Raw genomic sequence first — 139,631 nt, 5'->3', positions numbered from 1 at the left:
ACCAGTCATGACAGCGGGGCCACTTTGCCCGCGGGAGCGAGGAGCGGGCACTGAGCTGTTCGCATCGCTTTGGGCGGGTTTCCCTTTTTAGATTTGTTTTTTTTTTCCTTTTTTTTTTTTTTTTTTTTTTTTCCTTTTCGATTTTTGTAAACAAAACAAAACAGAACAACAACAACAAAAAAAATAATCAACCCAAACCCTGCCCATTTCTGGGGGGAATATTGGCTGAGGGGGGCCGCATCAGCTGGGGAGCCAGGCACTGCCCCCGCCGCCTTCCCAGCCCCTTCTTCAGTAAGTAGCAGAAAATTTCATCCTTTTCTGCTTCTGTCTCTGATTGCAAAACCAGACCCTCACCACGTTCTTCTTCAAGTCTAACTTCTCGGCGATGGCGGCGATTTTCTCCGAGGAGGGCCGCGGCTGCACGGCAAAGTAAGCCTCCAGCGAGCGCTTTTCGGGGGCAGCGATAGAGGTGCGCTTGCGTTTCTTGTCGCCTCCCGTGTAGATCTCTGGTTTGGTCATTTTCTCCCTCTGGGCCCGCTCGGCCTCCTCCAGCCAGGCTTCTAGGATGGGTTTGAGGGCCACCATGTTGTTGTGGGATAAGGTGAGGGACTCAAACCTACAGATTGTGCTTTGGCTAAGGCAGCCCACCCCGGGGATCTTCAGGTTGGCCAACGCAGACCCAACATCTGCCTGGGTCACCCCCAGCTTGATCCTCCGCTGCTTGAAGCGCTCGGCGAAGGACTCCAGCTCCCGCGGGTCCGTCTCTGTCTCGGGGCCCGAGATGACAGCGTGGGACGCCAGGCTGTGGGGGTGGGACATGTTCATAGGTTGGGAGTGGTGGGCCATGTGGTTAATGGCCGACATGTGGGAATGAGGGTGGGATGGCGTGGAGCCCACGTCGGGACCCGGCACCCCTCCCAGGGGGAGGGCAGAGTTGAGGTGGTCCAGGAGCTCTCCTTCCAGGCCCTGTGCAGGCTGGTGGTGATGGTGGTGGGGGTGGTGGGTGGTCAGCACGGACGGGTGGTGCAGGTGCACGGAGGACGAGGTAGGAGTGCAGGACACGCTGCTCATGGTGTGGTAGGTGGCATCCAGCTTGAACGGGTGGGTTTTCTGCGATACTATATCCACAGCGGCCAGAGCCTCGGCGCCCCGCAGCAAGGTCTCATCAAAGCCCGCAAAAATGTTACCCTGGATCTGGATGTGGGGTTAGGGGGGATAAACGGGGAGCAGAAAACAAACCAGAAGAATGGGAGAGGGTTAAAGGCAAGTGGCGTTACAGACATCTTGCTCTGTTCCCTGGGCCAGGTGAGCTGACCGAGCTTAGCCTCCCACCCCAAAAAATTGAAGCAGTACCCCGGGCACCGACCCTTGTCATCCAGAAGAAAGCAGAGAGGATGGAGCCAGTGGGAATCCCAAGGAATCTCTGAGTTGGGCAGTGGGACAGAGCCACTCCGTGGACGTTTGATCCCACCAGCCCCATCGCACCACACGGGAACCCCAAGCCCAACACAACCCCAACCCAAACCCAAGAAAGTCACGGACCCCAACAAGGGGGGCGCCTGGCTTACCTGGGGGGCGGGCAGGCAGGCTCTGCGGATGGCTTCGGAGCTGGTGTGCAGGTGGGGGTACTTGGGCTCGTGCAGGATGGGGTGCATGCTGAAAGCTTGTTTGCTGTTCATGGACATCATGGTTGGGCTGGGAGCGGGGCAGGGGCGCTCCGGGCTGCCCGGCTCCGGGGGCGCGGTATTGTCTGCCTCTGCCGCCCGGCATCGAGGGCATTATAGCCCGGCCCCCCCGCCCCCCCGGACGCTCATTGGATAGGTTTCGCCAGGCCCCTCCCTCCGCCCGCCCCGTGGCCACTCCGCTCACCCCCCGACTGGGCCCCCTCCACTCTCCCAAAAGCAAAGAAGGCACCCGGGGATAAAATCATCGAACAGAGAAATAAGGAAAAGTTTCACCAACTTTATTTTTTCTTCATTTCTTTTCTTTTTTTAAAATTCTTTTTTTTTTTTTTTTGTATTGTCTACTCCATCTGTTCATTCCTCTCTCCAGTCCCTTCAACACTTCTCCATCCATCCACACCTGCACGCAGCATCACCTCATAGCACCTCCTTCCCTCTGAGTGCCCCCACACCCAGATCCAGTCATTGCTCACATGCAGTGTTTGGTGGCTGTATCTCTGCCACCCCTATGGCTGCTCCCAGCCCTGCACAGGTGTGGTGGGCAGCAGAAGTGCTGCCCCAGAGCAGGGAAACCCCCAGAAATCCTGAACATGGTGACAGAGGCTGTGGGGTTGGTAGGAGGGCGCTTGGTTATACTCCGAGCAAATCAAGGGAGCAGCATGCATTAATCCTAGCCAGAAAACCCAGCCCTGGCACCTGAGAGGCTGGTGTGCCCCAAAAGTACAGTACTTTAGGTCTGAATCTGCACAGGAAAGATCAGATCCAGCAATAGGAGATGTGTGTGACTTCCCAGATGCAGGCACAGCCACTGTATGATGCTCATGCAGCAAGCAGATCCCTAAAGCAGAGCTGTGGAGTTGTTGCACACAGGGGCAGAGGGAAGGCCTCACAGGGCAAAATCCTGAGTCCAGCACCCCTGATGCCACCAGAACACCTCATCCCTGTTGGCCTGAGGCATGGCAGAGGGACAACAGGCAGTCCCTACATACCCTAGTCCAGCATACTTCCTTCTGATCTTCCGAGTACCAGTGAAGCTCTGCCAACACGCTGATGCTCTGCCAATCCAGGAGCTCAGAAGCTTTTTTCCCCTCCTGCTTTCCACCAGCACAGCTCTGAGTCATGGTCTCCCCTCTGCTGCTTGCGCAGGGATTGCAGCATCAGGTGATGGGCAGGATGCGACTGCCAGAGCTGTTTGCTGGGAGCTCTCTGCTCTGTGGAGACGCAGGCAGAATTATTGCGGAGGTGAATTGGCCCTCCTGGGTGCCTTGTGGTGAGCCCAGGCATTTCCAGCTGGCAGCTCGTGGGCTCATTCACTCTCTTTTGACACTCAGAAGCTTTCCTGAGGGATTTTTATCCTCCTTTCATTGGGCTCTTCCTGGTGGTCACTCTATTGCCCCTCTCCTCACTTTCTGCATTTCAGCAGCTCCTGGATGTAACTCCCTCCGAGGACACCAGCATCTCAGCAAGCTGAGTGATGCTGCAAGGAATTGACTGCAGGCGCTGCCCAGAATATGTGCTGGAGGTTAGGGACTATGTGCTCTTCCAAGCACACAAACCTCCACATTTTGAGTGTCACCTTGTCTAGAGGACACAGCTCTGAGCACATTGCCCTGGGTTTGCTCCATCTTGGCTATGAACTTTCTGAACAACCCACATTTGCATTGCCCATGACCTAATCCAGCTGTAATCCATGGATGAGCCTGTCCTCCTTCCACCTCCTGAATGGGTTTGTGGTTTGTGGTGTACCCCTGTGTTAGCCTAGGCAGGAATAGAACAGGTGTCCTTCATAAACAGTCCCAAAGCCTCTGGATTTATCTAGGACTTGCCAGTTCCTTGGAAAGAACATACCTTACAACCAGGATGTGCAAAAACACAACAAAACAAGTAGGAATGCTTCTAAAGAAGTAGTAATAATGAATATTTTAACAACAGCCCCATAGGTTGGCTTTGGAAATTCATCCTGAGACGAACCTTTACACAGATGTGATGAGCTAGAAAGCTCTTCAGGTCGTTGCTACTCCTTGTGAGGGTCGGATGTGGTGGTTATCTGCCACAGCATGCAAAGTTAGCAAAAGGAGTTGGAACACTGTGGTAACCATGACACTTACAGATGCTCATAGGGAACCAATTGTCTCCAGCAAACTCTATGCCTAAGAAGTTCCTTTTCCCTGTTGTTTTTATAAGACAACTCATAATTTCTCCTTCTGTCTGTCTGCTTTTAGCCAATGAACCCTTGCAGTGCTCCTCCTAATCCCCACGTTTTCAATCAAAGGGCACCTCAATGCAGACTTTTCAGAGGATTGTCCTGCCTGCCATGTGGTTGGTGCCTCAGGCGGTTGCCTGCAGACTCCAGCTGTTTTTATTACCTAAGTGGGTTTGATTGCTCCTTCATTTGTGCCTGAATGAGAGCATTTGGCACCCTCATGGGCTTTAATGGGGTCTGTGTGCTCTAGCTACCAATTATACCCACTGGCAGCGATTAATAGGAACACAGAGCAAAGGGGATGCAACTTTCTGGGCTTCCAGGAGAGGATCCAGTGGAAAAGGCTCTTGAAGGGCTTTCTGCAGAATGATGGATCAGAGACCCTACGGCTGCCCTTAGGTGACCACTGCCACAACCTTCTCATCAGCCGTCTAGGCTCACTCTGTGCATGCTCAGACACTTTGGCCAATGGTGGGATGCTAAAGGTGGGTGTGTTGGTGGAAAGCCAATGGGGTATACCGACTGCCTTTTCCTCATGGTCCTTCCAGAGGTTTAGCAGGAGTTGATCCAAAAATGGTGAACTGATAAGGCCCTGGCACTGCTGCCCAGGGAACTGTGGGTGCCCCATCCCAGGAGGTGCCCAAGGCCAGGTGGGATGGGACCTTGGGCAGCCTGAGCTGGTGGGGGCAGCCAGCCCATGGCAGGGGGTTGGAATTACGTGGGATTAAGATCTCTTCCAACCCAAACATTCTGTGATTCTGTGAATTTCTAGTGCGCTGGAAATTTTAGGTTTATGCTTCAATCCAGCCCTGAATAAGTAAATTTCTTGTTTCCCATTGCCATCATAGCTCCTGCACAGGATGATGCCTCCAGCAGCATCCTCTCCACCCCAGGCTGATGAGAGCACGTCTCATCTCCACCATCTGTGGGGATCCCTGGGGAGGATCCATCCATCAGAATTAAGATGTTCGGGGATTAAATGCTTCGATCTCATCGGAATTGACATTTTCTGATGGAAATTGGATTTGTCGGAAAATGTGTAAGAGGCTGTACCTGCACGGGTGATGGTTTAAATGGCTTGCTTGAGTGCAGGAGCAGAAAAATCAAGCCCCAAGCGCTTTTTAACGGATGCACTAAACTCTATAAGCTGTCTCGCTGCTGAGAGAGGCCAATGGCATCAAGGAGAACGTTTCACAAGGCACTCACACTGATTTAAACTAGGTGTGTAATGAAGAACAGACCCAGGACAAGATAAAGTGATATCCCATTCAGATCCGGAGAACAGTGGCAAAGCAGAAGACTCCTCAGAGCCAAATTCTGCATGCTTTCTCACCCCAAATTAGGACAATTAGAAAAAATCATCAAGTCGCAGCTCAAAACATCATGCTACCACAGCAGTTTTTTCCAGGAGACTGGATGAGGGCTATGGGAAGAGTTCCCAATGGTGACAACACGGCTTTCTTAGCGTGTCTTTCTGCACAGATCTGGCATTTGGGGTGTAAGAGGAATGCCTATCCATGCAGACCAACGCTGCACGCCAGTTTGTAAAAATCCTTACTAAAACCCCGCTGAGCCTAATCATGGAAGATAGCTTTTAATTAAAAAGTGCAACATTCAGCCAAGTTTTACAGGGAGATTGCTATGACCCCGGGAGATGCCAACCAGCAATAGACCAAACTCCTTCCGGAGGGAGGGATTTTTCCCATCCCTTGCTGTTAGCTGGCAGGGAGCATCTCCGACTGTTTTAAATGGGCAACTTCACAAGTTTCCTGAGTGTGGTTTCTTCCATTAGGAAATGGGAATCCTTTAACAGCTCACCCAGGCAGCAAAATTCCTCCACTCCATCTATTGCATTAGGAACCCGGAGTCCACGCTGCTCAACTCGGTGGAGCAGGGAGAGAGAGCAAGAGAAAAGAAAATTCAGATGGGGCAAAGTGTAGCTCGACTTTTTAATGCTAAATTATTTACAGTAAGTAAAATCGTGTGTGTCAATTGTGAAAAGAGTCCAATTTGTTTGATTTACATTGCAGGGGGGTGCCCTAGGGTAGGGGGTGTTTAACTATCTCCTCTAATGTAATTGCCTATGGCAGCCCGTTAAATATTTGATAGGCTGCCTGAGCAAAGTAAGGAACTTTGTCTGATACGCTCCTGCAACCCTTCCAGCGTATCGAATGTATCTGCAGCCAGAGTACCTGAGCCCTTTCTATTGTGTAACTGGTGCTAAGAGGGCTTATTTTAAGTCCATGTGGACTGCAAAGGGCATGTTTTAGCCCATTTTGGGAGGTATGTTTGGATACTATGGCAGTATGTGCTTCCCATCAGAAAACAGGGCTCTTCTCCAGTACCAGTGATTTTCTTGTGCATAAAAAGCCCTTCAGCCACAGGAAGGCTGTCCTCGGCTCACATTCTGGCTGCAGGTTGATAGTTGGGATGAGGATATGTGAGATGTGGAAGGGACAGCAGAAGGGTCTGTGGGCAACAACAGCAGAGGTGGACTGCAAAATATATTTTAGGGGACCCAGACTGTGCAGCTCAGCTCTTATTGCCTTTGTATTGTTAGTGTGCAAGGTGGACATGCTCAGAGTGATTTACGTGTGACTGAGGAGGCACAAAAGTTCTTAATCCTGCCCCATACACGTCTGCTGCATGCCTCCATGGGAAGGACGTACTGGGTCCCTCCTCCCCATCACGTCTGCATCCAACTCTGGTCCCTATGTGTGGAAGGGCAGCTTATCCTAAAGACTAATTGTAAGAGCACTGCTCAGCTCCTGGCCTCTGCCATCCACAGCTCTGTTCTCAAGAAGACAACTGTTCCTTAACCCATGAAAAGAGGAGAAAAACAAAGTGTTTGACTAATCTGACCCTGCAAAGTCTGACACCTGCCTTGTGGATTTGCCCTGTGTAAGCACTTTGGTTAGTCTGAAAGGCTGTGGGGGATGTGGACAAGACTTGTTTGGTTGTAAGGGAACTTCTCTGCTAATGCTCTCTACCACTGCAGGAGATGAATCCAGCTGCTTAATGTGATAGCTTTTGAGGACCATCTTAGTTCCAAGGATATTCATAATTTTTTCTCTTTCCGTGTGCAATTGTAGCACAACTGATCTGGCAGAGCCTCTGAGAAAGGCAGTCGCGCAAATACTGCAAGGCCTATTCCTAAACCAGAAGAGTCTACAACCCAGAAAGGATTATTGTCCTTGTATTATGCAGGGAGAACCATACCCTGCAAGTGATTTGCTCTGTACCACCAAGGGATGGACCTGGAGCTCATCAACAGAGTAACCTGAGACTCCAGGCAATAACAGGAACATCTGAATTTCAGCCCAGGTTGAACTGGGAGCAGGTGACAAACCTCAGGGCACAGCCTTCTAGAAGAGGACTCTCAGTTATCCTCGGCGGTATATCCCGGCTCAAGGGACATTTTACTTTCTGTACCCAAGTGATAATCTCCTTCAGCCACCAATCAGGCTAAAGAAGAAAGTAGCTTGGAGCAGACATGAGCCTGGAGATCTTCAGTTCTACTGCAGATGAGGACTGCACCTTCAGATCATAGAATCATAGAATTGCTTGGGTTGGAAAGGACCTTAAATATCAACTAGCTATGGGGTTTCAGGCAGACACTGAGCTGCCTGTAGGAGATAGAAGTACCTCAAGTTACTCCTTGCATCCTTCTTCTCCTGGGGAGGATGCAGGGAGCTGGAACACTCCCCAGGAAGCCCTCATACCTCTCTGGTCAACCTTACCAATCCCTGGGAATTCCTAGAGGGCAGGAAATATCATATCACCAGCCTGGGGCGGTAAATATTTAACAAGGGGAAAACCCCTTCCTTTCTCCCTCCCCCTTCCACACGTATTTAGTTCCTACAACTCCTTTAGCTGATGGCTCTGCCCTTCAGCTCTCAGGCTTTTCCATCACAGTGCCATGGCAGAGCGGCAGCAGGGAAGGCCAAATCCCTTAACTGAGGTAGCCATAGATCAGTGACTACCATGACCAGGTTTGCCCAGCAGTAGACAAATGTGGAATAGCTTGTGTTCCCACTGCCAGACATCCTTATCTTCTGCAGATGTGCTTCTGGGACTTTCACAAACTTGTGGTAAGCCCAGAATACAACCCCGATCTGCCAGGGCATGGTAACAGCTGGTTTGGTTAAAACCACACCTTCTAGTCTAATAGTTTTGGCACCCATGAAGGCTGTCCCCCAGCACTCCTTCACTCACTGCCATCTCCAGACACACAGCGAGATGTGTTTCATTCAGATGTCCATCAAGAAAGTGAGATAAGGCAGAGCTGCACTGCCTTCTGGAAATGATATCCTTATCACAACAACCAAACAACATCCCATAGTGGTGGGTTCTCCAGGTCCTCCACTGTTTGGAGGGGTATGGTGAGCCAGAACTGGAAGAGATGGAAATGTCCAGCCAGCACCCTATTATGCAGGTTGCTCATGACATTGCACGATGCAGTTTGAACATCTCTAGGGATGGAGATACCCTATTCTCTCTAGAGACCCTGCCTGGTAAGCAGGGAGAGGCTGTCAAGGATTTTAATCTACAAATGCAACCAAAGCTTGCCTGGGGGTGTTGCATTTGCTTGATTTAGCATGCAAACACTGCCGGGGATGCAGATGAAAGAAGTAGGCTCAGCTAGAGCCAGCACCCCAGGCAGAGGAGCGAAAGTGAGACCCACACCAAACCATACACTAGTCCTTGTGAATACACTGGGGCTTCTCGGGGGGGTTCTAAAGTAACACGGCTTCTCAGAGGGTTCTTGGAGTGGTGGTCAATGGGAGGTAGGGATGGCTGGATGGGGTAAAATGGGGATAGAAGACCATCAGGTGAGGATCAGGAGGAGAGACCTGGTGGGCTCCTGGGATGCAGACAGAGGTTTTGCAGAGTGTGGACAAGCAGGGATCCAAGCTGATGCTTCCAGGCCCCTGGGGACTCCCAGCCTGCCGACACCAAGACTCTGTGGTTCTCCATCCCTTGCTGTTTGCTCCAGCTCTTACAGAAACCGGCTCTATTAATATCCCCATCTCTTCCTCTCGGCCCATTATTCTCCTGATGGCCCAAATTTCCAGTTAGCTCCTCTCCAAATTTAAACGATTGCTTCCCCCTCTACTCTCAGCACCCCCCCACCTTTCCGAGAGATGATGTCACTGATGACCTATATTCTCCTTCCTCTCAAATGCCTGGCGCCGGGGCTATTAGATCCCTGCTGCTGGGCTGTGATTGGCTGACAGCCAGTCCTAACCTCACAAGTAACCACGACCATTCACTACCAGAGGGAAACTTGGGCACTGCCGGAAAAACTGGGGATAGGAAGGAAGAATGGAGCTGGCTAGAGCTCACTGCCACACAGGAGGGATGGTGTCAGTGAGGGGAGAAAGAGGAGGAAGAGTTGGCAGCTTTGACCAGAAGAAAGCAATCATGGGAGATGTAGAAAGCATCTTCAGTGCTCCACTTGCCCTTGGAAGCTGTGAAGATGGAGTGGCTGAGACCCCATGGACCACTGGCAGGACAGCTTCTCCTCTCACCTATCTTACTCCTAAAGCACTGCAGATACTGATGGAGACAGCGCCGTGACTTATGTTTGCACACCACATATCTTCTACCCCTGTAATAGCCCAGAATGCCAATTCAACAGTCCCTTGTGAGCCTGGATGTCTCAAGGGTTTTGTATTTCTTTACTAGGCAACATGTAATATCAAAAGTCAGTGTGTTTTAGTGCTGTGTCATGGATCCATGGAGAATCTCAGCATCTACCTGCACAAAGTCATTAATCAACCAAGAGGCCAAAGCTCAGTCAATCTAAGGATTGACTGCCCTGCTGCCCATGAGCAGCTGGCTAGAAGAGACCTTCCCAATGGTGAGAATAAACAGAACGTGTGCTGCCCACGACTCTAATCATGGCATTCCACTCCTAAAGCCTTCTTAAGGCAACATCTCTGGCTCTTCTCAGTGCACAACGGTGCTTCAGTCCCATCCAGTTCCAAGATAGGGAAGAACTACCAGAGCCAATGCCTTTGGTACCACCTGGTGCTGATCAGATGGAGATCATATTTCTGAGAGGGAGGAGAGGAAGGGAAAAGGCAGCCATGAATAGAATTAGGAATAGAGCCTGATACATCATGCCCATTTCTCGGATGCTGCAACCTCAGCAGACTCCCTCATCCATAAGTACTCCATCACTACCAACTTCCACAGCTGGCAGGAGACTTACCTGAACAGGGGAAGGGCTCAGCCGTGCAAGAATGATGTCCCAAAGCCCAACTGTAACTCTTGCCTCTCCTAAACAAATTACTTTTTTCCAGAAGTGAGCTTTTGGCTGGATAGTCCAACATCTAATTTCAATGGCACTTCTATGCCACCCTTTCACAGGGTTCAAATGCTGTTGAGACACACCCAAAGCAATACAGCAGCCACAGGGAACAAACCTGCAGTCTATCTCCCTAACCAAAGAAGATTCCTTCTGGGCCACACTCTGGTTTATTTAGCAAAGGGACTTCCCTAGATGTTAATGCATTTTGGATTTCCATCCAGAGAGAGGGGGAAAAAAGAAGAAAGAAATGATAAGAAAAAAAGGAAGAAGGAAAGAACAGGAATAAAATGAGAAGAGGAAGAGAAGAAAAATAAGGAAGGAAAGAAAGAGTCTTGGTTTTCTGAGTTAGAAGCAAAATTATCTTGATTTCTGTTTGAATAATTCATGTTTGCCACGGGCCATGTATTCCTGAGCTTGGGTGTCAAGTGTTTATTGAATATATCTCTTGACAGGGCACTTGTGTGATATTCAGCCATTGCCAGAGCATTAAAAAAATACACACAACAAATGGAAAAGAGGGGGGGAAGGAAACACTGAAATGACGGCTTCCTCCACTTCAGTTTGAGAATAATTGGTCCAAATGAAGCCCCTTTCCTTTCAGTAAAGTCTCCCCTGCCCCCACCCCTCTGTGGGGAGCTATCTGGGAGCCCGGCTCTGGGCTGGGACATTGTCCTTACTCCCCAAGGGAGGAGCTCTGCGATAATCCTAGAAAGTGGGCTTGGCTGGTGCTAGAGGAAGCAGAGCCTTTTTCACCTCCTCAGGCTTTATCAGGCCATGGAAACCTGATCCAGAACAGAGATGTCCCATCCCAAATGCTTCCACTTGTATGATTGGTTTCTGGATGTCTTGGTAAGGGCAGGGTTCCTCACCTCTGACAACACTGTAGTCATTACATTATAACCATGCTGCACTCTGAACCACAGCTCTGAACAGGACACGGAGACTGTGCTTGTAAGCAGTAATTCCTTTTCTCCTGGCAATATTTTATCTGGAGGAAAAGCAGCAGCTGTGCTCACATCCCAGACTTGTTTTCTCCTCTCCTCCCTTAACTCACAGGGCAAACTTTGAAGACAAAAGGCTCTTTGTGGAGCAGGAAGAGGGGCAGAGGACATGACATTTGTCAAGATTTCTGAAATGAAGGTGCTGAAAACCCAGCCAGGACAATCAAGCAATGCTAGGCTATTCGAGGACTTTGGCCATCTCACGTGGCTTCTTCCATATGGTGTGAAAACTCTCCATGGAAGGCCATCCCTTTAGCCATGCCAGGGGAACACGTCTCCCCCACAGTGCTGTGCCATCTCGTGTCCTGCCCCAAGACTCTACAGCTGCCCTGTCATGCACACAGGCTGCCCCACAGCGCTTTGCATCCCACAGCAGATGGATGGGGGTGAAGGAGCAGCACTGGCAGAGGGGACAGAGGAAGGAATAAGGTAGGGATGCCTAGTGTGAGACCAGGACCACCGCTCTCATGAACACCCAGACAGCAAACAAGACCTCCAAACTGCATCATGTGAACAACTGCTGGGGAAAAGGGAGGCAGCCAGACAGGGAGATGGAGCCCCTGCCGCCTGCTTTCTCCCGGCACCCAGCTCACAGCTGGTGCACCAGCAGGGATCCCTGCCTGGCCATATGCTCTACGTGCTGCTTCAATTACCCCTGGAGGAGCAGGGGCTGGCTGGGCTCCTGGGAGAAGGAGGAGGGGCCATGGGGGAAGGGAGGGATCCGGCCGCAGCCTCCTCCAGCCGCAGCTCATGGATGGGTAGGATGTGGAAAATGGAGAAGGGCTGGTGGGTATATGTAAGAGCATCTTTACTGTGGCCCATGAGGGACACCCGCAGGGCACCCCCAGGGCTAGCCCCATGGGACACTTTTGTATAAGGAAGAGCATCCCCTGTACGAATGCTTCCCCTTCGTATCCTCAGCATACATACAAAAGCATCCCCCGAATTTGAGAGCACTCCCAGTGTACAAGAAGATCCATAGCATACAGGAATGTGCAGTTGGTTTTAACTGCCCCCACCCACACAGGCTGGGAAGCACTCCAGGGTACGGAGCACCTCTGGTAGGATGGATGCTGTTCAGAAAGCTCCCAGACAGAACTCAAGTCTTGGTAACTGGCATCAGGGCTCAACACAAAACTGTAAGGGATGTCCCCGGTTCTCTCCAAATCTCTGGTCAGAAATTTGACTTTCCAAACTGAGCCCCTGAAGAAATTGTGTAAGGTGGAAATCAAGTCTTTATACTCCTGCTTTTCATAGATGCAGCCTTTTGATTAAATTAAAGTGTTTGTGGAAGGGATCCTGATTCTTTCAAGATTTATTTACTGGAAAACCAAGGGCCTAAAAACTAAAATTTTTCACCTCACCTCTCACCCCCTTTAACTTTATTCTGAAATTGTTTGTGATTTAGAATTTAATTAGTGGAGAAATATATAATTGGGATTACCTGGCCAAAGTAAAAATTATTTGAGTTTCTGATCAGTTCTAGTGAATAGCTCTTTCACTATACCTCACAATCAGATCTGAGGAAGGACATTTGCATGAGTAACACTAATTGATTTGGTGCTCAGTATCGCTTGGCCTCTTCTCATGAAAAGAAAATCTCCTCTTCAGACACACGTCTTTAACATCAATCATCAGGACTTGATATGAAACTTACTGGATGATTTAGAAATTCACCACCTTCCTTTTGATTTTTTTTTTCCAACAACTGGAAATATTTTAATGAGCAGAAACAGCAGAATTCGTTCCAAACAATCATTGTGAAATATATAACATCAACACGTGCTATTAAGAAATCAGCCAAGCAGGACACGTCAGCATTCAAGACAGCATCTGGGGCCAACAAAGACTCATCCAGTGGGTTTTGCTTGTACTTGTTCTGATTTTGCTGCAATATTTTGCTCATGGAAGCACGAGAGCTGCCTTTACTGTGACTCTGGAGCACAGCCAGGTCTAAGCCTTGGATTCAGATCAGCCTGAGCACAAACAAGTTGAATATTAGGAAAATTGTGTTTTCAGGAACAGTGGTGAGGCACTGGGACAGACTGCCCAGGGAGGAGGTGGACTCACTGTCCCTGGAGGAGCTCAAGAAAAGGGTAGACATAGCACTGAGTGACATGAGCTAGAGCAGTCACAGGCATGGGTTGATGGTTGGACTAGATGATCTTAGTGGTCTTTCCAACATTCATAATTCTGTGATTCCATGACAATCCCTCCGGCACTCCGGCACCGACAGTTCACTGACATTCGTAGTATGGAAACTCAGTGCAGGAAGAGGTTGTGTCATCAACACAGAGTTAAGTGGAGGCAACTAAGCTGTGTCCTGGCAGGTGGACAACCATTCTCTGCAGCTTTAATTGCAAATATCACCCCACTGTATCTCTTCTCAAGCTCCTCACATCCACACTCTGTCCTTGCCACCTTGACTACAGCCAGCAGATGCTGACAAGTACCAAATTATTGTCAGCATTCCTGAGGCCACCTGGAATAGGAATGACAGTTTTTCCATTCCCCTGGACACTATGGGCTGCAAATCCTAAGATGCCATCATCACTAGCAGGAGACTCAGCCTGTAACCAGGAATCTCCCACCAGGTGTCTATGGACACTTCAGCCACACGTTCATGACTACCTCCAACAGAGTAGTAGTCTCTTAGACCAGAACACATAGCAGAAACTTCCATTCAAATGACAGTAGCACTTAGGTGTTTAAAAGTCCCTGAGGGCTCTTATCCCTTGAGATGTTGTGTAAGCATCCAGCAAATCCTACAGGAGTTTTTTCAGAGAGGAGGAGGAGGGAAATGATGAGGGAAGTATTTCAGGAAAATGATTTATTTGATCTTTGTGCACAAGTCTTCATTGTCCTTTCTGACAGGCTGCATTCTTGCAGACAGGACCCAAGGGGGGAAAAGAAAGAGACTGCTCCACAGCCTTTTCCTGCATTGTTCCTTTTCTTATCCCCAACCTCTGGGATAGCAGGGAGCAGACTAACCAGGTCTGTGCCTCACAGGCACTCCAGAGATGAACCGTGTGGGAATGAGAGGCTGATCTTTGAATTCCAAAATACATATATGTCCATGGTCCAGAGGGCTGGAAGGATGCACAAAGTCTGCAGAGAATATTAACCAGGCACATCAGCCTTTTGCTCTAAGGGAGAGAGGTCTATCCCTTGGAACCTGTGCATTCCCAAAGGTGAACAGCACCTCAAAAGAAGAAAGGTCCCCTTGACGAGGTGCAGAAGCTTCAGGTATGGGATGGGAGTCATCAGGTGGACACACCTGGTGGTGTACAAGGCAGTGAGGAGCTCAGCAGCAGGCTGAGTCAGGTGGGGAAACTGCTGCCCACAGGTCAGGGAGAGCTCATGTGAAGTCTGGTGTGAGCTCTGGTCTTGCCCAGATGACATGAAATGGGCTGAACCTGCCGTGAACTACATCTTGGGAGCCCTGATTAATGCCCTCAGCAATGCATTAGCATGAAGGGTGCAGCTGAGCCATAGTCTTGCCATGATAGCAGGGCTCTGCAGGTAGTGGCTGCTTGGCTAAACTGAAAAATCAGGGATGGAGAACCAAAAAGGGATTTCCAAAGTGATTTGATTTCAGATATTCTTGCAAAAACCCTGAAAATCTCCCAAGTCAAGAAAACCATTATGTCCAAGCAAAGCAGGTGAGTTATGCAAAGCGCAGGAGTATGAATGGATGGCAGGATTAGGGTGCATGCTGCTCACCAGAGCAGCAATGAGAAAAGATGGCTCTTTTTTCTGATGGAAAGTTTCAGTACCACATGGGAAGTCCTGAGCATGATTCCCACCTCTTCCCAAAGGGATTTAAGAGAAAATCACTGCTGCTGGAGTTGAATCCTGATCTCAGGCCATACAGAGGCTCAGACCTCTCCATGCCTGTGAAACAACCTCCACTCTGTCAGGAACACTTCAATATCCACTCAGACCATGGGGTGATCGTGACTTGAGTCTGTTGGTTACATCTCAGCTTCACTCCTCACACTTGTGATTTCGTTAGTGATTGATACGGAAGAAGGCAGCTTTCTGGGGAAAGTGCATCACCATAATCTCCTGCAGCATAAAGGGAGACTTGGACTCAGCGCCTCCCATTGGCTGAGCAGGAACATGGTGTTGCTGTCTCTAGCCATACTGGTTTATACCCATAATGGTTTATCTCCCTTCTCATCTTGAGGGAGGTCACAAAATCACAGATTGTATTGGGTTGGAAGGGATGTTAAAGGTCATCTAGTACCGTGCTGAGTGGTCTGCCTTGTAGTGAAGGGAGTCAGATCTTCAGTTCATTCTGGTTGGAGACAGAGTTTTCCCCAATTTGTTTGTATGGTTGTAGAAGACTGAAAGCAGCTTTCAGCCTGCACCAGCATTCCCAGTTCTCAAAGCCATGAGGTTACCCCAAAGATTGGTATAAGTCCTGATTCCCAGTCTGTAATTCAAATTTCTGCTGCTGAAAAAGGAAAAAATGCCAATTTGAAATAAATCATCAAAATTCATGCAACATTCTCCCAGTTTGATAAACTGAATGAAATTTTACTGAATGAAATGTCAGGGGAAATGTTCCCTGCAATTTGATTTTGCTTTCAAATCCAAGGAGAAATCTCCACAATGTCTCCTGGTTCAGACAACTCTCCCCCAGAACTCAGCCAAAAAGCACTTGTGCTCCCATGGAGCTCATCCATTTCATTACGGGTTTCATCTACACTCAGCCAGTCTGGAGGGAACCAGAGACAGAAAAGAGAAATCAATGGATGTGGAGCTGAATGAGCTGATACTGATGGGAGAAGCTGTCAAGCTTCATATCTATCCATCAGATCTGGGCATCGCTGCCATTGGTGTAAGTGCAGCTGAACTGGCACTGGCACGAGGCTTTCAGAGGTATTTAGGAGAATACCCATGATGTGAATGCAGATAAAACACCCAAGCAACCTGGTTCTGAGTTAGCCCAAGCAGAAGAAGGGACATAAGCCTCCTGCTTGCTCAGTCCATGCAGAGCTGCTTTGAGGACAATTTATTGCTGTTACCCCAGAAGACAAAGAGGGAAGAGGAGAGCTATGCAGGGGCAGTGGATTACCTTGTGCTGCCCTAATTCTGAGCCATGAGTATGATCTCAGCAACTTCTCACTTGTGAGAGAGCCTTTCACCCCCAAATCCAGCATCTCTTTTGCATCTCCATGTATTTAAACCAAAACCTTCTTTCATTGATCAAGGTCTGAAATCAATGGGCATCAGAGTGCTAAGACACCGTCCAAATAAAGATAATACAAACAGCAATAAAATAGCACCATTGATTTTAAAATACCCTATCTGAGGCTTTATAAAGTATTCATTAAATGTCTATTAGGATAAATTGAAAGCATTAGGAACATAGGTAACTGGTTATGCAGATTTGCAAGTGTTTTTTGGTTAATTTATAAACTCTGCATCCACATAGATAGAGAGGTAGAAATTGATATAATTATTCCAATCCGTTTTGTTATTCTCTCTCCAGCTCTAAGTTGTGAATATCATACTATCAGAACCAGAAAGGCAGTGGCTTCTTTCCCTCCTGTATTTGCTGGAGGTCAATAAGCTAAGAAAGGGGACTGAATTTTTCATCTGTTAAAAGGAACAAAGCTGCATTTAGCCAAACCTTTGCATGGCTTGGAGAGAATGGCAGTGCTTCATTAGAAAGGCCCTGATGCTTGCTGATTACACGGTTGTTAATATGGTCAGGAGGGTCACAGTTTTCAAGCACATGGTGCATTGTATCATTTTCATGTCTTGCAAAGGGAAGCTTCTTTGGTAACAGTGGGGTGCGTGTCATGTATCTATTGGGCCATCAAGAAGAATGGTAACTTGCACTCATTTAATGGTTGTCAATCAACTGTGGGGAGCTGTGACGAATCCTCTCCTCAGCAGCCTCAGAAGGAGATGCAGCATTCACCTCTGAGATGTGGAGCTTGTGGATGGCCACAACAGGTGAAACATCTCTGCCTTGGAGACCTTGCCAGCTACAGCGAGATGCTGGTCCATAGGGTCACACTGTCCTGCACAAACTTCTCTGGTGATGCACAAAGAGATCATTGATGCCCAGCTCCAGGAGGGAGGGACAGGACCTCCTGTGGCCAGGTGTGTGAAGCCACAGGCCATAACCCCTGAGACAGCTGCAGGGGAGCATACCTGGAGTACCAGCGGTCTTCCGAAGTCCACTTCTGGGGAAGACTATGTCTCCCTGTAATGCACTTTCCCCCTTTGAAATCAAAGAGGAAATCTACCCTTTTCAGCAGCTGGATGTACTGAAGATCATAGAATTATAGAATCATAGAATCATTAAGGTTGGAAAAGACATCTCTGAGATTATCTAATCCAACCGTCCACGTACCACCAATATTGTTTACTAAACCACATATCTAAGTACCACATCTACCCTTTCCTTAAAAAGCCCCAGGAATGGTGACTCCATCTCCCTGGGCAGCCTGTTCCTATACCTCACAACTCTTTCTGGGAATAAATTCTTCTTAATATCCAACCTGAACATCCCCTGGTGCAAACGCTGAGAAACTCTTGAAGGAACAGTACCAAGCAGCCCATGATGCTTCATTTCTGCTCTTAGCCCCTTCCTTCACCACTCTTGCCCCTGCTTGCCTCCCCTCTTCCCTGCTTCTCCTCTGGCTGAATGCACTGAAAATACCTGGTTCAGTTGCTTTGTGAATTATTAGAGGCATTTACTATAGGCCCTCTCATTAATTATTCACAGCTGTTTTGTTCTGGGGCTCAGATGTAATTAATGGCTCAATTAATATTTAAATATTAACTATTTTTAAAAACCCAAGACATCTCTGTTAAGCTTGTCCATTGAGAAATAACATACTGGGCAGGCAAGGCTTAAGCATGGAAGGTGAGCAGCGCAGTGCGGAGTGGACATCTCAGCGCTGCAGGCACAGGTCCTTGTGGAAATCCCACAGAGAGGAGGCAGAGGGTGAGCCCACGAGTCGTGTCAGGCTGTCCTGGAAGGCAAGGCAAGGAGAGAAGAGCAGGAGGTTTGGTTTTCTTGGTTAAAAACGAGTAATGCTCCATGAAAGCAGCACGAAGGTGGACAAAGTCTTAGAATTGTAGAATCATAGGATATCCCAAGTTGGAAAGGGCCCATAATCATTGAGCACAGCTCCTGGCTCCATGCAAAACCACTTGTGTTTGATGATCCTGATCACCCCAAGCCCACAGGGTGGGTGGGAGCAAGAAACACACGCCCATGCCTTCCCTGCAGGGGTCTGGATCTTCACTCCTGTGCAAGAGCTTCTCTAAATCTACCCCTCTGCACCCACCAGCTTCCTGCCCCAGTGTCCAGCCCTGCATGGCCAAACATCACAACCATGTAAACCCAAATAGCCCTGGAAGTTTTGGGAACCAATGAGATGTTTTTTGCATTGATGGTGCTGCTGGAGCCCCTGTCCTCCATGGACATCCAATGCTTTCTTATATTGTTGACATTTAGGACGGTACATTTTACAAATGTGTTTGTGAAGAACATAGAGACATGAAGGAGCTTGTATTTCTGTTTGATGGAGAATGCAAAGACTGGATTTCCCTGTAAAAGGCATTATCTGGGGAGAGGGAGCTGGGGAGAGTACTGGGGATGTTCCAGTTTGGTGACAGTGACATTGCAATGCAAATGTTTTTACCTGGATTAACTGGAAAGGAAGAAAAATTTAAAAGCAAAATTATGAATGAAAAAAAAAGTTGATTAAGAAACAGAAAATCAAAGTGTTGGATTCTAATAACATGCCAGAAGTTCATCACCATTAACTCTGCTCATTTTTGTTTACCTGCTTATTTTCGAACTGAAGTCTCATCTGAACAGATTTACCCCTTCCCACCCCCAAACTCAATAGCAGCAAAACCTTTCCCAGCAAGAACAGCCCTTGGGAATTTCCCCCCCCCCCCCCCAGGTACACTGCAGACATATTCACTCCTGCTCTGCTCTGGTTTCCAAGCATTTAACACCTTCAGGCCATCAGCAGGGAGAGATCTCACCAGAAACTCCTGGTTCATCCCTCTGGATGGCTTTTTGTCCCCCATCCATCTGGAGGTCAGGAAGATCAGACCCATTTCCCATTGGCCGACCCGGTGAGAGGTTCCCCACATTTCTTGGGAAGACGCTGGTCTCACCACCCATCCCTCTGACGGGAATTCATGGGATGGGTTTTGTTCGTGCTATATAAAGCATTACTGGAGTCAGGCACCTCCGAGTGGTTTCCGCCAGCCGTCTGCTTGCATCCTGAGATCTCACAGAGGGTGATTTACAGCACCGCCCCTGTGCAGGCACTGACGCCCACCTCGCGGGTCAGCTCGGCTCCGTAACCAACATATACGGTAGCACACGGCGGCTGAATAATAGATGGCTGGTGCTTTGTGAAGGCCCCGTAATCCGATCCTGGTGGCAGGGACACATGAACAGAAATGGAGCAGGGAAGCCGCCCGATAATGCGGAGCACGGCCACCCGATACGCCTGCGAGGCCATCCCTCGAGCACGGTCTGGTGCCTGGCCAATAAACGTCTACTGAGGAGGAAACGAGAGCCTGGTTTCTTGGGGACAGGTTGATGTTCACAGCTGTGATGCGCTCGTGCCCTGCCTGCTGCCATCCCCCCGGCCGTGGTCCCAGCACACTCCAGCTGGAGGCTGGTGGGCTCCCTCCTCACCACATGGCACATCCTCAGCGTCCTTCAGGGGATTTGGGCACCTAAACCTTCAAAGAAGAGCCACGATTGAGTCCAGAGCAACTATTCCTCTTTTGTTGCATCTTTACCTGTTTTATCTGATTTATTCTAAGAAATTGAGTGGGACAAGGCACTCCTCATGGTATTGTGAATTCTGCTCCCAGCACTCTGCAGTTTTCTCCCATCCCTCCCATGAGGATGAGAGGTTCAAAGAAAGCTGAAGACCATCAGATCCTCAGTGAGCTGAGCCTTCAGACTGACAAATGGTAAAACAACCTACCGGAGCATCCAAGGGATGAGGATGGATGTCCCAGACCTACTCATGCCTGCTGCCTATGAAGTCCTCATGGCATGGGGCTGACCATCTCTGTCCCATGCCATTATAACTGGCTATGTAATGGGAGCTGCTCTTGGGAGCTGCCCTGTATAACCCACACAGAACTCGGCCAAGCTGCAAATCTCAGAAGGCAAAAAAAGCTTGAAGTTTCCTTATACCTTCTGGTATGGTGTCCCCTGTGGTCCATGTCATCATTGCATGGCTACGGTATGACAGCAGGTGGACTTTGGGCATAACCCCTTTGCAAAATGCATCAGGTACTGCAAGGGGCCATGCGAGACGGCGATGCTCTCAGATATGATAGCAGTGAGGGTTATTTCAGCACTATAAGGACAAACAGACGTGGCTGGCACTGCATGCTGCTCATGTGCAGGGGATGCTCACCTCCAGACCCGCAGAGAGGGCGGTTCGGTGAGACCGGAATAAAAAACAGTTTGGGTGGCTGAGAGGGGAAGAGCGGGGTCATCTCCCATGGGAGATTTCTCTCGCTCAGTCCCGGCCCATCCCCGAACCCTCCCTCGCAGCACTTTAACCCGGGAGTCCTGCTCTCTTCATCCGCACGGATTTCCATCTGCCGCCTGGCTTGGGGGCTGAGCCGCTACCTGCCATGCTCACCATATTGCCGACAATTTCCAACTCGCCGTAATTACCGTGTAGAGCTATTCTCCCCGCCCCACACCCGACAGCCGGCAGCTTGCGCGCTCAGCCCGGGCTTGAAAGGAGCGCGGTGGGGCTGACTTGCTGCGGGCGGTGCCTGCTCCCATCCATCGCACGTGCGCTGGTCCAGCGCCAGACGCAGGGCGAGCAGCGGCGCGGGGACCCGTGGGGTCATCGGAGCCGGCGTCAGCTGTCAGGCAGAACTGCTGGCAGCCAGGGGGCACAGGCAGGAGGTGGGGATGGAGAGGGTGAGAGCGGAGCTGGAGCTCGGGTTATTCGGTGGGAGGACGAGACGGGGAGGGAGAACCGGCTCCTGTGCATTCCCAAAGCAGCTCCTGCGCCATCCGGGTCATTGGGAAAAAAGCAGTTTGGATGCATGGGAACTCTGGATTTTTTATTTATTTTTTTCATCAGGGAAAAAAGGTGCCTTATCCTGTTTCTGAACACAGCACTGTACTTCATTTTGCAGCTATTTACGCTTCAATGTGTTTTCAGCTTGTCACTTCCCTATTCAAGACTGATTAAGAATCATACTGCTCTTGGAAAAGAGCCCCCTGCTAATAAATACTTGATAATAATCTCTAATAACTACCCCACTTTCTTATCATGAAATCTTCTCTTTTAACTTGATCTGGATTTCAAGAATGAGTTTCAGTTCTATTTGGGTGAATACAACCAAAATCTGTTCATGAAACACAAATCAAGTCAAAACTTTGCAAAACAGAGTCTTGGGGAGAAAAAAAAAAATAAAAGAAAGAATACATATTTGGAAGCACAACTGATGTGCTTTATTCCAATAAAATGTTCTACAATGTTCCGTAAAAGAAGTAGGGGAGAGTAGAGAAATCATGGAAGGTGAGAAAGAAAACGCAGACAGGGGGGCATCCCGAGGACTTCCTGATGGGACTGATGACATCAGGGAGAAATTTTGCTGGGGGAATCTCAGATGTTGCAGGGCTCTCACATGGGGTAACATGGTGTTTTTGGTTCTCTGTACCTCAGTGCCACTGCTCCAGAGAAATCCCAATGACCCAATAGGTGAAAGTTGTTCCCACGCTCACACCCCATTCCCCCATCCTGCCCTTGACTGCCTGTACCTATTTTCTGGTTCATGTCCACGGGCTTTGCAGGGCAGTATCACTTTTTCATCTTCAAAGGTCTCACCTATGTCTGCCACCACCAGCAGGTGATGACAACAGACCCATCAGTCACCAGGGTCAAACACTGGAAAGTGGGCACCAGCATGGAGAGGTGGCCAAAAGTGATGAGAACATGAACACTGCTTATGGATAAATATAAAAATTGTGCTTGAGATAGATGGGAAGTGGGATGAAGGTGGATGGAGCTACAAGGGATATGGTATGCAAGAACATGGGATGGGTCATGACTAACCTTTATGGAGGGCTCATAAAGGTGATAAGTGACAAGCCAAGTGTGGGCAAGCCCTCAGCTGATGGTCCATCACTGGGAAAGAGGAGGAGGAGAGGGGACTGGGCTGCAACAGGAAGGCTCCCAGGGCGGCACTTATTGTCCACACAGTGCTCCCAGCTGCTCTCCTGCCCATCTCCATAACGGGAGCTGACACGGCTGCTGTGGGCAGGCGTGGGATCGAAAACCCAGCCTTCAAGCCCTCTAATTGGAGTTAACTTCTGCCCTGGGATGGACCCCATTATCAGGAAACCCCATGGAGGAGTAGTGACAAATTGGGGTTTGATGGTTCCAGAGAGAAGTCATTCACCAAGGCTCCCCAGCAGACTTTCTCCCATCCCTTCCACTCTCACCAATCTCTTTCCTCTTCTCCTAATCAGCTCCTCCCTAGGTGGAAAAATATTGACACCCTACACAGACCCACAAATCAATTAGAGACACATTTAGCTGAAATAAGGCTCCTCCAAGTCCATCGCCTTGATGGATACAGCCAAAGGGAATAAAAGGCACAAGCTGGAGCCCCAGTGTACCACTTTTATGGACACCAACAGTTTTTAAGGACCCTTTAAATCAGTTCTGCTTGAGGGATATGGATCAAAGCCATTATCCTGTGACACTTATGACCAGGTCTTACTGACCATTCTGTCCTGCAAGCCTGCTGGGTTTGCCTATCAGGAAATGAATAATTCTTGTTTTCTCTTAACATCAGCCACCACGGCTGGGAGACAAGGAAGGCACCAACTGAACCAGCCACCTATGAGGGAAGGAGAAGGAGGCAGTGATTTTTGCATCTGCCCAGGGAAGTGGTGGAGTCACCATCCCTGGAGGTGTTCAAGAAGCATGGAGATGTGGCACTGAGGGACATGGTTAGTGGGCATGGTGGGGATGGGCTGACAATTGGAGTTGGTAATCTTAGAGGTCTTTTCTAACATTAGGGGTTTTATGATCTCTATGATGGTTCCCTCCTCTCCCTCTACTTCCCCACATCCAAAGCTACATCCAAAGCTGTCCTTTGTATGGACAGACAGCCATCAGGGTGGACAGCAAAGCAAAGCACCAGCTAAAACTCAGTAAGCAGATTGTGAGGAAAGAGTCCTTATGCATCACAGAGGATCTTCTGCCTCCCCTATATCCACCTGATTTTTTTCTCCATCCATCTGATTTTTCTCTCCATTAATGCTAATGAAATGCCAAAAATAATGCTTAAAAAGCTTCCACAAGCTCCTTCAGAGCAGGACCCACTGCTCAGCTATTGTAAATGCAGACAGCGAGAAATGAGCTGGGTAGCACAGGAACAGTGGCTGGGCACGGGAAGAAGGAAAGGGGCAAGAAAATGGAGAAGCTGCTGTGCTTGGGCCATCATGCTTGCTGGATGGTTCAAGGCAAACAAAAATGGTGCAGCTTATCTACCTTGTATGCCACAAAGTCCATCAGCCTGCCCACCAGGACAGGTTGAGCTGTTGGTACTCTCCTGTCAGTATCTGTGGGCAATGTTCCTTGTATCCAGAAAATTGGGGTGAGGAGTTAAAATGGCCTTGTGGGTATTCACTGCTTCGCATCCATGTGCAGTAGCTGGGGGAGAGATGACAGTGTCCCATGCACAGGTTGCAGAGCTCCCATCCAAACTGGTTGCAGAGCGAGCAACAGAGCACCCACGCTACTTCCAATTTTGCCCGCGCACCAGCACTTCCCATGAACATTGCAGGGATTTTTGCAATAAAGAAAGAAAGAAAGAAACCTATAAATAAATAAAGATGTGGGTCAAAGAGCGCAAGGCTCCTCATTCTCCGGGGCTGAGTAAAGGCACTTCGGTGTTTTTGGGACAGGGAATGGAAAGTTACCTCTCCGGCCTCGCGGCTCTGGGGCTGCAGCAGCTGCTGCATCGCCCCATCTAGCGGCAAAGGGCGGCCAGAGGGATGGCTGCGGCCCCATTAACGCAGGGGAGGATCAATGAACGGTTGCCCCTCTCCGAGTATTTTTAGCGTGCAGATGTTTCATGCTGTAATATATATCTCCTGGTCGGGGACGGAGCATGGGTCCATTTCCTCCCAGCATTATGAGGATGCCGCTGCAGCCAGACTGACGAGAGACGGGTTTCAATTATCACACGAGGAACCACATCTACGGGGCTGGGCCGTAAGGCGCTGCTGGAGAGCTCGGGTGTGCTGGTAGTTCCAGTAAAGGTACAATGGTTTAAGTGGAAATGACTGGTATTGATCTTGGCAGGCAGAGACCAGCAGAAGTAAAAATAAGCTGCTCTCAATTAACCCGCATTGATCTGAATTAAAAGAAAAATGGATCAGTCCTGAATAAAATACTAGCTTCTCAAGTAGGACAGACTAGTGGCGGATGGGTTTTTAGCAGAAACAGGTGTTTGACTCGCAAAGGAAATGCCTGGTTTTAAAGTGCAGTTCTGGTTAGAGAAACGAAGGTTCAAGACTGAATGTTCTTCTTATATCCCCCTCTGGATGTCTTCTGTACCACGTGAGCCTCACTTGGCAGGTGGAAAGAGCCTTTTTTTAAAAGTTGGCCTCCATGTGTCCGTCAGCAACTTGTCCCACAGCAGCACCAAGTGCAAGAAACCAGAGGACAGCCAGGGGGCACAGATCCCAGTGCTGGCAGCCTGCAGACCCTCTGCAGTGCTCAGCAGAGCAGGACCCGCACTGGGAGCTGGTGGAGGCACCGTCCCTGGAGGTGTTCAAGAAATGTTCAGATGTGGTGCTGAGGGACATGGATAGTGGGCATGGTGACTGTAGATGCACACTTGGACAAGATGATCTTAGAGGTCTTTTCCAACCTTAATGATTCTGCTTCTATGATCCAAGAGATGATGGATCTTCTTCCCTAAAGGCAAAGGAGCTTTTTGAGTACAAGCAATGGTAGAAAGAGCAGAAGGGAGATGCTCAAGCCCTGGCCCATTCTTTCAGGGCACTATTTGGCTGTAAGCAGTCTAGTTCTTACACCAGACATCTCGTCCTGTTCTCCTACATCCCAGGCTCTGTGCTACCACTGCTAGAAGCTCATTTGCATCAGTCTAATCAGAGAGCTGCCTTAAAGGCTCATGAGGAAGGCAGAGTTGACACACAAGCTATGAAAGACTACATTATCTTCCCCCATGGATTTTATAACACAAAACACAACAATTCCTGAAGGGCTGTGAGCTGCCAACAACCCCATCCCTGATTTATTTCAGGGCCAGCAAGTGAGAAGAGAGAGGGAGGAAGGCTTTGGGCAGGAGGGAATCATCTGCCTACCCCGGGCTTGAGCTCATCTGCAGTTTGAACCTTGCTGCTCTCTGCAAGGAAATTCGCAGCACCATGAGGATAAAACACTTTTCTTCCCTTTCCCCAAACTTCATTCCTTCCCTATAACCTGCAGCCTCACCCTCCCATTTTCTACTGATTTGTCTACTGATTCTGGAAATAGCTCATTGAGAGATTCAGGAGAGCATCCATCTGAGTGTACATTAGTGGGAGCAAATGGAGTGGTCTGGAACAAGCAGATGTAAGGGATGATCAAACAGATCCTCCCTCAGTCGTCCTGAAAACCAGCAAGCCTTGGAGAAGACACACTTGGAAGAGCCTTCAGTGCTAGGAAAGGAGAGGTGCAATGAAAGCACCATTATACACATCTTCTGCAAGGGAACCCAGTGTGTACAATGGGTCCAAAGCATCCCTTTGCAGCCTCAGGTTGCAGTGCTGCACATCAATGGCCAAAGCACAACCAAAAATTACACCTGCATTACAGAGATTGTTTTTCCTCAAGTGCAGAGACTTGAACAATGTTCTGACAGCTCTTTGGAGCAAGGAAGGTTGGCAACTGTGGGCAATGATACGTGTGTAAATTCACTTTTTGTCATTGACATACAATGTCTGACCTATGCAAGATAGAGCCTGAAGGTTTCTCTGTTAGCGTGGGCAGATTAAGGACCTACTGAGGACAGTGCAAAACTTTTGGTCCATGTTCAGCTTGGTTTCCAGTCAGTGCCTATGAGAAGTTATAATATCTACCAGTTACAAAGAGACACAGAGTCTAACTCGCATCTTGGCACCTTACTCTCATTGATTTCAGATAGAAGCTAGGTGCCAGAAGAGGAGCAAGAAGGAGCCACACCACCTGGCTTAGGGCAGAAATGCTGCCACTTCCCCAAATCGTTGCTCCCACACCATCCAGTCTGCATCTATTTCAGGCACTAATTGTGTTCCCAGACGTACACCAGCTGCTGGGAAAAGAGTGGCCCAAAGTCTGGAGGTAACACTGGGACTCAGAAGGCCTTGCTTCTAAATACAGAGAACAGATCTCCATCTGTTCACAGCAAGGCTGCGAACAAGTCACCACACCTTTTAGGAGGTAAGTTTCCTTATGTTGGAAGAACTGGGAGAAGAATTTCCCAAACAACGTCCTGAGTTTACCTGCAGTGAACTCAAATTCTGGTGTAAACCTGTGTCTTCTCCCCCATAGCTGAGTCCTGGGAGAACCTAGCAGAGGCAGGGAGCAGATGTGAGTTTCCCCCAAGTGCCAGCCTCACACAGCAGGACTGTTCTTTGGCTCCAGAGGATTGTCTTTCCCCCACACTGGCTGCTTCAATTTGGGTGCCTGGTGGGTTTGGATGACTTTTTTTTTTTTTTTAGGAGAGCACTTTTATTTGGGAAGCCCTTTAATTTTTCCATTTTGGAAGAACCCCAAATGGGCTTCCCAGCAAAAGTAATGTGCAGCACTCGGCATTAAGCACTGAGTAATCCTGGAAGTATAGACCTGATGTCTCTACAGGCAGCAATAAACTTTTCAGCACAATACTGTAACGTCAACTCTTCCTCCTTTAATGGCTTTTCTCCATGCCATTAGCACTGCTGCAGAAGTTCCTGTGCATGGCACACATGCTCAGATGCATATCCACACATTCAGGGGAAGGGTCTTAGGAGTAAAGGCTTGGGTGCAGCCATTTCTTCAGCATCCTTGGGTTAGGATTGCAGACTTCAGGGCAAAACACACAAAAATGCTGGGCTGGGTTTGAATGCTTTCTGCCTTTGCTCTCTTCAGGAAATGGCCATAAGTTGTGCCAGGGGATGTTCAGATTGGATATTAGGAAAAACATCTCGAGAGTAGTAAGATACTGGAATAGGCTGCCCAGGGAGGTGCTAGAGACATTGTCCTTGTAGGTATTCAAGTAAAGGGTCAATGTAGCACTGAGGGACACTGTCCAGAGTGGTCACAGTGTGCACTGAAGATTGGACTAGATGTTCTTAGTGGTCTTTCCAACCTTAATGATTTTACGATTCAGTGTCCTCGTGCTAGTTTGGGAGTGGAGAAAAAGAAAGGGGAAATGTTCTGCTTGGGTGCCACCAGGATCACACCTAGTGAGATAAAACTTCTCACCCTGGGATGTGTTGAGATTTGGCTCATACATCATGCACACAGAAATCACAGCGGATGAGGCAGACCGCACAGAGAACCATAGAATGGAATCATAGAATGGCCTAGGTTGAAAATGACCACAATGATCATCTAGTTTCAACACCCCTGCTGTGTGCAGGGTTGACAACCACCAGACCAGGAATGCCTATGTATGGTTGCCCCAGTTCAGGTTACGTCATCAGCCACAATGTCCGTGGTCTTGGCCCCGCATTTGGGAATTGCTAAGTCATGGCCTGAACCAATGATTGAGCACCTGGTGGAGCAACACAGCCAGCCCTGGGAGCACAGGTGAAAGCAATTCATCTGTGCAACCAGAAGGGGGGAACCTGGTTCCCCTCCTCCATAAGCCACATTTAAGGGCTAGCTGGCCCCAAGGAAAGGTTTCTACCTGGAGATCCCTCTTTTGGAGTGTTTGGCAGGCCCTGATCCTGAATGGGTAAGCAACTCCTTCTTTCTTTAACTGAATTGTGACTTTTTTTTTTTTTTTGTAAATTAGTACTAGTTATCTGTTACTGCCTTTCCCTGCACCCCAATACAGCAAGAAGCTCTTGCGTCACTTTTGAGCCTCATCTCCTCAAGGAAAGGGCTGGGAGATCAGGGGAGGGAACTGTAAGCTCTATCATGGGCTGAGAGTTATGAATGAGCTTCTTAGCACTTGGACGTCTTTGTGGTTGGATGCATGGTAGGTCCATGTCTGTGAGATATGGGTTAGTGCTTGTGGTAGCTGCGGTAATGGGAAGATGGTTGGATTAGATGATCTTGATGGTTATTTCCATCCTTGTGATTCTATGTATCAATGTCTCTTGACTTCTGTATGCAGCTTCCATTAGCCATTCAAGCTTGGGCCCTGAAACAAACAAGGAAGGTTGCTATAACTTCAAGAACACTAAAGAGACCTTGCTCAGATTATGGTAACTTGTCTTAGGCTAGTCATAGCCTCCTGTTGAACTGCAGCATGCCAAGAAGGAGCAGGATCTCTGCACTTAGCAGTTGGTTGCCTCATGATACCTCTTGCACTAAGAGCAGAGGGATTGATACAGCTGTCTTCCAAATGGGGTGACCACATCCCTCACTGTGCTAAGGAAAGTGTCCCAAGAGCCTATAGAGAACTTGTGTTAAAACAGATTAAAACCCACCAGTTTAGCTACAAACTGCAGCTGAAAAGCATGGTTTTGTTTAGATGGCTGGAGATAGGGGGCTAGAGAAACAGTTTTCAGCCACATGTGTATGGAAGCATTTACAGAAGCGAGTCAGCCCAAATCCCTATCTTGGTTTCCTGCTGCTCTACCTACTGGTGGCTGGGAAGGCTATGCAGGGGAGGATTTGGCCCCTGAGAGCACTTTGTCAGCTCAGCTAGCTCCCTCCAGTCAATTAAGAAGCACTATAGGTTGGCTTGGAGGACAAGTCAGCAACTGAACCAAGAGCAAATTAATGCGAGGAGGAAGGGGAATTCTCTGCCACTCAGCAGCCTGTGCTGCCCTGACATGAAGCAAACTCAGAGGGGAATGGGGCTGAGACCTGCTCTGCTTTTCTCTAATCGAATTATATTACATAAGATGGAGACTGAGGGAGTCTGCTACAAGCTGGCCAGTTTAGTAGGCGACTACAGGCAGGTCAAACCACAGCCTTCCTCAGCAATTTGGTGTCTGTATTCACAGAAAGGAAGAATTTGAGTGACATGGGGGTGCTGAATCAGAGGTAGAAGCGTGGGAACCTGCATTAGCAAGTTTCAGCTCTCAGCTCCTTTTATTCTCAAAGGAATGGAAGATGTAATATTTCTCTCTGAGAGTTTTGTGTTTTGCTATGCGGGAAGACATTCTAAATTTTGGGGGGAAAAAGAACAGAAATGAAGCTTTCTTCTGAAATCAATTTTCGCACCTAACTAGTAATGCCCCAGACTGAGTGGGGCAGAAGATACCTTCAGACCCTCCAGAAGAGGGCCTACAAGCTATCATTACAAGCAGGTATCCATCTAGGATTACCTAGGATATTGGTGCTGTCATCTGTGTTTCTGTATTAAAAACTGAGGTACAATGAGTCTCTTCCACCCTATGCAGGATCTGACTCTTCACATGGTTCCCACGTCTTTTGTCGTCAGATCTGGTAGAAAGGAATACAAATCCCAGGGCTGACAGATGAAAAACAAGATAAATATGCAGATGTTTCACAATAACTAAATCCCAAAGGCTGGAGAGCCTGCCTTCTCCCTCCTGCTGTGTGCAGGTGAGTCTAGACATCATGAGGTGCCCACCTGAATTAATCAGGAATGATCAGTGCTGCCCATATGCTTCCCAGCTGCTTTAGTCTAAAGGGGATCTTCATCTGAACTCTTTAAATTTTTGCTTTTCCTCAAAGTTTCAGAATCAGGATTAAGGAAGACTCCCTAGGACATTCTGCTGAGGTTAGAAACTTATCTGTTTTTCACAGGGAAAGCAGATTCCAGTGAGACTTGAGGATGATGCCCTCCCTGCAGTGACATGCTCATTCCCTTGGTTTTATGTCACAGTGAAACTCAGAGCTTCAAAATGTAACTCAAATCCTCCTCGGGGTATTGCACCACAGTGATGGTCAGGTCATGGTTTTCTGTCTCAGAGGGAGCAAAAAAAGAAGGATGTGGTCAAGGACGTGGGCTGACACGCTCACACACGCAGTGCTAAGTGCATGAGTGAGGCTCTGGCAAAGTAGGTCATGTCAACAAGAGGCTGGCGAGTAAAACGGGATGCTCTGGTGTTCCATTAGCATTAGCATTAACATTAACATGATGAGTCGCTCGCCTCTCCCATGGGATCCCTGTGGATGTGGCTGCTCCCTCCCCTTGCTGGTGAAGCTCTGAAGGAGGAGGATGGCCTTGGGAAGAGATGCTGAGAGCCCAGCCCTTGTGGTGTGCATGGAGGGAGGGGTTCTGGAGACAGCCTTTTGCCCATAGGAGGTGGGTGCTGGAGAGAGGGAGGAAGGAAGAGAGGAGGGTTTCTAGCCCAGGGAGGGAGAGAGGAGGCTGGTAGGCCAACACCAGTACTCAGCATTGCTAGTCCTTTCCTGCAGGCATCATATAAATTTAAAACATCTACTCATGGCTTGGGTTCACTTGTCAGCTTTCTACCATGCTCATCCCAATCTATTCCCCTCTTCTATTTGCTTCAGCCTGGGCAGCAGTGTAGGGAGACCCCAGTGCTGTGACCACCTATGCTGGTGTTTTGTTGTTGTTTTTTTATTTTTTCTCCAGGCTGGAGCAAATAAGTCATCCCCAAAGCTCCTCAAAGGTGCCAGTAAGGAGCAGAGAGTTAGTGATTAGTGGCAACAGGAAAAGGGGAGAAAATGATAAACAAAGTCGTCATTGTCTTGTCCGTGGGGAGCACACTTCTAAAAATCCTTTAACAGGGCTCGTTAAATATTCATGGGCTCTGTGGCTGGCTATACATCCTGATTAGCCCATGGCTTCAGCTCATTGTGTCCGGGTTGTTTCTGCTGCTCATGGAGGAAATAAAAGCTGATGGTCCATCCTGCATGGCCACTGGATTTGTGCATTGGTGTAGATTGCTCACCAGCCCAGGAGTCCTCCAGACCTTCCTGCTGATGAGTTGGGTACAATGGGTGTGAAACAGGGCCACCTGAGTGAGGAACAGGGAGGTGAGGTGCTGAGAATGCTATGTGTACCTTCAATTGCAAGGACTGGGTGACCAAAACTTGAGTGTGCTCTCTGCCCTCAGTCCTCCCTTGCTCTTCTGCTGAAGAACATGTGGCTCACCCACTCAGTCAACCAGAGGAGCAATGCAAGGCCTCTTTCTATCCCCCATTCCTTTAACTATATTAATATTTTATTACTTCTCATTGGAAGAAACATGCAAATGAATGTGTGTGGAAAGGCCCTTGAGTCTTCCAGTGTTAATAACACAAGTAAACAAGGATTGTCCTCCTTATAAATGATGTTAACACAATACACAAGTGTTGTTCTACAATCAATAACCTCATAGGAAACTCTAGTGGCTGGAGGCTCTGTTACTACATTAACTCAGATTGTCATTAGAAGGTTTCTGCTTTACTGATCAGTTTTTTCCCCAAAAACAAAATAAGAATTTATTGTAAACATTATAGGAGGATCAGAGAAACACTAGACTTCACAGGACAGCACAGACCTCTTCCTAGAGTCTCAGGAGCTGTCATAAAACTGTCAAATACTAAGCAGTGAGGCCATCCTCCACCCTAAGACTATACTTTAGCACCAAGGCTATGGAGTCAATAGGCAAGGCAGATTACATGACTATGTGGGGCAGTGAAGCTGTCATAGCAACTAAAAAAGCAGCAGAAAGCTGCTTGAAACTATCATAAACAATGTCTTGACATCTGCAGTGGAATTGCCAGGTCACAGCCTCAACCAGTGGTTGAGCACCAGGTGAGAAGATGTGGCCCAGGGAGCTCAGGTGCAACCCCTCATTTAAGGGTTAGCAGCCAAGGGAGCAGCATTTCTCTGAATAGAGACCACAGCCTTCTTGATCTGTCACTGGTTGTTAGAAGGGGTGAGCTAATGTCCTTCTTTGTTACCTGTTATAGCCCTGTAGTGCCTAAATCCTATCTGAAGGGATTACCATTACCTTCTCTTGCCATACAACATCTCTGCTTGGAAAGAGAGTTGAGACCAGGAGTCTCATTTGGTCTTCCAATACTTGAGCTAAAAGAGTGTACCGCTCTATAAAGGTCTTACTCAGATTGGCTGCTTGTGGCTGAAATAAGAGATTTGGGAAGATGCAAGACCTTAGATCAAGAGTTCATAAGAAACAACCACCTCAGGGCACTTGGGTAAGAAGGAGTGTGTCAATTTCTAGCCACGGATCTTGAGATGTGTCCTATTGAAAAGCCAAAGTGTTGCACAATGGGGACTTTCCTGACTCGAATCAATGTCCTGCAAACACCTAATTTCCCCATAATCATGGTAACTGCAATGTAGTATGTATGGAATACATGAAGTGGTTTTTGTTTTTTCAGACAAGTATAAACAAATAGGTGTATGGCATCAGAAAATAGAAGAAAACAAAGACAGGATTAATGGGCAGCAAAATCAAAATTACTGAAAGCAGGAGTGAGGTGCCAACAGGCCTGTGGGATTTGGCCCTGAAGAAAGTTTTTTTGGGTTAGATTATATAAGAATTTGTAAGATTCATAAGAAAAGGGGTGGGGTCTTGTTGCTCTAACCCAAGTACCACAATGCCATCAACTTTATTCTGTTTCATTATTTTGAATTTCTTGTGGTTTCTGTCATCTCTTCACAAATCTTGTACGTGAAAGGGGGGAATATTTCATGTGAAATCTGGCTCATGTGGCTCCAAGGAAACAACTGCACTGAGCAGATGCTCAGGATAAGCACGGCAACTGTGGCTCTGCGTGGCCAAGGCAGTTTCTTCCCAGACCCAAATCCCATGACTCCTTCAAACACTTCCATAAACATCTCCCTGTGAAACAGCAGCCTGTTTTTTTTCACTGTTCAGCCTGGCTTGGGCTGGTGGGTAAAGTAATTATGTTAATTTTACCATCAAAATGATTAACCATTCCATTTCAGCCAAGAAAATGCTGGAAATTGGCTCATGATTTATTCTGCACTCTTATTTCATCTCATCCTTTTAACACAGCACTTTGGTCTCCCTGCAGCTCGCTGGCCAATTAGTTGAATCAAAGGAGACACATAGAAATGCAGGCCTTAAATGCAGCTCTGGTCCAGGTTTTGGTGGTATCTGGACAGATCCATGCCCCAGAGGGTTGGGGAATAACATCTCCTCCACCAGGCTGAACTCCATCTCCTTCACATTTAAGAAATCGCCTCCCTGGGGGACAGGCAGCTCCCAAATTCAGGACCTTCTCTGTGAAGCGGAGAGTCTCTGAGCTTGGTGTAAAGATGAAAAAGACTGGTCTTTTGCCACCTAAAATAGTGGTAAAACTGCATGGATGGAAGGGAAGCCCACCCCAGCTGGAAGCAGCAGTGACTGAGCTGGAAGGAGCCATGTTCCTTCAACCCTGCACTGAGTTGGATGGCTTGCCACAACCAGGGCACTTTCTCTAATCTGTTTTGAGTACCAGTCTTTCCCCTTCCCCCCCGTGGGATCTCTTGCACTTCCCCAGGAAACCTTGCATGGCCTGACACGTCCCTTTGTCAAGACGTTTCCCTGAGCTTCATTTTCAGTTAAAAGTCTCATCCCTCTTCATTGTGTTTTCTTTATGCCTTGATGCTTCTTTTCCCTCTCTGCACGTGCATTTTGCTTGATAGCAAGTCAGAGAACCAATCCCATATCATCCATCTTTGCACTTTCACCCATCCTCTTTCCCTGCTCTGCCTTGATTTTTCACCCTGACATGAAAATTTCAGGCACTGCCCATACCTTAAAGGTCTATGGAGTATTCAGAGAGCACACCAAGTGGATGTCCCTATCTGCCATACCCTTAGCAAACCACTTACACCCTGCTGTTCTGTATGTGTGGTGTGCAATCCAGGATATGTCTTCACCCAGTGACACGTGGCACTGTCCACAAGCATGTGCTGTGTCTGGACAGTCAGGTTTGTCTCCTGCTCACCTGTCTCAGGCCAGTTCCTGCAGGCTGCTAAGTGGAAGTGACTCCAAGGTTCTCCTGGGGCTGCCTCCCCATTTATCTCAATGAGAGCGGTGACATCCCAGACTGTGATGCATGAGGCGTGCCACATTCCCCCACGCTGTGACACCTCTGGTCTTTCTGCTTTGCTGCCTCTCTGTGGCACTCCCTCATGGGACACCCATCACTGCTGAGGGTGACAGCTCCTGCACTCAGTTCAGCAGGAAGCAGTACATCCTGGGAGACAACATATTGTTTTCCTTTTTTCCTTTACTTTGCTTTCCAAGGACAACACATTGTTTTCTGCAAGGAAAGGAAAGGACAAAAGGGAAGGAAAGGGAAAGGAAAGAAAGGATAGGAAAGGGAAGAAAAAGAAAATCTGATGTTCAAATACCTGCTTCTGAACTTTCTGGTTTCCTCCTGCTAAAAGACATAGTAGTCTCCAAACAGGCCAACGTTTCTGGATATTAACTATACATACATACATACATACATATATATATATATATATATATATATATATACACACACCACTGCTCCCAAAATGGGCTATGGGAGAAGAAAGAGGAATTGAGACTCCAGGTGCCCAGAAGAATACAGCAGCCCCATCAAAAGAAATGCAGCTGTTCATGTGTCACAGCTATGGCACTCAGGGCTTGGGGACAGGTGGCTTCACACGGGTACTTTGACACAGGCACGTGGCTCAATCCAAATGTCCCAGGCCCCAGACTGGTGAGACTAAGAGATACCTTATGCTTCAACGAGCTGCAAACCACACAGACCCAAATGATTTTTAAATTTAAACGAAAACCATTCTGGTTTATTCCCTCATTATTCCCTCTGAATAGCGTAAATGGTGGAAATTTGGGCATTGATCTAAATAGTAATGCCTTTCCAAATAAAATACTACAGTAAGGTAGAGAGAGCAACATCCCCTCCCCGTGCCACAGCCCTGAACTCCTCTGCTCCAGAGCCAAGGCTATAAATTACCACCAAATGACTTTTCTCGTAAATGATTTTAATTTGTGTGTTTATGTTCAAAGAGGGAACTGCAGGATCTATAACACAACAGATTGCCACTGGTTCTTCCCACAGTGCTCCTGGGCATCTCTTAGCCTTTTATATTCTGCTTTCCCATTAATGGATAGCCCTAAAGCAAAGCCAAGGAGGCTCACTGTCGGTCAAGTCCATTCCCGAGACCAACCTGGAGACGGACTGATGCAGCCAGTGTCAAATACTGGCCTCTTTCATGCCACAGCAGGAGGTAGTGAAGTCCTAAAGAGAAGTGCAGTTGCATCTGCCGGGGCGTCCCCTGAACAGTTGATACTTCCTCCAGGCTCACTTTGTCCTTGCTGGGCTGTTTTCTGTTCATGCACAGAAGGAGGGCGTCCTGCAGAGGTAGGCACGTGGATCTGGAGCAGAGGTAGCTGTGTTGCATACTTTTGAGACAGAGAGGCCAGACATCCTCTGGGGAGAGGGTGAGCAAAAAGCCCACCTAGAGATGGGAAGGGCTTTTTGGGGTCTGGCTGGAGGATTGGCACTGACTGTATTTCTAGTAGCAGTGCTGTGGTTCTACATCTTTATGGGACATAGGAAAACAAATCAAATCACCATTTCTTTGCCCAGGACTCATATAAGATTTGTCCAAAGAAGACAACAGTCCTCACATTTGCATCCAAGAGTTGTAGCTTGTTCAAATGGAAATCAGCACTCCAGGAATACAAAAGTAAAGATAAAGCTTTTGCTTTTGACCCTCTTAACACACCTCCATGCATGGGCAGAGCAGCTCCATTTCCAGCAATGCCACAGAGCTGGCATGCATAGAAAAGCAGAGAGGCTGCAGGCAGCTTCACAGTGCCTAAGCTGCTTCTTCCTGGGCAAGACCGGCTTGGGAGGGATCCCCATGGACAGAAGTTTTGGGGATGGGGAATAAGTCTTTAATTGTATCTGTAATAGTGATGTGTTGTGTGTCAGGCCTTTGGAGCTGGATCAAGGAGGCTGGTACCTCCTGCTCCTCTGTGCCAGCTTATTACCACTATTTTCATTATCAGTGGCAGAGCATTTCCTTCTAACCCTGTCCTTCTGCAATGACCCAGATGCTACTGCTCTAATTTTCCACCTTTCACATGTCCCTGATTGCTGGCTTGCATCAGGACACCCCAGACTCCCACCTGCACACAGGGATACTCTTGAGTATTCATTGAATCGTAGAGTCATAGAATGGTTAGGTTGGAAGAGACCTCAAAGTCCATCCAGTCTCAATTCCTGCCAGGGGCTGGCTGCCCCCCACCAGCTCAACTGCCCAGGGCCCCATATCATCTGGCCTTGGGCACCTCCAGGAATGGGGCAGCCATGCCAGAGCCTCACCACCCTCTACATAAATAATTTTTTTCCTAGCATCTAACCTATTGCTCTCATGGACTCTGGCCACGTGTCATTTTGTCTCCTCACAAGCCCAGATAATTCCTCAATTGCTAGTTATTCCAATTGTTCACCTATGCCTCTCTCCTCCAGAAGCTACAGCACTTGGAGGGAGGGACAACAAGATGATCAGGTGGATGAAGCAGATGGAGATGCTGGGCAATCACCATTTCTTGCCCTGGAGAAAAGAAATCTAAAAGAGGAAACCCAGTCGCTGCCTTCAGCTATGTAACAAGGCATCATGGACAAGGAGGACCCAGACTCCTCAAGCATCACTGCAAAAGGGCAATGGGAAAAGCTGAAATTGAGGGAAACTCCTGTTGAAAGTGCAGAGCAGGAGGGCGGCCCGCAGGCTCGGAGAGCTCTTGTCCTACACAACTTTCGCAATTTTTTTACTGGACCCAGCTACAACTGACCCAACAGAAATAGACTTTGCTGCTGGATCACTGCCAGAACCCTGGAGGACTTCGCGGTGGAAACTGCGTGACGCCAGTCGCCTCCTTCCCGACAGTTCTGCTGCATTTGTACGCTGGGTCACAAGAGGGAGCAATTGCCTTATTTGTCGTTTCCTGGCTGGAAAGCGTCTTGCTAGCCTCGGCCCCCGGCTCCGGGGATTTGGGGCAGGCTGGATCTGTGAAACAACACCCAATAATATCCCTGGCCCCAGATTTCAGGTCTCAGGGAGGCTGCCAGGGATGAGCGTGACTGCACAGAATAGGCACAGATCACCTACCCACTCAAGCTTCAGAAGGTAATTGAGATCCCGTGTGGGATGCGGAGCCCATAGCCTGCAGTTTTAGGATGTCACTGCATCTCCTAAATCTCCAGGAGCAGTGGGGACAGGGCAAGAGCTGCCCCATTGCTCAGTGGTTTCAGGACTGTTACAGTCTCTCACTGGGAATAAGTGCTCACTCAGCTGGGAAAACTGCAAGAAAAACCCTTTCTCAGCAACTTAGTCCACCAGAGGCCAGGCCAGCAACTTCCCTTGCTCCCCACCCAGGCCATCAGGCAAGGCATGGCTGCACATACCCTTTGACCCCGTGCCAAATACTCTGTGGAAGTTCAAGGCCACCCAGCACAAAGCCACAGCTGTATAAACATCTGGACTCCGGGCCAGAAGCCTTCCTCTGGAATCACTGGGACTTCTCAGCGTGTGTGAGGAAGAAATGCTTGAGCCTCCCTGCTATTCCCAGTGGGAACCAGAAGGGGAAAGGTTCCATCTTCTCTCCCATGGAGTTGCAGCTGGGTCTGTAGTGAAGGTTTTGATTTTTCAAACAACCCCTCTGCTCAACCCTCCACGTACCTCTGAGCCGTTGATCTCCTGCACCCAGCTGCAGCCCTGCACAAGGCCCACCATAAGGTAGATGGATGGAGATGTCACCACTCACTTGGACCATATTTGACTGAAATCTGTGCTGATGGCTGGTGGGGCTGCAATTGGTCCTAAGGGGACAAACCTTGTCAGGATCGCACAGCATTGCATGGGATTGCCTGGGCCCCGAACTCCAGTGGGTTTCCCCAGTAGAGCCCAAAGATTTGCTAACATCATCTATGGAGCAATAAACGTTCCATGGGGCAGCACGCTGCCTCTCACCCTCTTCTCCATGAGACCCCCAGCTTGAGATGGGGTGAGATCCAGACTTTCCCAAGCTGCCCTCACCTGCTGGCGTAGCCAATGAGGCTGAATGTCCCCTATGTGAACGGCAGTGCCACCAGACCCCATTAACCATGCAGACAGAAAGCCCCAGAGTCTCATTTCCCTGACTGGTCCTTCCCATCCCCACCAGCTGCCCCAGCTGCTCATTCCAGGCATGTTTCTCATGGCCGTGGAGGAATGCAAAGCCCTGGGGTGTTTGGGAGACTAGCGCAGAGCTCTTCTGAAAAGGGACAGTGAGTGATGTCAGCGGAAGCATATTTTTAACTCCCGTTTGAATGAAAAGGAAACGACCCAGAGGAAACGCATCAAAAAGAAAAAAAAAAAATTCCTCCTGACAATGAAAAGCTCAGCTTTACTTTCAAGTTTTGCTTTTCCCAGGACACTGACTGCCTCCTGCCCTCAGCCAGGAGGGGAAAGGCAGAGCGAGGGAGCACAATCCTGCCTGCACACCCTGCAAACAGGATGCCTTGGCTACAGGGAGAGCAGGAGGCAGAGCAGAAGGATATGGGACGTGCAAGAGTATGTGATAGCCCCTCTGGCCACTGCCCTTCATGAAAGTGGGCACACTGGCTGTCTCAGGCTGTGCGGAAAGGGGCCAAGCTGATGCTGTGCAAGCCATCCAGACCTTCTTTTTTGAGGCTGGCAGACAGGTGACTACATAGTGAGATAAAGCCAAGAGAAATGAAGGCGATGGTTCTGCAAGGAACAACCCTCAAATGTTTTCTATGCTAAGCCATAGCTCAACTGGCAAAAATCCCTGCAGCAGAACCTGGTGGAAGCAGGGGCTTGATTGCCTTTGGGATCTCAGATCAAAGAATCATAGAATCACAGAATCATAAAGTGGTTTGGTTTGGAAGGGACTTCAAAGACAGACTAGTTCCAACCCCCCCTACCCCAGGCAGGGTTGCTAACCTCCAGATCAGGTTGCTCAGGGTCCCATCCAGCCTGGCCTCTCATCATCCCATCAGGCCGTCATCCAACAGGACCCAAATTTCACTCCTAGAGAAAACTGTTGGCATCAGGTCCACCGCTGCCCCAGCCAAAGATGTTCTTTTGAGGGGAGGAAGCAATGGGAGGAATTCCTCTCGCTCCATAGCGTGGAGCATGAAGCATCTGTTAAAGTCTCTGCCAGAAAGGCTCATTAATACCACCAGATGCCCCATTTTTTGAGCAATATATAGTTCCTGAAGAAGAAGGGAGAGATACAGGAAGGTAGAGCTGGTACACTAATGTGGGACATGCCCATGGTCCTATGCAATACCATGACCTGCATGTCAGTGGGGCCAGCATCCTTGGGCACCATCCTGTCATGGGGCTCTGCCTGCCTCCCCTCATTTTCACAGGGCTGAACTCTATCCAGACCTGCATAGGGGAGTTATTTTTAGGCACTGCCAAGCAGGGGACAAGAAGGGCTTGGACTCGGCCACAGGAAAGTGGAGCTCAGTGAGGCAGGAAGAAGCTGCAGGGTGGATGCGAGCAGCACTCCCTGCCTGCAGCCACGGCGGCTCCTTCCTCTATCACCAGCTTCCCAGAAACCACTCCCAGGAGAAGGCAGAGGAGAGGACAGAGGAGGGAGAGGTGGAAGGAGAGGAGTCCTCAAAGCACCCCATGAGACCCCAGCCTGGATGATGCTGCCAACCCTGAGCAACAGCAAACACTCCCATGGCAAATCCTCAACCTCTTTCCTTGCAAAAACGTAGGCAGCACAGGGGTGTCCATGTCCCTCTTCTGCCTGCACGTAAAATAGATGTAATTAGGGACAGACTGGTTGATATTTTTTTCCTGCACCATATAAATTTCTGATCCATTTGGTGTGCATTTCTTCTTATGTGCCCCATATTTTTGGGCAATGCTGCTTGCCTCAGTGGTCTGTCTGCCTACAAAATGAGGTGCTTGTCCTTGCAGCATATCTGAAGTTTCTGCAGGGAGATTTAATGTAGCTTGGGACTTCGTGGCAGATTTGCTTTTGTTTTAGGCAAGGAGATGCTCTGCAAGAGGATGCTGGGGTTTCTTCCAAGACTTTCTGAGCTACCTCCATGACTTAGCAGAGTGATGGTCCCCAGCACTCAGAAGCACATCTCCGACCATACTTGCTGACATACCACTCACCTGCTAGACCAAACTTTGGCTGCAGATCAGGTTTTTCCCTAAAAAAGCTTTCCAGCCTCCAACGTTTATTCTGCTGCAAGTTGGATATTGGGAAAACCAGCTTCTCAGGAAGAATGGTCAAACAGTGGCACAGGCAGGTGGTGGGGTCACCATCCTTGGAGGTGTTCACAAAACATGGAGACATGGCGCTGAGGGACATGGTTAGTGGGCATGGTGGGGATGGGTTGGCGGTTGGACTTGGTGATCATAGAGGTCTTTTCCAGCCTCGGTGATTCTGTAATTCCCTGATTCTATGAAATGGTCTCCAGGCTTGCATCAGCACGTTCCTTGTGGCTGGTGGTCCCGGCTGGGAGAAAAGCAGTGGGGTCAGAAGTTTGCTTTGCTGATGCAGTCCCTACCTCCTGCCCTGCAGGTATTCCCACAGCCTCCCCAGCTTTGATGGACAACTTCCTTCAGGCTGAGTGACACTTGGGGACCCACCAGGGTGTGCGAGGGGTTTTGAGGACGGCTGACCTGCTCTCCACCCTGCAACAGAGACAAGAATGAGCCCTTGCCCTCTTCTTCACCTACCTCCGCCCCATGGCCTGGAGGAGCCGCTGAACCCTGTCCCTTGACCTGTGAAAGAGGAGGAGGATGGCAGAACCCGTGGAGGCTGGCTGCCACCAAGTGTCCCCCAGCGTAGCGGGCCACCCCCAGCATTGTGTGGGGAGGAAGGGGCTACGGGGACGGCCCCATCCCGCCCGCACCGTGAAAGCTGCCTTTGTCACAGGGCTGTCACCCGGGGCGAGGCGTCATGGCCTCTGGTTTCCAGGGCGACGGGAGGAGGAGGAGGAGGAGGATGGGGAGGAAGGTGGGAGATGGCAACGGGGAAAAATATATTTTTAGCCCAATATTTATGGTCTTTGTGGCTCTCTAGTTCCATCTGATTTTCAGGGAGTTCAAAGGCGTTTTCCTGCTTCCTACGAGCACAGGGCTATCGATGGCTGTGTCAGACACTGGCAGCCCAGCTTCCGTGGACAACAGCCATGGAAATGGCTCACTGCTTGGGAGTAACTTCAGAGCAGCTAAAGTGATGAGATGCTGCTTATAGCCCTGTATGTGAGGCAGCATCTCAAAGGGAGTGCAGTGACAAACAGAACAACATGCTGGATATTAGAAAAAAAATCCACAAAAACAACAGAGTTTACCAGGGAGATCTCTCTACATTTGGGATTCTCCTCAGGAGGAAGGATGCTAATCCTGCCCCATGGGCTATTTCTAGCAAAGGTGGCCTAGTTGCTGTAGCTCTTCTTGCTGGTTTAGCTCTGGGGATACTCTTGTTCTTCCTTTGGTATTCAGGAGAGGATGAATATTGTATTTGAACAACATTTCTGTATATCTCAAAGCTCTGCTTGTTCTGTCCTGGATGCTTCTTAAATGAGAAATGGCTTTCCTTGGCTGGGGACCTGTTACCAAGGGATTCCATACTGCAAGATCCAAAAGGGTAATTTCTTACACTGGGAGGAACAGAAGGGGACCTCAGACTAGAATTCTGTCTTTCCATGGTGACCATGGTGTCCATGGAAGGACTGAGCACTTGGGTCTTTTGGGATTAGGAGAGTTGAACTGGGAGCCCCTCTGGCATTGAATGTGTGTTGCTTTTTTTCTCTATAATAGACACGTGTCCCACATCACTGGGAGGACAGAGCAGGGTAACAGTGGGCATTTCAAAGCTTGAGACACCAGGGCTCCTGCGTCCTTATAAAACAGCTTGCACACACCTTTCCCCTCTGCATTAGCTGTCAGCATATGGAGCATGGCAGACTATTTAAGGAAAACGCCCAATAGCATTACTATTACTTACCATAAAAGCCTCGTGTTTCCAATAACAGCCTAATGTTCCAGGCACCTGTCCAACAAATTCAGAGTTTTTCTTACCTGCCCACTGCAGGATTCACGTCCCTCATACCTCCCAGCAAGCATTTAGACTGGCACTGTACAATTGCAAGGCTCAGGAGGAGCTCAAACCCACTGCCACATTTGTCTGTAGTGGGGACAGTGGTCAGGAGGATCTCTCATCCCTACCTGCAGTCATCTGTATGGACTTGTAGTGGGTTTCAAGCAACAAGCAGCATGCAAGACGCAAAGTAAAAATCCCCAAATCTTCTTGCAACCAGTTCAGCCTCTTGCTGGCTGGTGACACCTGCCCAGTTTTACTTCTGTGGCAGCTCCAGCATGGCCCATATATGACCACAACTTCTCATGGTAGATGACAACAGAGGGGCTGATGAGACCCAATGCCACTCTCGCCTAGTGACACAGTCACCCTGTTGCTGGAATGAGGCGGAAATGAACAAATGGATCAAAAACAAAAGGGCTCAGAAATGTTTTTCTTGATCAGATCCCATGAGCCCCATCAGCAGCATCCGCAATGACTTTTACAGAGCAGGCTGGGCGGCGTGATTTTGTTCATGTTCCCAGGGAACAAAACAACATCACGAACATGCGTCTTGCTGAAAACACTCCCTCCGATCTGAAACCATGATTGTTCACTAGCAAAGTTACTCGTGGGCTTGGGAAATAATTCACAAGCAGAGGAGATGGTGTAACAGGATGTGGGCATCTAATCTCTCTGTACCAGGAGACAGTCATAAGCTCTGGCACTTACCCAGCAGTCAGCTACAATTTGTTTGCACACAGGGTTTGCTGGAAAATTGCATCCAGCCGTCCAGTTAATAAAAATCATCTTCACACAGCTCACCGGCAGTGTTTGCTGAATGAGAGATGGCTGCTAAATTATTCACTCTGCACTACTGGAGTCTCAGCGGTGGAAGAGAGGGGAGGAAGATTTTGCTGCTGCTAGTCATGTTATGCTGTCAATTCATTCTCCGGGCTGAGAGTCTGCCATCTGGTACTGAACTCACCAAGAAAGATGGGAGGGGGGGAGGAAGGCAGCATTTTTAAGCACTGATTGCTCATCATATGGCAGCTCTAGAGCACATTTTCTAACATTCATGAGAAGTATGAATCCAGAGGGAAGCGCAGAGCGGAAGGGATAATATGCCATTTAGAGTATTCCACCCACACAGATGGAAAGGAAATATGTGAGGGCACAAAATCCCATTCTGCCTGTCCAGCCTGCCACACCTGGGAGGTCAACAGAGATAGTCAACGTAGCATAACCTCCTAGATGTGTTCCTGGGCTTCACATCAGGCACTTTCCCACTCCTCCTTAGTGGTCTCCTTGGCTGTCGAGCTGCCTTTCAGCCCACTTGAATTTTGATGGATTTTAACCCTGACATCAGGAAAGTAAAAATTTTTTGGATGGTGTTATGGAAGATCCTTATTGCTCGGTACACTACTGATAATGCCAGAGGAAACGTGGAGAGATTGCTCCTCCTCTGGTGCCAGTGTTGGTGGAACTGCACAATGACCAGACTCTGGATGCATCACCTGCGTCTGGAAACACATCCAGCCCTGCTGCATACAGCACCAAGCAGTTTGCTTTATCAGGAACCAACCAGAAGAATGCATTAATGAACTGAGCGGAGTGTGTCCCTGCAGGCAGAGCTGCAGAAGGAGATAGAGCCCCTTGGCAGGGTATGAAAGGAGAGCAAAAGAAAAGGAGGAGGCAACAAAAATCAGAAGGGAAAATGAGCTCACTGACTTGTTCAGCCACAGACTGACATCATGGAGCGCTAGAAATCCGAGGGGCTTCGGTCAAGGATGGAGTGGTAGAGATAAAGGCACCACATGATTCATTAATGTCTTATATGGCCTAGACAGGAAGGAGGAACAAAGATACAGAACTACCATGTGCTTTCCTATGCTGCATCACAGCACTGAAACAAGATATTCTAGGTAAGTCCATTAGCTGAGAGGCTTGTTCCTTTTCATGTCTTTTCCTCCATCCTTTGATCAACTTCTGTATGGCCAGCATTGCACTGGGACATGAAGAAGGAGCTTGAAGAACAGGTTAAGATCCTCAACATGCTGTAGTTTGAACTTAAAGCATCCACAAGACCCTTGGCATGTGTATGCAAATTGCTAAGTCGTGGCCTGAAGCAATGATTGAGCACCTGGTGGAGGGACAGCCAGTCCTGGGAGCACAGGTGAAAGCAATTCACCTGTGTGACTGGAAGGGGCTAACCTACCCTAACCTAACCTCATTTAAGGGCTGGCTACCACAAAGGGTGGATCTCCATTTGGAGCTCCTCCCTTCTGGAGTATTTGGTGAGTGTTGATCCTTGGTATGGGTAAGCAAATCTTTCTTTCTTTAACTGGCTTGTGACCAGTGTCTTTTTGGGGGGATAATTTAGAACTGGTTGTCTGCAATTGCCTTTCCCTATAAAACAGTACAAAAACCTTCCTTAGAGTGTAACCCAGGCAAACAGCCCATGAGCTCTGTTAGTAGTTTTTGTTTGTTTTTAATTTATTTACCCGTCACATAGGCTGCTTTTTCACCACCATTCATGCCTGCTGTCCCCTAATACAAGAAGAATCACTGATGAATAGGGGCAGAACCTGTTTTTGCCTGGTTCTATCCTCAGCACCTCCTTAGTTGTCCTTTCCCATATGCTCTGCCCACTGCCTTCTCCATTTGGCCATGGTGCCTCATAGGAGAGGAAGAAAGCTCTGAGACAAGTCTGAAATTCCAGTCCTCTTTGGCTTCTTGCACCCATCCCATCTCCTGTTCTGGAGCACGGGCTGAAGCTGCTGCTCTTTTCTCATGCTCTCATCTTGCTGGTAAAGAATCATGGAATCATAGGATGGCTTAGGCTGGAAGTAGCCTTAAAGATTATTGAGCTGCGTTGTCCCCACCGTGGGTAAGGTCACCAACCAGAAGAGATGCCTCTTGTGCAAGCAGAGGTGCTGGATGCTTATTTGCTTATTTTCTTCTGCTCTCTCCATAATTTTTTTTTTAAGTTTGTCTTTCTGAGCGGAAGGACATTCAAAATAAAGACAACCTTCCCCCCAAAATAACAGGCTGTATAATCCCAGAGGCACACCTTCCAGGTAAGGCATGAACATGCTCATCCCTTGATCAAGGAAAAGGCATTTTCCCCCTTATTTGCTCTCCACCACCTCAGACTCGTACAGCCTGTTTTTTTTCCCTCTGAAATATGGTGGGATTTTGGTCTGTGCCCTGGGAAGGGGGAGCATTTGATTTTTAATGCTTAGTTATTTATTTTTGACATTGCGCAGGCCATTCCAGCACCCGCTTTATCTCCAGTGATCTCTGACCCCTGCATGTCAGGAGTTCAATCTGGTACGTTCCACTCTTTGCCCCCACTTAATTCTTTTTTAGCTGCTTGGCCTTTGAAACCTGGTACCATATGCCAGCCCCAAAGAGCCCTGATCAATACCGGGGGACCGCGTCTCTGTGACCTTGCAACCTGCCCCATAAAGGGCAGAGGGCAGAGCAGAGTGTTGGCCGTGTTCTCATTACGAGATTTCAGCTGCGTTTGTTGGAGGGGGAGGGAGAGCCTTCCTTGCTTTCTTTTTCTGCTTTCTTTTCATGAAACTTAGACACCAGAGCTCCTGGCTGCCTACTGACTCCTCAACTTCATTTAAGGGAAGTGAGCAAGGGAACCGATGAAAATCAAGATGCCTGAGGATTTAGGATAGGAAGATCAGCAGCATGTCTTGTGGAGGAAATGGACTGTTTGTGTCAATCCTTTTCAGGATGCTTTGGGGTGCAATGTCTTGGTCACCCTTTAAACAGGGGGATCTGGTTAAAAATTGCTTTGTCTGCACAGAAGAGCCCTGGAGATATTGTAGAAGAGGCACCTGATTTCTCTCCTCTTGCATGGCCTCTGTCCAAAGGAGGAGTCTGCAGGAACATGCTGGGGGTGCCCTATTCCCAGACCCTACACTTCAGTCATGGGGCAGTGCTAGGGGTGTCCTCAGCCCATTCCAATGAGTGTGAACCATTCCTTCTTAAAGCCACCTCTTTTTTAAGGCATAGATCTGTTTCTTGGTCATATCTTTTTGGCTCTGCACAAAAAAGTACATGTGCTTGTGTTCTGCCCTTGCTCCTTTCCTTTTTAGAACGAGGATGGAAATAAAAAGGGAAAAAGCTTGCAGTGTCTCCATGAGACAGCAGAGCTTTGATGGGACAGCTTCCTAAGGAAGATATAACCCAGCTTCATTTCCTCAGAGAGGAAAACCCAAACCCAGGAGCAGCCATCTACCAAGTGATACAGGATGGGGAGACATAAATGCTCCTTTGGCACAGGGCATCTTGTATCTGCCTCTGTGGATACAATTCCCGTAGTGATGGGAACCACAGGGTGGTTTGGTTGGAATGTGATTGGCTGCTAGTTTAATTCCTGGGGTCAGAACAACTGCCCCATACTGCTCTTCCCTCCTCCTCTCCTTTGCTTCCACCTCTGCAAAGGGATGGACACACCAAGTTCTGTGGGACAAATGCTGTGTCCCATGCAACAGGTCTCCAGATGACCCTCTCAGACCACCAGTTTAAGGTCAGGGGTTTCTATAAGCCTCTAATTAGACTTCAGGGGGCATTTGTGAGCTGAGTTGAGAACTCCCTCTCTCACCCTAATTATCCAAAGGATGAAAACATCCGAGCTCTCCCCAGGATATATTCAGGGATATTCCCTGAGGCTGGAGAGCAGAGAATTCCCCATTTTTGCATTGCACTGCAATCCAAAAGTTCACCCAAGGACAAGAACAATGGGGCACTTCATCCTTTAGATTGAGTGCACCATACCCATGGGTGGCAAGGGGAGCCAATACCCCAGACAGAGGGCACTGCTGCACACCATCCAATTAACCCTTCTGACAGCTTCGATTAAAAATAAAGGGGCCTCCAGGTCCCTGCTGGAGTGGCCTATTTTATGTGTGCATCTCCTTGGTTTTGCCTCAGTGTATGGTGTTCAGGAAGCAGTTATTTCAGGAAAGGCATGCTATAGATAACTGATCTGCCAGCCAGGTGTCATGTTCCTTCATTTATTTTCAATTACTTTGTCTCATTAGCTCCGGTGAGAATTGCCTGGTGTCAATTCATTTGGTCACCTCTGTGCGTGCTGCACCTCTCCAGAGCCACATCTCTGGTGTGGTGTGATCTCTCCCTGGGGGGCACTGTTACAAAACAGCTCTGCTTCTCTTTCAGCTTCATCTTGTTCTCATCTTCTGGGCTACCCCCTGCTTTAAGCCCCTTTTCAGGGTCTCGCAGAGTTCCTGGAGTAAAGCAGGTGAGAAGTGTAATCTTTAGGGTAGGAGCCATCCCTGTGCACACTGCAGCAATAGGGACTAGCGTTCACAAGCTGCAAAGCCTTCCAGCAAACCTCGTTCCCAAATCCAGCTCCCTGATACGAGGCTGTGGTGAGTGGGGGTTGGACCCTTCTCCCCAGTAGCAGTGACAGGATGATAAGTACTGGCCTTAAGTTGCACCAGGGGAGGTTCAGGTTGGAAATTAGGGAAAATTTTTCTTCTCCAAAATACTGGTGAGGCATTAGCATAGGTTGCCCAGTAAGGTGGTGGATTCAACCACCCCTGGAAGTGTTCAAGAGAAGGGTTGATGTGGCACTGAGGACATGGTTTTGTGGGCAGTATAGGTGGCAGATGGACACTTGGATTTTACAGGTCTTTCCTAACCTTAACAATGCTTCTCAGTACTGTCAGGATGGAGGTGAGATCCCAGGACCTCCTGGACTTTCATCCCCTGCACTTCTGGTCATTCCATTCCCTGCACTGTGTGTACACAACTCATATACAGTTGCCTCTAAGAGTGCACATTTGGTTGATGCACTCGTTTTCCCCCTTTATCTGGGGGAGCACGCACCAATACCCCAAAGCCATCATGGCTCTAGAGAGAGGTGATTTGTGCTGGTAGTCCCAGGGCACATGATGCTTCCTGCATGAATTCTTTTTTCAGCCATTTTGTTCTTGTTCCATGTCCATCTATTTATGCCCAGCCTCATGTAACAGAGGTAGGGACAGATGCTGGAACAGATGGTAGCATAAAGAGACAGAAGAAGACATCAATGCCATCAGATACATATGGAAGAGAGAAACTAGCCCTCCACCTCTAGCTGCAGATTTCTTCTATTTTTCAGCACAGCATAAAGTCCTTCAAAACCAAATTCCCTACTTCCCAAGGGATGTCCTGACCTGCTGTTTGCCTCTAGGATCCCTGGCTGAACCTCTCATGGTGGACCACCATGAAGTAGATTTGTGCCTGCTCACTGCACAAGGCTTTTGTGCTTTCACCTGTCCAAGTGTGAACTGAGTCATACCTGGCATGTCCCTAGGGTGATATGAGCAGCTTATCTGACTGCTCGCTGTCAGCCATGTGACCAGCTGAGCTCTGGTGGTGAGAACAGCAGGGACTAAAGAAGACATGATGTAATTTTCAGATCCGTTGGGGAGTTTTCAGCAGTGTTGGCTGGAAAAAAAAACAGCAATTTCTCTGTGAAAAAGGGCACATTCACTCTGGTTCCAATGAGAAAGAAATAAATAGAAAGCCTGGTAGTGACTGTCCTTAATTGATTAGTCATTTCTGCAGATGATAATTGCACATCAAAAGACAGGGATCCTACTGTTTCATGCAAATGTCCTCAGGAATAACAGCAAGGCACAGGGGAAGTGGGTAGAGGAAATAAATCCTTTAAGGCGCTGCCCAGGAGAATTCAGAGCTTGAGTTCCATTTTGGAAAAATAATGTTGCTCTGATCATGTCTGGAAGAAATATCCTCAACCTCCTGAGTGCCAGAAACATGGAGAAAAAGGAGGACAGGAGCCCCAGCCGTGCCAAAGTACCATCTTTTCAGACACCAATGGAGAACTTGAAGAGCTGGCTGATGAGCTAGAATTGTAGTTATTCACTGTGGGTTCTGCAGTGAACCCCAACTTTGGGTCCTTCCCACATACTGCAGCCTCCTGGGCTCTCTGACTTGTGCCTGGTGTGTCCGGTCCCATTCTGCTCCCCATGCTGCCACATCTGGGCCACAAGCTAAACGCCAACCCTGGGGCTCATTTGAGAATCTCCGTTCTCATTTAATTACTTCAGTGAAGCTGCTAGCCCTGGTGTCTGGCAAAAGAGGCTTGTGAGCATGACTCAGTCAGCCTCCAAAAGCAGGAGTGAAAAAACAAGAATCTGCTGTGAGCTGCATCTTGATTTTTTTAAGCCAACCTCGTGATGCTTTGCAGGGCCAAAGCACGAGTCTGTAATATCAGAACAGTGCTATAAACTGCAGGCGTTTTGGGGTGCTTGTAAGAAAAATGGGCATTTTTCACAAGCACGCAGCCACCACTGGGGTCATGGCGATCCTTTTGTAGAGAGTGAGCCCCTCTGCATCACAGCTGCACTGTGGGAGAAGCTTTTGCAGGTGTCATTTCTTGTGTGGGCAGTTTCCAATGTTCCCAGCTGCCCTCCTTACTGCCCCTGGTAAATCCCAAAACTGATTCCTCCAGGCCCCATATCCCAAACATCACTGAGTAGTAGTATGCAAAGCAGAGCTGGGGACACCACCAGACTGTGATCTTGCATCTGCTTAGACCCACCGGCACTGGATTCTTCAAAGCAGTGGTCAAGGATTTTCAGGGCAATGAGCTGCCCTCAGCCCTACCTAAAGGATGACTGTGGAAGACCTAGGAGGCACTGGTGGTCGTGGAAAAGCCATTTAGCGAATTCCTCCAGCCTAAATTCCCACTCTGTGGTCCTTGCAGCCTCTGGCAGAAATGAGATCTGACCTTCCACCTCCTCCTATGCAGCTCTGCATGCCTGGATTCCTACATACTCATCACCTTCAGCGCGGGTTAACGAATGGCTGGCATTTAAATATTTCTTCATCACTCCATCCACATCATCGATGAAGTCACAGACAGCGTTTTGGATCTGCAGGTTTGCCTTCAGATCCTTTACCTTCAGCCGTCTTCAGCACAGAGTTGCTGCAAGCTCCTTCGCCTTTGTAGTCAGCAAAGAGAAATAGGCGCTTTCAGGGCATGAGTCATCTGACCTATTTAGCCATCTTAGGAAGAGATGAATGAGTCCTTAAGAGGGCCCATTTCTTACTGCTGTCTAGACAGCCAAGCTCTCAGCTGCAGACGCCTACCCTTGCTCTTCGGGCTGGGAAGGACTGCTGCCTAATGGCGGGCTCCCGGCTCCAGCAAAGCATTGGCTCACACCTGAGTATGGAGGAGAGTTTTGAGCTCAGCCTGGCTTTGTTCCCTCTGAAGGGAGGATTTCAACACCAAAAAGGTGGAAACCCACTTTTGCTGTACCTCCAAGGGAGGGTTTCGTGAAACTGGGCTTCCTCTGCTGTGACAATGTGGCACAGGGTCTGAATGTCAGTGAGTGGTGGTAGCCAAGAAAAGGTGTTTTATTATTCTCAGCTAAACCAGCAAAAGTGGCTCAGTCATCCTGGTGGCACAGCTACATGGCTGTGACTCAGTGCCAACACCAGCTGGTCTGGGATAAACTTGAGCCTGTGGAGCGCTTGGTCTTCACGAGGCAAAGATCATTCAGTTCAAAGAGTCAACCTGTTCTAAGAAGAAAGCCCAACCACCAGGACAGTTTGTGATTCCTGGGGCTATTATGAATTTCTCTGTACAAGAGAACAAAAGTGTCCAAGTGAGTGGTGACCATCTCTTTCAGGTTGCCCGTGGGCCACTTACCTGTGGCTCTCTGTGAATCTGCATTTCTTTGCCTTGCCTTGCCTTTCCTTGCCTTGCCTTTGTTCATAAAGATCTGTAGATACCCACAAGGTTGGTGGCACGGACTGAGAGGGACAGAGTGGGCATGGAAAGGTGGTATTACACAAACTAAAAAGGCTCTAACATAGTTAAAACAAGCTATGCGTCTAGGAACCAAACTGGTTGGCTGTGCCTAAAAGGGACTCTGGCAATGGCAAGTGGCCCAAAGTCATCTTTTGTTTTAGAAGCAGGGGAAGAATGAGTCACAGCAGGGACTGGACTCACATCTGTCCTCCAAAACCCTGAAGCAGATCCTGAGTACTGTGGTGAGGCCTTGGCACATGTGTTGGAAAGCATGTTCTGGTACCAGAGACAGGCTCCAAGGCCAATGAAACAGCACGAGAAAAGGCTCTATGCTGAGAGGCATTAGAGAATGCACTCCAGAAAAGGCTTCAGAAATGTGTTTTGGGGACCAAACCCCAACAGATCTCAGGGATGTCTTACCTCAGGCCCTTCTTTTGCTGCCCAGGAACCCACCATGCTTCAAGGACCTGGAACAGCCACAGCAGGGAGTCAAACACTGAGATTTTTGAGGTTTTCATTAAGCACCAGAAGAGGGGAGGTGTCACAGAGCCAAAAAGGATCCCCACCAACACCCACCCCATGCCAGCAGTGCATATGCAGAGCCAGCACCTGTTCAGAGCCTTGCCAAAGTAGGAGCCTGAGTCATGCCCTGGCTGTCATGAAGACAAGCAGACACTTTCAAAATTAATATATATTTTTATTGAATAGTTGCTCTAAGTGGGCTTGTGAAGCCACCCATAGAATTACTTCTTTCATCTCAGCAGTGGTTCAGTTATCAGTTATTAGCTTTGCAAGAGAAGAAAACCAAACAGAAGGAGGTGCATTAAAATAAATAGGTTATTTTTTTCTTATCTTTAAAATAAACTTTTGAAATAAATACTTTGTTGTTTTTTTAGAGGTTTTTTTTTTTTGTTTTCTTTTTTGTTTGTTTGTTTGTTTTTTTTGTTTCCTTTTAAATTTACAAGAGTATTGTCAAAAAAAAAAACAGCCATCAGGTTATAAACATGTATTATACCTTATAGAAAGGAACCCAAATAAAGGCAGCCAGGGAGGGATCTCTTTATACACTGTACAGAATGCCTTTGTACCAGTTAAATGGAGAATTAGAGGCTTCGGTTCTTGGTATGATGCTCTCCTTTGAAGCCAAGGGGACCTGTCTTCTTGGGAGAGTTTTGTGCTGAGGACACTGGGGAGGCAGGCGGCTGCCTGTCCACTGAGCATCACGAAGGCCTGAAGGAACTGCCAGGAGGTGGGAGGATGAGGAAGAGAAAGTGGACAGGGACTTCAGCAGGGAAGGAGGGGACCAGCCGCACCAGCAACTCATCGGGGAGGATTTGATTCCACTCCTTTTGAAGCCCTTTGTGTGTTTGCAAGAGGTCCTGGTGCTCACCAAGAAATACCCTGAAGCATGTGAGCCCATAGGAGGTCACAGCTTTGCTTCAGATCTGAACCAGCCACCTCCAGCTGCTGTACGTATCCTAGAGGAGTGGGCTCCATGGGCTCCTAGGAGACCAACCTCACTTCATTTCCACCGAAGAACAAGAATGGAGTTTCAGGGGAAGATCTCTTCTCTGTGTTTCTTGTATACTGATCACAGAAAGATAGACCTTCCCATAGCCAAAGACCTGTCAGTGTTCTCCAGCCTCAAAATACCCGTGGACCAGAATGAGAGAGAGCAAATGAACAGAGCAGGTGCTGGAAACAGCAAGCTTGGGGCATGGCATGCTCTTTCCTGGTGCATCCCACTCCTGTAAACCCAGTTCATCCCTCTTTATTGCACTACAGCAGCTGTCAATAAACTGTAATTTTGTGCTTTGGCATCTTTTGGCCAACAATACTTCCCCACCATTCTGTTGGATCATATGTGAGGATAGGGGAGAGTTGACTCAACGGGATTTTATGGGAATCTGAGAATGAAATCTCAAAGACCTTCCCCCTCAAAATCCAACCCTGCCAACTGTTTTTTATGTCCTTGGCTGGCAACTGCTTTCGTGGGAGACAAAGAGCTTTCCCAGGGATGGGTGCCAACCTGAGCTACACCCCAAGCATCACCTACTTGCACTGAGAAGACTGAGAGAAATGGGATAGGATGTGTGCTTCAGGTTGGTCCACAGTGACTCCTCAACAGTGCTGGGACCGATCACACTGTATTAAAGGAGTGGAACAGGGCTGAGAGAAGCCATAGCACAAAGCAAGCACCATCAGGAGTCTTTGGAGAAGATGGGAAGAGCAGAGCAGGGGGAGCTCAGGTCCTGCTCAGCAGCTCCTGCCCTGCCTCCTGCTCCTTGGCACCTGAGCATCTCTCCTTAAATTTGCCCTGAAACCCTGCATGTTTCCTGGGAAAGGAGCCCATGACCAGCACAGAGGCACAATGTGGAGAAACGCTCTCTTGTGAAGCAGTTCCATCTTTGTCAGGTCCCAGGAGTGCATGGAAAACAGAGGACTTGTCGTGCGACTCTCCAAACAGAAAACCAAGAAAGACACGTCGGGACAGAGAGACACCCAAACTGTCAGGGCAAGCAGCTGCACACAAACATCTGGAGCAGATGTTATCTGACTCATTACAGGGTGGGGCAGGAAAGGGGCTCACAACTCCAACCAGAACTGGAGCCCTCTCTGAAGAGAAACCGAACCATCCAGCAGCCAGAAATGGGAAGGAAGCAGGATGGAACTGGTCTGAGGACATTAGGAAAAGCTCAGGAAAAACAAACATGATCAGAAGTTACCCACAGCCTTCCTGACACCAGATGGGCTCAGCAAACTGGAACTGGCATCTTTGGAGAGCTTTTGGCAAACGTCAGCTCTGAACATCTCCAGTCCATGCAACTGTAAGACCTCAACATGGCTCTGATTTACCTTCAACACAGTCCAGCTGAGGCTCTGCATGGTCTGACAGCCCTCTGTGCACAACTGGGCCCTCTCCAATTCCCTTCTACATGCCCCATATTCCATAAAATATATTTCATGAGTTTGGCTTTTATGGGAGCTGAGACATTCAAGAGACCTGGCCAGACTCCTCAGCCCTGCACTCTGGTATGGCATGATTCCCTATTGGAAATGGAACTTCCGTGCTGACCCAGAAAAAGCCCATTAGGTAGACGGCATCCTGGACTCCTACCAATTGCTGAAGGTAAATATGCTGCAATAGTAGTTCTGGGTTCCACCTCACTGCACTATGCCAAGGCAAACTGGCTCCGAGGAGATGGTATCTGGACAGCCATCTCCTCATCCTGTGGCTCCAGCACCTGGAGGAGATCACCCCATGCTTGCATGACTTGAGAGGCCGTGAAAATTATGAAGCTTCACATGTTGAGTCATTCCACCATCAGGAGAGGAAGCAATGATTTGCAGAGATACAGAGGTGGTAACTAAATTTATAAGACGGCTCCACTTAAAAAGGAGGAGGAAAAAAAAATCAAAGTAGAGCAAGTTGGAAAATTCTGTTCATTAGTTTTCTTCTGAAAGTTTCAATGAACTATTTCCCGTTGTTGTTGAAGTGAGCCAGTTCCTCAAATCCTCAATGAAAAAAAAAAGGGACTTTTTCCCCTAAAAAAAAGTTTTGCACTTTTTAGGAGGAATAAATTTAATCAGCACCAATAGGTAAGTGAAAAGAAAAGGAAGGATGCCTCTTGGTGGAAGTCTCTCCTCCAAACATCACTTGGAAATACCCATATGCCAAGCAACTGCTGGCATATGGATAAGTACATTTGTGATGTATTTTATAATTGCCACAGAGATGGACTGATCTTGTGTTGGTACAGACATGGAAAGGCTGCTGTCTGAGAAGGTCATTGCCTTAAAAACCAAATGGCAAAACTGCACAGGCATCATCTTCTCCCTCCTTATCAGAACAAGATCCTTGCTGTAAGCCACAGCATCATCCTGAATTCTCTACTGCTCACAGAGGTGGGCTCTGCATCTTTAGAAGCATCTTCCATCAATGCCCGTTGGGCTCTGAGAGAAACCAGGATCAGGATTTTGGTCATGCCCATACCACACCACAGGCACAAACTCTCCACCAGGGATGGGATTCACCTCCCCTTCACACCATCAACATGTAGCTCCCTTAGAATCAAAGGAGTCAAGCACCAGCAGCACACATTTTAATTAATGTTTCTGAGGAGGATGAATCACTCCCTGGAACTGCTTTTTTTTTTCTTTTTTTTTCCCCTGCAACAGAGGGAGCTTGGATCAGCTGTGATTTTTAGATAGCAAATGTATGGGAAGATGAATCCCATCAAGAAATGCTACCTCCTGGCTCATCCCACAGTCAGCACTAAATCCTACTCCCTCTCTGCAACCTCTATACCTCCCTCTCCCCCTCACCCGACTACCTAGGAACTCAAGGTCTAGGATTAGCGATAAACAGATCAGGAAATCATCTTCCAGAATGTGGAAGTGTACCAGGAAGCCAAACCTTGCATCTGGCACCATTCACAGCAGTATCATGGATATTATTAGTAATAGTCCTAGCCATCCTAACGTTATATTTATATATACAAAAATAGATCCACAGGACTCTACGGAAAGAAGTGGCTGAGTGAATGCAATGGGCAAGCCCTGGACAGCAGAGTCTTGGAGGAAGCCAAGGGAGACTTTGCATATATTTATCCAGGGGAACCATTTACTTCCCTTTGCACACACTTGTCTCAGAGGAGTGACAGCCTTGGGACATAATCCCAGCCCCAAGCTCCCCTAACCCACCAGTGGCAAGCGGAGATGGGGCTGAGCCCAGGTCTGGAAGAATCTACCCACAGCTGCAGCAATGGGTTTGGCTTTTTAGCATCACAGCACATAAACCATGAAGCACTGCCCCCATATCGTGGTCTGCAGATGGCTCAGCCCAACGGCTCCATTCAGCCCCATCCCACTGTTACAGAATACTCTCAGCAGTGACAGTGCTGTGGCATACTGATGGCCAAGGAAAGCAAGATGAGGGCTCAAAGGCAATTTCTGCAGGGAAGGAAGGTTGGGGTCCCATCTGCGGAAACTCCCTTCAACTCTCTGTTTTCCTCAAGCCAAAACAGGACCCCCACCTCGGATCAGTGCTAAGCAGAGGGGAGAGAAGAGCTGGCTGTCGATAGTTGGGTTTGGGGACTTTTTTAAAGTGATTTCAGTGCTGGTGGAAGGTACCAGACAGGCAGAAGGCAGATCTAGGGAACAGGGTGTTGGGACAAAGCTCTGTCCCCATGGCTATTTCACCCTAACCTCGAGGACAAGCCTGGAAGTATAGAAAGGGAGCTGCATCTGCTCAGTGGTGGGATGGAGATGGGTGATAATATCATCTTCTCTCCCATCCCATCATGGTTTGCACTTTGGAGGAAGACCCTTCACCTCCAGGCATGAAGAAACTAATAATTGTTCCAAACCAGCATCCTGCTCTCCATCACATCCCAGGGGAACCTTCCCCTCACTGCAGCTGGGCAGCAGCTGAAAGGTTTGAAATCTTCCCACAATTTCCCTTCCTCTTGGAGGCAGGAGAAATGAGATGCCTTCTGACTGGCATCTCTTGATGGCTTCCAAGCAGGCAGGGAGGCTGCTGCTGCTTGGTGGGACCCTGCAGCACCTGGAGGATGAGGGATATAGGCAGTGGGAGAAAATGGAGACCACCCCTGAAAAGTGCTGGAAGGAGAGAACAGGTCCAGGCTCCTGGAGGACTCTAGCTTGGGATGCATGACCCCAGCTCCTCCTACCATGGGAAGAGCCATGGCCCAGGGACCCTGAGTCTCATTCCTTGGAGGAAGGCAGGGGGCAAGGGAGCACTGCAGAGCAGGGGCAGCCAGAGGAGAATGGGGACGAAGGGAAGAGGATCGGGAGGAATTGTCTGCTTGTCCTCCCCAGGAGGGTCATACCGGCTTATCCAGCGCCTTGGGGAAAGGCGAGCCGCTGGAGGAGGAGATCTTTCTGCACACCGTGTTGGTGTGGGTCTGACAGCGGCAGCCAGGGCGTTTCAGGCCATCATAACCCCGCTGGCAAAGTTTGAGGCACCCCAAGGTGGGAAAGTAGCAGCAGAGGCAGGGCATGAGGAGGGAGAGGAAGCTCATGGCAGCCCAGCGGGCGCAGCAGGAGCCCGGCCCGCAGGAGCACGGGTCATCAGCGCAGGTGTCCTCGTCATCGCTGGAGCAGTGGTAGAAGAGGCCCTTGACACAGCAGAGACAAGTCCCATAGTCGAGGAGGCTCTCTGGGGAGCAGAGGCAGCGCTGATTGCACAGCCAGCAGGAGGGCAGGCCACGGGCGGCCGTGCAGCGAGCACACTTGCAGCGCCCGCACTCCTCGCAGACGAAGAGGTGCCCGCCGTGCAGGCTGCCCTTCGCCGCCGCCCCTTTCAAGGGAGATTCCTCCGCTTTCAGCTCGCCGGCCCTGGGCTGCATCCGGATGAGCGAGTGGCCCGAGTGGGACGGCGTCAGGGCGCTGAGCAGGCGCTGCTCGGAGGCTGTGGTGCTCTGGGACACGGAGCTGGCTGTGCTGGAGTGGCTCATGGCTTGCTGCAAAGGCGGCATGTGGGGCTGCTGGCTGTGGCTGCGGTGCAGGTCCTGCAGCGTGGAGGATGCCAGGCGGTCCTGAGTCCACTCCTGCTTGTGCGGTGGTTGCGAGAGGGATGGGTTGGAGTGGGCTTGCTGGAAGCAGGTGGCTGGCCTCTCCACGTAGTTGTTGCTGGCACGGATGGAGCGGATTTGGTCGATGGACAGGACCTGCTGGAAGTCCTCAGCCGGGGGTTCCATCGTCTCGTCACAGCTGAGTTCAGCCACGCTGGAAGAGAGCTGCATCGCCAGGAGCTGGGGGAACCTGCGGCATCAGGGCACATCTAAAAGTCCTAAAGGATGAGGTGGGAAGAGAGAGGAACATTTGTGTTATGCTTCGTAACGGTCCATCCCTGCAGCCTACTGAACTCCTAATGAATTTCATAATCACAGAACATTTGGGTCAGGAGAGACATCAAAGCCCATCTGGTTCCAACCCCTGCCATGGGCTGGCTGCCCCCACCAGCTCAGACTGCCCTGGGCCCCATCTCACCTGGCCTTGAGCACCTCCAGGGATGGGGCAGCCACAGCTCTCTGGGCAGCAGTGCCAGGGCTTCACTGCCCTGAATAAAAAATTTCTTCCTGACATCTTATTCCTAACAAACAACTTGAGGCACTGCTGAGCCCAGGAGGATGTTGGCGGGACATTTCTAAACATTGGGACAGTGAGACTTGTCCCTTGGCTCAGGTGGATGCAGCATCTTCCCATGCTCTGTGTCCTTCCACAGAAGGTTCCCCAACTCTTGCCAGCACCAATGGGCACTGCCTGTCCTCTCTTGAGGAGGGGAAGCTCAATGAGACCTGTTCAGGGATAGAGCTGGGAACAGCATCTCCAGCTCAGGAGGGCTGAACCAGGGCATAGGAAAACTAACATGAGCCAGGGACACAAGGAAGGAGGGGAACCAAAAACATTTAATTGCAAGTAACAGCAACAAATCACCACTAATACAATACGTGCTTGGCCAGGGTCTGGGAATCACCAAGACCTCACATTTCATAGTGTCGTGCCCAGATTTCCCATTCACATCCCCATTGCAAAAGGGCAGACTTCTGTTTAACCCCAAAGCTGATATAAGCATCTTGCCTTGTTCCTACACCAAAGCTGCCATGCAAAAATGGAGCAGCCATGCGGATGTGCTTCATTGCATGCCAGTACCCCCAAGAACTTCCAGTCCAGATTTCAGTTGGATATATGCTTTGTGTGCACAGCCAACTTCCCTGGAACAAAGCCGTTCCCTGGCAGATCAAACATCTGATCCGCGGGTGACACCGGCTTTGTCACAGTGCCCACAGGAAGGCTGTTCTATAGGAGCTCCTGTGGCCAGCAAAGGCCAGCAAGTAGGTGAGGGGCCACAGGTAAATCTGCTCATGCAGCAGAGAGAAGCAGAGGGAAGATTGATTTTCATTAGCTAAGGCTGACCTTGAAGTGCAGGAAAAGCAAAGGCAACGTACTTTGACAGTTAAAGCAAGAAGTGCCCTCTCCCATCCCCCTTTCCGGAAAGAAAATGCAAGCATCTGCTTAAATCTGTGGGCTTTTTTGTTTTTTTTCCCTTTGCAAGGAGCCCACTTTCAAGCCATCCTGAGTGAGATGCTTGTCCCATGCAGAGCAGTGTGAGTGGTGGATAGCTCACTGTTGGATACCCACAGCCTACTGGGAATGGATTTCTTTAGTGGGAATACAAGGTGAATACATGGATAACCAAGCATAGTCTGTGAGAGCATGTTTCCAGGACAGGAATGGGCCAATGCAAGCCAAGCTCTCACTGAAGCACGGTCTGAGGAGCTGCAGTCCCCTGCACCCCTGAAAAGATGGGATGAGTCTCAGTCTGCAGATGGAACCATGCAACAGGGAGCATAGCAGCTTCAGTGGGTTCCTGCATCTCTCAGGACCGGGATCCCATCTCAAGGAGCGTTAGGCTGACTGACATCCAGTGCAGCTGGAGCTCCTCACATCTCAGTGTCCATCCCCTTCATTTGGGTGCTGGGTTTGGTGTGCTTGGGCATTAGGACTCGAACCAGGAAGACAGGGAGCTCTGGACAGGTTCACGTGGGGGGCTGAGATTGAGATGTGACCCAAAGGGAGAGACCTGGAACAGCAGAGTCTGTGGGGATGGAGATGGTAGAACTGGGAGACTGAGAGCAGCCAAAGGGCAGCTACTCCCACCCAATCCCACATGCAATAAGTAAAGACATGCTTAGGCAGGAGGAGCAGTGTGGAGGATGCTGCAACATGGGGGGGAAAGGAGGCAGAGAGGAGCTGGCGATAGGAATACAAGGCACTGCAACCTGAACACTTAAAATCTGGATCCTGGACTTGGATGCAGCACCTGAGACACCTTGGAGAACCCATGGGACCAAACCTGGGTCCAGGTGCTCCTGGACCTACAATCCCTAGATGTAGGAGTTAGACAAAATGTCTCTTTCTGGGACCTGAGTGAACACAAGCTGGGGTGTCCACAGGGAGATGGAGGAGCTAGGGATCCCCTGGTCCAGTGGCATGGGGGCAAGGGGGACTGAAAACCCAGGGGGAGGACCCTGCTGTTGCCCCACAGAACCCCACTTGCTCCAATCGCTCCTTGCTGGAGGCACGGGGGGGTTGCAGCAGGTCCCTGCCCTCTTACCACAGCACTGCCACCCCCTCCCTGCCTACCTGCCTGTTGGGGGGAGCAGGACAGCGTGTCCCCAGCATCCTCCTCCTCACACCCTGCCTGCCAGCGGGCATGCCAGCTCCGGAAACCGGGTGAGCTTTATGACCGGCAGCAGCCCCAAACATATAAAGTTCGTGTGATAATGGGCCAGAGGAAGGATAGTAAAAGCAAATGATTTACAGGCACTGGAGGTGGCTGTGAGCTGGGGACGAGCTCTGCAGAGCACTCCGGTGGGAACAGAGGGGGCTTCCTCCATGCAGAACCCCCTCTTTCCCCACGCATTGGCACATGTATGGCCAGATCCCTACCTGCAGCCCCCCCATATACCCCACTCTTGTCCAGCACTTCACGCGTGGATCCCCGTGAATGCTCCCCACAACCCAGCACCTCCACCGGCAGCCACGCGTATCCCACGCTCCATGCGTGACCAAAATCCCACGCACCCACCCGTGTCCCGTACCCCACTCACCCCGCCGGCCGCTCCATTCGCCGTGCCCAGCCCTAGGGGCCGCCGGGCGGCACGGGCATGGGGCACCGGCCGCCCCCCCCGGCCCCGCAGCCGGGGGCAGCGAGGCAGAGCCCTGCAGGGCTGCCCGACTCGGGTTTGTGAATGCAGGCAGGTCCTTGTGAATGGGGGCAGCGTGGAGGATGGGAGGGAGGAAGGGAGGGATTTAGTGCTGCCCGTTAGCATCTCTCCCTCTCCCTCTCTCTCTCTGCCGCTCGCTTTCCCGGAGCTGGAGCTCTTAATGCTTACCTAAGTGGCGTCATCCAGCTGAAATTGAATCGGCCCATTAGCGGTCCCCATAGAGCCCTGTGCATCCGCTCCCTAGATAATGACTGCAACAGAGCCGAGCGCTGCGGGATGCAGCAGGCGCTATTTAAACATTTCCGTCTCTTCTCCGGCTCTGCTTCCCCCCTCCGCGCCCACCGGGACAGCCCCGCCGTCCCCGTTCCTCGGCCCCGGGGGACACAGGGACAGCCCCATATAGCCCCATCCCATCGGCACTCGTGGATTTGGTTTATTTTGTCATCACCACGGGCATGGTGTGTCGGAAGCGCCTTGGGTTTGGCAGCACAAAGCAGGGGATGGCATCGACCTGTGCTGTCACCTTGATGCATAAATCACTGTGCTTCAGGCACTGTCACCTGCTCCCCAATCCCAGTCACCTCTTCTGGGTGTCTGGGAGGCATCAGCGGGAGCCTGGATGCCATCCAGAAAGTTCACACTAATTCCAAATTAGTGTTCAAAGCTCAGATAGGATGGAAAGGGGCTTTGCCACACTCTCCAAAATCAGCCCCACAGCCGCTGTTCTCCCAGAACAAAATCCCTCAGACTCTGGGTCCAAGCAGGACATGGACCTTCTGTTGCTCCCTGTGCTCCCTTCTCGTGCTGCCTTCTGTGAGGCTTGGGCACACTGAGGACCCTTGTGACACCCCTGGGACTCATCCAGAAATTAGCAGGACCTGAGTTAGCAGCCCTGAGGACACAAGGCTTCTCCTTGGTGACACTGCACACAGTTATGGAGCCAGCTTGATCTCCTAGCCTCTCTATTTACCTCTCAGCCCTTCACAAATCCTTTCAAGCAGTGCTTTCTGGTGGAGTGAAGCGGGATTAGCAGCTCAAGGGGGCTGATGACCCATCTTCAAGGAATTAGGGTGAAGACATCAGGAACCAGCACCCTTTGCAAGCTCAAGCAGCATGGGAGCCTGCACCCAGGGCAGGTCACTGCTCAGAGCTGGCCCAGCAAGAGTGGATGTGTGGCTGGAGAAGAAAGATAAGGGTGACAAACAGCCCTGCCACTTGTTGCCCAACAGATGGGCTTCATCCAGGATGACCTTACTGAGCTCAGTGGCTCTCTCTCAGTGCATGCCAGCAGAAGCCCAGCACAGTGACGAGGCACCCTGCTCTCTGGTGGTACACAGATGCGCCTGTCCACACTCGTTTGTAGTCATTTCAATGCTAAGCATCCCTCCCGTGGGGGTCAGGGTCCACACGGGATGCTTCCAGAGGTGCTGCAGCAGGAGTGGGGAACAGACTCCCAGCAGCATCATCCCACAGCCAAAATGCCACATCCTCCTCCAACCAGCCCCTCCTCTTCATCTTCCAGCTCAGGTTTTAAAGGGGCAGAAGGGACCGAGGTGCCCAAACCCCAGCGCCCGCCCCCAAAAAAGCACGTGTGCGCGTCCTCCCCTTCTCCCAGCCCGATCTCTCGCTCCCACCTCAAGGCGTGCAGCAATTCGGGCTTTCCCTCCACCGTCTCGCAGCATCCCTGCAGCCCGCGTCGTGCTCAGCGCCCCTTTATTCCTCGCCCGCCTGCTGCCGAGGGAGGGCCGAAAGGCATGAATGCCGAGATGCCGAGACAAGTGGGAGGGTGGGAAGCAAAGGGAGAATAGCAGCCTCCTGGGGAGTTATTGACCACAGCATCTCCGAAGAGATAGGGCTGGGAACTGGGATGGATTTACAGAGGAGAAAAGTTGAGGGGCGCTCCCGAAGTGTCTGGGGCAGATCCTCCATCAGGTTCTGGTGGGGGGGGGGTCCCAATTGGGATAGGAATGTGGTCCCTTGACTGTGCACAGTCATAGCACAGAGGATGCTGCTATGACTGCCCTGCTCTATGATAGCCTTTCCTCATGAGAGCAGAGGATTTAGCATCCTGCTGTGACCTGTGTCCCTTGCTACCTTTGCCTGCTAATCCCATCTCCCCCTACGCCCTTTGGTTCACTGCTCCCGGCTGGAATCTGTCACATCTTAACCCCTCCAGCACCTCTGGGGTCCCATCCTAAGTAGCACCCCAGGCCCTGTTCTCTGGTCTTATTTTGGAGCATCTCCTCCTGGAACAGCTGACAGTATGGAGTTATCCATCTTCCCATGCTCAGTAACAGCTCAGAAAGGTTTTTAGATCTATGCACAAAATCATTCCAATTTTAACAAAGCCAAAAGGGCTAAATCTGGAGCCTGAGGTGTTCAGTTGGGATTTAAAGCGGACAGGAGAGCCTCCAAGCACCCCGGTCCTCCTGTGCAGAACAGCTCATTGCAGTGATCAGCCCAGGCAGAAAATCCCAAGGCAAGGCTGAAGGTGTCTGATCTCTTCTGGTGCTCTTAGCCAGACCTGGGCACCAGCAGAGGGAAGATTCATCTTTGGTTAAAGACGATGCAGGGGGAGAAGGAGTAAGGGGGGTGAAGAGAACGTATGATTCCCCTGATTAAATCAGAGAGAAACAAAGAGGTGCTGGTGCCCTCTAATTTCTAAATTCACAGATTTTAGGGCCAGAAGGGACGGTGATGTTCATCTAGCCTGACAGACTGTATTATGTGAAAGCCACTTGAAGGCAGACAGCGCCAGCAGCTCTTTAGAAGCAGCAGCAAGTGCTGGGGAGGAATTAAAAGGCTGTGATTCTCCCAGGGTGAGAGATGTGGGGATCCCAAAACAAGCCTCGGTGAGGAAGAACCAGGTACATCCACCCCACTGTGCACAGAATGAACAGACGGCTGCACAGGGAGGGCAGAATCATCATTTCCCTTCTGCATTGTGCAGTTCCTTTGCTCAGCAGGCAGGAGGGAAAAAAGCAAACCCTTTCTCATGCTTTTATTTTGTTGAATGTAGACACTTCTCCCTGTGCCCTGGTGCATCTGGTGAGCAACAAGTGGTTCATGGGGTTCCACACCTCAGATTCCCTCACGTGGGTACCGAATTTCCCAACCCAATGGACACAGCTCATCCCTAGGAACGAAGCAGGAGGGCAGCTCCACCCTATTTCTTTGCCTTCATCCCTTGGAGCTCCCATTTCAATGTCACTTTAACTTGAACGCGTGTGTACAGGGGAGAAAGGCTTGGTATTAAATTGCCAATCTGGTCACATGTTGCCTGGGATTTGGCCGTAGCTAAGCAGCACCACCCCCGCATTCACTTTTTTGGCTGGTGACTCCTCTGCTCCGCGTAAGGCAGAGCCGATGAAGAATAGGGGGGGGGGAGGAAAAAAAAAACAGGAAAAAAAAAAAAAGACGAGTCATTGTGAATGTCAGGAGCTCCTCAGCTGCGGGTGTGACAGCGATCCTCCCCCTCCAAACTCACTCCGGGCGAGAGCCAAAGGGAGAGGGATTTCATTAGGATCTGGTGGCGGGCTATTTTCAGAGCTGACATCCTACCCACAGCTAAAAATAGCTGGTCCCCTCCACGCAAACCAGGGTTTCTGTTCGGTTAAACTTTAATAAACCTCAGCAAGGCTCAGACCTTGCTTTCTCCCCACACTTCGCTCCCTTGCATGCTCCACTCCCATTGCTTTGCCCCGTCTCCATCCTTCATTCCCCTCCTCCTGGGTGTCCTCTCTCATCTCCCACGCATTGAGAGCCCATCCAAGGTTCTTGCTGGATCGTCCCAAAAGCACCAGGGCCACCATACCAATTGCAAAGCAGCAGGACCTTGCTTTGTTCAGTCACAGAGAGCCCGGGTCATGTCTAGGAGGAGCCTAGCCTAAAAACCGTGTCCAACCACCACTGCTGGTCCTCATTTCTCCATGGGCTGCTGGTAATTCCCTTCCTTCATTAGCACCGTCACCCCACAGGTATTTATAGCCATTTATAGCCATTTATAGCCTGCACTGACCCTGCTTTTTAACAAAAACACGAATTTAACTCTTCCTGATGCTCCTCTTGCCTCCAGCCCATCCTGGTGATCCGACACAACCCAGTTTGGAATAACCAAGCTCTTCCCTTCTTAATGTACATTCCAGTCCCAAATATCCCTTCTTTCTCTGTTCCCAGCATAGTCAAGATGCTCTGGGCTTTGTTGCCTTTAAGACAAGAGCAAAGGTTTGTTAAAGGATGCTCCAAGCATTCCCAGTTCTTCCAAAAAGGGGAATAGATCCATCTCTGCATCCTTTGCACCACATCCAGTGCAAAGGCACAGGGATAGGACACAGGGGCAGTGTTGGAGGAGGGACAAGCTGGCATGCCATGAGAGCAGCAGGGACATTGTCATCGGGACAGGGACGGTGTGCCTGCCTTCTGCCTCACGCTGGGTGCACGCCGGCCCTTTGGAGCCACTGGCCGCCAGCCAGCCAGCCATTTCCTGGTAATCTAATAGCCGCAGCAGATGAACTGAAAATGCATTTCCTGCCACCGTGCTGTAAAATTTTTTATTAATGTAAGGAGAGAAACGCAGCCCTGGTCCAGGGCTGCCAGGGTGGGGGGCATCTGCCTTGATGGAGAAACTGGGGATAAGAGACATAGGGGTGGTAACAAGGGGATGCTGTGGGAAGGTGGTGGGCATCCCCTGAGGACACACACAGAGGGAAGCACCAGGCAGGGGTTGTGTTGAAATCCAGCCTTTGATACAGATTCAGCTTCCCAATTTTACAGGAGAACCACAGTCCCTTCTCTGCCATCTCCAGCATTGCTGCTTGGGGAAGGATGGGGCCTGAGGATGGGGTGGCCTTGGGCTGCCTTCTGCCACCTTGTCTCATTCATGGAAAGCACATGTCTTGGTTTAACCTGGTGGACAGGGACGCATCCCTGGAGCTCTGCAGTCAGAATATGTGCCAAGCCAGGCATCACTCACAGGGATACTGAGGCACAGGTAAGAGAAGTGCCTTTCCCAGAGGCTGAAGTGCCCCAGCAGCAACTTCAGGGCTAAAGAACACCACAAGTGGATTTGATGGCATCTCCTGGAGCATCCCCACCTCAAACCCCCACCTCAGACACCCCAGCCCAAGTGCCCTTATCCCAGTTGAGGCCATTCCAGTGCCACCTTGGTGGACACAGCCTCAGGACTGTGGGGCTGGAGACGTTGGCGCAGCCCTTTTCCCACCCGGAACCTGCTTCCTGTGCCAAGGCAGATCTAAATTGGAAAAACACACACAATGACCTCTTGTGGAATGTAGTATGAATATTTGATAGGTCTAATGTAATCATATCCAATCGATATAGGCAGGAATATCTTTCCTCCCTCCTGTGCTCTCACTCTGCCCTGTCCCTTCCTCTCTTTTCCTCTCTCTCCCTCGCTCTCTCTTTCATTAATGCATTCTCCACTTTACATTATTTATTAACTTCCTTCCTTTTTTTTTTTTTTTTTTTTTTTTTTTTTTTAATTTAGAAAAAATAAATTAAATAACAGTGGTTATCTGGAGGCTCAGCCTCTTCTGCCTAAGCGCTTTTGGGCCAAGCAGTGAGGTCCTGTTCTTATGAGGTTCCCCAAAAGCCCCTGGGCATGTCCACCCATTGCACACAGTGGAGCAGAGGAGTGCACAGACCCATCTCTCCCATCCCATGGAGAAGCATGGCAAATTCATGGAAATCAGGAAATTAGGTTACTTCATGGTTCCTGACTCAGTTTCCCTTTTCGGTAGGTATGGCTTATTCTTGGTCTGCAGCCACCTGTGAAGGACCCTTCCTGCTCCAATGCTTTGGGACATGCAGAAGATGTCCAGGGTATGGCCAGAACTGGCTGCCATCCCCCAAGATCTCATGATCCTAAGTATCTTCAGCACAGACTATCTCAGAGCAGACTGCAAATAGTACAGTGATCCAGTCTGTATTGATAGAATGAGTAGCAACAGCTTTAAAGTGAAACAGAGGAGACCTAGATTGGAATAAGGAAGAATTTTTTTTACACAGAGAATGGTAAAACCTTAAAACATGTCTCCGCCAACTTTTCCAACCCCACTGCCCTGGGGCTTTGTCCACCAGAGAAGTTGTGGGTGACCCATCATTGGAGGTGCTCGAAGTTGGGTTGAATGGGGCTGGTGACAGATGCCCATGACATGGGGTTGGGCCAGAGAATCTTTAAGGGTCCCTTTCCCTTAGAGCACAGCTTGCAGGCTCGCCCTTGTGTGTGTCACCCAGCCTTGACTTTTGCTGACCGAGGAAAATCACTAGCAGCTGTCTGCTGAGGACCACAGCCTGGAAGAGAGAATTGGGTAGGAGAAACAGAGGAGCACAAAGGGAGAGGGAGCAGGAGAAGGTTTGGGCAGGGGAGAGCAATGAGGATTTATCTCCCATCGCTGGTGGTCTGAAGGATTCACTCCACCTCCTTGCAGTTCCCCTGTTGCAGACACATGGGAACTGGGAAAGACTTCTGCTTTAATGTGAATTAACTTATTGACTCTGCAGAACTAAGGGTAGAAGATTGAGAGGAGGAAGTGTCGGGAAAGAGCTCCAATTAGGAGTGTTGAAACTATATATTATTCTCTGAGCCAGCAGGTGGTGACTGGGAGTGACCTGCAACCCTGAGTATCCCTTTTAGGACCCCAGTGCCCATATCTGCAAGAGTGTGGGACTTGGGGTGGCTGCTTGAGACCACAGAGGGGTTTGGGTTCAACTCCCAGTAGATGGGAGTTGAAGATGGGGAGGAAGGGACACTCATATTTCCCACCATCCTCTACTAAGAAGATCCCCAAAATATTCAGTTTTCTTCAGGGCTCCTCTTCTGTTCCAAAGCAAAGAGTACTGGTAGCTATTTCTCCATTTCAGATACAGAGTACCTCCCAGCTGCCTTCTGTCCCATCATTTCCCGCCTCACCTCTCCCTGCAGCACCTTCCATTCAGCCTGCAAGAGCCTCCTGAACTCTTTCAAACTTATCTTCCACCCCAATGTTCCTGGGTGGATGTTCTTCCCAGAACTTCAGAGGCCTGTAATGGCCTCAGACATCACTGCAGTTAAGTAGGACCCACCAGTAGTATAGCCTGGACCGTGGTTGGGACTGAAGGAGAACAAGGTGAAAGCCTGTTAGAAAAGTACAGCCCAGCCATTTGTTTTGATTTGCTAGGAAGATTCGTTTCAGGTGAAAATCTTGGTTGGAAAGGGGGTGGGAAGGGGTCTGCAGCCCCTCTCCACACATGGCGCTTACAAGGCTCTCAATCCTTGATCCCTTGGGGGATCAAACCAGGACTCAGAAGAAAAGGCTGGGACCTCATGGAGACGCTATCCTTGCAGATACTTGCACTACTCCCCTAATTAAGTTCCCAAAAACCAAGCAGAGCTTGTCACTTGTGGTGTTCCAGCACTTTCTTCTTGATCTCCACCCTAGTCCTACCAGGCGTCCCGCCACCATGCTGCTGGTCCAGCCTCGTGCTGCCTTCCCATGCTTCCCACCCACATCTCAGGTATGGGGACATGATGACAAGCACAGGCGGCATGGAGGAGACAAGGGAGTGAAGGCAGCTGGCAGCCCGCAGGCCAAGCTAATCAGAGAGAAACCGTGACGTAAGGGCAGGGGAAGCGGGGTCCCGGCCTTTCCCAGGCTCTGCCGTGCTCCACGCTCTGCTTCCCTGCCAGTTTATCGGCCACTGGAGCACGACCAAGGGAACATCGGCCAGGACAGAACAAATAAACATCCGAGTTTGGGCTTCCTTCCTTCCTCTGAATAACCAAGAAAAAAAAAAGGAGGCAGGGGATTAGATTAACTTTTAAAAGATTGAAACAAGTCAAATAAATAATTATTTATTTATGTCTCCATGGGAACATGAAGCATTCCTGGGGACTGGGCAGATCAGCTCTCTGCCCTGACTGCAGTTCCCAAGAGGATTCCCTTTGGCTGGTCCTTCAGTCACCTTGAAACCCACTGTCCAGCATCACTGCGAGAGACAGACATTTGGAGGTGACTTCATCCATGGAAAAGGAGAATTACGAGGAGACAGAGGCTTAAATTAGCTTAAATTATTAGAAAATCCACACGGATTCTCATGTCTTCAACACACAACCACCTTTCAGCCATTCACAACCAGTGTAGAGGTGCAGTTGATATAAGTTGTTCTGCTCTTAATGCTGTTTATTGCAGCAGCCTTGCAGCACAGGGAGCTACAGTCCATGGATCCTTCTCACCTTGACCTTTCTAAAAGGTCCTCCTGGACCATGCTGTGCTGTATATGGTTTTGTTAAGCTGGGCTGGGCTATATCACTCAGGCTGGCTCAGGTTGTATCATTTTGATACACGCTGTTTGATTGGGTTATATTTGGTTGCACCATTCAACTTGTGTTGGGTTAGGTTGTGTCACTTGTGTTGGGTTAATGTGGCCATTTTGGCTGGGTTGAGCTGTGCTCCTGAGCGGTGTAGCAGAAATGCTAAGTCACAGCTAGAAACAGTGATTGAGCACCTGGTGGGAAGGCAGGGCCAACCCAGGGGAGCTCAGGTGCATGCAGTGTATGTGAGTGACCAGAAGGGGTGGAAAGCCAAGATCCACTCCTTCCCAGACCTCATTTAAGGGCTGGCAGTGGAAGCAAAGGTATTTTGCTGGAGATCGCTCTATATCTGTGGCCTTCCAAGGATAAGCAGATTTTTTCCTTGGTTTCTGTGTCCATAGCTGCTGCATTTGCCTAGGACTTTAATACTCCTTTGTCATTGCTGTGCTTCCCATCGCATTATGGCATTAAGGTGGTAATGGGTTTAGCTGGGCTGGATGTTCAGGTTGGGTGGTTGCACATCAGAATGACACAGTGCCTACACACACACTGGTACTTTTCACTATTTTTGTTCCAATAACCACTTCCAGGAATATCCCCAATTTACTCAGACTTTTTTGTTCTTGCAGCTTGTGTGGAAACTGCTGTGTTTCCTGTAAAATGTTAATTCCTTGTCTGGACCTGCGGAAATATCCGTCAATTTTTGTCAGTGCAAAGCTATGCCTAAAGATTAAGCCTGCATGTGCTCTGCACGTCAAGGAAAACACCATTTGACATCAGTACCAGCAATGTGACCTCCAAGAAATCCCGCAAGCAGAGAAGGAATAGTGACGTCTCGCACAAGTCTTTGGAAGGGACTGGAGGATGCATCTGTAGGATGCATAGCAGTGACGTGCTGCTGACCTCGCAGCACTGGTGTGTTGAAGCTGGTGGCCAGGATTGGCAGGGCCTTTCCCATGTGGAGGGCTAATTCTGTACCCTCAGGACCGGATGCGGCATCTCATCAGCAGCACCCGGCTGGAGAAGGGAAGAGCATTGTGTGGGCTGTTGCTTTTTTTAAAAACCACTTATGACCCTGGGAGGAGCATGTGAGCAAGAGGCATTGCTGCAAGGAGCGGTGGAAACTGGGGAAAATTCCCAGCTCCTGAATCTCCCAGGGAAATCCCTAGAAAGCTCCCTGGTGCCCCCTTTCTCAGCATACAAACTCCTGTGCAGTGGGAACCAGGTGGGACCATAAGCACTGGTGAGCTCCATGCCACCCTCGTTCTTTGAGGTGAAGAACAACCCCATGACCTTGCAGTCTTGCTGTCTACCCCATCAGCCAGTACAGGAAGGGTATGCCCCCAAATCCCTGATCTCTCCCCTTCTTCTGGGTACCCAACAGCCCAGGAAGGGCCAGTGACAAATTCTCACGGAGGCTGAGATGCCTCTGCTGTGAGCTCAGTGACTGACTAATTCGTTTATCTCCTCTGGGAGCTGCACTGAGCTATTGGGAAGCAGCAGAGCCTCGCCAGCTACTCTGCCTGTTCCAGATGCTTTCCCTATTGCTTTCCTGAAGGGGAGAAAAAAACCCAAAAACTTCCACGAAAAAGCCTTGGAAAACTGAGCTGTGGTGATATGCAATCACTCAGGCATGGCACAGGAAGAAAGAAGGCTCAGAATGCCTTAATTTTGGAAAGCCATGGGTGAAAATCCATGCAAGTGTGGATACGGTGCCAGGGGTCAGCGCTGCTCAGGCTGCGTCCCATGTTAGGACAGGGCTGTGCGGTACAGCGGGCTGCGCCACCGCTGCTGAAACCATGTGCTTGTCCCGCGAAGTGACATCCCGGATAGAAACAAGCTCGGCAGCTCCGGTGCCACCACCCTGCCGCTCTGTGCCGCCTGCGGGCCCGCAGTGCAGAGAGGCTCCGTGAGCAGAGCAGCCGAAGCGCTCAGCATCGCAGCCCGCCCTCACGAGCTGCTGCGCGGCAGGACAGAAGGGTCCGGCGGCCGCTATCGGTGGGACGAGGCGGCCCTCCAGCGGCCGGACCGGCACCGCCGCCTGCCTCGCACCTCCCTAAGCGCCCCGCACGCGAGCCGTTGCTTCTCAGTGTGAACACGTGCAGGTGTTACCCCCAAACGCTGGGCCTCCACCCCGCCCACAGCTCCGACCGCGAGCCCAACCCGCAGCGTCGGAACCCAGCGCCGTCGGACCGACTCAGAGCACTGCGCACGCGCGATCAGCGGCCTGCGGTGACTCTCTATCCCGCAACGCTCCTCTCTATGGTCCCTCGGCGGAGCGCTCTGTTGTTCTCTCCGCCCCCGCCAGCGGCGCTCTCCGCACTTCAGGCTCGCTCTATGGCGGGAGCCTTTCTATCACAGCCCTCTCCTCTCTGTGCCCGGAGGCTTTTTGCTCTCGGGTCTTCCTAGCTCTCTATGGTGTGCGGCGCTCTGCACCCCGGCCTCCCACCTATTTATCGCCTCGCTTTCTCCGGCTGTTGGCGTCGAACGCGGCGCTGCGCGTAGCAGCGGGGAGCAGCGCGGAGCCCCGCAGGCACAGCGCGCAGCTCCGCCCGGCCGCGTCCCCAGGTACCGCTGAGGCACGCGGAGCGATTCGGTAACAGGGTTCCGCTCTCTGCGGCCGTCCCTGCGCCGTTCTGCGAGGGGCTTTGCTGCGGGGTTGGGCTGGGGTTGGTGCTCTTCTCCTGCCTCGGTGATCGGTGGCCGCGTGGGGTTTGGGTTCGTCTTCCAAAGAAGGTAGAAATGAGAGATGTGGCAGCTGCAGGCCGCCGTCCTCCTCCTGGAAGCGCTTTGCTGAGAGCGGCGTGCCGGCTGTGGGTTGGTGTGGTTCCTTTTTTTTTATCCCCCTTAGATATGTATTTATATGAGAATGTTTGGCTACTGCTTGTTTTCCAGCTCGGTGTATCTGTTCGCTCAACGCAGAGTTGCAGCTCTTTATCTAAGAGCTTTGAAAAGCGCAGCTCGTTACTGCAGATGCTAATTGCAGTGATGAAACCACGGCAGGTCGGGCAGTCCCTGTGGTCAGAGACCTGCTGGACAGACGAGGCCCGCTCTTCCTTCCTCCTGCTCTCACTTCTCTCATCTTTACTCTCCCCAGAGCCCTGTGCTGTACTTCTGATCACAGTTTGAGTTTTTGAGTTGATTTGAGTTTTCTGCCTTTCCTGCAGCTCTGCTCAGCTCTGCCATGGGTTCTGTGCATGCTCCTGTCTCTCATTCACCAGCTGGTGGGTTCTTGGATAAGTTGAGACAAATATTTTTGGGTATAACGTCTGCATAGGGTCTCGTCTCCCTTTGGCAGAGGGGCAGGGTTGGAAATTGAAGCTCTCTCCTATCTCAAAGTCAACTTGCCTTCACGTGAAGGGTAGTTTAGTGTCCTCTCCTTCCTCCTGCCTGTTCTTTTTGAATTTGAAGGGAAATCTGGTCTTGGGACCTTGCAGCTGCTGCAATTCACAGGTACTCAGGTAAGGTATGTGTGACATAGGCAACATAAAGACCAGAAGTGCAGCAGGAGGACTGGAAGAGAGAATTATCTGTTCATGTAACTAATTCCAGCCAGGAGAGTGTTGTTAGCTTTTGTTAAACAAGCTCAAAGGCAATGTATAAATTCTCCCTAATTCTACAAATTTTTTAATGTGCTCTTAGTTCTAATGTCTTTTGGAAAGGTTTAATTTATGGCTTCTCTCAGCTGTTTCTGGTGTCTGCTTCCAGGAAGAACAGCAGAGAAGCAAGAGGTCTCTGTGATTAGATTAAATATCTGGGTCACTTACCATTACCTGTGTTTATTCTCTGGTAAGCTTTGATACTGGAAGAAGACAGAGATAAAAAAGAACATGTGCAGAAGAGATAACTATGGCTGGAGCTGCCCCAGGCAGAGGCCACTTTCTAAATGGATTTCTGGACGAACTTTTCCTATCAGTTTTGTGTCCTGTGCGAGGAGATATCAGCTGTGTGCAAACAAGGTTCTTTTTTTTTTTTTAATCCTCTCTCAATTGGTGGATATTCTTGAGATTCAAAAGCCTAAATGGAGTGAGTCATCCTTCTTTCACAAAGCAGTCTTCAAGTAACGTGAGTGTTGACACTTGGTTTGGTGAGTTAACCCAGTTCTTTAAACTTTGTAAACCTGATGATCATTATTGGTGACTCCTGGTTCTCTGTAAGTCCTCTTGCAGATTTCCTTCACTTAGTCATTACGTATCAAATTTGGCTAATTCCTTTTCCTATATTCAGTTTGTAAAGCATTCTCCCAAAACTTAACATTGGCACAATTAGATGCCAAATTATTTCTGCAAAACCTGACTTTCTGGTGTACATTTTGTCTGCAGTGAAGATGCTGGAGATTCTCAGGATGCTGCAGCTCAGTCAGCGTCTAGAAGGAGATGCTGGAGCTTTGCAGGGCACAGGATCAGCTAGCAGAGATCTCGCTGTCTGCAGGTGTCAGGCAGAAAGCAAGGAGCAGCCAGCATGCTTCTGCCTGGCATGCAGAGCAAAACAGAGCTTCTAACCTGAATCCAGGTGATTTGCAAGACAGCCGGATTCCATGCAGCCTGCTGAGGATGGCATATTGCATTTTAGCAGCCACAGAAATCAGAACCGTTTTTCTGCAGCTCTGAAACTGTCAGTGAGTGGTACACAGGCTGAAGCCAAGCACCTTTCATAACTCGGTGACCTGCATCTTCATCTTTATAAAACAATGACCTGCATCTTTATCTTTATAAAGCAGTTCATTATCTTATATCATTATCTTTATAAAACAGTTTCTGCTTTTTTTTCCTCTGGAATTGACAGTCTACTTTTTTCATACTCAGCAAATTTTCTGGGAATATCCCCCACTGTGCTGTTTTTACTGTTCTTATTAACTTTCACCATTTCTGCACTGAGTCACCTATGAAGTGAAGGAGCAGGTTAGACAGCCGAGGCACCAACGTCTGTACGCTTCAGATAAGAAAATGAAGGCAAATCAGAAAAGCAGGATAAGAAATTCTTTCTGAGCCTGTGTCTTGTTCAGTGATACTGCATTTCAACGTGCTTCAGATCAAAGCATTGTTAAAATTCTGCTGGATTTAGGCCTGACCTCCAGAACTTGATGAGCACGACAGAGCGCTTAGTGTGGCTTTGGCTTCATGTCTTTAAACTTGCAGGATTTTGCTTTTGTTCATCGTCCTGAAGTGTTGTTATGAACCAACCTCTGGAATTCACCTTCTCATCTCTGGTCAAAAGTTAACCGTGGCTGGTTACTCTTCCATGCTTGCTGTGTCCTTTGGCAGTAGAAGCTCTTCCTCCTTATTGTTCTGCATACTTTTTCTAGAGCTGACCTGATTACTTGATTCCTCTATTACTTGCTTTCCTAACCAAGGTCACTTTTCTCCGTTTCCCTGAGGATTACAGCTCTGTCCAGCAAGGGGGAATTCAGCTTGGGGAAGACCGGAGAAAGGACAAGTCTTGCTGCAGATGAGGTTTTACCAGTGTTTTGTCAAGGGCTTCGAACACCCAGCTGTCTCTTCTGGAAGTGCTTTGCCTGATCAATCTCAGGATCTTATCTGTTTCTCCTCAGGACAGTTTTCTGCTGGAGTTAATGTTGATCACAAAATAAGATGTCCTTGTTTCTCCTCCTATTTCCAACTGATGTTCTGTGATTGGATTAGCTTATTTGTTTTAGAAATTCATCACCTGCTCTAATGCTGAATTCCCTGCTGTTTCCATTGCACTCAGTTTTAGGGGTTTTTAGGAGTTTTCACTTGCCGTCTTCGTCGTCTTTGGTAGCAGTGGTGTCTACGAAAGTGTGCACTGTAGCTGACCTACGCAAGGGTACAGCACCCAGTTGCATGGAGTTGGCTGCATGCTCTACATGTTTTCACCCAGAACAGCAGTACAGCTGACTCACTTTGTTCTCCTCCTTCTCCTGGCTGTTCAGGATGTGGTGCCGGAGGCTGGCGTGCCTGCTCAGCGTGCCTTGCCAACACACCAGACGTCACTTGCTGGGGCTGTCCTGCGGCAGGAGGACCTTCACTGCTGCTGTGGCTCGCTGGCATCACACAGCCCCAGAGTCCCTCAGCTGTGCCTGGCAGTTACACGGTGATCATTTAGGTAGGTGTGTGCTTTTAAGCCTGTTTTTGGGTCTCTGGGGGAAGAGGAGCAAGATTCTTCCTGAGTGTGTTTCTCCAGTAGTGAATCCCTTCTGAAACAACCCTTGTTTTTTAGAGAGATGTGTGCTGGAATTGGTGTTTTGTGTTCCCTTTGGGAATTACCAAAGGCAGGATGGAGCAGGTTTATCTGCTGGCAGTAAGTCTTTTATAATAAGTGAGGCAGTGCTAACTTGAAAAGTAAGTGATTCCTGAACCTTGCAGCTGAACCTTGCCCTGTCTGCCAGTTGTTCATTATGTCTTGCAGATGGGATGGCTGGTTCAGTGTATGTCCCAGCTCTCTGCCTTGTCCTCACTTGCAGGTTTTCCTTAAAACACCAATCTTTGAAACAGAGTAGGTGAGAGCAGGCTTGTAGGCAACCTGTTTGTGTGTCTGGATGGCATGAGCAGACCTTTTTGGTGCAAGTTGTTTCTCCCTGTGAGAATGCTGAATGGAAAAACAAAGAATGAGTGCCTGTGTGTGAAGTAAAAGTTATAAATGCAGTCTGAGGTCAATTTGTCCTTTGTTTTTTTGGGGGTGGGTTTTGGTTTTTTTTTTTTTTTTTTTGGACTCAGCTTAATAACTGAGACACATTTCCCCATGGTCTTTGTCACCTGCAGCTGCCCAGCCTCTGCCTTGTAATGTCTGCTGAGGCTGGTTAGAAGGCGTTGCTACTCTAGAGTCTCTTGTAATCCTGTCTCAAAAGGGAATTGCTTAATATTTTATCCAACATAGTGGTTCTCTAAGAAAGAATATTGTTTTACCACATAGATACTTGGACTCCAAAGATGGGCAGGAAGGGCTCTCCTACTGCCTGTGCCAGCTCTGATTTCCCTCTAAAGGACTTTCGGTGTTCCTAAGCTTTCTCTGGAGGGAGCAAGAAGGCAAGGACTTGAATGATAAGTGGAAATTAGAGGTCGTGATGTTGTTTGTAATGTGTGTGTAGTTTAGAATATTTGGCTGGTTCTTACCTGTGCTTGTGCAATGAGATCTGCAGCTACATGGGCACGGGGAACCTAGTTATGTACTTATGTACAGCAGCTGCTGTGTAGCTCTGAATTTACTATCCATTGAAGAGAGAAGGTAGGCGTAGGCATGTTTGTTAACCACGCTGCTTCCTGTTGCAGGATGAGACTGTGGATGTAGTAAGACAGGAGACCATGGCAAAGTCACTGCCAGTGATGCTCTTTGCTTGAGATCTTTTGCCTGGTCATCACGCGATAAGCTAACTTGCACAAACAGCTGCTAAGTCGAACAGGCTCTGCATCTCCTATAAGTGGGTCATAACCTGTAGGCTCTTTGTGGCTTTTTTTTTTTTCCCATACTGTTCACACCAATGCATCTTCTGTGCCTGTGACTTTTGGCAGAGCTCAGGTATGCAAACACCTTGATGCGCTTTGATTTCGTCTGGCTGCGGGACCACTGCCGCTCAGCTTCCTGCTACAACGCCAAGACAAACCAGCGCAGCTTGGACACGGCCAGTGTGGACCTCAGCATCAAGCCCAAGGCTGTCCGAGTGGATGAGACCACACTTTTCCTCACGTGTGAGTTCCAAAGCACCTGCCCCCTGTCTGTCAATGAGCAGCCCTGGTTGGAGTGGGGCTGGTTGATAGATCCCACTCCTAAGGCTATCCTCTCCCAGGAAACCTTATCTCGAAATCAGGAGCTGTTTTGGGAGGAGGCTTAGCTGTAAGCAGGTTTTAAACACTGCTGTTCTGAGTAGAGCTGTTGCTGTAAACACGCCTCAGTCTTATTTATGTCTGTTTTTTCCACTCCTTACATTCTCTCTCTCTCCTCTTGCTTAGAGATGTGTGCATCTCCAGCATCTGTGTAGTTTACTGCAGGAATGTGGCAGGAATGCAAATAGTGAACATATCAAGAACTGGTTCACTTTTTCTTTACTCTGCTTTATTTGAACTGATGTTCCTTATCAGAACTCATATCTTATGTCCATTTCTCCCTGCTGCTTTCTTCCTTTTGCTGCAATTTGCTTTCATCTATGGTACCTTCATTTATGGTCTAGTCATCAGTGCTTGACTTTGCCATGGACTTTTCCTGTCACTTGAGAGCAAAACTACTGAAATAGAAGCTCTTGGCTCTGAATTTGGAGTTGTTGGCAATACTTTTAGTACTTGTGGCCTAAATTGAATACATTCTTTTCTCTTGATACCAGCCAAAATATGATGTTGTTAGGCAAAATAAAAAGAGGAAGGACTGTCCTAGGTTGATGTTGCACTGGCTGTGATTTCAGCCTGTTCATTGCAATGACTGACTCTCCTCACGTGTCACAGGGCCGGATGGACATGTTACACGGTATGGGCTGCAGTGGCTGGTGAAGAACAGCTACGAGGGGCAGAAGCAGCAGGTCATGCACCCACGGATCCTCTGGAATGCAGAAATCTACCGCCAAGCCCAGGTCCCCTCTGTTGACTGCCGGAGTTTCCTGGAGACGGACGAGGGGCTGAAGGAGTTCCTGCAAAACTTCCTTCTGTATGGGATTGCTTTTGTTGAGAATGTCACTCCCACCAAAGAGGACACACAAATCTTAGCAGAAAGGATCAGTTTAATCAGGTAACCAGTAGTTCCCCAGGAAGGCTGCGGACAGCTTTGTAGAACTGGGAATGATAAGCTGTTATTTCCTTTTTGTATGGAAAGGTGCTGCCCTTGTATTGTGCACTGTTGCATGTTCTGCACACAAAGGATCTGGGTCTTCTTCAGTCTCTGGCCACATGGACAGAGATGGAGTATTGCACAGTGGGATCTGGCTCCTTTTTTGGGGGGCAGCCAGAGTTACTAGGTTAGAGCTGCCTCTGGAGCATACAGTGACTTTTGTGATAGTGGGACTCTGCACAGAGAAGAGTAACTGAAGGAAGTGACCCATCTGGGAAGACTTGAGCTTTGCAAAGAGAGAGATTTCCTGTTGTGACTTGAAAGGTTAAGAGGGCAGCCCTGGCCCTGGGAGCCAAGGGAGATCAAAAACAATTTGTAACTCTTGCTAAAGAAAAATACTGGGAAACGTTTCTTCTGTGTTTGTTTAAAACACACCAGTAACATGGCAAGCCTGGGTTTGAGTTTCAAGTTTTATCCAAGCTGCAGAAACATCTTAGCTTGCCTTTGGCCATTAGAAGAGGAGGGATTCCTATTTCTGTTGATGAATAGCCACTGCAAATAGAAATTAAGGGCTCTGAGAAATATCCATCCCACATTTTCCTCCAGATCTGTACCCTCATCCTGTAGCCCTTGAGTATTGTTTGTCTCTTCTGGGTCCTTTCTTTCTCTAAACTCTGCCGTGCACATTACAGGGAGAGGTTGGTGGAAACTCCAGGTCTTCCTTAAGAAAGAAAAGGAATTGTACCCACGGTGGGTACAAACAAATGCTAGCTGCACTCTGGTAATTTCTGATGTTGCTCAGTCTTTCCATGATTTGGTTGGGATTCATCTTTGGAGTAAAAGGAAGATCTGTGTTTGTGGAGGAGAAGTAAGACTTGCTCTCTATGTGAGATGGGCGAGATGAGTGCAAGAGTGGATCTGTTGTACAACAATACTGATCCCTGCAGCACTCGGGTATGATAACTGCCCACCTCTTTTGCAGGGAGACCATCTATGGCAGAATGTGGTACTTCACCTCTGATTTCTCCCGGGGCGACACTGCCTACACAAAACTGGCTCTGGATCGGCACACTGACACAACCTACTTCCAGGAGCCCTGTGGGTATGTGCTGTTGCTGGTTCACAGACACTCGGCACAGAAGGCAGGAGTGATTCACAGTGATGCTGTTTAGACTTGATTGTTTCCAGTGCTGTTGATGTGATGTAGTGTTGCTAGTCACACAGTAATTCTGGATCCGGCTTGGTTCCTTTGAAGTGAGGTAGTCTGTAGATGCCCAATGTTTGAAACTCCCAGGTCTTCCAGAATGCAGGCAATGAAGGAGGTTTTTAAGCTTCACCTTAATCGTGCTGACCTGGGCAAGTCCTCCTTGTCCACATCAGCACTGTGTTTCACTGGCAGAGTGCTCCTAGTGGTAGCCTCTGGGGAAGGAGGGAGCAGCCTGTATTGGCACAACCTGCACTATCTGCTTCTGTCCTCCCCGGCTGCATGAGTGGCACCAGAGGTTTGTGCTGCCCTCCTATCTGCCCTCTGCAGATGCTCTGCTTCAGACTGGTTGGGATTTGTATTTTGGCAGTAATTCAGCCCTGTAGGAAGGGCTAATCTAGCCCTTCAAAGTTTACACTTGTCTGTGCTTTAAACATTTAAAAAAAAAGTTTGTAACTGTAACATTTCCCAAATGCAAATCTGCAGACTGCTTTTCCAGTATAGCCTATGGGCCACAAGTTCTGTACCCAGTTGGAGAAAGAGAGGCAGCAGCCCTGATCCTGGTTCACACTGAAGCACAGAAGGCTTAATTTCATCCGTAATTATTATTAATTTTTTTGTTTGTTTGCTTTCATATCAGTCAAGATGGAAGTCATGAAAAGGCCCTGAGGTTGAAACTGATGCAAGCATGGTGATTTTGTAGGACTACAGAGGCCAGAAGTCATCTTGTCCAAGCCTCCTGCCTTATAGTAGGATTAGCTCTTCCTAATGAGGCTGTTCCTAATGAGTTCCTGAGCATTGTAATGGGAACGTTTTGTTAGGCAGACCTGGTAGAACAGATGAGGACCAAGTCATGGAGGTGTTCTGGCAGAACATGGATTTCAGAGCAGTTCACTTAAAGCAGGAAAAGTGCTACCTTAGTGCTACCAAGGAGGCACCTGCTTGCCTGTGCCCAACCTAGCACAGAGTTTGGGTGGCGGCATTTGTTCTGAAGCAGCTAGGTGTCAGGAGCAAAGCAAGCAGTTTCTAGTGTGCTCTGTGTAGCTAGAAGTATGTCTGTATGAAACTTAAATCCTGCCATGTGCTTCAGGTTGGCTTACTTGTTTCCAGTGAACAGCTGATTGTAGAAACCAGGTGCTTTTGTGGCTTGTGCAGTTACCTGCTTGCTTGACTTGCTCTAAGAGCTCACAGAATCTCCCCAGCAATCAAATAAAAATTAATTAGTAATCAGAGCTTCAGCCTACAGTTGTACTTTAATTGAACTGCTTATTGTGAGAACTGCAGAGCTCATTAGCTATTTCTATACCTTTCTTTTGGATAGGTATATTCTAGTCTGCAGCAAAATGAAATGTATCAAGCCATGGCAGTGTGGACTAGGCTAGTGGGCTAACTATTAATGCTTGCAGACTGTGGCTGTGCAGGTAAAACATGAATTTCTGGCTTTCCTGAGCACGTATCTCTGCCAGAAATCCTTTCTCAGACTGTTGGAGGCTTATTCTGAAATGTTTTAAACGCTTTAAACTGTCTTTGACCTGCTTCTAAAGGAAGTGAGGTGTTTTTCAAGAAAGACGTGTTTATTTGAATGACTGCTTTCCCCACTGCATTGGGTAAAATCAAGCAGATCTAACAAGTCTCAGGTTAAGTTACTACAAAGGGTAGAGGAGAGAAAATCCCCAAGACACAGGAGAGTGTGCAGTGTTATCTCACCAGGTAGCGAAGAACTTACTGCCCTGAGCTGCAGGAGGAGACTATTGCCTTGAAAGCACGGAGCCACGAGGGGTTGGGCAACCTGTGCTCCTGCACTTGTGGACTGACTTGCTGTAATTATTCTGATCCTTCTGTGGATATAAAGGACAATAGAGTCCACGTGAAAAGGTACTGGCGAGGATGCAGTTTGGAGCATCTGCCAGATCACTTGCTGTGGGGTTAAGAGGCCTCAAAGGAAGATGAGGAGATAAAGGCTGCCCTGAAAGGTTACATTTGACTTTCTGATAAGTGAAGCTGATACAGTGTGATAACTGACAGCATGTGACTGGAGGCAGCTCCTAGCTGTCTGTTCCTAGCAATACAAGGTCTGACGTGCTTGGATGAAGGGGAAGAAAGAAACTTCAGAAATTTCAGAAAAGAGCAAAAGCTGTTCAGCTGAATTGGACAGCTTCCTGCTAGGGAGGGGTATCCTTATATGGAAGCTCTATGGGCTGTCTTCATTCCCTGTCAGGTCTTAGTGAAATAAATTGTTGTGAGACACTTGTCACAACAAGTACCACTAGAGAGAGGTGTTGCATCTATCTGCGTTTGTCTGGGTCCACAGGGAGTGCATTTTCTTGAAAGGACAGACAGCTGAAGTCTTTCCCCTTGTGCTCTCACCCATGCAGCATCCAAGTGTTTCACTGCCTCAAGCATGAGGGGACAGGAGGGCGTACACTGCTGGTGGATGGCTTCTATGCAGCGGAGCAGGTTCTCCGGCAAGCACCTGATCAGTTTGAGCTGCTAAGTAAGGTGCCACTGAAGCATGAGTACATTGAGAATGTGGGAGATTGTCACAACCACATGATCGGAGTTGGGCCAGTCCTCAACGTCTATCCCTGGAACAATGAGCTTTACCTGATCAGGTAACATCAGAATGAAGATGGGAGGAGATGGGGTTGGGCAGACTGTAGTGATTTTCCAGAAGACAGCTTCAATGGAAAACCACTGCATGTTTCGGGGAGGGTGGGCTGGGGACCACAAAAACACCATGCATTTCCTTTTGGGTTTTGCAGTGTGATGTTTTCAAGAATGTGTAAGAACCACTGCTGCTCTTTTGAAGTTCTAGCTTGGCTTAGCACTAACTGACTGCAATTTTATTCAGAAAAACCCTTAGTCCTGTCTGTAGCTGGTGCACCTGTTACAGCCTGCCTCCGTTTAGATCCTGGCCCTTCCTGAATAGTGTGAAGCTACTGGCTGACCAGACAGCTAACTTCTAGACTGTGTGGGCTTTGTTTCTTGGAAGGAAAGAAGTTTTTAATGGTGGGCTTCGCTTTCATTCTCACCTTTTTCTCTGCTGCTGAGAAAGTGCAGGGCACCTTTCTGTGAAAAGCAGCAAAAACTGTGTTAGACTTAACAGCAAACTCCTCCTTGCTCCAAATGTTTGCTGCATAACCTCTGTACTCATCACTGTTGCCTCCTTCAATACTGACTAATCTTATGGCTCCTGAGATTCCCTCTAGAAACATGTGGCTGCACTGTGCACATGGGACCACAGAAGTGATCTTTTCTCTTCTTTATTTCTAGATACAATAACTATGACCGTGCAGTCATCAACACTGTGCCTTATGATGTTGTGAATCGTTGGTACACTGCTCACCGCACACTCACCACTGAGCTCAGGAGACCGGAGAATGAACTGTGGGTCAAACTGAAGCCAGGCAAGGTAGGACTTTGGAGTTGGAGGCTTGTGTGTTTGGTATGGGCAGGGAAGCAGGATGCTTCTATGGATGTGCAAGCTTGTTGCCACTGAAGCTAATGTTTCACTCCTTGTACTGCAGCTCTTCACAGCTGTTTTTGTGTGCTTTGTATTCTAGTACTGGCCTCTCCAGTCTGTATGTGTACTTACTGTTGTGAAAGAATATTAGCTTCCAGGCAAGATAGAAGTAATTAATTCAAAAGATCTTTCCAGTCACTCTGAATGAGGACCTCCAGAGGCAAGAAGGCTGGGAGCAGTTTGTGCTCAGCCTCTGCCTTCTTCCAGAAGCAGAATATCTTTTAATGGAAGCATGAAGAGCACAAGTGGGGCGCCAAATTTACTTCTGTTTTGAGGTTATATTTGAATCGTTGCATTGCTGGTGAATCACAGGAGGCCTGGGAATCTCCTCACTGTCCCAGAAATGCCTTAGCACATCTTGGTGTGAAGAGAATAAAAGCTCTACCCTGAGTTGGAAAGGCTGATGCTGGGTGCAGTTTTAGAAAAGCTAGAGCTGCAGTTGTATGCTTAGAGGTGTTACAGGGTATGTTTTCATCTACCAGCTGTGCCTGCTTGAAGAAGTTTTATTACTGCAGGGTCTATATTCAGCTTGGGCCCCAAAAGCGAAAGTGAAGCAGAAGTATTCATGTCAGAAAGCCCCAGCGCATCTCTGTTCTCAAGGATGTCTGTGGAAATGACCTTAGAGGCTGATGGTGGCCATTTTCTCTTGTTGGTGAACAATGACCCAGCATTTTTGGCCAAAAAAAAAAATAATAATCATAAGTACATTGCTAGGTGTTGTTTTACGCTATGGTTAGCAGCAGAGCTGTTGGCATCAGGTGCAACATGCATACTAGATCACATCAAAAATCGACCTGTAGTCTCATGTGCTGTGTCTGACAGCGTTCAACTGTCAGAGGATGGTGGTGTATCCCTACCTACTCTTCCAGAGAGGGATCTCCAACCTGTCACGTCAGGGGCTCCTGGCTCGGTGCGGTGCTCACCCTGCTCTGTTGGCCTTTCTTCCCGCGCAGGCGCTGTTCATCGATAACTGGCGTGTGCTGCATGGGCGGGAAGCCTTCACGGGGTACCGCCAGCTGTGCGGCTGCTACCTGACAAGAGATGATGTGCTCAACACCGCTCGCCTGCTGGGGCTGCAAGCTTAGCCTGGTCATCTGCTGTGCAGAGGCAGACAGAGCTCCGTGCTGGTGCGTCACCACAACTACGTTGCACATACCTCAGACGCCTCCGCCCTCTCTGAGCAGTTCTCTCTCTGCCCGTGTGGGAGAGGGAGCAGGTGGAAGCCAAAGGTTGTGGGAGCTTTATGGGACTGTATTCTGCCTTTCTCTGAGCTTGGTCAGCTCTCGCTGTCTGTGCACTCAGCCTGGCCTTCTCAGCCGGCCGCTTTGTCTCGGCTCCAGTGAACTGGGGCTGATCACACTATGAGAAGTGCTCCTCCAATCAAGTGCCTTCAGAATCTGAAATCTTTTTCTCCCTGTTTGGTCTTTTATGTCAGTTACCACATTTGTTTATTTGGCGTAACAGAGCAGAATGGATATATCTGGGATCTTGTTTTACCTCAGGCCAGATGCCTTCTAGAGAAAAAGGAAGTCACTATTTGTTGAAAGTGCCACTACTTAAACTGAGGGCTGTTGGCATGTATCTGTGACTTCTTTCCTCTTAAACAAGCTGTGTACCACTATCTGACGGGCTCTGCTACAAGCAGTGCTGCTTGAGAGTTGGCCTGGAAAGCCAAGCTCATATAGCTAAGGTACCTCTAAAGGTTTAGGTAGACAGAAAAGGGAAAGTAGTGAGATCTGCACAGTGGAAAGGAGAGGTGGCTTTGGATGAGGAGTGTGCTTCTCCCATTTCCTTCAGTAATGTAATGTTGAACTAGTGGTCTATCTGCCTGTTACGCTGTACTTCAGTTGAGGGTGAAGGCTCATCAGCTACAGTGTTTGACACGTTTCCCACTCTGCCTGCTCTTCTGGCTTTCTTGAAGAAGGAATTTTTGTTAGAGCATCTTTACACTGGCTGCTGGATGAGGCTGACTATTTTTTCCACCAGATTTTCCTGCATATGAAGGTAATGAACACAGAGATATCTTTCAACTCCTGGTAGCAGGAAGGTAAATTTGTAGAGTGGCACTGAACAACCACAGTGGAAATCTCTTTTTAGGTTATATTTTTAATTCTTCCGTATGTTTGGGGGAGGTATTTGCTCTGGTCTGACTGGACCCTAAAACATGGTCCTGTTCACTTCTGGCTTTCATGTATGAGGAAGATGCTGTTATGCCCAAGGTATAAATGGAGTGCAGATGCCAAACCTGCTGCCTTTGTTTAATCTAAATATTGAATGTATACATCTTGGTATTGGGAAGCACTCTTAAAAGCTCCTGTTCCTGTGGACTGAGCTAACTTATGCTGTCATTTGCAGTGAGACACTACTCCATCAGGAGTTGAAAGGGTTTCAGAGTGAAGTAAAGAAGTGAAACATGTGCAATGGCAGCAGGCTTGAAGGTGAGCTGACTTCTGTCAAGTGTGTCTTCCAAGGCTTGTGAACAGCCTCAGACATGGGCAGGCACTTGAGGTTTCCTATAGGCTAAGCCAGTGGGTTCCTCAAGCAGCCTGCATCATGCATTGCTTCTGTTATTTCTTTTCCAAATATTTGGGTTAAAGGTTCTCCAGCATAACTTAGGTGTGAAGCTTTGCAGATCTTCATTAACCACACGGAAGTAGCAAGCCCCTGTGGTTACACCTGCTTCTCACACAACCCATCTCACGTGCTCCGGGGTTGCTCCACTTTGTACTTCTGGGTGAAGCTACAACCTGGCACATGTTGGGGAGAGGTCATGACAAAATCATCTCTGTGTTAATTGACCCAGGGAGGGGGACAGAGGAACCTGATCAGTGTTTCAGGACATGTTAGAGATTTCTGAGCTCCTCTTGTCTCCTTGTGCTCCCAGGATCAGAGTAAAAGCATTTGGGTTAATGTGGGACTCATCGCTTAGTTGATGAAATGAGCTTTACTTCCCAGTTTTATCAGCTGCAAGCCAAAAATCTGCCAGTACTCTGAGCTGGAGAGTGCAGGGCTATGGCTAGCACAAGGGAGAACTGACTCAAAATATATTGACAATTGTAGTGATACAGGTGCCTTTCTGATGAAGAATGTGGTGATCGTAGCTCTGTCTCCCACTGAGCAGTGTGGAGCTGCCAGGAGCTGTGGTCTTCAGCCACCAGCCTCCTCTTTGAGCCATCTCCAAGCCAGCACACTCCTTGAGGTGATCATGTACTGTGTTTTGGGGGGACATTTTTCGCCATGAATGTAGCAGAAACACATTTCTTCATAGGTGTTGTTCAATTCAGTTTAGCCATTTCATAAGAAAATGGGGAGGGAGCTTCGTTTAATCTTGTGCTCCACCTCTTCCTCGCTTCCCGAGTGGACTGTTACTCCTAAGCATCTTGTGATCATCAAGGCTTTATTTGTAGAAACAGGGCTTCTTGGCAACTGCAGTCTGTCTGATATGGACATCTGTTGCGTCGTGTTATGGAACAGGTGGTTTGCTCTAATGGTATCAGATCAATTTTTGTAATTAAGCTTTACCAGTTCTTTCAGGCAATAAATGATGAACTGCTTCTTTCTCCCTCCCACCACACAAGGGCTCCACTGTATGTGTTTTTGAAACATTTCCCAAAAGTAAGAAATGAAGTGATGACGTACTAAATGAATTATAAAGTGGTCAGGTTACAACACGTCTGTGCCTAGCAATCATGAACTGGATAAGTGCATTACCCATCAAAGTTGGAATAAATCTGAGAAGGGTAAATCAACGCATTGCCTTTGGCTTTTTGTCATTCATCCTTTGCACTGGCCACACGGTGGCAGAAGATGCATGGAACAGCATGAAAAGTCAGTGTTAAAAACTCAGTATCAAGTCCAAGTATCCACCCGTGGCTGTAGGGCTGGTGCTGATTCTGTCTCTTCTGCTGTGCTACACCCATTTCTCTTGAAACGCTCAGGGACAGCTGGTCAAACATCTGCAAGACAGTGGATATTTTTAAAGAGCAGCAGGACATGATGTACATTGTACTAAAGGTGATGGTGAAGGGAGCAGAGATGTTGTGAGGGCACACACAGGGGATTGGAGGGAGTGTGGGGAAAAATGGGTTGGTTTTGAAGGTGTGGGCAGGAGGAAGGAATCTGATCTAAGCATAGGCTAGGGGGAAGTAGAGCTCATCAGGTGGCTGTTGGAAGACAGCGTCTATCCTGAGGCCCTCAGTTCCCTCCCATGTGTGTCCCAAGATTCACAGTTTGGTTTCCCAGGGCCCAGCTCTCCCTAACCTTGTGTACCTGAAGATTCCCACATTGCACATGCACCTTCATTTCTCTCTGCTTGCCCTCTGGTCCCTTCTAATGCTTCCTTTTGCCCTGCAGTGCTCCCGTGTCCTCTTTTGGAGTCTTGTCCCCTTGGAATCATTCAGGTCTGAAGAGACTTCAGCCCTTCAGTGAAACCAAGGTCTGCTCCTGGAAAATCCCTTTTGTTTCTGCACTTGCCATGCTCAAATTCTCAGCTGGGCTGAAAAATGTTTATGTTGTTATCTGCTCATTTCTTTCCTTTTTGGATATATGAAACACAAGCTATTTTAGTAGACTCCTTCAGCTAAGTAATCTGAAAAAGATAATTTCAGTTAGAAATTACCTTAATTCAACACTCGTTCAAACCAGAACTATCAGGATCGTGCAGACAGGAATGGATTTTCTGTGGAAGTGGGAAAATATGAAGTCACAGGGAAAAAAAAAAGTGGGAGCTAATTAATATTCATCAGATACCATAATTTTGACAAATGGCAGAGGGGAAATTCTTTGTCATTGACCTCTGAGACATGCAGGAAGGGTGGGCTGCTGTTTGTAGCATGTAGAAATAATGTGCAGACTGCACAGTAAGCATTACAACAACCAACTATCCTTGAGATGTTTCCCTCACCTCCTGCTGTACCTCTGTTCTGTAGGCTTTTAGGTAATCCGTAGCGACGTGGATGTCTCTGATTTAGTAACTCAGAGCAGCAGCATGTGAGTAGTCTCTCTTCAGTGGGCCCTTTGTACCTGTTAATTTTGCTGCATGTCTCTTTTCAGCCTTTTCTCTTAGAGCTTTGAAGACCTCATTAGACAGAGAAATTACTTTTAATTTATGGATGCACTGCTAATGGGAAGCATCCATTTCCAGTTCACTATTGAAAGCATGGATCTAATGTTAAGCAAAACAAATTCATTTGGACCTAAAGAGCATGGCAGCCCTCCTTTAGCAACTCAAGTTAACTGTATGGCGTGGTGTAGTGTGATTGCTTACAATAGAAAAGCTCAGAGGAATGATTTGGGAAGGATGGGATAATTCTGCATGAAGAGTGATACCAACCTATCCCCAAACTTCAGCTGCACAAGACAGTTGTACCTATTCCTCAGTCAAAATTGTTTTTCCCTTCAGCTTCTAAATACAGTGATAAATTCTAAGTGACATCTAAAGTCCCAGACATAACTCAGGTAGTAGGACTGACCTGCCCCTTTTATACACTGCTCTGCCTCCCCAGTGTATGTCCTTCATGGGTTCCTTCTGTTCTCATTATCCCACGTGGCATTGAAAAGGGTCCTTGTCCACACACCTCTAAAGAAGCAGATGTTCTCCTTCCACACATCTCCAGTGGGAATTTCCTTTCTTTCTTTTCCCCCACTTCTTAATATATAATTAAAAATACGTATTGATCAGTAGTACAGGTTGCAACATGTGAAGAAACAGGTGAGAAAAACAAAGTCACAGAATCATTAGGGTTGGAAAAGACCTCTAAGCTCACCAAGTCCAACTCTCACTCCATCCCCACCATGTTCACTAACCTATGGCACTCAGTGCCACATCTCCATGTTTCTTGAGCACCTCCAAGGACAGTGACTCTGTGACCTCCTTTGACAGTCTGTTCCAGTGCCTTGCTCCTCTGTCTGACAAGAAATTCTTCCAAATATCCAACCTGAACATCCCATGGTGCAACTTGAGGCCATCATGTCTCACCCTATCGCTGTTACCTGGGAAGAGGCCAACCCCCACCTCACTGCAGCATCCTTTCAGGCAGTTGTAGAGAGTGGTAAGGTCTTCCCTGAGCTCTTGGGGAACCCTGAAAGCCTATGAGAGGTGGCTCTATTGATCAGGGCTTGGTCTGAATTTCATGGCTTGCAGCAAATGCTTGTATGTAGATTTACTGAGGAGATAGAGAAATGCAGAAGATGGGGAGAGAAGACAGCAGGTTTTCTGCTCTGTCCCCACTGCTTACGTGTCATGGTGTGTGCAGTCAGCCCTTCAATTCTTGACTTCAAGCCCAAGGCAGGAAGCTGAAGCAGGAGTGTGCTGTGGTTAGCGTGGGCTCTCAGAGGGCTGTGGTCAACGTCACCCCGATGAAAGATGCGACGCTGCTCACAAAGGGCTTTGCATCTTATCCCACCACATCTCATCACAGGAAGTAGCTGCTGCCTGTGATGGTGAAGTGTTTGAGCAGACGGGCTGCTGCATCGGCAGAGTCTTCTGCTCCCCTCCAGCTGTTGGGGCAGATGAAGCCTTTGCATGGACAGATGAAACATTATTTGATTAAGAGGGAAACGTGAGCTTTGCTTGATCCTAAAATTGGCCAAGCTGAGCTCCCAGAGCTTGCGGTGTCACCTCATTCACCAAGTGAGAAACACCCCTTGGGTGCAGCACAGTGAACAGGAGCAGGATTTGGCCCATCTGTTCATTCATTTCCCAACGCTGTTTTCTTTATGTCATGTTCTGAAATACCTGCAGAAAGCTGGCAAAAATGATTTCATCTGCGTTAACATGAAGTACACGCTGAACCAATACTGATGCTTTTTTCTCAGAGACGTACAAGAACGGGCTAAGTTATCTTCCTGCAGAGGTTTAGGGAAGGAATAAATTAGTGTATCTTGAATTAACAGATCATGTGTGCTCAAGACCTCGAGGTCTTCCAGTTTAGCTCACATGCTCCACTGGCTGAGCTGCCCAAAAACAGCCTGAAGGCCCAAGCAAGGCTTTGCATCACCAAGTCTGCAGCAGATCAGCTGGACAGAGGATGCACATGGGTTTTTCCTATTTTACTTTTCAGATTTAATTTTGATACACATGAATCAAAATCAAAAACACATAATTTTGATTGCACATGTATCTGCAACTGTTAAATGCTTTGAAAGTTGCAAGCATACATGTAAGCTGCAAATGTTGCTGTCACCATCATTTTCACCTGACTTCTTTGGCACCAGCCCTCCATCCTCCCCAGTGAAGACCTCTGATTCATCCTTACCCATCCAGCACCCCTGGTCTGACTGCACCCCCAGCACTGAGCTTCAGTCTTTCTTGGCTAGCTGTGCCCAGCAGCATTAAGCAGAGCACATTTTCCTCCTTCTGAGCTTCTCATCAATGAAATAACAAGTCTTACAGCAAGGGTCATGCTACTGTTTGCATCTGCAATTTGATTTTAGCTATGCGAAAGCTGTGGTTGAAAAGTACCAACACAAGCAGTGCAATGGTGAAGATGGGGCAGGACCTGTTACCCCGAGCATACCCCAAACCCACGGAGATCACATGCAACCTGAAGTGCAGGAAGTCCCAAAAACTGTGATGAATCTTGAAAATCTGTGAGCAAAGAGCTGGGCTCTGTGAAGGTGTGAAGGGGTGTGAATTTTCTGATTGTCACTGAAGAGTTGTTCCTTGAGCTGCCAGTGCTGTGGCTTTGAAGTCCCCCATCACAACTTCCCACATTTCCTTCCCAGATGAGTGACCCAACCAAGTGAGAATCATAGCCCAGTGCTGCATGGGCTATGATTTGTTCTTGGACACAGCAAATCACTTCCATTGCCCAAGAGACATTGAGAATGGAATGAAAAGAGGTGTGAACAGAGTACTGCATGCTGAGGGCAGGATCACCATGGAGATCTGGTCAGGTCTTCCAGCCAGGACTAGAAGGTGCCCTTGAACCTTGTGGAGACCATGTGCATCCCTCCCTGGGCCAAGCCTTTCCCACCATGCTGGATCTCCACGGAGAAGACCAAGCCCTGGTCTGATGATGAGACTGCTCTGATTTCTCCTACCTGGGAGCCAGCAACCAAGGCAATCTCATTAAAAAATATGAATATCCCATCAGGTGAGATATAATAGAACAGTAGAATCATGGAGTAGTTTTGGTTGGAAGGGACCTCCTCTTTAGAGCATGTGTTTCCAACCCCCTTGCCTTGGCAGGCACACCTTCCATATCCATGCATCTTCCTCACCTGTCATGAAAGCTGAATTGTGGAAGAAATCCATGCAGAGAAATAAATGGAGAAGGATGGAGGCCATCTGCTGTGGTCCTGATCATCGAAGCCATGTGGTCACGACTCCAAACCAACCTCTCTATTTCACCTACTACCACTGGCTTTGAAACAGAGCTGCTGGTTCTGGACTTGCATCTCAGACCAACGATTCTGGAGAACACTCTTGGGTCTTTCCTTCTACTTATTGACAGCCTGACTCTTGTTTCTGCCTACAAGGAGGAAGTTTTTCTCTTGCTACTGAGAGGTTCATTCATCTGCCCGTGGAGACCGATGTTATTTATAGTTCCTAAAAATAAAAATCCTCATTAATTCCCATTTTCTGTTTATCACTGCATTATGCTTTCTTCAACTCCTTTAAAGCACAGAGCCTCGTTCTTGGTGCTCACAGTTTAAAGGGAGTGCGATTTAGACCCTGCTCACTTCCGTCGGGGTCCTCCTGTCACCTGGGATTCCCCTCTGCACTCACACTCACAGGAAGGAGCCCGATCTCACCCACCCACAGCGAACCCAAACGGTGCAGAGGGGCTGAGCCAGAGCCGCTGACTTCCTCCCGGGCCAGGAGAGCACAGCAGCCGCAGGAGATGTGCCGCGGGCGGCGCTGCTGGGGCCTCGGCTCCCTCCTGCTGCTGCTGCTGCTGCTGCTGCTGCTGCTGCTGCTGGGTGAGTCGCGGCTGGGTTCGTTGGAGGCTGCAGCCGCTGCCGGGCTGTCCGTGAAGCCGAGCACCGGCGTCGGGCGCGTGGCTGCTGGGCGAGGGGCGGTGGGAGATGGGGCGCTGCGAGCAGCGGGTGCTGAGATTGGGGCTGAAAGGTTGCTGAGCTGCCTCCTCCTGCTCTGCAGGGCAAAGCCTGGCTCTTCTCATCGAGGTCCCGCAGGATGCGGTCAGTGGCACCGTGGGGCACTCCGTGCTCCTGCCCGTCTCCTACACAGTTAAGAGCTCCTTTTGCTTCCCACTGTCAATTCAGTGGAAGTTTGGGAACAGCTCGCAAGTGATCATCACCTGCACGGTGCAGAACTGCTCCCTGGATGCTTGGGGAGCTCCTAAGGAATGCTCTGCACAACCTTTCCCTCACCCCTCATACCGGCACCGCATTAAAGTCTTCCCTGAGAACGCATCCCTGCTGCTGCGGGACCTGCAGCTCAGTGACAGCGGGGTGTACAGCATTTTCTTCCAACAGCAAAATCAAAGCAGGCGAATCACCCTGGCAGTGCACCAGCAGCATGTTTCCACCGAGCATCCTGACAAAGGTAAGTGCCCATGTGCCTGGACAGACTCCTCCAGCAGTGCCCCTGCAGAATGCCTGCCTGCCTTGCGCATTCTGGGGACAACAGAGAGGTCTTTGGTGAGATGGCTGTCTCCAGCAGCCACTTCTCCCCTCTCCTTCCACAAGCACAGAGCAAGAAGCAGGAGGTACAGCTGCACACATCCCTTGCTACAGCCTCAGTGCCTGCTACTGCGTCATCCTGCTGCTCCTGCAGCTGCTCTTCCACCTGCTGTGCCTGCGGGGTGGCCGCCAGCAGCAGAGCTGACCTGGAGAAACATGAGGCTGCTGCTGGGGAGAAGAGAGCTGGTGAGTGGGAGCAGACAGAGCTGGCACCTCAGGACACAGCAGTGGCCAGGCACAATGAGTGTGCTCTGCAGTGCCTCAAGCTGTTTTTCCTGACACCACTGCGCTGGAGAAACCCAGGCATCCACAAGCACCTGTCCCTGCCTGCAGTGTGCAACCACTTCCCCACTCACATTCCCCCACCATTAACTAAGTCCTCCTGTGGGCAAATAAACGTCCCTTCCTCCACCAAATCTGTCTCCCAGGTTCCTGATGTGAGGCTGCAGCATCATCTGAAAAAGTCCCAGCAGCAGAGCTAGAGGTGGGAGCCAGTTTCCCAAAGCTTGTGGCCTGCCGTGGGTGGTGGCGGCACCTTGGGTTGAGGCTCAGGGCCCAGAGGCTGAGCTGCAGGGCAGAAGACGGGCGGCTTCTGAGGCTGAAGGAGGGCAGAGGGTCAGCGTGGGCAGCACCGACAAGTTCCAGCCTCAGCCACCAGCTGCAGCCTCGGCTCCTGCTCCAGCTCCAGCACAGGAGCGCCCAGAGGTTCCCGTGGGCTCCTGCTCTCTTCCACTGGGATCTGCCCAGCCTCGGGGTCCTCCTGTCACCTGGGATTCCCCTCACACAACACGCAGTGCCCGTGGCCTCCCCTCTGCTCTTACACGCACAGGAAGGAGCCCGGTCTCGCCCACCCGCAGCGAACCCAAACGGTGCAGAGGGGCTGAGCCAGAGCCGCTGACTTCCTCCCGGGCCAGGAGAGCACGGCAGCCGCAGGAGATGTGCCGCGGGCGGCGCTGCTGGGGCCTCGGCTCCCTCCTGCTGCTGCTGCTGCTGCTGCTGCTGCTGCTGCTGGGTGAGTCGCGGCTGGGTTCGTTGGAGGCTGCAGCCGCTGCCGGGCTGGCCGTGAAGCCGAGGGCCGGCGTCGGGCGCGTGGCTGCTGGGCGAGGGGCGGTGGGAGATGGGGCGCTGCGAGCAGCGGGTGCTGAGATTGGGGCTGAAGGGCTGCTGAGCTGCCTCCTCCTGCTCTGCAGGGCAAAGCCTGGCTCTTCTCATCGAGGTCCTGCAGGATGCGGTCAGTGGCACCGTGGGGCACTCCGTGCTCCTGCCCATCTCCTACACAGTCAAGAGCTCCTTTTGCTTCCCACTGCCAATTATATGGAAGTTTGGGAACAGCTCGCAAGTGATCATCACCTGCACGGTGCAGAACTGCTCCCTGGATGCTTGGGGAGCTCCTAAGGAATGCTCTGCACAACGTTTCCCTCACCCCTCATACCGGCACCGCATTGAAGTCTTCCCTGAGAACGCATCCCTGCTGCTGCGGGACCTGCAGCTCAGTGACAGCGGGGTGTACAGCATTTTCTTCCAACAGCAAAATCAAAGCAGGCGAATCACCCTGGCAGTGCACCAGCAGCATGTTTCCACCGAGCATCCTGACAAAGGTAAGTGCCCACGTGCCTGGACAGACTCCTCCAGCAGTGTCCTGGACACAGGACCATCAGGCACAGGCTGGAATTTGGTCCCTCTTTCTATGGGGATGAACTACGGCAGCAAAGGGAGAATTTCCAGGGGTATCACAACTGATGCTGGTTGTGCTGCTCTTTTGTAGGAGGAAACCCACCCTGTTCCGCTCTGCGTGCTAAATTAGAAGTATGAGAGCTTCTTGTACATGCAGCTGGTTGTCTTGTCTTTGTGTGAAATGAACGGCCGCAGAAGGGAGAGATGGGCTCAGAAAATGAAGCACTGGGTCTGAGTCCTGTGCCTGGGGAAATCCATTATTTGCTGGGTTTAATAGGATGCTTGCAGATTAATCAGTCACCACAGAGGCTGTGAAACATATGCCAAATATTCTCCTTCCACTTTGGTGCCACCCTATTTACAAAGCAAGGGAAATAATCTCTGCTGTGGTATCTGCCACCCCTGCATTCCTTTAGGAAGCACTCACAGCAGCTGTTGTCTTCCAAATACCAGGCACCAAGGCCCAAGACTACTCCCATTACTACACAATTGGAGTTTGCTCCCTTATCGGCCTCTTTCTGCTGTTCCTGCTCCTCTTCATATGGCGGCGAGGTAGGTTGATCTGCTCCTGCATTTCTCCCTTTGAGGCTGCACCTCTGGGGATGTTCCTAGGGGATAAAGGCAGTGGAAGGATACCAAAGTATTCCTTCCCTAAGAGCTCCTTAGATGTGCCCCTCCTGCCATTCGTAAAAGGTTCCAAGTTTGTGATGCAGCTTAACGAAGCAGAAGCACAGCACAGGGCAGTTGGGGTGGCTTTCTGCAGAACTTGGATGTTTTAGTGCTGGTACCAGAACTGAGATACAGCATTACATCTAATCCATAGAAGAGGTACAATTGATGGACTCAGAAATGCAGCCTCTGAGCATGGCTGTGATTATTTTGTTGTAGACACCTTAAAACTCCAGCTGGGGAGAACATCCTGGGATGTGTCCACTTGAAAATAAACCTGCAAGATGCAGGTCTCCGCAGCTTCCATCAACACCATCACCCCTGGGGATGGAAGGAAATGCATTATTTTCCAAGTGGGAGATTTCACTTGTACTTGGGTAAAATAGCCACAGAAATCTCCATCTTGATGACAAAATTCATGTCAGCCCCTGGTGAAACTGCCAACAGTGCACCTCTGGGTTCCCAGGGTTGGGGAGAGGGAGGGCACAACACATCTGTGTGTCTGTCAGGTACTAAAACTCTCTTTTTCTCAGGTGCATTGCGGAAGATGAGAACCATTACACAGCAGCAGGTACAGGAAAATCTTCTGGAAGCTCCTTGGGTAAATGCTAACTGCTGGCTTCAGTATGATGCACTGAGCCGCAGGAATAGGTTGCTGAATATAAAATTAGGAAGTTAATGCAGTGCTGTAGGAGTAAGTTGTGAAGTGCCTGCCCTTCCCCCAGCTGCACAGTTCCCCTTTGCCCCCTTCCCAGAGCCCAGAGGAGCTGTTTTTAGGGACCTGAGAAGCTTGAGGACAGCTTTGACCAACAGCAGCATCGAGGAAGGACGGTTACATGCAGAGAAATATGGAGACAGTATTTCTTCCCTGATTGCCAGCCCTGTGAATTTATGTTCAGAATGTGTTTGGGGTCCATGTGGGCCATCTAGGGACTCATCTCATGCAGGGAGAGAAATAAAACCTAGAGGAAGAATCAAAGGAAACAAATAGGAAACATGAGAGCAGGACTGCCCCAGCTGCTCTGCAGGCCGTGTTTCATGTAGGAACTGGCCTTGGGTAAAATAATCCTTGCTGCATGGGGGTCAGCAGCTCTGGATCCCTGCTAATTCCAGCACCTTTGGTGTTTTCTCTGTACTTCTCCAGGCCTCAAACACAGAGGATATCCACATGGAAAACACCGTGGTAAGGGACGTGGCAACAATTTATGCCACAGTTGGACAAGACTTTGAAGAGACAAGACCAAGAGCATTACCAGAGATTCTCTACACATCCATAAACTTCCCTCAACTGCCCTCTGCTTCGGCTCCGAACTTTGCAGGAGATAGATGTGCAGCAGAGCCAAGGTGATGCTGTTGCCACTCCGTCCCTTGTGATCAGACCTTTGGTGAGTCCCCTCCTGCCCATGGAGTGTTGTTTAAGTGCTTGGAGCAACAGATTATGGAAATGCATTAGTTTGCCTCAAACTGCAGTTTCTCTTGAATTTGAGGAATGATCTGCTTTTAGTTTCATCTTGAGATTTCTGGAGATCACAGAGACTCTGAACGCAAGAGAAAGATGCCTAAAGCAAAAGCAAAACAACAGTTCACCCATGAGAAGCTCACTTCCAGAGACATGCCTTAATTTGAGGGGTAATGGAGAACATTGAATGTGTTTCAGTCGTGCATCCCAGGGTCCCTTACCAATTGCTTGTCATATTAAAAGAATGTACAAAGATCTTTGGACCTGGTGTCCTTGTTTTTATGAGTATGCCAAGTAATACCTGAACAGACCATTTATGAAATAAACTTTGCTCAACCTTGGGGTCCCACAGCAGTTGCATTTTAGGGTGTCTGCAAAATGCAATGAGAGCACAGATAATTTTGTTCCTCTCTGGGTTTCATGAAAAACTAGATAATATACTGAAACTTGGGGCCCCATCAGTAATAAATGGACATTAGGACCGGGTAAGAGTGCTAGGCATCTCCCAACCACAACCAGGCTTGGAGGCAGCACAGAAGCCTCTACTGCTGCCTCCCTCCCATTTGGGTGCTCCTGTGTTGTCTGGGATCATGTTCAAGAGGGATGACAATGGTAGTGGTGGTCAAAGCCCCTCTGCTGGCACCAGCTGAAGTACAGGGCTGTTCTACCCTTGTGAAACCCTGCTGATGTTCATTACGGCAGTTTTTCTTCTGAAAACAGAAGTGCTTTGTGATGATAAAACCACAAATGCTGAAAAGCTGCCTTAGGTGAACAGTGCCTTTGCAGTGGTTATCATAAGACCTCAAGCATCAGGGAAGAAGAAAGAACCAAAAAAGTGAAGCAGCAGCAAATAAGCACACAGGAATTGTGGGTGTCAGTTTTGAGGCACTTGTGGTCACTGCCTTACTGCTTGTCCTTAAGCACAGCTGCAGTTGTCCCTGTCTAGCTTCTGAAAGGTTTGGAAACACCATCCATGGAGAGCACGGGAGGGCACAGACCTGCTCTTCTGCAGCTGCCAGCCCTGTGAGGAAAGTCTCACAGGTGCCTACTAAGCAACAAAATAAACACTAAAGCAAAATTAATCCATAGATCTAAATTTGTGACAACTAGCATTCACTAAAAACTCAGCCACATCACTGTGAGCCATACATCTCCCAGAGCAGCTTCTTGGAGAAGACATCTTCGGAGAGCCCAGCTCCTGAAATGTCATCTGTAAAGAGGATCTGCAGGGCAGGAGGCATTAAATCCTCCCTGTGGGACTAGGATCTTGTAGGGTGGCAGCAGGGAGAGTTTGTAAGAGGTGCATGCTCAGCTGATGCACAGTGAGCAGAAATGCCCATCCTTCCATGGGATTTCTCAAGACCAGGAATTGACCTGACTGTGGCACCCAACACATAACGAGCTGATCTCAGCTCAAATGCTTTTTGTAGGAACACGCTACAGGCTGCTGAGATGTGACACTGAGATTTGGGCAAGGTAATGCAGCTTCTCTCTTGGCATGAGAACATACATTAGCAAACAGTGGAAAGACTTTCTGCAGAGTGGCTGGTGTCTGTTGGTCAGTGGCAAGGTGCAACACTGAGACCAGTTCTCTGCAGTTTTGTGCTAATGAGGCTTGCCAAGCCCTGCCCTCCATGCTGGGTCATACGCAAGTGCGATAGCTGTGCTTGTAACACGGTGTGGTTGAAACTACACTTATTTGGTAGACTGCAAGAGTGGCCCAGGGGACAGGAAAGCAGGTCTTCATTCAGCAGGGAGGTGTGGGGAGTCATGGAATCATAGAATCATACAGATTGGAAAAGACCCCTAGGATCATCTAGTCCTATCACAGCCACATCATGGATTCCTCGCAGCGACCCACAGTTCCTCTTGCATCCCACGCTATGTGCAAAACACAGAGCAAACTGCAGAAAGCAGTACAGCACGAACTACAAGAGAAAGGAGGAATGGTTGGCCACAGTTTCTCCATAAGGTTTGTCTGCTGCCCAGTTCCTGCCTTCTTCCCTCCCCCCGCCCTGACATTCTGCTCCCCTCTTGCTTCATGTTCTACCAGTGACATTTTGTCCCCACCTCCGCCATGTCATGGCCTCTGACTTGTGCTGCATCCTCATCGGCTGCCTCTGCCTTTCCATTTCCTCTTCTGAGCAGCTTCTTCACAGGGCTTTGTGTATCTGGCCCCTTCTCTGCCTGCCCTTTGTAGCTCTTAAAGGTCAGTGTGGCTTTCTTGTGGCTGCTAATGGCTTGGGGCTCACAGGCCCCCGCTCAGACACTGCTGGCTGCATCTCAGAGTAGCTTCCTCTGCCGGATATTTGCAGCCTTTGATTTTAAAGACTCACGTAGTGCACTGTTCCTCTCAGCAGCCCTGCTGCTTGTCCTATGTCTTCCATGTTTTGACCCATCCCATGTGGCTGAAGGTCATCTCCTGCTGAGCACAACCTGCTCTGACTGGGGCAGGGTACCTGGTGACAAAGGGCATTGGAAAATGTCAACGTACCTGATGCCTTCTTCACCTCGGTCTTCACCAGTAAGACCAGTCTCTCTTGGTTGGAGAAGAGCAGGTTAGAGAGCACCCAAGCCAACTGGATGCATGTAGGCACATGGAGCCTGATGGGATGCCACCTACAAGCTCTGAGGGAGAGGCTGATGGCATGGCAAGGTTGCTCTGGATGATCTCTGTGAGGCTGTGGCAACTGGGAGAGGTTCATGAAGGCTGGTGGAGGGCAAACATCACTCCTGCATTCAGAAAGGAGGACCAGGGGGAGCTCCAGCCTGGTCAGCCTCCCCTTGAATTGTGAGTAGGTGAGGGAAACCACATCCCAACATATGACAGGCAAGAAATCTACTGGGAAGAGTCAGAGTGGATTTATGGATGAGAAACCCCACTGAACCAACCTGACATGGCTCTGCACTGAAGTGGCTGGTTGCCAGATGAGGGCAGTGCAGTGGATGATGCTTCTCCTCAGCCTGAGCGAGGTTCTTCATGCCATCTCCCAAAACTTCCTCATAGAGAACCGTGGGTTGGATAAATGAATGTATCAAGTTGGTGGGGCTGAAGAATCAGGCCAAGACATTCAAAACCAAACAGAACGTGGTCCTGGTGACCATCTCTAAGAGAGCTGGTGTGAGCAAGGCGTCGGATTGGAAAAAGTGCCTGCAGGCCTCCACTGCCCTGCCATTCCAGGACATCCAATTTACTTAGAGCAAAAAAGTGTCATGGACTTCACCAGAACTGATCTGGTGGAGAAGTTGCAGTACTGATTTTTTCCTCTCTTTTAAAACTATGTGGAGAATTTAGAAAAGCTCTGGTAAACCCTTCAGCCAAGCACCTTCCTGGCAAAGGCCAGGGTGCTCCAAACTGCCTGCGAGAGCAATGCTGAGATCGACCAACAAACATATTTTTTGTCTTTGTCCTGACACTTCTGACTTCTAGCAGAGACCAGTGATTGCCCCTTCATGACGAGCTGGGTTACAGCAACATGGGGCTGGGAGAGTGAGGCCTGAGGCTGTGCCTTTGGACGGGCTGTGACATTGGGTACATATGTGCTGATAGTCAGCTGCTCCTATCTCTCTGTAACCACGAGAAGGTGCTGTGGTCCAAAGCAGCATGTGTGCAAACTCTTCCTTGCAGTCAATATTTACAGGTTCGTGCTGCTGTGTTTGCTGTTTGATCTTCAAAAGGTGCAGGGTGCAACACAAGTGCCGGAAAAGCTTTGGAAGTGATTATGAAAGGATTTAACTAATTTTTCATGTCATCCATTTAAGATTAAATGTAGAGTATGACTTCAAAATTTCCTTCCAACAAACTGTGGAAGGAATAACGTGGTGGAGTATCCTGATTGATAAGTACGTCTCTTTGGAGAGGTGGGTATGGATGTTGGGGACATGGTAGGAGCACTGCCTCCAGGGAAGGGACAGAAGTGCTGCTCCCAGTGGCAAATCACATTTTGCTGCATTTAACACCAGCACCTTCACACTTGTTTTGGTTGCTTTTAGTTTTGTGGCTGTCCTGAGCATCCTGGCTGCAGCGTTATGACTGAATGCAAATGTCTGGTGATGTGACCCTGCACTGAGGAACTGAGGAACAGAGAGCTTGCAGTTTGCTAGGCACAGGAAAATAGAGAAGTTTTATTAAAAATGAAAATGCACTGTTGGCAATAAAATGGCGTGAAAAGATCCAAGTGGGAACAGCCTGTGCTTCAACAAAAAAAAAAGGAAAAATATGGGGGGGATCACAGGCTGCAGGAAATCATAGTGTTAGAAGCATCAAAACTCAGAGATGGGGCTGCAAGTTTTGCATGGGTTTCACATGTGGCTAAGAATGCTGAGGTAACCTTATCAGAAGCATCAGAGAAAGCTAAGACAGCCTACGTAGTGGTGTTGTAAATATTAAATTTAGGTGTGGATGTACTCCAGATGCTAAATTTGGGTGGCGAGGCACTGCTGCAGGTTGCCCAGAGAAGTTTTATAGAAGTGGTCAAAGTCAGGTTGGACAGGTTTTGAGCAACCTGATGTAGTGAGATGTCCCTGCCCATGGCAAGAGTTGGACCAGAGGATCATCCAACACAAACCACTTGGTGCTTCTATGCTGCTGCATAGCAAAATGAGGAACAATGTGGGGAAAGTAATTATGGGAGTATTTATTTAGAAAGAGACAAAGAAAGGGCCAAGAAGTGGGAAAGAGGACAGTAAAATATGAAAGCCAAACATGGGTCAGAAAAGGGCTACTGTCAGGTGTTTCAAATGAGTTTCCATGGCTCAGATGGAACATGGACAGGGGTGACGGAGCTGTCAGACATCAACATGTTGGTGGTGCTTCCTTTGGGCTTGATGACATCCACCCATCACTTCCTAAGGCTTTGCAGCCTGGTCCCAGCATCCATCTCACTCTGGTTTCGATGACCCAGAGGGGCCAGATGGAGCCAGCCACGCTCAGCAGGCCAAGAAGCCTTTCTCTGGAGCTCTGGCTCCAAGCTCCAACCTTACCAAGGCTCTCATCTCTCTGGCCATTAAACGTGGTCCCTAGGTGCTCCTTCAGATCACACTCCCTTTAAAATGAAATTCCTCTTGCGGAAAGCTTGTGGCACATGGGTAATCCTATTCTACATCTGCCTTGGTGGAGTAACAGGTTAGGGGGTGAGAAACCACCTCAGGGAACAGGGATGCTCTCCAGGGGAAGATTAATGAGCTGTGAAAAAGAGATGGAAATGGATCTGCTGACCTTATCTGGAATTTATATTGCTTTCAGAATGGAAATAGGAACCCCTCCTGGAGTGGAGTGGGTTCTTCCTCTTGGGTTGTCCTGGCCACCAATTGCTGCATTTCTTGCAGAGGCACAGCCTGGCTCCTTAGCACAAGGTGCCCTGCTCCCTGCGGGAACGGGATCGGGATGGACATCACAACGCCGGGGCGGGAGCGGCTGCTGCCGGCAGAAACCTCCCAGGAAGGAGGAGAAGATGCAGCAAAGGCAGAGAGGAGCGGCCAGCGGGGAGACCTGAGCCTGGAGCCCAGCCTCAGCGCTGCCCTACAGAGCAGAGCCACCCAGCTCCTCGCAAGCAGTAACCTAACTTGGAATTCGTATTTTTTAAATACAGCGATTTTGAATCTTTTCTTCTCGACAGATGCTGCTGCACCACCCCGTGGAGCTGCTGGGGATGCTCCTGGCAGGTAAATGGGGGTTTGATGCCACCAAGTGGGCTCCAGTCTGAATCCTTACCTGGGGCACACCAGCACAGGTGTAAGCAGTTAGGCAGTTATGCATGGGGATCGCTGGCCTATAAAGGGTCAGGTTTTTTGTTTTTCTTTTTTTTTAAAGTGGGGCTAAATGTTCATCCTGTAAGGGAAGAGTATGTCTGTTCTGTTAATCAAAGACAGAGGAGATAGAAGCAGCTCAGGAGAATGGCACTGAGGCTAAACGTTTTCTGCAGGTAAGTTGATACAGAGATTAATATATGTGACAACACAACATTTATTGCAGTCATAGGAATAATCTTGCTGTAGTTTTAGTGTATGTGCTGGCTGGCTTGAAGAGTAAGTGGACAAAGGTTTCAGGCTGAGCGTTTAAAATGGGAAAAAATACGCAGTTGTCCAGACGTCGTAGTGTTTGTGGATGCTGAGCACCCACATAATGAGCTTGGGCAGTTGTGAAAAGATGTTTGTGATGGAGTATTTTCTCTTATTTCATGTTGATGATGCTGTGTGAAGAGTGTTCTTCTATAACAAGGGGATTTTCTGTTATAAATTCATTTATCCTCCTTGCACACATGTCTTAGGTGATGGAGGCACAAGAATAAAGCCCCATGGCTGTTTGTAAAGGTTACCAGTATGAGAATTGGATAAACCATCAGCTGGGCTCGTTTTGTTTGCCTTGTTATGGCTGACTTCTATCCTGTGTTGCAAAACTGTGAAGGGAAATAAAAAGTTTGCTCAGGAAGGATGGTTTTCAGGAGGGTTTGCAGTATAAATGTGTAGCAACAGCTTTCACTGGGGCAGGAACTGAGACATGGTGGAGAGAGAGGAGGAAGCACAGCCTTCACTGCCTGCCGGGTCTCCGCTGCTGCTCCTCACCTCAGGCCACCTCCAGCAGGATGCTCAGGGTTAGCCTGGCTGTCCTGCTAGGGGAAGAGGGCCTCAAACAGAAATTCTGGAGTTTCCATCAGCAGAGGCGTGGGTGTATTTGTTATGCTGCTAGTGCCAGCAACGATTCATTGGGTTTGTGCCTGGCTAAAAAATAATCTTTCTTTTACGACTGTTATCATTTCTAGCTAAACAAATACCACTCCTCTCATTTCCTCTTCCTCTAAACTAATTAAGCTCATCTTCTTTATTTGTTTGCTTGTAAGGACTCCATTTTACAAGCCAAGATTTTAGCAGTTATTTCTGTCTGGCTTTCCTTGAAAACTCTATTCCATTTGGTCTGGGAGATGTGACCCTTTGAAGTCCTCAGAGCCTCATGAAAAACCCATAAACTGACATGCATTTTGGGGAAGCATCTCTATCCCTCTCATGATGATTCCTCAGATGGGAGCAAATAGATGCTCTCAGCTCCAAACTAGTAACTGGGAGTGAGATGCTTGGAAAGTGCCTTCTGGGCACAGACTGGTAGGGAAAGCAACCCTTATGCACAGAATTCAAGTAGAAAAGGCCTCAGCCCTGCAGGCAGATTCTCAGACCACCCAATATGAGCTCCAGATGGGATATCACACTGCCTGAAGGAGATGGGTTGTCAGACTTGAAGACCGAGCTGTCTAGATTCTACCTGTGTGTCCTTGGCACAGTGAGTACCATTGCCAAGACTTGCTCCATCTCCCTGGCTTGTCTTCCCTTCATGTTCTTCTATCATCCAGGGATGCTGGTGCCTTTGAAACAGGCTGCAGAAGTGGAGAGAGCCCTGCAGAGAAGAGTGGCCATGGTGGGTTCCCCAGTGCTGCTTGCGGGGCCGCTTAACATCACGCTCATCCACTCCATACGGTGGGAGCACCTCAATGGCACTGCTTCCCACACCATCCTGCAGTATGAGAGGCACAACCTGACCATCCACATGCCATACATTGCACGAGCCCATCTGCATGCGTCCAATGGATCTCTCCTCCTGGAGGACCTCCAGGAAAGCGACAGTGGCATCTACAGAGTGACTGTCAACCAAGCAGAAAGGGAGAGCTTGTCATTCTTGCTGGATGTTCTGAGTAAGTGGTGGCTATGAGAGAGAGGAGTGGGGTGATGGATGCAGGCAGAATTTTGAACATATATGGATTATCAGCCTAGCAAAGGGGTATGGGGAAGAGATTTTTGAGCCAAGCCTTACATGCAAGTGATGGGAAGCTTGGACCAGCTGTGGATAGAGACCTTCCCAGAACTCTGGGAGACCACCAGATCTGGTGATGCTTCTTCAGCATCAGGATATGACAAAGGGCTTGACCCCATACTGGAAGGTCTCTTCCATCCCTTCTTTTCTGCTCTCAGAAAGAGATGGAGAGGCTGGCAGTGTTGTGGCCGGTGTCACCCATGCTGCATCATTTCCAAGGAAAGCTGGCATCACTAATAGAGTGAAGCCCAGCAGGGTGGTCTTCATGGAGAAGTCACCAAAATTGTCCTTCACACACCATGCTGTCTGTGGCTGTTGGCTACTTCCAGGGACAAAATGCTGTTGCTGAGATAAAAGCATGCTTTAAATAGCACGCAAGTCTCTTCTTGATGTTGCTCTTGCCAATTCCCTTAATTTGCTCTGGTTATTTTCTTTCTAGTAATGCTGCTGCCATGATGTTACTGCAACATCTCTGCTGCAGAGAAATTTGCTTTCCTTTTCCTCTTTTTTTTCCCTCATGTACTAAATGTGCTCTGTTAACCCAAGTATGATTAAAAAAAAAAATAAATGACTTAACTAAGAGTACCGAATAAATGCCAGAAAGCCCAGCACCCTTGTGCAGTGCAAGACTTTCTAGCAAAAGTCATCTGCAATCACATCCTTGCAGATTAAAGGCTGCTTTAATGAACACTACCAGCCTGATCCCCTCTGTGGATGGTCCTGCTCTGGTCTGAGAGAAGTGCTGTTGTTTCTGTTTCCTTTCCAGAGCCTGTGTCTCACCCTCAGCTCTGGAGCAGTGGCCTGGTGGCCAAGGCAAGTGGTGAGGTACTATGTGAGATAGCAGAGGGCAGGGCAGACGTCTTCACCTGGAAGAAGGATGGGCAGATGCTTCCTCCGGACAGAAGTTACCACCTCTCTGGAAGCCTCAGTGTTTTGCCACTGAGGATGGTAAAGAAATCGGACTGTGGCTCCTATTCCTGCAATGCCAGCAATGGGATAAGTTGGCAGGAGACCTCCCTGAACGTCACTGTTGCAGGTGATCACTAAAATAGTGGCTAAAAATGAGCTTCCCATGGGCTGCCCTGAGGGGCACGGAGAGATGCTGCTCTCCAGAACTCAACACTCTTCCTTTGCTCCACCTGTTGCCAATATCCCTTGGTTACTTCACTTCATTCTTCTTCCTCCATCTCCCAAGGTCTTGCCACCCAGGATGTCCACGTGCTGTCAACCAGAGCTCGCTATTGTAGGATGATAGGAAGCAATTTGCAGTCTTCCATTCCACCTCTAGCTGGCGCCAAGCCACAGATCTTGGTGCAATGAGCAGAAGAATTTGGCCATTCTTTCTTAGAGAATGTCCCTAAGCCTAGGTCAACATCTCAACCCTTGGCTAAAACAGTGGTGGGCAGAATATGGTCAGAGTGTTGGGCAGAGTGCCTGTGGGCAACATTTAATCCCAAATGGGTGTTTCATGGACCAGAGCCTCCAGAAGAAATAAATCCATCAGCTAGTAAAGTGAGAAATCCAACCTACCCATGGTGGAACTCCATGGCCCACTAGAGCCCTCCATGCTGATCCTACTGTGACATCGCTCCCAGCTTCAGGGATTGTTTTCCTTTTTTTTTCCCAGGTCTCTCCCCTCCCTTGCAGGATGTGCTGAGGATTTCAGTGGTTGCTCTGGTCTTTGCTGCTGTCTCAGGATGGGGCATAATTTTTCCTGTCTGCCAGTCTGAAAAGCTAAGAATAAGTGAGTCTGCACTGGGCTGAACACCCAGTTTTGTCTTCCAGTGGTGCTGAATGAGGAGCGATGCTGTGGGAAGAGATGGTAACCAACTCATGCCCCCTTCCTGATGACTAAACATCTCCCCTTCTCATCTGGAGGCTTATCTTAAGAGTAAACTCTCCTTGGTGGTTGTTTTTTGTTTGTTTTAATGGAGAAAACTGATTTTGTTAAGTTCTCAGGTCAGGTTGAACCCTAGCATATCCTTACATAATCTTTGCTCAGAGCGTTGAGGTGACTGAGAGACACATTAATAGAAAATTGTAGCATCTCCGAATATTTTCATTCCAAGACTCCATTTTAATAAAGTATTTTATGTACTCTGTGCCATGATTGCAGAGCCCTTTATAGCTATCCCTTCTTTTAAGTGGGTCAACCCTACCATACCCTGAACAGGGACACCCCACTGCTGCATCCCACCCAAAAGGAGGGCTGGGGACTGGTGTGGGGCAGCCTGGGGGGACATAGATGTCACCCCACTCTGCTCTGATGTCTAGGGGGAGAGCTGTGGAGGTGGCTCAGTGCCTACACCTGTGGGCTGGTGTGCATCTCCTCCATCCTGACTGGCACTGCTGGGCTCCTCTGGATGAGAGAAGAAGGTAAGAGGCGTTTTAGGGAGTGTTGCAGTGCAGATACCAATTCTTTCCCTCACAAAGGTAACAGCATGCAAGAGTGATCATTGGAGTGGGGACCTTATGGGAGATGAACATCCATCCGAGTGTTGGCTGGAGAGGAGAAGGGCCCTTTATAGAGGAAATGGACCCCTCGGGCTCAATGTGTTGTCCTTGGCAAGCTGAGAAACCACCATACAGATTAGACGCTCACTTATACTACTAATATGGTTGTTCTTCTTTTTCACAAAGCCTTTTCCCAGTGGGTAACTGCAGAAGGGCACTTAGAATGACCAAGGAATAGAGCTGCAAGCTGGGGGGGGAGAAGGGGGGGTAGTGAGAATGGGGGAGGGGAGGTGACTGGAAAGTCCAGTCATGAGAAAGGGACATGATGGAGACTTACAAAATCCTGAAAATGGAAAAAGTGGTGCTCAGCTCTGTGCTGTTCTCTTCCAGGCCCATCCATTGCTGTCATACTGCCACAGATTTTCCTTTTGTATGTGATTGTGATCACCTTCTTAGTGGCTTTCACAGTGACATTCCAGCCTACGAAGCTCATCCGGCTCCAAAGCACAGCAGGTGAGCCGTTCAAGAAAGGCAAGAATGGAGATAAAAGCAAATGATAAGGGGGTTTATTTTGCCACACATCACTCATGTACAAAGTAATGCTGGCAGCCCCTGTCCACCTGTGGGAAGGCCACATTGACATGTCTTTCTTGTCCTTCCCATGGCCAGCACAGCGCACGATGGGCTATGCTGCTCCAGGAGGGGTGCTCCTGGTGGTGCTGACGAGCAGCTTCCACATGAAGAACATCCACCGGCGCCATGGTGAGGAAGTTGTCTGCCTTAGCCCTTCTGCTCTACCATTCAGAGCTGGGACTGCTCCAAAAATCCATCTAATTGCTGCTGTTTTCTTTTTTTCTTTTTTTTTCCCAGAGATTTGCTTTTCTTTTTTTTTTTTCCTAGGTCTATTTAAGCAAGTTTTCATAGTGGCCAACTGCTTTTTTCTTGTCTTTTCCTTCTGACTGTGTTTTCTGCTGCTTTTTCCTTATCTGACCACAGAAGAAGGCTGCGCGGCGTTCATGGACGTCACCACCCTTGTGGTCAGCACAGCAGCAGTGTTGGCCCTGCCGATCCTTGCCATCTTCCTCTGCTGTAAGTGCCCCCTCTTATTTCCCCGAGCCCAGTTGAATTATTCAAAAGTTGTTTTTCCTCATTCCGAGAAGTCCTCCTAACCTCTCTGGTGACAATATCCCTTCCCTATCCCAGCCCCAGATGCCATCTGCTAAATTCAGTGCCCCATGCTGTGCCTCTCAGGTTGCTTTCAGTGATAAATGTGTTTTTTCACAGATCACACAACACAGGGGTGGCTGCAGGAACGTGACTCCAATTGTGCAGACATGGAAAGGTACAGCCTTCTTTCCCTTTTCCCATGTAAATTCATAGATATAATCTTGCAGTAAAAGAGTGGGATATGGAAACCAACACATGCTTTGTTCCAAAGTTTAGACCCCAAGAAAGGTGCAGACCAGCTCTCACCTCCCTGTCCCTGATTTCACCTTGGGTTTGTGATGGAATGCTCTGGTGGGGTCCACATTCTGTGCAAATCCAACGCACAGCCTTAGCTTCTTTGTGCCCCAGCTGTAATGACCCTGAGTTGGAGGAAGGAGCGTCACAGCTGTCTGTAGGGTCTTGCTGGGTTTGGAGATGTGCAAGGTTTGGGGCCTCAGGCGTGGGGCAGGGCTGCACTTGTGGCTCCTCTGATGGTCAGCACATGGAATCACAGAATGGTTTGCATTGGGAGGGACCCTGAGGATCATTTGGTCCAACGCATCTATTAACAGATCAGGTTGCTCAAAGCCACATCCAACCTAACTTTAAGCACCTTCAATGATGGAGCACTTACAACTTCTATTACACAGCACCCTCACTGTGAGACATTTCTTCCCTCCAGGTCCTTTGAGATGTCCCTGCCCATCAGCAAGGATCCTGATTTAACCTGCTAGACACTGGGGATGTTTCCTGTGTGGCTGGCTCAACATGTTAATGTTTGATGTCCATGTCTCATAGGTCTGAGCCTATGATATTGGCGATATAAAGCAATGAAATTAATCATTTTTGTCTTTAACACAGCACTAGGGGTTTCTAATGCACGTTTTTCCATTTATTTTCCACTTTAGTACCAGGCTCCGAGTTAGAGAAATGCCTTTAAAACTAGTTACAAGCGTGACCCTTGCTACTTTATGGCATTAATGAGGCTGTGTATGTTTCTGAGTGTGTGTAGGTAACCAGCCATGTCCACCCCAGCCTTTTCCTGCTGCCACACAAGGCCGTGCTTGATGCTTCCTCTCCACATGCAGATGACATCAGGGTGATTTGCACGTTTGCTCCCTGTGCTCTTCCTGAAGACCCGTGCAAATGGCAGCATCCATGCCTGTAGAGACCTTCATGTGCTTTAAAACTATTTGTTTAAATGCAAATCCCTCTGTAGGAGCGCTGTGCCTGTCACTGGCTGTTGACAATGGCTCCCCTGCTCTCTGCTGGGTTTTTCTGAACAGGAAGGAAAAGATGAAGTGTTTTGGAGTGTGGTGTGTAGGCCAAGATATGTGTTGCTTGCACAGAGGATTTCCTGCCTCCACAGCAATGTGGGGAGGACATTCTCTGCTGGACGAGACTGGATCTGTTTCAGGGGTGAGGGTTAAGAATTCACTCCTTTCTGCAGCTTTTAAAATCCTCTCCTTCAGCTCACTCCAAGCAGCAGTAGTTGAGTGCTCGCAGTTCTGCATGTGGGATCCTCGGGGCTGGCCCAAGGGGAAGCAAACACAGATCAAACCCATGATGGGATTTTGTTGCCCTTTGTAAGGGAAGTAATCTCCCTGCAACAGCAAACTCTGACTGGTTACAGATGGCAGTACCTCCTCTGAGGGGCATAGGCCATGTTTGTCTATCTGCCCACCTTCTGTCACGGTTTCCTGTTGCCCTGATACTGTGGGTACGTGAAATTATCTATTGACTTTTTGTCTTTGCTTAGCAGACTGGTTTCTCTGCAATGCCATTAAGCTTAAAAAAAAAAAAAAAAAAAAAAAAAAAAAAAAAGTTATTTATTCTAGCAGGCTGAGGTAGGCTGTGGGATGCAATGGACTGTTCCTCCCTAGAGGCAGCTCTTTATATTTCCCTTTGCTGAGCCCCACGAGGTCCCTCAGCCCACTTAGTTCCACCCTGGATGCCAGTATCATCATTGGTGCCACCCATCCCAGTGTGGTGGCACTGCTGAAGATGCTGAGCCTTGGGACATACTGCCAGCAGGATGCAGTGCTGCTACCCATGACTAAGCTGCTCTGCTGGTTGCCTGCCCAATGCAACATTGACAAGAAGAAGGACAGAGAAGGTAGCAGGCATAGCAGCTTTCAGGATCTCTAGCAGGGACCTCGAAGAGACCTTTTGCCAGCATTGATTTGAAGAAGTAATAGCACAAAATATTCTGTTAATATATCCTTACAAGCATAGCTGCTGAATTGTTGTATAACACAAGTAGTGCTTGCCTGCAACACCACGGTAACCTTTACGTGCTATGGGTGATAATTGTGATGTAGCACTGAGAATGGGGAGGCACCTCCTAAGAGTGTTCTGTTTTAACATGATAGAAGTTATAACAACATAGTCAAACTTGCTAATGTTTGTTGATGGATACCCCTGCCCTGCAATCTGTTTAGGTAACAGAAAGAGCTGTGTCTCTGAATCAAGGAGATAAGGAAGTTCTGCTGAGGCTGGGTACCAAGAAAATAGGGGGTCCTGCTTGGAATGAATCACTGAATATGTAATGTGCTCCTGGGAAAACTTCTGCTTAGACAATAGAAGTTACGTATATAAACAGAATATCTTTTGTGTAAGGTATGCATGATAGGAGGATTGCCCCATATTTCCCCAGTGCTGCCCATGAGAATAAATACCTGCTTAAAGGTAATAAAACTTTTGCTGCTAAGTGTCTTTGCATCAATTCCTTCCACTGAGAGTGTCTTATCCTCCGGAGAGGCTGTCATCCGAAATCCAGGAAGAAAGCTCTTTAACTCCAACATGGTGCTAGAAAGTGGCATTCCTTTATTCCTCGCGATACGTACCAGATGACTTGAGGAGCACAACCGTGCTCTGTCAGCGCTCAGGTTCTACACTTACACAGTTAAGATAAACATATGAAATACGTTGGCATATATCTTCATTCTTTCTCAAGGACTCCTTAATATATGCTAATATCCCTCTGGGCATGCTCAGTGATACATAGGGTGATCGAGTGCCCACCTACTTCCCCATTTTTCACCATCAGCTTCAGCACTGAGACTTTCTTGTTAAGCCATAGCGAGCCGCTATGCGGAACCCTAGGCAAGTCTTTGTGCCTGCTGAGGATGAAAACGCTCTGCTACGATTGGAGGCAAGCTATCAGAGAGCTGGCCTGTGGGAACAAGCACCGCCCTTGAAAACTGAACAATAACGGCACAGTGAAAGCAGGGAAGTTTCAAGGGGAGCTGCAAGAAGAGGTGAGTGCGTGTATGGCCTGAACTGGCTGGGTGCCGGCAGGGAGGGGCGGAGGGATGGGAAATGGGGAGACAGGGCAGAGCAAAAGGGGTAGGGGCGGAATGAAGGGGATGGAGCCGTGGGGCTGAAGCTATGGGGACGGGGAACCCTGTAATGCTTCCCAAATGGCGTTCCCGTTCTCCCCTGTAGGGTATCTGGTTCTGCACCTCTCGCTCAGCTCTTCCCTCTTGTCCAGCCCTATAAACAGCAAATCTATAGCGCTTCTGAAACAGCACCTCTGAAGCATTTTAGAGCTGACAAACAACCTCTCACTGCCCGCCTGGCACTCCCCCAGCTGCCTGCCCCAACCCCTGATCATTGCTTGGCATCTCCCACACCTCCAGCACTAGCTGTGAGGCTCCCTACAACACAGGCGCTCATCGCTGGGCTTTGGGCTGCAATTTTGCACAAAACTCCTTTTTAGATGGTTCATTTCCCTCCCCCCTCACCCCTTTTGTAGTTACTCTCGCTTCTGTTAGAGCAGAAAATGAAACACTCAAAAATCGGTTGCTGCGGTCTGCAGCAGCTGTGCTGAGCTCCCAGCTGTCCTGCTGCGTGCAAGCAGTGAAACTTGTTTTCTTGCTACTATGTAACTGCCAGGAAGTGGTTTTTGATTTTTTTTTTCACTGTTTTTGACAGTCCTTTTGCTCAGTAAGGCAAAAGTGACTGAGGGAGAAGTTGCTCACAGCTGAGCTTTCTGATTATTAATGTATTTAACCTTCTGAAGCTGAATGGTTCGTGTTTTTTCCGTTAGGGAAGTCTGCAGATAATAGCTTCTGCAGCACACTGCTACAAAACAGGAAGGAGATGAAATATTTGCCTGCTGTATATCAGCTCCGTCCATTCCCAATTGCATCCGTTCCCAATGTGCTTCTGCGTGCATTTATTCCCACTGAAGATCAGTGAGTAGTCAGTAAGCTCAGGGGCAGAGTGTGCACAGTGCTTCAGTGTGATGTGCATCACGACCTGATTCTGAGCTACCCTGGGAAAGGTACAAAGGTGTGGGCATGGCAAGGTGTGAGATCTCCTGGGGCAAATCGAGGTGTAACAGCAACAAACAGTCTGTTAGATGTTTACTTATATCCCACTACAGTAGTTAGATTGATCTCTCTATTCCTTACTGGTGATCACAATGATATGGTATGACTTGAAAAGAGAAAGACAAAGAGATGTCACTACCCTTGGATCCAGCGATGCCACTTAATTAGGGCATAATTAGTTGCTCTGGTGGTGGGCACACACGTGAACGCCACTCTTCTGCCTCCTGTGTGCTTCCCCCACCCACTGCCCCCACTTCTGTCAGCTGCTGCAAATGTGACAGAGGCCTCTTGTGGTCGGCAGGCCTTCTCTAAAATGTGATCAAGGCTTTACTGCTGTGTAAGTGCAGCTTGAGATTTGGAATAATCTGTTAATGGGTCGGAGGGAATTCTGTGGGTCTCACTTTCTTCCTGCCCTCCTTGGGCACAGGCATCATTTGTGAGAAGTCCCCTCCTTAATTAAGTTTGCCTGTTACAAAGCCTGTGCTTTTCCTATTTATTGGTGTGGCTGCTGTTGCTGCCCCATATAAGGATCATAAAATTGGGAAGTAACCTCTGGAGGTCACCAAGTAGGTTCCCTATAGATTACACAGGAAAGTATCCAGGGTGGTAGTGAAGATCTGCAGGGGAGACTCCACCACCTCCCTTGAGCAGCCTGTCCCAATGTTCTGTCACTTTCATTTTAAAAATTTTTTCCTCATATTCAAGTTCCATTTTGTGCCATTTGTTCCTTGCCCCCTTGTTACACACCACTGAAAAGAGCTTGTTCCCCCCACGCACTTGACAGGAAAGTGCCAGCCAGGGACAGAGTTGATTTGGTTCATAGTGTCTGCTATGCTGCTGTTTTAGTTTTAGCATAAAAACAGCGTTGAAAGCAGGCTGTTGTTTTTATTGCCGTGGAGCAGTGCTGCACACAGCCAAAGACCTTTTCAGTCTTCAGTTTCTGGCTGCCAGTGAAGGGCTGGGGAGGCAGGGAGCTGGGAGGGGAGGGGACCAGGGCAGCTGACCTCAACTTACTGCAGGGGTGTTCCGTAATACATGACATTGTGAAGAAAATATGTGAAAAATAATGAGAAGTTGACTGAGCAGCTGCTGCTCAGTTGTCTTTTTTTTACTTTTTCTTTCTATTCTGGGCTAAACTACAGCACCGCCCTTTAGATACTTTTAAGCTTCGATAAGATCCCCTCTCAGTCTTCTCTTCTTCATGCTGAACAGCCCCAGATCCTTTACTCATATAGGAGATGCTCCAGGCCTCCCATCATCTTTGCGGTCCTCCAGTGGATATAAAAGTTCCCTGTCTTTCTTGAACTGAGGAGCCGAGAACTGAACACAGTGCTCCAGATGTGGCCTTACCAGGGCAGAGCAGAGAGGGAGGATCGCTGCCCTTGTCCTACTGGCCACACTCACGTTAATGCACTGCAGGTTATCATTGGCCTCGTCGGCCACAAGAGCACACTGCTGGCTCATGGCTGTGCTGTTGGCTACCAGGACACCCAGGTCTTTCTATGCAGAGTTCCTTTCCAGCAGGTCAGCCCAGAACTGGTACTGATCTATTCAGTTATTCCTCTTCAGGTGTAGGACTCAGTTCTTGATCTCATTGGACCTCATCAGGTTCCTCTTCACCCAGCTCTTAGCCTGTTTGGGTTTCACTGAATGGCAGCACAGCCTTCTGGTGTGCCAGCCACTCCTCCTGGCTTTGTATCTTCAGCAAACCAGCTAGGGATACACACCTTCATCCAGTTCATTGATGAAGATGTCAAGCAAGACTAGACCCAGTACCGACCCCTGGGGAACTCCAGTAGTTAAAGGCTAGACTCTGCACTGCTGATCACAACACAGAGCTCTGCCAGTCAGCCAGTTCTCAGTCCACCTTGTCTGCCCATCTATCCCATGCTTCCTCAGCTTACCTACAAGGATGTTGTGGGGGACAATAGCTTTGCTGAAGTCAAGGCAGACAACATCCACTGATCTCCCCTCACCTCTCCAGCCAGTCATAACATCACAGAAGGCTATCGTGTTCGTCAAGCAGGATTTCCCCTTGCTGAATCCATGCTAATGCTCCAACTGGCAAAATGGAGATAATTAGCACACCAGTGTTTTCCGCTTGTGCTCCCAGGTCTTTATATTCTTTGATCCTGCCCCTGTTCCAGCTCCCAGTACAACCCATGCCCACATGGAAGAGCAGCAGCAGACAGCTGCTGTCTGGGGAGCCTCCCTGCCTTGTAACAAAAGGCTCTTTGTGCGCCTGTCCTCCCTCTCTATGTTCAGCTAAAACTTCTTCCAACCTCTGCCCCCGTGGAAAGTTTTATTTGCTATCAATCCCACGCTGTAGCAAACATTCATGGGAGGAGGTGATTTTCAGTTCCTGGCACCGACTTTCTCACAGACAACAGAACTCCTCAGAGACTGAGATAACAAACTGATATTGACATGAATTCATTTCCCCGGGGGACCTTATTTATTTCTCCCTATCGCAACCGGAGGAGGTGGAGGACGGATCTGTGTTATAAATTGCAGCAGCAGTTTGCAGAGGAACTTCATCACATGCCTGCTTGCAAACTTACTCCTCAGTGAAGCGATACTGTCTGGGTGCCTGAACAATGCTGACTGTGGCCTGGAATATTTCATTTCTTTTCTGAGTGCTGCAGCTTTGTGCAATTCGTCTGAGCTGGAGGAAGGTCCTCCAACCACCACCCTTCCTCCAGGGGAGCCTTTCTTGCAAACTTGCCTTGTTCTTTACTGGGGGAACCTCAGCCCTTCCCTGCGTGCACAGGGAGAGCTGGGACGGACTCTAAGACCCAGATGCCCACTTTGGGAAATAGGGTGTGCCAGCTGGAAATCCTTCATCTCTAAATGGTGCCTCCTCCACAGCCCTTGCTCCCACATCCTTCAAATAGCAGTTTATACCAGTAAAGAATATTTTTCTTGTTTCCCTCTTAAAAGCCTCAAACGTTTCTTGCCTAAACCTCAGACATCAGGAGGATGCCGAAGAAAAGACTGGAAAGTGGCTGAATTTTGCATTAGCATTCCCACAGCCCTTTGTCCCATAATGTCCTCCAAGGTCACACGCATTTTGCAGAGGGAAAGCAGACCTCATTTCCTACTTTTGCTCTACTTCAAAGATATTCTTTGAGCCCATGAAGCTCCACCAGCAGCCCTGAGTGTGTGCATTCACATACAAGCCTTGCCACCAGGGCTCTGCAGCCTGCAGCAACCGCTCTGCCTCAGATAATGCAGTGCACGGAAGTTCACGTGATTTCTTCTAAAAGCTCATTTCGTGAAGTCCTTTGATCAGGGCAGAAGCCAGAGAGAAGCCATCAGTCCTTCGGTGGTGAGGAAAGCCAGGACTGGAAGTCTCCATTGCAGGCTTGAACATGATGTACCCTGCCTATATCCTCTTCTCCTTGGCTTTTGGCTACTTTTGGGGTTAGGATGCTGGGTTGGGAATGGGCTCAGAGTGGTCCAGGGCAGCTCCATAATTGAAATAGTTTTTTTTCTTCCTTCCCTTCAGATGCTTCTCTGAACTATGCTGGGGCCCATGGAAGACAAATGGATGTTGCCAGGAGGTAATGACTATCTGAAGTGGGCTCAGCTTTCAGCACAGGGCCTCATCTGTGCATCAGAGCTTTTTTTCCCACTGTCTCAATTCCATTGTTGGAGGGGATGGTTCGACATATATATTCCTGGAGGGAGATTAAGGCAATAAAAGAGCATGTCCATGGTACATGCCCTTCCCGCTGGGTAATTGGCAGTTGATCATCCGACTGTGGCATGGTGGGCAGCTAGGAGTGGGACTGACTGCATGGTGCTCCTCTCCTCTGAGATGACCCCCATAAATCAGCTTGAATGCCCAAGAGAAGCAACAGCCCAAAAGGTTTTTTCAGGTTGCTCAGTCATGTATGATTCTCTTACTGCTGTGCTCATGGTAACATTGGCCCGAAAAACTTGTTAAGCAGGTTATATTTTAGATGGGTGCCGTTGAACAAGCTTTGAGCCAAAAATTGTGTCCAGCTTCTTACACCCAGCCAGACCGTGTCCCTAAACATGTCCCTAAAGCAGACCACCTCTTATGCTCCCATCTGAGACTTTAATTTCAGGGCAGTGAAATCCCTTTGTTGGAAATCTGAGCTCCTCCATCATCATCCTTCTTCCAAAGCTTTGCAAATCCCAGCAGTAAATGCAGTCCCTGTTATCCAGATGCCAGTGCTTGTGTCTGGGCTCTGAAGGCAGCTATGAGCATGGTTGCACCTCATTGCAAAGTGCATTGTGCACAGGCAGATTGTGCTTGAGATCTCCCGTGAAAACAGATCAGCATTGCACATACTGGAGTTTCTAGAGTAAAGAAAGTCACCTAAAAATACAGAAAGTCCAGAGAGCAAAAGCTAAAAGAATTACCAGACAGAGCTCAAATAGGCCAGAAGCATTCAATTTGGAAAGAAGTGGCTGGGATCGAAGTGGGATTGAAGTTTTCCAAGTCATTAAGAAGGTGGATAAGGCAGATGCAGTGCCTGCAACCACTCGAGAGCTCAGTCATCTTGAGGAGATAAGGGAATGTGTTCAGGCTGAGGAAAAGTGCTTTCGGTATATGCAGGGAACATGACCATAATGGCCAGCAGCTCTTTAAATGAATACTGAAGGGACAAAGTAGAGCTGCAGCATTGCAAATATGCAGTGCATGGGAAGGGGTGCAGACAAGACAGCAACAGTATTACTGCTCTTGTGCTGGTGTCAGTGCCATCTGCCAGCAGCGAGAGGTGCTGATGGTGCTTTGCATGGTGTCATTTGCAGGTGGGGACACTATTCCTAGAGAGCCCCACCAAGAGCACATCGCTGCAGGAGGAGCTCAGACCCAATGAAGGCCTGAAGGCACCCGCAGGTCTTGGCCATGTCAAACACACACTGTGAGTATGAGAGAGGAACTCAGCTGTGCATATCCTTGGGCTGGGTGCTGCTGGGCAGCTGTGGAGGGGGAGGGCAAGTCCTGAAGCATTTTCATGCTCCCTTGCACCTCTGTCTTGGTCAAGAAATGAGCATCTCAGCAAGTGCTGCAGTATCATTGTGCCTGGGTACCACTAGGTCCTGTTGCTGGGACAGCATGAGGCATGGGGGTGAAGCTGTGCTGAGTGTGGTCTCACTGAGCAGTAACCTCCAGTATAGCAAAAATGCTAAGTCACAGCCTGAACCAGTGATTGAGCACGTGGTGGGAAGGCAGGGCCAACCCAGGGGAGCTCAGGTGCATGCAATGTGCCTGAGTGACTGGAAGGGGTGGAGCCAGGATCCACACCTTCCAAGACCTCATGTAAGGGTTGGCAGTGGATGTGATGGTATTTTGTTGGACATCCCTGCCTACCTGAACTCCTCTAGGGGTAAGCAGCTTACTTCCTTTATTTCTGTGCTCATGGCTGCTACATTTGATCAAATTCTCGCTCATTGCAGCCTAGGATCTTGCTGCTCTGCTGTCATTGTGGTGCTTTCATCATGTTACTCTCAAGGAGTACAGAGTCCTGTTATTCTCCTTCCAAAGGCAAAGACCTGCTTGAGTTTGCTAGGAGCCATTTATATAACAGGTCTACAAAAGTGATGTGTTCTTATCTTAAAAAGGGGGAAGTAAATCAGATGTGGCATAATGGGGGCCAAGAAATCAAAGAGTCTATGAGCCAATTAAGTTGTCCTGTGGCTTTTCTTTTAAATTAACCCACCGTGCTCTGGCATCTTTCTTGTTTCCAGACGTGTTGCTGCTTTTCCTGGGATCCTGCCTTGGGGTGGAAATCACAGAAAGAAAACTTGCAGCAGAAGGATCCTCTGTCATGATGCATGCACCAGCAATCAGCAATACGAACATCACAGAGTGGGAATACATAGAGGGCAACACACCCAAATTCATCTTGCAGTACTATGCCAACTCACAGTCTGCAGTTGTTTACACAGCATACAGAGACAGAGTGGTTTTCTACCAAACAAATGGCTCGCTTCTCCTGCAGCAGCTGCGGGAGGCAGACAGTGGCCTCTATAAAGCAACAGTTGACCTGATGCAGGACAGGGCTAGGACAACTATCCTGGAAGTAATCAGTAAGTCAAAATAGGTTGAAAGGATGTTTTGCTCTGACAAAGATTTGCCATGAGTATGGCAGATGAGATGCATTTTTCTGGCTTTATCACTGCTTAGAAAGACATGGACAAGAGCCAGGCACCCTCTTCCTTAACATGGACTTCCTTGTTTCATCATTAGCAGCTGAATTAGCAGGAGGTGAATGTCCTAAAATGCCCTCTGACCTTAGAATCATAAGCTCAAAGCATGGCTAGGGTTGGAAAGGACCTTAAAGACCATGCAGTTCCAAAACCTGCTGTGGTGGAAACAACTTCCAGTAGGGCAGGCTGCTTTCTGGCTAAATGTGATGTCTTCTCTTATGCCCCATGCTTCCCCACACCACTGCTATGTGTGAGCAACCCTTTCCTCTTGGAAGAAAGTGTCCAGAAAGTCCCTGTCATCACTTCCCAGTGATGCACTACCTGGCACCCCCTGTAGGCTGCTATCCCTGACCCAGGGGTGCCATGTCTGTCCTCCAAGAGTCAGTACTAGCCATCCTTGAGTTGGCACAGTGGCTTGATGGCAGCAGCTGTTGAACTCTGTAGTTACTGCCTTGCTCCTGTATCTTCTGCCTCTCTGAGCTGAACCAAGGTTGAGTTGCAAAGTGGGAAGGTGCTGCTCTCCCCACGGGGCTCACAGTTCTTGCATCTCAACCAGGGCTGGCTTTAAGGAGGGAGGAGTGGCAGTCTCACTCCAACGGCCAGATAAAGAGGGGAAATTCTTTGATATACCTGGAGTAAGACTGAGACACAAGAAAAGTCAAATGTTGTCCAACCAGTTTATTATCAGTTTAAAGTGATGGGGAAGGGAAAGACTAGTGATTATTACAGATGAGATGATGGGGAAGGGAAGGTGAGTGATAGGAAAAGAGCGAGACTTTTATGTAAAGCAGGGGCTGATTCTCCTGGCTACCTGATGAATGAAAAACGTGTATGGGCAAAGGAAGGGAGGGAGAGAGAATAAAATGTTCTGTACAATCACTAGAAAAGATTTCCTGGGTTTGGTGACAAATGTTGCCTTGATCTGTTGGACTTCCCCATCAGTTGAAGAGGTTACAAAATACATAGAAGATAAAATGTGTTGAATAAGGCTCATACAAGGAATGGACTTCAGAGCTAGAACAGCACAAAGTAGATAAAATGGAACACGTTTTACCTATGGGCCCTCTGGAAGCAAAGAAAAGAGATCAAAATGTATGTTTTTCTGTTTGCTGTACACCTTTAGCTATTTGCTTGACAACATTACCATTGTTGTCAGTCTTTAGACAAGAATTAGAGTCACTCAAGTTTGCCATAGACACTCCCTTCTTTGGCTGGTAAGTTGTCGAGAGCTGTGCAGTGCTGGAATATTGCTGCTCGCATCTGTGTGGCTTGATCTGCCAGGAGATCCAGGGCATGAGCCGTTTCAGTAGTAATAATTTCAAGGATGGTTTTTAATCTGAGAATGCAGTTCAGGTTATAAATGGGTTCTTGAGCACCACTGACCATTCATTGGAGTTCTGGGAAGCTGGGCTGTGGTGTTTGATTATACGCTGTGAGGCAGCTGGTTGTCCTTAGTCCAAGTTTGGCTGCTACCACTTGTGGAGATGTCAGTGGGCTGTCATCATCTGAGAACACTGTATGCTTTGACACCTAATTCACCACCATCTCCCCCAGGACCAAAAAGAATACTGGGGGAATTGTTCCCACGTAACATACCCAGGCCAATTTGCAGGTAGTTGCCTGTCAGCATAATGGGCACAAATCCACTAGTGTCCCTTCAGTGCTGCTGAGTATTTTCAAATACCCATTCCACAGCAGGATTATTTACATGTTCTTTAGCTTGGAAGTATGTGGTGTTCAGAGGTCCTGCCACATTAGAGTTCCAGACTTTACCAGCATCACTTTCATCCCTGCACCACTCACAACTCCGAGCTCCAGCATGGGGTTTGCAGGTGAATTCATACCTCCAGTTTTGGAAAACAGCGTGCTGTTTATGGAGGACCAAGAATAAGGAAATCCATCCTCGGTTCCCAAATGATTATACCACCCCCATTCATAGTTACTGTGCTTTCCTATCTCATAACCCATTTTATGATAAACCCAAGTGCAACTGTTAGTCCCAACCTAGATGCCACCTGGCTGAGTTTGATTCAGACAGTAAATAACCCTGGTGGGATACTGGATTGGCCATGAAGATGTGTTCTTCCCAGTGGATGCTGCAATCAATTCTGCTGTAGTTACTTGCCAACCACTTGAGGGCAATAGGGGTGAAACCCAGGACTAGGTTTCAAGTTGTGTGGGTCCTCCACAGACCCAGCAGTTGGTGAGGTTAAAAATGCTTGCTGCTTGCTCAGCCAGTTGGCTAAAAGAGTTCTGTATGCCATTCTCTTAATCCCCAGAGTCTTGAAGGGGACAACGGATTGTTCTGGGGGTTGTGACAGTACACCAAAAGAACAAAATTGACATTTTGCTCTACAAACCCAGCCTAAACTTCTGAATATTACAAAGATAGTTATTAAAATATAAGTGATTAAAATCAACTGCCTTACTGCATTCAGTCACGGTCCGTATTTTCACCTGTAGTTCCTTAAGTATTGGGCAACCCCCACCCACTATGTCCACAATTTGTATTCCAGCAGTTGACAGTTAGGGATTACAGTTCCTTCTGATGCTGCCTGGATTGTTTCTCCTTGAGACATAACCTGTATTTATCCTTGCAGTTGTACATACCTGCAGGTTTCAATGGTTCTGGAAGCCCCCTAATTATAAGGGGGTCATCTTGGGATCGATGGGCATCATAGTGGGTAGTTTGTGGTGCGGCTGAAGCTTTCCATCATAGATCACGTGAAGACAAGCAGCCTTTTTGAACACTTTCTGCTAATTGGTCAACCTTCCCAGTAGTGGCAAGAGGGTCTCCTTTTTCTACTGGGTTAGGACTGCCTGCCCACTAGGCAGCCCTCTGATACAGGACTAGGGGGCCTGATTGTTACCATTAGTCAAAAATGCCTCTTGCAGAGGCAATTAAAAGAGTTCTGCCATGTCACTGTTTTCCAGAGCCTGTACCCCAGCCCAAACTCCTGAAGAGCTCAAACCTGAACAGCTCTCTCATCAAGCTGATCTGCCTGCTGCCCAATGGAACCGTGGCTGCTGTCTCTTGGAAGAAGGATGGACATTCCCTTACCCCACAAAATTATTATCAGCTCACTCAGAACTCCGCTGAGTTGTGGATAAGGAAGGGAGACAAGTCGAACTGTGGCTCCTACTCCTGCAACGTCAGCAATGCCGTAAGCTGGGAAGAGGCAACCTTCAACCTCATGATGGCAGGTAAGCATCAGCCTGTGGTGGGGCCACTGCTTTGCTGCATGTCTCGGAGTTGTCCTCAGTGTTAGTTCCCCTCGCTTCACTTTGCAGGTCTCTCGCCTCCTCTCCAAGTTGCACTGAGGACAACAGTGGCTGCACTGGCTCTCACTGTCATCACTGCCATCGGCTTTGTCATCTGGCTCCTGCAGCCGGGGAAGCACAGACTTGGTGAGTGCCCATACTCAAATCCCCAAACTGAGCCCTCTCTCCATGCCATGAAGAGGACAGAGGGTGCAGTAAAGCCTTTCTCCACTAACTCACTTTGTTAGTTGGAGGAATCTTGCTCAGTGGTCATGGAGTTCATATACTTCTTCTTATGCATCTGTATACTGCACAGAAATATAGAGTCCTAGCAGCAGTTAATCCCACGTGGCTTTGGGAGAAATCATTCTACCTACGCTATGTATGCAATGCATGCCATGGTATCATGGTAGGAAGCATGCTAGTCTTTCCTCTGCCGTTTCTTGGGCGTCCCTGGGCTGAAACAGAACAGGCAGGACACAAAGAGCTTTCCTGCATGAAGGTGCTGAGAGCTGACCCAATACCGTGTGGCACTGGTTTTGGTGACCAAGCTCAATGGCATTTGGGTCAGCACTCTGCATAATGCTGTGCATCCATACCTAAGCCTACAGGTTAATGCGGGCGCTTCAATGGCAATCAATATTTTGGTTATCAGAAAGCAAACCATAAGACCTAGCCAAAAGAAAGACCACTCACAGTCTTTGTAGTCTTCTTCTATCTTCTACCCATCAAGAACAATCCCCAATATAAGCGAGACCGACTGAGGAACAGAGGTGAAGCCCAACCATACATGGGAATATTGTCCTAGACTAACCTGTCTCCCTGTATTAACAATGGAGTTGTGAATTAGGCCCTGTTTTGGGGGTAATCTTTCCTGAGGAGCTCTATGTGCACAATGCTTGTGGTGAGAGCTTGTGCCACCTGAGTTCTTTGTAAGCTGGATCTCCAGAAGAAATCCAGTGCTTGCCACTGTAAGAGGCAAAAACCTGGGCAGAAGTGTATTAAGGTGCCAAACCAGATGAAATTGCTGTTTTGTTCAGCTTGGAGCAACCCCAGACCTGGCTGGAATCTCCCTGTCTCTCCAGAGGTCAAGCAAAGCTTTTGTAAGCCCATCAAAACCCTTTGAAGCCCACCAGGTTTTGTCATCAGGGGTTCAAAACCTTGGGGATTTGATTCTTTCCAAAGAAAATCTGTGCTTGCATTCATTTTCCTTCACAGGCTGCACCTCAGTGGTGAGGTCCTGAGCTCCAATTCAAGTCTGATTGCCTTTTTTAACAGGAAAAGAAGCATGGACATGGCTAACTCTACCCATCAAGGGGCTGCTGGGCATCTCATGTCTTCTCCTGTTTGTCACCTCTGTCATCTGGATGCAGGAAGAAGGTAAGATTCGCTGAAGCTGTGCATCCTTGTCTGATGTCCTGGTAGCTGACTGGTAGAAATCAGTGTTGAGGTTCACTGCTCAGCCTCAACCAGGAGAAGCTTTCCCATCCCAATTCTTTGTTTAATTCTTTTTCCCACAGGTCCTTCTGCTGCCTTCATCCTGCATGGGCTTTGCTTCCTTGCTGCAGTCATGACTGTGGTGCTGATCACCATGATCTCTCAGTGCAGACCAGAAGCACTCCCCCAGTGCCCAGCCCAGACCTGTGAGTTGCAGGTGGAGACACAAACCCCTGGTGCTAAAAGCCCCATAAGAGCCCAGGAGCAGCCTCTGAGGTTATCACTACAGGAGGGATGAATGCTGCTGTGGGGCCCATGCCCTGCTTCCCACTGATGCCCATCTCCTCCCTGTACCAACTCCTCTTCACCATTGCCCTCCCACTCATCAGAAATTCTCCTCTCTCCAGGCCATCATGTCATCCTGTGCAGTACAGCCATGACACTGGCAGTCAACTTGTCATTCTCCTGCCTCTTGCTCCACAACTTCCAGCAGGTCCATGGTAAGGGCTAATTGGGTTTTCACTGCATGTGCCCTTGCTTGCCTTCTTCGTGGGGGAGGGCTGGGGTGTCTGTGGGGCTGGGCAGTGGGACTCCATGGGTGGCTTTGCAGGCTGGTGCTTCAGGAAGGGGATCTGCACTCATTGTTGCCAAGGCAAGCCATGTGCTGAGCAGGGAAGGAACAGCAGGGCAAGGTTTGCCCCTGGAGCTCAAATGTGTGAAATGTAAGGATGCTCTTCTCCACCCGCATCTGGACATTCCAGCTCTGGAGCTGGTTAAGTGGGATGGAAGAGAGAACACTGACACTTCTCTCTATCTTCCTGGCAGAGCGTGGCTGCTCAGAACCTGTCAGTGTGATTGCCAGCTGCGTCCTTGCTGTCCTGGCAGCTCTCCTGTTGTTCTCCCTCTGTTGTAAGTACCCAATGGTTCTCTTCCTAAATAGCTGCTTGGTCACAAAGATCCTGGGCTCAGCTCTCACACTCTGGCATCAGCTTCTGTAGAAAAGGGAATCCCACACTTTCCAAGGGTATGCAGAGCATTTCAGAGTCCAGAACAGAGGAAATATTGCACAGCATAAAGCCAGTGGGTGGCATGTTAAAGGTGCAGGGCTTGCAGGCAAGGTGAGTGTCCATTTCTGTGCTGCCTTCTTGCTCTCCATCTGAAGCAGAAATCTTGTGTTTCTGAAAATTGAGGGGTTCTGCCAAGCGAAAGCCTCTCATACCCACTACACCCTGCAGCCCCATTTCCTTCCCATGCCCCATGAAGCACACACAGTGTTGGAAACCGAGCAGCTGATGCCCTCTCCTTCATTTCCAGATTACAAGAAGAAGATGGATGCCAGCAAACAGACCACAAGCACCCAAGTAATTGACTGCCCACCTCGGTGTCTCTTTCCCCTGCTGTTGCTTTCAGAAATCCTCATTATTTCATGAGGAACATGCAGTGCTAAGCAGAAAGCACCCACCTGCCTTCCTGCAGGGTGACATAGACTTGGTCACTACCCTGGGGGAGACACCATGAGCCTGTTCTGCCCATAGTGTAATTGTTCCCATGGGCATGTTGCGAGGAGCTCTCATGCAAACGTGCGTGTCAGTTTGGGTACAACATGCTCTTCTCCCCCAGAACACGGGGTTGTGAGTGAGGGAAACCACAGATCCACAGCATCGCCATTACATCTGCATGCCCTCATGCTGCACCCTTCAACACCTAACACCAGGCCTCAGATCCTGCCTCTATGTTTTGGAGATAGCAGGGGACTCTGGGATCTGGGAACCCTTCCCTGTCCTGCAGTAGTCATGGGGCAGCCCTGTCCCACCTTGGGAAGGAATCTCAGTGGCATGGGGGATTAGGGCACACCAAAAGGGATTATGGCCCCCAAAGGGGATTACCACCTATTTTAAGGGGATTATGGTCCACCAAAAGGGATTACAGCACACCAAATGGGATTATGGCCCACAGAAGGGGATTATGGACACCAAAGGCTCACCCCCATGTTTTTGCAGGGGAAAGAAGAAGATCGTGAACAGAACCAAGACAAGGAGAGCAAACATTCCCTTCACCATCCTGGAGATGACATCACACAGGAGCCAGGCTAAAAAAAAGGATGTAAGGCACCGCAAGCTCTGCCTGCTGTCCAGCAGAGTTTGGAGCAAAAATTCAGCCAAAATGTTAAAAAAAAAAAAAAAAAAAAAAAAGGAGGAAAAAAAAAGGAGGAAAAAAAAAAGTTACACATTCCAGACTTAGCTGTGGACAGATCTGAGAAGTTCTGTTCAACTGTCCCAGCTGTGATGTATTGCTACTATTTGTCAGATAAGAGCAGTACTGGCCCAGCCAATACCTTCTGGCTTCAAAAGATTCCTGTCTGTTTTGCTTTTAGCTCAGCTTCTGAGAATTTCCACTTCCTGAACTGCTTTCTTGCTGTCTCCTTATATGGTGCCTTATAGCTGTAGCTGCTGTGCTCTCAGGCCTCAAGTCTTTATACGGCTTTTAAAGCATTCCAGACCTCAAGTGCCCTGAGTTGGTTTCCATTCCACTGAGCCAGCCTTGTCCCACCTTGTCCCACTGCTTATCAGTGTGCAGTGGGCACTGTGGGCTGACGCCAGGACAAGGCGAGGGCGCCGTGCAGTGCTGACACAAGTTATGCCAAATAACTGTGTGCCTTCTGTTACACTGGCTAAGGATAGTTCTGTGAACAGTGAAAAATACGCAGCTTTGCCTTCAGTTCTGAAAAAGAAATTTGAGAATAGGCTTCAAGATTGCAAAAAAATTAATCAACTTACGTTTGAAACTCCAGTTTCAGTCGACATGAATTCATTAGCTGTGAATTTTCAAATGCAGTGCGTTGAGTTGTGATCAGACATTCAACTTCAAAATCTGATCATGTCTCTTAACCAGATTTTCAGAAGCCTTTTCTTACCAGAGAGAAATACTCCTCAGTTCACAGTCATGTCTTTTTTATGTTACTGCTTGTTGATACTACACACATTTGTCAAAAAATATTGTCAAGAAGAGTCAAGAACTTCCTTGCATGGGAAGAGTAAGATTTAATCTCTGATGAACACTTTGAGAACTCACTAAGAATTGCAACCACTGCCACTGAAGCAACCTGATGCATCAGTTTCACAAAAACGAGGTCATATATGCCACTAATTTTGTGGTTTTATTGCTCACTTTTTTTAAGGATGTTTTAATTTTTAAAAAGTTAAAGTAAATTTTGTTACTTATATACAGTAGCTGTATTATTTACTTACTCTGAAAACAATGCCACCTATTTTATGATGTTGGCCTGTGATGTTAGAGGCAGACGTTTGTAGGATAGCAGTAGAAGCTGAACCTTCCCACCAGTATTCTGTTACATGTTGCTGTGTGACAGATGGCAGGAGAGGGCAGTGTGACCAAATGGTGTCTGACACGGAAGGGCATAGGACCAAAGATGTGGAAAAAATGGTAACTATTGACATTCAGCACCTGGTAAACGTTTGTGGAGACCAATCAGTGTATGTGAGCACAGTAAGGAGGTGGGTGGTGCATTGTGACAGTGCAGTGAGTCACCTCCACTGGTGCACATTTTGACGAGCATGGCATGCAGGCTTTTGTTCATTACCGGTAAAAAAGCATAGCTAATGGTGGTAACTATGTTGAAAAAGAATGCTTTCTAGCTAGTAATTTTATCTATCAAATATTGCTTTTGTGCTCAGTTTATCAGTTGCAGTTTCCATGAAAATACATGAGAAGTACCTTTGGATACTTTTGGAGTGACCTATGTATACGCAGCTCAAAACAATTCCTCTTCACTCAATGTGGTCAAAGGGTTGGACACCAGCTCACTGACATGTTCGTTCATGAGGAAAAAGAAGGAAAACCCATTTAGATCACCATTTCCATCACTTTGCTACAGATGCCCTGATAACCACATCCCATGTGCATCCTTCTGTCTGCGTTCCCATTGTGCAGAGAGAAGCCCCATGCTTTTGGGACCCAGCTCTGGGGCTGGATCCTAACCCAGCAAGCTCTGCACCATGCTTTTGGAGTCCAGGGGGTGGGAGGGAGCCTTAAACATCCAAGCTACAGCTGAGCGGTGCTCCAGGTCGCCACAAATCCCATCCCCAGGGCAGCGAAAGCCCCGTCAAACGGCCAAGGCAGAAGTTCTTGGAGCCGGGACCTAGACAATGCAATGGCACAACCCTGTGGCAGCGAGGGGAAGAGCATGACAGCATCTTCCCTCTAAGCAAAGAACCGAGAGGCCTCCAAACTCACTGTATACAGCACGTGGCAGTTACTCACTTGGTGCACTAACAAGTTGATTCGTGTCTGAGAAGATTTTTTTTTATTTATGTCCGACAGGAAAAAGACCTTCTGCTCTATAATGGACCATTTTGGGTAGAGCTGCTGCCTGCCACGCATCTGAACAACATCCCCACACTGGAAGGTTTACGAACCCACACAAACCTTGCACCCTAATGGCCACCTTCCAGTGCAAAGTTGACATTTCCTATGTCCATATTCGTAAGAAATTGTCCCCCTCCCCCCCAACAGCAATAACAATGATTTTGTTATTTTTCAGCTTTTTCCAAACCCGGAGCAAGCACAAAAGCAGGTTTTATTTTTCTTAGGACTCAGTGAGAGCAGTGATGTGTTGGTGCTTCAGGAACATTCCCGCCCAAGAGTGTCTTGACAGAGAACAGTCCTGATCACCTCCACTGTGGTTTTGTTTATGATTTCTGGATTAACTTCCAGAATTTCAGGAAATGTAATAATCTGCAGTAATCCCAATGTATATAGTTTGATATTTCCTGCAGAATTTGAAGTGGTTGTCACAACTCGAGGAGTCCAACACCAATTTATTTCAACTTGAAACTATGGTGATATTCACTTTCATAGAGAATCAGAACAATTACACACCATATTCCTAATCAGTCACTGAAATGTGGGAGTGTTTGTTTGACAAACTCCATGCTAGCATGCTTCTGAACAGGACTCATTTTGCCTTCTTAAGCTCTTTTTTTCCCTAAGAGGTGAAATATTTTCTTTGTCTTGCTAGATCACTTACAGCATTTCTATTTAACACGCCCTTGAGGCAGCCAAGTTGACGGCATTACACACACGCTGTGTGCATGCTGGACTGGATGGAGAGCCTCCAAATCACTCAGAGGTAAGCAAAGATTTCTTTCTTCCCTTCACAAACTATGTGTTCAGCTTCAAAGTTCAAGAGACAAAGATTGTCTAGATCAATTGCGTGCAGGCATGCCTTTTGAGCACAGACCTTATTTTCTTGCGTGCACACCCCTGTCCTGCCGCAGCCTTTTTGCACAGGGGTTATCTCCCAGACACGAAGACCACGGCCAAATAAACACCAAACACAAGCAAACAAACAGCAGCTTCATCGAAATTTTGTTCTTATGCTCCAGCCCTCGCACGCAGGAGCCCCGCGAGGAGTGAAGCTGACCCGTCCTGCCGCCGTCCCACAGGGCGCACGGCGGCGCGGCAGCACCTTGGACAGAGGCGCAGCGCACAGCCCAGCCGTGCCGCTCTTGTCTCACAGACAAAAGCGCCTGTGCTACCCGCTGTGCTGCCCGCGGGAAACAGCCGCCGTGAGGAACCAAACCTCTCCCCAGGGTCCCGCCGGGCTGGCTCTCGCCTGCCCAGTGCCGCGGCGGGGACGGCCTGCAGACGGCGGCGGAAAGCGGTGGTGCCACGCGACCACCATCGCCGCGCTCCTGAGGGAAAGCACGGCCGCTTCCGGTGCGAGGCGGATATGGGCGGAAGTGGCGGCGGCTGCGCCACCCCTGTGCAGAGCGCCGCCTTGCGGAACGGAGGTTAACAGGGCAGGCTGGACCAAGCGCCCCTCGTCCGGGCTGCAGCCCTGCCATTGTCCCGATCGCTGAGCAGACAAATTGACCGAGTTCTTGTAGAGTGCTGCTTCTCATTCCCAACACCTGCTCCTCTCCTTGTCAGCTCTATGGAATTAAGATGGCAATTTTGGGCTTATATATTGACAGGTGACTTCGGAGACCAGCGCACACAAGGTAAAAACTATTATCCGAAAGCGCAAGTGAAGGGCAAAGAAAAATCTACGCTTCAAATTTCTTACAGAAAGAACTCTGCATCACCTGCTTTGAGCTACCTCTGAGAATCTTTTATGTCCACCATGTAAATATGGATGGGAAACCCATAATGGCCGTGAGCAAGCAGTAGTGGATTTCTGCTTCCTTACAAAGATGCTAAGTCCTTTCATACAGAGTATGCATGAAATAACAGATCCTTAGGATTTGGAGTCTAACATCCGCTGTGCACAGATAAAGTGGCATTGAACTGAAAATCACATTCTGACTTCGTACTTTGCAGAGACATGAACTCTGACTTTAAGAAATAAGCAAATTAAAATATGTTTAGACAAAATGTGGTTATTTATCTTTTTAATTCTGATACCACATTTCCCTATCAAAGAGAAGTTTATCTGGAAATGAATTCATGTGCCTGCGATCTACTGAAAGTGACTTTGATGGACCTTAACTTTATTGTTATAATCATGGAATCATTATGGTTGGAAAAGACTTCTGAGATCAACTAGTCCAACTGTGCACCTACCACCAACACTGCTCACTAAAACGCATCCCTAAGTGCCACATCTACATCTTTCTTTTACACCTCCAGGGGCAGTGACTCCCTGGGCAGTTGCACAGGCATTGGCACAGGTTGCACAGAGAGGTGGTGGGTGCCCCATCCCTGAAGGCATTCATGGTCAGGATGGATGGAGCTCCAAGCACCTGATTAAGCCCAGTTTATTGTGAGGGATTTGGACCAGATGACCTTTTAGGATCTCTTCCAACTCAAATGATTCTATGATTCTGGTGGAACCTGCTCAGCCCCAAGGGGCTTGGTTGTCTTACTTTGCCTCTTGGCAAAGTTTTGGTTTCTCAAGGTGCAGCTGACATGCTGAGGGCTGTTGTTTTCCACAATAGCCTTCATTAAAATTCATTTCTTCCCTTGATGTTGTCTCCTGCATCAGTGTCCTGCAGTGTGAATTTGGAGCCTGAGGAAAAGTGTGCCGATGTTTTACTGATGCTCGCAGCTCTCCAGCCCCATGGTCAGTCCTGGACGGCAGCTGACCATCTTCCCACGGCCAGAATCAGAGAATTCTGTCTACGAATGGAGCAGGACGAGCAATGCGGGATTCCCCCACACGGTGGCACCCCCAGCCCACCCCTGCCCGGGCGACACCAGAGGGGCTGCCGCACTGTGTCCAACACTGTCCCTTCTCCCTGCACGCCGGTTGCCCAAGCAGGGCTCGCATCAGAGCTGTGCTGAGGCTGCTGGGTGGGTGTCAGAGAAGGGATGAGGTGTTTGATAATAGTTCTGCTCATCACTAGCTGACTCAGAAGTGTATTTCTCAAAGCTGCCTCCTGCTGCTCCTGTTCCTCACACCTCAGCTCTCACTTGGGCCCCATGCATCTCTGCCATACTGAACTGCTTTTTCCAGACGAGCTCCCCAGAGCACCTCCAAGAAGTTCCACCAGTATCTTTGCAATCCATCTGTGTTCATCTCTTCCAATACACCTATTACACCCACTTCTGCTTCTTCCTGTTCTCCTCCTTGGGTCCCCATACCTTGTGCTGTCACCACAGAATTGTAAAGGCTGGAAAAGACCTCCAAGGTCATTTAGTCCAACCATCCACCTACCACCACTGGTTGTAAGGTAAGAGAGGGAGCGTGAGGAATAGCATGGTACAAAAGACTGCTACCATGAGTTTTCATCAGTGGCAACACATTGTGCTGGGCAGCAAGCACCTGACCAGGAGGAGGACTGATCCCCACAGCCAAGAGCTTGTTAGTTTGCTACAGCTGCAGCTACTGAGATACAAGGTCAGCTGTGTTGTGAATGGGAGGTGCTCATGCTTGCTTTCACTCTCTTCTTCCTCCTTTTTTTTTCTGCCAGTGAGCCCAAGTTGACCATAAAAGCAGCAGTATTGGAGAGGGATGAGAACATAGTGGTGGTTTCACCCTCAGAGTCCTATTCAGCATGACCTTAAGTGTCAGGAAGACATAATGGGGCAGGAGGATAGGAGAAGTGGAGATGAAAAATATTTCTGCAGAGTTGGAATTTGCAAGGTAACAAATATGTGTCTGTGCATCCCTACTAGTTGGGAGGGATTCAGAAAGGGTGGGTCAAAGTGGGATGAGGAGGAGAGATGACATCTCTATAAAGACTGTAGTGGGCTTCTTCCTTGATCTGTGTGACTTTTCACTGCTCCTTCAGGCCTGGAACAACTCATTTTATCTTTCTGATTTATATATTGTTCCTGTGCATGAATGCTCCTTGCATGTCAGCTGGAGGAAATCCTTAAAGTCTAGGGAGAGGGCTGGAGTAACCATAGGCTGCCATCTCCATAGGGCACCGTGTCCCTTGCATCCATCACTCTGCTGTGTAGGTAGTGGGATTATAACTGAGGGCTCTGCTGTTGTGAAGGAGTGGAAGCAGCAATTGGATCCAAGTTGCTTGATCAGGCTTCAAAGATGCTCTACCAAAAAGTGCTTTGTCTATACTGTGTCAGGCCTACACTGTGGGACATTCTTTGCAAAGTGTTGGGTCTGTATTGGGGATAAGAATGGAATACAGCAAGAAACTCAGTGCACATGGTACTCCTGGCCGAGAGAGTGGCAGCTGTGTATGGGATGGGGGGATCAAGTCCAGTCTCTCGCCTTTGACTCCTCTCTTTACCTTTCTTCCTTACCACAGTGCTAGGGAGAAACATAAAAACCTGCACATGAATGTGAGCTGGCTTCTCTCATTCACTGCCTCCGACTCAGAGCTCCAACATATTGACTCTGATTTGGGTCATGTGGATGACATCTTGTAATGGAGAAAATACACATGTCGTTACAGCCATCTCTCTCCTGTAACTGTGCCTTTCGTACAGTATTATTAACAAATCACTGGTTTCTTCAGTTGTGCTCTGGGCCATCTTTTTGGTGAGGCAGCATGGCGAGGTCCTCCTTGCCTTCCCTTTCTCTAACAGGACCAACATGGCTGGCAGGAAAAGCTTGATGAAGGCTGTAGGAAGTATCCCAGGAGAGCACACTGGAACATTGCTGGGGCAGCATGGTGTGAGGTTCAGGATTTGGGACTTTTCAGCCTGGGAAGCAGCCTTGAGGCCACAGCCCAATCAACCCATGCAGCAGCTAAACTGGGTGCCTGCCTTCGTTTTCCTCTTGAGCGTCTGTTTGTTAAATAATGTAGCAACACAAGGTTCCTTGAACTAAATTTATCTTCCCACGTAGCTATGGGAACAGTTGATGGCACAGTGACGTTTGGGCTTGCAGTCAGATCTGCTGCAGGGCTCTGGGCTAGTGTGGCTAAGCTCAGTGTCTTTCCACAGATGCTATCCTGCGTGGGAGCTTCTCCTTTCTTCCAGGCCTGCTTTCTTAGGTGGCATAACCACCCTTTTGACCCAGTGAATTTAGAAAAACACGAGATTTTGCAAGCAGCCAGAGGCCACATATGCCACATGGCTGTAGGGATGCTGTAGCTCCCTGCCCTGCCTCATGGTTCATGAGAAGAAACTAACAAGGACAATTGCACGTGGTGGATTGCCAATGGTCTTCAAGGCTGCATTTATCTCCTGCTCAGAAGCTTCCTGAATCGAATGTGGTTTCCTACAAGTATAAAACTAAAAGAGTTGAGAACACCCTCTCAAATTCTTGAATTTACCCTCCTTCCTGAAGAACTTTCCCTGGGTGTGGAAGGACAAGGGTGTGTGTGGCCAGCACAGCATTGCTCTTTTGACTTGACTTCAACACTTCATTTATCCTGCAAAGTCACAAGACCGCGTGACAGAAACTGCTGGCTTAGATGGCGTCACCAGTCGTGTCGTCTGTGTTGTCCGAAAGTCAGGGTTGAGCAACATGCTATGTGGATAGAGAGTGTCTCATCCTGCATGGTAAGGACTTTGCTGTGTCCTTTTCCCCTGTGGCTGGACTTGTGCGCATTACTGCACTGCTCACTTTCACTGTTGCTGGTGCAGATAGAAAGGACATGTGTATGCAAGTGTGCTTTTTTTCCTGCAGTCTGTAGGTACAGCGCCTGCGTCTACAATTTTTGATCTCCTGTCTTTCTGGCTGAAGCCTGGTTTGTTTCTAGTTCATATTTCCAGATCTCAGATCTACTTCTGTGAGCTCTCTTGACATTTTCAGATTGTGCTGCCTACTGTGTTTTCAGGTCAATCCTGTGGGTGGTAACACTGGAGTTTGAAGGTAGCTCTCTTATCTCCCTCCATTCATGGTTTGAAGGTAGCATTTCTTATCTCCACTTATATTTATTTGTTTTTCCCTTTTTTTTTATTCCCCCCCTCCCCCCCCTTGTTCTATTAAAATCTTGTCAGCTGATCCCCAAACCATAGGGCAGTACCCTCATGGCATTTAATTTTCAACAGAGCTGTCCAGGGCATTGAATCTATACCAGGATATCTCAATGAATCGAACTTTCCTTTCACAGCGTTAGAGACATCTGCATGAATTCTGCAGTTGCGTGAAATATGATTTCCCATAGCCAGAGCCTTGGGGAGCAACTATGTTTCTGGCCATGCTAACAAGTTCTATCCCATAAGCCAGTCATCCTTTGAATCTTCTGCCCTGGGTATGGCATGAGACAGAGCTTTATTTTCTCCAAAGCTGCTGCTGAAGCAGGCAGTGTCCACATATTCTTTAGGCTTGGTCTCCACGTGCACTAGCCAGTAATCTCAGTGGCTGCTGCTCTTCTTTGCACGTTTTTTATTCCATCCCATTATATCTAGCTCTGGGATCTGAACTTTCTCCCCAATCCTACTTGACCTTATTACTTTGTAAGATTATTTTCAGGCATCCGTGAAGTTTCTTATGTGACGTGCAGCTGCACCTCGTCCCCAGGAAATTGGCTGCATCGAGAGCCGAGGCAGAGCCCACACAACTCAAAGCTGCTCCTGTTTCATTCTTACCACTCAAGGAATGGGTGTCGTGCATACATGACGTGCAAAAAGCAGATACTGGGTGTTAGCAACAGGAATGAGCTTTTCTGAATGAGGAGGTGGCGAGTAAAGGGCAGCTTTGATGCAAGCATCGATCGGCAGGGATCCGTGAGCCTACAGAAATGTTTAACAGCTTGCGAACAGTTAGCAGGTGTCATACTCTCTTCTCTCTGTGTCTCACATTGCCAGCAAGGCAAAATATGTACTCCCTACAGCAGTATGTGGGTCTTTGGCATTTCTTGATCTAATTTGTTTTTGTCTTTTTTTTTTTCCCCTCTCAATTTAAAGAAATAACACAGAAAATAGTTTTGTAACGGAGCATTTCCTAAATGAATACAACTTGGCAAACAGTAGAGCTATTTATTTTCTTTAGTAGATAAGCTGCTATCAAAGTACCTGGTTCTGAAACTTGGCACTTCTCTCAGGCATCTTTCAAAGCACAGCGAGTACTGCCTGTGCCAAAAACTTGATGCCACAGTCATCTGGGGGAATTAAGTTGTGTAGTGAAGGTAAATACTTTTTGCAGGCGAGGAGGTCAGTAAAGTATCTTAAAAGATAAGGCCATTTGGCAGAGCTTCCAGCTCCTAGAGCTCTGCAGGTCCTCCCTGTCAGTACCATGCTGTGAAGCTGTAGGGCTGCAGGCAGCCCAGAAAGGTTGGTGGGAAAACCCAGCCTAGCTTGCCTTAGTTTCCAGCCCTGAATGAGGCCCATGCAGGCAGAAGGAGCCAGGGAAGAGCAATGCTCTGTTTCCCCTCAGCCCATACTGCTGTGTGGGGTTCAGCTTCCTTCATTTCGTCAGTCAGCTGGGAGTTCCACACCATGCTCTGTAGGCAGCTTCCACCTCTTCTACAGAGACTTCCTATGGGAAATGGTTTCAAACTAAAAGAGGGGAAATTTAGATTAGATATATGGGAAAACTTTTTTATAGTAAGGGTGGTGAGGCACTGGCACGTGTTGCCCAGAGGGGTGGTGATGCCCCATCCCTGGAGACACTCGAGGTCAGGCTGGACAAGTCTCTGAGTACCTGACTGAGCTGTAGGTGCCCCTGCTCAGTGCAAGGGAGTTGACCTACAAGAGGCCCTTCCAATGCAAATGATTTTGTGATTCTATGACTCTGGTGATCTGTGCAGTAACACTAACCTATTTTCACCAGCGGACTTACAAGCCAGAAATCAGCACGTGGAGCATGTGTGCGATGCTAATCCCTGCAGCATACTTGGGAGAGGGGCTAATTCAGTTTTTGGGAGCAAGCTGTAACTCACAGCAAGACCCTCGTATGCAAGCATCCTGTGTTGAGGAACTACCAGGTCCCACAGTGTCTGTGCTCCTCACCTTGAAAGCAAGGAGTTAATTGCTTCTGCCACCTGCTGTGTCTTATCAGTGGCTTCCCCTCCAGGGTGGGATACAGTCCTGCTGCCTCTGCTGGCAGATGGAGAGAAGAGCTTTGCAATCTGGCAATACCATTACAATAAGGTGAGTTCAAAATGTTAGATGGCCAATGAGGAAGTCTTTGAAGGCAGGGAAATAGGGCTAATCTGTTATTAATTGCTCTGTTTTCCCCCTGCTATGTCAGATTTGATCCAAATCCAAAGGTGAAGGGCAGTGCTGTTTCCAGTAAAACCATACAGGAATAGCTCAAAGGGTATGGGAGCATCAAGGTTGTGGAGCCTTAGCTCTGTAATGCCAACACACTCCTTAGGTATCTCTATGGCTTATTTCCCCCTAAAAGGAAATGACTAAAAAATTGGGTAATGAAAATACATCTGTTGGAGCAATCTTGGGAGTGTCAGCCAGGTGTAGCTGATGTTGTGCGACTTTGTTCTGATGACCTGAGGACCATAGAGAGAGGTTTTCTTGAGAAGAAAGTTCCTTGCAGTTGTGCTGTTCTGTGACGTGGGTCTTGTCCTGGTTTTAGCCTTTTTTTAGCAAGCTGGACATCCCAAAATAGAGGCTATTGCAAGTTCTGTGAAAAAAGGCACCTGCTTCAAGGAAAGATTAGTGCCCTGGGGTGGGAAAAGCTTCATGAAATCACACTCTTCCTTTGAAATCCTGAGCAGAGACAAGAGGCAACTCCAGGGCCATTGAAGCCTCCCTGGGCTGTGTGCACCGCTGAGAGTCAGGAGGGGTCAGCTGTGTCTCAGGCTCAGCATCTTCTAAGTACAAACCCAGGTTACAGCTGCCAAAATGTCCCTGGACTGCAGCTTTCAAGTTTCCCATGTATCCTGAGCTTGGAGACAACAGGCTTGCTAGGGATGACTCTGAACTGCTTTACACGACCGCAACTCACTTTATTCATGTAAAGGTGTTTAGGACTATTAAGTCTTGATCCCCTCCTTGCAGCAAACTGCCAGTTAGCCAGAGCTCAGCACTGGGGCTGCCCAGAGTGCAGTACAACTCCTGCTCAACTCACTAGGTATATCCCAGCTCTCCAAGAGAAGTTTTGTCTGGAGATGTCTGCTTTCACCAAAAATTCTGCAAAGTTCCCTGGCACAGCTTCTGTTTACATTTCTGTTCAAATGTTTCTTGCTGATAAAGCTTGCTTTGCTGGCTCAGTAGATGTAGGCTCTAGTGATACTGTTCTTGCTACTGCAGATTGTAAATGTGCTGGGTTTGCTGAGATTCTTAACTTGGAGCTCCTGTAGTGTAGATTAGACTTAAATTACGGAGAAATGTAATCGTGGCATTAATGAAATGCCTTGAAGGTCAGATATCTATGTCATCTTAAAACGGATTTAATATGTAATTTTCCAAGGTAAATAAGTTTTATAGCTCACCTGATAAATTTCTGAATTGCTGTTCAACCTCAGCCAAGAAGGTTGGGAAGGTGCTTTCTAGCAATCTCCCTGGGTGCACCCAAAGGTCTATTTCCTCTCTGTGTTGCTGCGTCAGGGAATTTGCTCCACAATATTTCTCGCATGCTTTTCTTTAAAGATCAAAAGATCCTTTAAAGCTCCCTCAAACAGCCTGTTTCCAAAAGAAGTATGCAAAGCCTTGAGGTTGTGGACAAACTTTTCTTTCAAATTAAGGTGTTTTCTGAGGAAGAGCTGGTTGTTTTGATAACCCTCACCTGCACCTCAAGTGTTCCATTAAAACCAGAAGAGCTGGGCACCAACAGGGTGATCCCCATGGCTTGGGGAAGGCAGGAAGCCTTTGGAAGTGAGGAATGGGTGCCACTGATGCCAGAGGAAGAATTGTGTCGATGCTGTACTGAGGCTGCAGTATGGCATGGGAAACAGCTGAGGAAGGAGGAAAGCAGAGGAATGCAGAGGCTGCTTCCAAGTGCTTTGGCCCATCAGGATTTTGGCCTGAATTTTCTTTTTGCCTCCCTCCTCTCCTCTCTGAGCACTTCCCCGGGTTGCACAGGGATGGCCTCTGTTATCATCTGGTCCAATGCTGCTTGAAGAGTCTGCGTGAATTATTTGCTGCTTCAGATCCTCAGTGGGAACGAGATGTGGGATGACAGAGAGCTAACTAACCTCCACGTGCCTGGAGGCATCGTGGGGCTGAGGGCTGCCCCTCTGTCTGTGGGATGCCCAGAGAAGATGGAGGGATTTCCACGCTGACTGGGGCAGGTAGCAGCCAGGCTTGGTGCTGGGCACTCGTCCCTCCTCTTCTGACAGCCTGTTCCAGTGTTTCACCACTCTTTTGGGGAATGTTTTTTTCCAACCTCCCCTGGTGTGACTTGAGGCCATTCCATCTCATCCTATCACTAGTTATGCGGGAGCAGAGACAGACCCCCATCTTGTCACAGCTTCTGTTCAGGGAGTTGTAGAGAGCAGTAAGATCTCCTCTGATCCTCCTCTTCTCCAGACCAAATAATCCCAGTTCCTTCAGCCACTCCATGTAAGACCTGTGCTCCAGATCCTTCACAGTTCCACTGCCCTTCTCTGGACTCACTATAAAGCCTCAGTGTCTTTCTTGTAGTGAGGGTCTGAATCCTGAACACAGCTGAGGTGCGGCCTCACAGAGCTGAGTGCAAGGAGATGATCACCTCCTGCTGACTGCACTATTTCTGGTACAAGCCAGGATGCCCTTGGCCTTTTCGGCTATTTGGGCACATTGCTAGCTCACATTCAGCCCCCCTGATCCAGGGAGGTGGGAAGGGGGTGATGTGACTGAAAGACGTGTTTTATAACTGTCCCTCCAGGTCTCAGCCCACGGCCCAGGTGCAGCTGCAGGTTTGTGTGCTAGGCATTTATGGCACCTCTACCTCCTCTGAAGATAAGGGCATGTTAATTCTTTATTGCCCCCTTTCTTCATTTGAGGCACTGTCGGGAGTAAGAGGGGAAGTTCTCTCCTTACGACAGAGGATTAGTCACCAGCACCCGGGCTCCTTCCATCCTACGAAGTCACCCTGCTGTCTGCGCACCATCCCACCCCTCCTGTTCACGTCCCCTTATATGATCTCACTCTGTGCCCTCCCTGCTCCCGCTGTGCAGGCAAGGAGCTGTGGGGCTGACCCTGCACCCTTGCCTGCCTGGCTCCGCTGCCCAAAGGCATGGCCTCATCCCGACTGCCGTCCTCTCTGGCCCTGGGCTGGGCTGCATCCAGCCTGACCCCAAGGACCCACCTTATCTGACTAATGGGGAACATGGCTATTGCATGAGGCAGAGATAACCACTGCTGCATTCATGCTCCTGCTGTCCTTCATATTCCTTGTTTTCACTCCTGTTCTTAGAAGAGGAAAATCTTTTCCAGCCTGCCTTTCCCTGGAGCCAAGTTTCTCTGGGTGCATTCAGCTTGGATAGAGCCCACAGAAATTGGACAGGGGAAAACTTCCTGGCTCAAGGGATAGCAATCAATTGCATGGGCCAGAGAGAAACCCTTGTTTCTGCTGCAGGGCACTTGGGGCCTGCAGTGGGGCTGCACCCCAGAAACCTTCCCCAGGGTCAGCACACTCCCAAGCAGTGCCACAGCCCAGTGCTCACATGCCCAAACTGAAGGCATTCCCATTATTGGTTTTGGCTGCACCATGCTGCTCCGTAGGGAAGGTGTGCAGGAGCCAGAAATCCTCCTTTCTGATTTTCAAATGACAATGTTAATAAGGCCAGCAGTGGTAAAACTCTGAGTAGAGTGTTTCCATCGCACACGTGTTTAATTAAGCCAGCATCTGCCCACAGACACAGGCCATGCTGTCAGCCCTGAGTAGGAGTGAGGAGCGAGGGCAGAGCATTCTTCCTCTCCTCCAGCAGGAAGTCTCTTGCCAAATATTTTCTTGCCTCCTCTCTGGAATAGCTGCCAAGGAGCAAAACATTCACAGTGAAAGCCTTGAATGAAAGGCAGTGCCTTTCACTGAGCATGGCAACTCGTGTGGCCGTGCGCTGCAGCACCTGCTTGCTCTGCACAGCAGCCCCCATCACCTCAGCCCTCTCCCAAAGCAGCAGTGAGTAACTCAGCTTTGTCATCTGGCTTTGGAAAAGCAGGTGCAAGGCCTTTGCCTTGAAATCCACTGTGGTCCCTGATAATGAGCATCTTTCTTGGTGAGGAAGGAAGAAAGTGTGACTCACACTGTTATCAGGAGCGTTAGCCCTACAGGTAAATGCAGTTTCACTGACGCAAGGTTAACGATGATGTCTCGGTGGGGAGCCTGCCTCAGCAGGGAACTTGGTGCCCTCTTTTCTGGGACCTAATCTAAATCCTTTTATAATGGGCTGGCAGGTGGACCAAACTTCCCTGGGCAAAGGGGTTATCTTGCATCCGGCAGTGGGATGTGGTACCAAGGGACAAAGGAGATGGCCTGAGGGTTAA

The 139,631-nt window shown here is 48.8% G+C and overlaps 6 protein-coding genes and 2 long non-coding RNA genes across 13 annotated transcripts; 6 read left to right on the top strand and 2 right to left on the bottom strand.

Annotated features, from left to right (window-relative positions):
- Positions 1-132: 132 nt before the first annotated feature.
- On the bottom strand, positions 133-1,727 carry LOC122183020 (brain-specific homeobox/POU domain protein 3). The gene is made up of 2 exons (XM_042876738.1): positions 1,569-1,727; positions 133-1,194 (listed from the first exon to the last, which is right to left on the bottom strand). Exons 1-2 carry the CDS (start codon positions 1,686-1,688, stop codon positions 289-291), a joined length of 1,026 nt encoding a protein of 341 aa, XP_042732672.1. The 5' UTR covers positions 1,689-1,727; the 3' UTR covers positions 133-288.
- Positions 1,728-44,697: 42,970 nt separating this feature from the next.
- LOC122182898 lies at positions 44,698-47,725 on the top strand. Of its 3 annotated transcripts, none has more exons than XR_006180036.1 (3): positions 44,698-44,721; positions 45,694-45,757; positions 47,624-47,725. It is a non-coding gene; the product is annotated as an uncharacterized LOC122182898 (long non-coding RNA). The 3 variants fall into 3 exon arrangements; XR_006180037.1 differs by lacking the exon at positions 47,624-47,725 and adding an exon at positions 46,018-46,291; XR_006180035.1 differs by lacking the exon at positions 47,624-47,725 and adding an exon at positions 46,064-46,075.
- A 4,422-nt stretch (positions 47,726-52,147) lies between these two features.
- SPRY3 (sprouty RTK signaling antagonist 3) lies at positions 52,148-62,702 on the bottom strand. Of its 3 annotated transcripts, none has more exons than XM_042876714.1 (2): positions 62,620-62,702; positions 52,148-58,044 (listed from the first exon to the last, which is right to left on the bottom strand). In XM_042876714.1, exon 2 carries the CDS (start codon positions 57,995-57,997, stop codon positions 57,077-57,079), a length of 921 nt encoding a protein of 306 aa, XP_042732648.1. In that variant the 5' UTR covers positions 57,998-58,044; positions 62,620-62,702; the 3' UTR covers positions 52,148-57,076. The 3 variants fall into 3 exon arrangements, with proteins under 3 accessions (XP_042732648.1, XP_042732646.1, XP_042732647.1); XM_042876712.1 differs by lacking the exon at positions 62,620-62,702 and adding an exon at positions 61,154-61,277; XM_042876713.1 differs by lacking the exon at positions 62,620-62,702 and adding an exon at positions 60,869-60,949.
- An 8,907-nt stretch (positions 62,703-71,609) lies between these two features.
- On the top strand, positions 71,610-86,502 carry TMLHE (trimethyllysine hydroxylase, epsilon). Of its 2 annotated transcripts, XM_042876591.1 has the most exons (8): positions 71,610-71,864; positions 75,208-75,380; positions 76,784-76,960; positions 77,708-77,987; positions 79,009-79,128; positions 81,606-81,842; positions 82,504-82,642; positions 83,707-86,502. In XM_042876591.1, the coding sequence occupies exons 2-8, from the start codon at positions 75,209-75,211 to the stop codon at positions 83,836-83,838; spliced, it is 1,257 nt and encodes a 418-aa protein (XP_042732525.1). In that variant the 5' UTR covers positions 71,610-71,864; position 75,208; the 3' UTR covers positions 83,839-86,502. The 2 variants fall into 2 exon arrangements, with proteins under 2 accessions (XP_042732525.1, XP_042732524.1); XM_042876590.1 differs by lacking the exon at positions 71,610-71,864 and having other exon boundaries at positions 72,143-75,380.
- Positions 86,503-92,119: 5,617 nt separating this feature from the next.
- LOC122183061 lies at positions 92,120-92,817 on the top strand. The gene is made up of 2 exons (XR_006180076.1): positions 92,120-92,264; positions 92,413-92,817. It is a non-coding gene; the product is annotated as an uncharacterized LOC122183061 (long non-coding RNA).
- Positions 92,818-93,518: 701 nt separating this feature from the next.
- On the top strand, positions 93,519-96,456 carry LOC122183045. The gene is made up of 5 exons (XM_042876778.1): positions 93,519-93,528; positions 93,571-93,999; positions 94,529-94,627; positions 95,278-95,315; positions 95,889-96,456. The coding sequence occupies exons 1-5, from the start codon at positions 93,519-93,521 to the stop codon at positions 96,090-96,092; spliced, it is 780 nt and encodes a 259-aa protein (XP_042732712.1). The 3' UTR covers positions 96,093-96,456.
- Positions 96,457-101,730: 5,274 nt separating this feature from the next.
- Positions 101,731-110,339, top strand: LOC122183044. Its single transcript, XM_042876777.1, has 10 exons — positions 101,731-101,867; positions 103,547-103,885; positions 104,771-105,040; positions 105,632-105,748; positions 106,279-106,380; positions 106,849-106,971; positions 107,128-107,220; positions 107,455-107,547; positions 107,743-107,800; positions 108,347-110,339. Exons 1-10 carry the CDS (start codon positions 101,822-101,824, stop codon positions 108,396-108,398), a joined length of 1,293 nt encoding a protein of 430 aa, XP_042732711.1. The 5' UTR covers positions 101,731-101,821; the 3' UTR covers positions 108,399-110,339.
- Positions 110,340-110,824: 485 nt separating this feature from the next.
- On the top strand, positions 110,825-126,032 carry LOC122182915 (hepatocyte cell adhesion molecule-like). The gene is made up of 12 exons (XM_042876577.1): positions 110,825-110,924; positions 115,510-115,564; positions 116,787-116,899; positions 117,726-118,067; positions 121,122-121,391; positions 121,479-121,595; positions 122,727-122,828; positions 122,969-123,091; positions 123,293-123,385; positions 123,711-123,794; positions 124,200-124,246; positions 124,886-126,032. Exons 3-12 carry the CDS (start codon positions 116,884-116,886, stop codon positions 124,976-124,978), a joined length of 1,287 nt encoding a protein of 428 aa, XP_042732511.1. The 5' UTR covers positions 110,825-110,924; positions 115,510-115,564; positions 116,787-116,883; the 3' UTR covers positions 124,979-126,032.
- Positions 126,033-139,631: the final 13,599 nt, after the last annotated feature.

Source organism: Lagopus leucura, unplaced genomic scaffold, assembly GCF_019238085.1.
Source record: "Lagopus leucura isolate 7727_CA_CO unplaced genomic scaffold, USGS_WTPT01 Super-Scaffold_100016, whole genome shotgun sequence".
Taxonomy (NCBI): domain Eukaryota; kingdom Metazoa; phylum Chordata; class Aves; order Galliformes; family Phasianidae; genus Lagopus; species Lagopus leucura.
The sequence above is the reverse complement of the archived record's forward strand: the minus strand, read 5'-3'. Positions and strand labels throughout refer to the sequence as shown.

What these genes read in the sequence shown, in the direction of transcription:
- LOC122183020 (XM_042876738.1), bottom strand. Translation starts at nt 1,688, where the DNA reads ATGATGTCCATGAACAGCAAACAAGCTTTCAGCATGCACCCCATCCTG. An exon ending in CCTGCCTGCCCGCCCCCCAG is followed by an intron (nt 1,195 to 1,568) that starts GTAAGCCAGGCG and finishes CCCCACATCCAG; the next exon opens with ATCCAGGGTAACATTTTTGC.
- SPRY3 (XM_042876714.1), bottom strand. Translation starts at nt 57,997, where the DNA reads ATGCAGCTCTCTTCCAGCGTGGCTGAACTCAGCTGTGACGAGACGATG.
- TMLHE (XM_042876591.1), top strand. Translation starts at nt 75,209, where the DNA reads ATGTGGTGCCGGAGGCTGGCGTGCCTGCTCAGCGTGCCTTGCCAACAC. An exon ending in GACCACACTTTTCCTCACGT is followed by an intron (nt 76,961 to 77,707) that starts GTGAGTTCCAAA and finishes CACGTGTCACAG; the next exon opens with GGCCGGATGGACATGTTACA. An exon ending in TCAAACTGAAGCCAGGCAAG is followed by an intron (nt 82,643 to 83,706) that starts GTAGGACTTTGG and finishes CTTCCCGCGCAG; the next exon opens with GCGCTGTTCATCGATAACTG.
- LOC122183045 (XM_042876778.1), top strand. An exon ending in CACCGAGCATCCTGACAAAG is followed by an intron (nt 94,000 to 94,528) that starts GTAAGTGCCCAC and finishes TCCAAATACCAG; the next exon opens with GCACCAAGGCCCAAGACTAC. An exon ending in GAACCATTACACAGCAGCAG is followed by an intron (nt 95,316 to 95,888) that starts GTACAGGAAAAT and finishes GTACTTCTCCAG; the next exon opens with GCCTCAAACACAGAGGATAT.
- LOC122183044 (XM_042876777.1), top strand. Translation starts at nt 101,822, where the DNA reads ATGCTGCTGCACCACCCCGTGGAGCTGCTGGGGATGCTCCTGGCAG. An exon ending in GCTGGGGATGCTCCTGGCAG is followed by an intron (nt 101,868 to 103,546) that starts GTAAATGGGGGT and finishes TCTATCATCCAG; the next exon opens with GGATGCTGGTGCCTTTGAAA. An exon ending in AATTGTGCAGACATGGAAAG is followed by an intron (nt 107,801 to 108,346) that starts GTACAGCCTTCT and finishes TCTTCCCTCCAG; the next exon opens with GTCCTTTGAGATGTCCCTGC.
- LOC122182915 (XM_042876577.1), top strand. An exon ending in CATCTGGATGCAGGAAGAAG is followed by an intron (nt 122,829 to 122,968) that starts GTAAGATTCGCT and finishes TTTTTCCCACAG; the next exon opens with GTCCTTCTGCTGCCTTCATC. An exon ending in CCAGTGCCCAGCCCAGACCT is followed by an intron (nt 123,092 to 123,292) that starts GTGAGTTGCAGG and finishes TCCTCTCTCCAG; the next exon opens with GCCATCATGTCATCCTGTGC.